We start from the raw sequence: 144179 nt of genomic DNA on the forward strand, positions 1-144179 counted from the left end.
GAGGAGGTGCTGGGGGGGGGGCGGAGGAGAGAATTGAAGGTGTTGAATAACTGTTTAGGGTTGTGAGACAAGGAGGATATGAGAGATGAGAAGTAGTTTGTTTTGCTGCAGCGAGTGCACCTCAAAGGAAGTGAGGGTAACAGAGGGTGGCAGTGAGATTGGTGTGAAGGAGCAGTTATCTGACAGGAGAAAACCAACTCCTCCACCATGCTTTCTGCTGGGGCGTAGGGTGTGGGAAAGGTGGAACCCACCATACGAGAGTGCAGCAGGAGAGGCTGAGTCAGAGGGGGTGAGCCAGGTTTCGGTGATGGAAAGGAAAGTTTGTTAGTAATGAAAAGATCACAGTATGTTGCATTCCTTTCTAATCTGTTTCCCCATGGTAAAAGCACTAACAAATAAATATAGTAGACTGACTATCCTCAAAAAATATACATATCGGATTTTAGTCCCAGTCGTGGATCACAACCACTCACACAAGTCTATGAATCAGTGAAACACTGAGACAGCTCACTGATGGCATCACAAAGCTTTTTTCATGGACTGTTTAATAGCAAATGTTTGAGAAACCTTTATAATTTTTTTGTGCATACGAGAACCAAACACTAATTAAACTCCAAAATAAGGACAAAAATCGGACTGCTTTTCACAGACGTAAAAAAACACCCCAAAAAATTACTAGCCTAAGAAATGAAATAAGAATAAATCATTCCCCTTTATAGTTCAACATAACAAAAAAGGTGAAATTTTGCTCTCGGCATGAAGGAAGGCAAAAATACTTTGGTGTTAAAAGAGTAAATTTATTGCATTATCCTATAACAGTGCGTGAAATGATAAATCTGTCTCTAAAAGATCCTTATCCTGCAACTTCCATTACAAAGTGTTTCATGTTTCACCCCTCCATTTACAGCTGCACTGATTTTAGAGATTGGTACATGGGCAGAGAACATATTATTATGGCTCCTGGTCCATTTACTTCTTTTACCATGATATATTGGCGTGGATGGAAATGTGTTTAGCAGGAATGAAGTTGAGACTTTGTTGCATTGTAGAATTAACACAAAATAATACAATCTCTTGTTTGTGAACCGAATGCACAGAACGTGGTGACCTCAGGGCATAAGATGTTATTAGAGGGGTTCTCCATAAGAACATCAAGGATAATACTTATTTCCAAATAACATTTCTGTTGAACTTTGTCCTCAAATCAAGGGATTGAGAGTGCAGCTGTAGATGGAAAAGAGCTGGGAATTTTTTTTTTTGCATCACATCTAAAATAAGCTTTATTAACCCTCCAAGAGTCCCCTATTAACTCCTTTCTATTGTGGCCATTAATTTGCTTTCCTGTCTTCCTTGAGTCATTATGTTTTTATGGCGTACCCTATGCGGTAAAAATGATCTGGTAGCATTATTCTGCTTTTCAGTACAATTCCGTTGACACTAGAGATGGGAGGATCAATTTGAAGCACCATTTGTCAGGAACGCCACACGGCACTTGCTCACTGAGCCAGTGAGCATGTCCTGAGTACAAACCTGTGCCCAAAGATACCTGTGGAGCGGGGCAGCAGTGGTGATGATGCGTGCTCCAGGCTCACAGGACCTGTGTCACTGAAGGTAGAAAGCAGTGAAGGACCTACGATCATGTGACTGCAGGGGGTGGGGCTTAGCGTCCTGCTGCTGGAGATAAATGCAGGATTCTACTTCAGGGATCCTCAAATCAGACAAATGGGGGTCATACACAGAGAGGGCAGCGCGGTACCAGAGGGACCATCAGAGAGTAGTCAGAACGTAAGCAATGAGTCATACACGGAGATAGCAGCACAGTACAAGAGGGGCAATCAGAGACTAGTCAGGACATAGGCGATGAGTCAGAAACCAGAGAAGCAGATAAACAGTACAGAATCAAGAGACAAACTTACAACAGGGGACAGAACCGGGTCAGAACCATATAAGCAAGCTAGAAGACAATCAGAAGGCACAGGTACACAGGGGTCACCACACTCGGCCAAAGGCAAAAGTATAACTGACAGGGATAAGAGTCTCCCAGGGCTATAAGAAGCTCTCCTTGAGCCAAAGAGAGGCTACAATAATTAACCCTAGGCGTGCAGGTCAAGCATGCACTGAGCTCAAGACATTAACCCCTGACATGCAGGTCAAAACCTGCACTGGGATCATGACAACATTGTCTCGGTCAGTAATCTGTGACCGCTGGACAGGAAACCTGCACATTTCCTTACCGCCCTGCATTCCCTGCACTTCTTTTGATTAGCCGGACTGGTTAGATGTCGTGTGTGTCAGGCTGCGTTGATAGCTCAGGAGTACACAGCTCCCCAATCAGGTAACTTAATGATTAATGGGCAGTGGATGCTCCTGCTTGACTGACAGTTCTGACCAGCAGCATAGTTGCACCACTAGTATGAACTATGCACTCTCTGACGCTGCAATGCAAAGAAACTTTTGCCTCTGCAGCTTTGGAAGTGTAATGGCACTAAAGCCAGTTGGAGCCAGAAGCTAATAGTTCACTCAGACAATCCCGGGCCAGCTACTGTCGTAGCTTACAACCTCCATTGGGAAGAGCTTATAGGCACCGCACATGTTTAGCTACCACTATTATACCCCAATAATAGCCGATCCCCTGGACGAACAATAAAAAGCAATAACCAACAATGAAGATCAGATTAACCTTTTAAAGCAGAACCTACCCAACATATGGTTTCCTACGGCCAGCAGTGAATCAGTAGACACCGGATCCCACAAGATACTTTCAAGCAGGACAGGCAGACTATTGATCATCAGGTCTCTACCCCGACATGCAGCGGCGGGATGAGGTTATCATGCTGCTGACCTCATCACACTGCTGCTGTCACCACAGAGGTAGGGAGGACGAGGTGAACATGTCAGGGAACAGTAATTGCTTAATGTAGGAGCCAAAGATTGAATGTAAGGACATTTATTGTAGTTTGGAAGGGGAGGGTTTGGTACTGTGAGGGCACATTATGGGGCAGTGGGGGAAAAATTGTGATAAAAGGAGCAACATAATGGATTTTGTGAAGAGGTAAAATGTGGATAGATGGATGCTACTGCGAAGGCACCACTCGGGCAATCTTGATAGAGCCAACTTTTTATTTTTCTCTAGCAAAATGGCGCCAACAGCGGCGCCTGCGCAGTAGCATCTATGACTTTCCAAATGATGCTACTGCGCAGGTGCAGCTGCTGGTGCCATTGTCAGGAACACCGCACTGCACCTGCTCACTGAGCCAGTATGCTTGTCCTGAGTACAAAACTGTGCACAAAGATACCTGTGGAATGGGCCAGCAGTGGTGACGATGCATGCTCCAGGCTCACAGGACCTGAAGCATGTGACTGCTGAGGGCGTGGTCTAAACTCCAGAGAGCTAGGAGCTGAGGAAAACTCCTAGAAAGGTAACTACAGGACAATGTTACCAAGGGGCATAGACAGAGACAGAAGCCAGATCAAGCCAGGTTCAAAAGCACAAGATAGCACAACAGTACCAAAGGGTTAGGCAGAATGGATAGTCAGGACGTAGCAATAGATCAGAAAACCAGAATGGGCAATAGACGGTACAATAGGGACAAACTGTAACGTAGTAACGATAGCCAAGCCAGGAGGTCAGTACCAGAAAAGACAATAATGCCAAAACGAGAGACAGAGTACAGAGTGAGGGGACTGACCGGATCATACACGGGAAGCAAACAAGCAATGCAGTGCACACGCACACCATGGGGGTCAGACACACAATCAGAACAACAGTATAGCTGACAGAAAACCCTGGTAAAGAGTGAGTATAAATACCCCTCCCAGATCCAGAAAGAGGCCACATACACTTAACCCTGAACACTGTCCAAACCATGACAGCCATTTTGATTAAGATAATTTTTTTCCCAACAAAATTATATGACAAAATTAAATGAATACATTCATATTATCAATTGTAACATGTGCCACTGCCTGCCTGATGAATGTGATTTTTTTTTTTCAAACAATATTTTATGCAGTGTGTACAATAGGGGGCAGGTCAGTGAAGGATCAGTGACTTGTCATAAGCCCTGCAGGATGAATATGTAAGCTGAGCACGACATAAAGCCCCACCCACAGGCCCACCCACAACCCCACCCACAACCATGCCCAGAAGCCACCCCAGAACACAAGGAACTCATTGCCTGGAAATAAAGATGAAACAACAACCACAAGACGGATTTCATCACTCAAGGTATCATTTTAATCAGTATAATGGCGCCGACCTGACACTGTATGTAGGTTACTGTGCACAATCCTGCTGACAGGTTCCCTTTAAGACAACAGGACAAGGGATTAATAGAGAAACACACGAAACAGGAAAATCCAGTAGGTCATCTGTAGGAAACTGATATATATTTAGCCCTGATTTATTCCTAAATGTTCTTAGATGTACAGATGTGTCCACTCTTTTTCTTGAAATGTGCACTGTTTATATATAATTTGCTGTGATACCAATTGAATATGACTACATGCCATCCAGTAGAAAACATGCACATTAATAAATATGTTTGTAACCTGAGAGTAAGTGGGTGATGGATGACTGATAGCTGGCATCTGGCAAGGCATGTGTTGGACATATGCATTTTTTAAATTTATTTTTATATGTACATTGTTTTTTTAACATTTTAGTAATATTTCTTGGGATATGTTGGGTTTAGAAACAAGTTAAGGAAGGAAACATCTGTCTATGTAGGCACAGCACTGTATAGCTGATAAAATGTTCCATAGGCTAAAACAACTAACAGAAGACTGACAGTGCCTGTTGAAAAACAGGAAAGAAAAGAAAAAATTAAATAAAAAAACTGTGTCTTTAGACACATTTACATCTTCTCTGACAGTTTTACGTAAAGTGTCGCTGCAAAAAGAATTGTAAAATGGGCCAAAATACTTAACCCCTTCCTGCCAAAGTCAGTTTTTACCTTTTTTTTTTTTTTTACCTTTTTCAATATTTCGTTGTAATAATTCTGGAATACTTTTACATATCCCAGTGATTTTGAGGCTGTTTTTTTTTCTAGACACATTGTACTTCATGTAAGTGGTTAATTTAGATTAATGTGATTTGCATTTAGTCATGAAAGTATCTGAAATTTGATGAAAATTTAGAAAAATTTGCAATTTTCGAACTATTTATTTGTATGCCCTTAAACCATATAGTCAGATACCCTTTAACCAGATAGCACACAAATTAGTAGATAACATTTACCATATGAGTACATTATGTCAGTATCACTTTTTGACTTTTTTTATAGGATGTTAAAAGGCTTATAAGTTTAGAATTTTCAGGTTTTTTTTCAATTAAATGTACAAAACCTGTTTTTTTTGTGTGACCATTTCATTTTTGAAATGACATAGTTGGACCATAATATTGACCGTAGCATCTGGAGGGTTAATTAGACAAGGACAGAACTGGCTGTTAGTAAAGTCCAGCTTCCATGGTGTTTGCGCCGGGCACCGGTTCGGTATCTGTGCAACCACCTGGATGTACTGGTACATCCTTTAGCTGCAACAGCTTAGAAAGTAGAGTGTACCGGTACATCTAATGTAGGGAAGAGATTACAAACGTGCAATTTTGGACTCAAAATATTGCTGTATATGTTCTGTAAGGCAGAAAAGAGAAATGGGTCACAAAATCATCATACCAAGAACAATCTGGTACAATTTTTGACTTTCTTGCTCATTCCTAAATTAATTTATCCTATGAAAGTATTGATAGACCTCCTCCAATGTTTGTAATTATTAAAGGAGTTGTCCAGACTTGGGGTTCTATGTTACTGCAGACTTGTGAATCCTCACAGCGCATACATTTGCATAACCGCAAGTATGTGATTTGCAGTCACACGCCGATTATTATCTAATAATTATTAGTGCGAAGTCTACAAATCGCCCTCTCCCAATGCTAGCACTGGAGAAACCTGACAACACAGACTGTGCGTGCTGTGAGGAGGCACAAGTCCACAGTCACATTGAGTGACTACAGCCTTGAACCCCTAGCTTGGACAACCTGTTTAACCCAGCAAAAACACAAAAAAAAAATCAAAATAAAATACAAACAGAATAAGCTCACCCTAAAATAGATACAAAACACATTATTCTAGTCATTCAAAAGAAATAATTTCATTTTATCCTTTTGTTTTGGCAATAGACACAAGTAAGTCCCTTTATTGGTCATATTAGTAGACATTGTCAGGTCTACAACCTGTGATGGACCCCAGTAGTCTCACTACTTCTCCAATAAAATAGTATAAACCAGTAAAAGGTTCCCTGAAATATACACGTTGAAGGTCTATTCTCAGCATGTTCAATCAGCAAAAGTTTGGGAGCCCTGCCGATCAGCACAATTTAGGGGCTGCTGTGTTACTGGTAAGGTGTTGCCGGTTTTATTGTATAGCCAGGTATCTTGTCTGTGTAGAGGCGGCTGTACCAGGTAATTCAGCTCACTACCAATTACTAAAATGCTGCAGTAACAGGTATCTAAACAAAACTGTTCCTGTAACCCCAATCATACTAAAATCACAAGTTCAGAAGGTTCATAGAAGTTGAATAAGGATCCCTACCATACTGTAATGTTGGAGTCCATAGGATTGGAAAGCACAAAAGAAGAATTGGAAATGGGAGAAGTTCCATCATCTGCAGAGTCCGAGGAAGCAGAGATCTCAGAAGTCATTTTGTCAGCTTGTAATACTAAGGCGCATGCACTTTATATGTCGGTGACGAAGCCTCCAGCTTATCGTATTGAGCAATCCATTGCCAGTACTGTATCTTGGAAGCGCTCTCTAGTATGTGATAAAGCTGGATAAGTGTACACACAGTTGAAGTGACGGGGGAAGGATCAGCCTCTGATCTAACCTGTTCTATGGCTAATGTTTTGATGTTTCCTGACACACCTTGATGTGAAATATGCCTCTAACAGTGTGTCTGACTCCTGATTACTTTCAGATTCCTCAGCATATTCAGTATAACTGATGCCTCAGGTGATCCCACTGGACTTACATTAAAAAGCTGGGTAATAAACAGCATGCTCTTTGTATAAAAAAAAGGAGTTAAAGGAGTTGTCCAAAATTATTTTTTTTTTTACTATGGGCTAAAAACTAACATTCAGGTAGTTGATAACAAAGGGAACTACCTGCCTGTTCTACCAATTGCCGGCTCAGAGCAGTAACCAATCACTTCTGCCGGCAATTCAGATGATGAATGTCAACAAAACAGCTCTTCTTTTTCCGGTCCGCTCAGTCAACCGGGCGTGACTGCCGCCTTTATGCTGATTGACAGCCGGCTCCACGCAATTAGGCATTGGATAGGAAGCTGTCAATCAGGATGACGTTAGCAGTCATGTCCCGTCAACAGGCGGTGGTGGGATTCAAATTTATAACAACAGATTCTGTGTTTGTGTGTAGGAAAACCACCCCAATTTTTAAGCCACACCCATTATTAAGCCACACCCATTAACACACACCTTTTCCTCAAACATATACAAGTAGGGGCGCAGTCAAACAGTTGAAAAAAAAAAATAAATTGGAATGCTCCCCAATAGGCAGGCACAGGTCCCCAATAGGCAGGCACAGGTCCCTATAGACAGCACAGGTCCCCAATAGGCAGCATTGTTACGTATAGGCTGCACAGGTCCCCAATAGGCAGCATTGGTCCCCAATAGGCAGCACAGGTCCCCAATAGGCAGGCACAGGTCCCTTATAGCCTAGGCAACACTGCACAGGTCCCCATAAGGCAGGCACAGGTCCCCAATAGGCCACAGCACATACAGTAAAACTGACCTGGCGTTGGTTGAGTTGTGGGAGGCCTCCTGGATGGTCAGGCCCTGCACTGCCCGTCCTGCTCCTCCGTGTCACAGTGTGCACAGAAAGCAAATCACACCTGGCTTGGGCTCAGCTCACATTAACTGGGCAACGGTGACTCCTCCAGTGAGCTCAGCTCCAGCCTCCAGTTACCCGCCAATAGCCGCACTGCGCCGAAGGAATCAGTGCACGGGGCGGGGGCCACCGGGGTGTGCTGTGCGCTGTCCAGTAGTTAGAGTCAGATAGAACAGAGCACATATCAATGCGCGCTATCCGGCAGGCGGGGCTAGGAAGCAGAGCAAGAGTCCTCCTCTGCTCCTGCTCCTTGCCTGGCAGGCTGCAGCAACATCAAAGTACTGGATCGCGGCTCCGGATCCCCCCGGTTCAGGGAACCGGCTGCTTTTTTAGCAACCGGTTCCACCGAACCGGGGAGAACCGGCTGAATCCCACCCCTGCCAGAGTGGAAGAGAAGCCACTGATTCATCGGCAGAAGCAGTGCGAAATTGGCGTGGGGCACAACATTAGCAACTACCTGCCTTTTAGTTCTTTGGCCCATAGTAAATGAAAAAAATTAAATAACAACCCCTTTAACTTTCTTAAATACATTTGTAAACCCTTAGCCAATATCAAAGTTGGATGGAGCAATGTGCTAACTATATATACCACCCATCGCATTCTGATAGAAATAAGTCTATCCTGTGCCCCCTCAACTTTTTGGGCCTTAGTGTGGCAAGTTTATTTGCTGATCTAACTTAAAAGTAATGTACACCCAGGCTTTTCTCTTTTTTTTAATTGGTTAACAAAATCAAAGTTAAACAATATTTTCTACCATTTTACCGCTGTAGAGTGTCTGCAAGTCCTTTATTGAGCTGAGTGATATGAAAGAAGATACAAATCCATCAATGCTCCTGCTCCAGGTTCTGATGTCTTTCTTTTATTGTTGAGCGAACGTGCTCAGATAAGGTGTTATCCCAGCACATTCGAATGCTATCAGAGTGTCCTCGGTATGTTCGAATACTAAGTTTGAGTCTCCATGGCCGAATGTCTCATGGCTGCTCGACATCCGAGCACGTTGACTCAACACTAGTCTGCCTGCTTGCCTCCTCTCTCGATTCTTTCAGTGTCAGAGACAGCAGGGAGGGGAAGAAGGTTGTACACAGACCTCCAGTGGACAGAAAGTATCTGCAGTCTCAGGGACGGCAAAGAAAATAGGGGAAAACACTTGAAGAGGAAATATATGTAGGATAAAATCTAATTAAGTCAGCATCATCATGAATACACACAGATCTCACATCCAGCCTATATTACTGGGAAAGAAAATCCCACTAAGCACAAATCTGAAACTTGAAACATGGTGCAAATTGCATAACAGGGGGTCTGAAAATGAATGAAGGAATAAATACAGAGTTGCAAACTTAGTATAATATTTTCATCTAATATTTACTTGGAATGTCTTCACTTCCTGTTCCGTCCAGATTTGTCCGGATCCCAGAATTCCAAGCGGCAGAAGTTCACCGACTGCCATATTGGGACACCCAAGTGATGGGTGTCTTAATATGGAAGCTGCTGGTGGTACCAGCCTTTTGCACGGTACCACCAGCGGAACACCGTCGCACCACTCACATACACTGTATACGCCATACGCACCACACACAAACACACTGTATATGCCATACGCACCACACACACACTGTATACACTGTACGCACCACACACACACGGTATACGCTGTACACAGCCTCTTACGCGGTACCACCAGCGGAACACCGTCACGAACACGCTGCCGCCGGGATAAGCCGAATTATTCACTGACCGCCACCATGTTTGTACAGGAGGGGCGCATGCGCAGTTTTAATGTGACCACAGCTATCTGTCTGCACAAAGATGGCGGTGGTCTGATTTACTGCGTCTTCGTGAATTCTGTGTAGGCGCAATGAATCTTTGATCCCGGCGATAGATGCGCAACATGTCTACAGGCAGAGGAAGTCGGTCACATTACAGGGGTTTTCCCATGAACGAAAGTTCATTTGAAAAATTGTCTGTGTCTGACCGTGTACGGAGCATACCACATCTCCTGGGCAGGGGAGGAAGCAAAAGACAATACTGACATTACAGCAGGCGATCACAGAGGATTCATTTTGTCAGGTAAAATTCTTGCTAGATGATTTGCAGTTTCATTTTGCCATAAGAGAGCATTGCAGTCACATGCTGGTTTCGTGTTTTTACCATTTATGGACAGGCCTTAATTGTGGAATCATTATGATCACTAATTGCAAACTTTTTTAATATCTAGTGATTGCTCCATTTGTCACTTTCCCTTTAGCAGTGCATTGTAATAATGCTGTATTAATATAAAGTAGCACCTTTAATATACACACATTAAAATACTTTGATGATGAGTGGAAGCTTTACCGCATCACTGCTGTGCATGTGAGCACAATCAGATGTCGCCTGTCTTGAATACTTGATATGGTTGATTAAATAGTAGCAAAGATATAGCTATAGGCATGTGGACATGCACTCAGACAGTCTAATTATGCTAACTATTGGTACAAGTAGATAATGTGTTGCAACAGTTGCAAATACATGTTCATAGAGAGAGAAACACCGTGCTTACATTATGTTTCTATGGTAAATCAGAAAAGGAGAAGAGAGACTAATTTTTCCTTGTGCTCGATCACGAGGACAACTATGTGCCGATTGCAAATTTATAGAGTAACCGTCGGTCTAATTTTTATTTAATAAATCAATAGTACACATGAAAATAAGCAACTCTGTAATATATCTTAACAGAATAATTTGCATCTTTCTCTGCTAAAACTGATCAGTCATAACAATTCTCAATTCTGAGGTCAAATCTGTATTATTATTATTGTTTTTACAGCACCATTGATTGCATGTGTTGTACATGAGAAGAGGCTACATACCAAACACAAATAGAAATTACCATGAACCAACTAATAGTGGTATACAGGTACAGAAGGGAGAGGACCGTAACTTTGTGGGCTTACATTCTACAGGATAATGGGGAAAGAGACAGTAGTATTCAGTCAAGACAGACTTTCCCATTACTGAGCTAGGAGATGACAGTTGGTACTAATAAGATTCTATGTAGATAGGAGGAGGGAGGAGCTCTGTCTCTAGCTCCACCCTCCTCCTCCCCTCCTATCTACACAGCATCTTATCATTACCAACTGGGAAAGTTTGTCTTCACTGACTACAGATTTTTCCTCAGAATTGAGAAATTTGTATTGACTTATCAATTTTAGCAGAGAAAGAAGTTATTTTTTTCTAATACAATATATTATAAAGTTAATCATTTTCATGTGTACTATTGACTTCTGAAATGACAATTAAAACAACGGTTATGTTTTAAAACTTTTCTCTATATTTCTTCATCATGACCGTGTCACATAATTTTTTACAACCTAACCCATAAATTTGAGTGTAGTAATATGACTGCTGTATACAGAATTATGTCCAAGGTGGTTGTCTCTTTCTTAAATATACAGTATAAACTGTCAGACACATGATGTCACAGTTCAAACAGGGTTTAGTAAGGGCCACCTAGCCTAGTTTTTCCTCTTTCCTTGCCTCCCTTGTCTTGCTCCTCATTTCCATTTCACTGAAACCTGTCCTGAAGGTTTGCATGGATCTGTATCTGTATCCGGGTAGATGTAAAGTGTCTATTCCAATTGGTTCACTTGACTGGTAAACTGTATGTATAATACTATGCAAAAGTTTTAGGCAGGCGTGCAAAGAATGCTGCAAAGAAAGCATGCTGTCAAAAATAGAAGTGTTACTAGTTTATTTTTGATTAAAGGGAATTGGGCTTTTGCTACCCCATATGAGAGCAGAACGATGTAGGGGCAGGTTTACTAGTCATCTTGTGAGAAAATCACTATTTTATCAGCAGGAGATTATTAAAACTACAGCATGCAGCCAGTAAATGACAAAGTGATGAAATCAGGGTCTCTGAATCTACACTATGCTGCTTTCAGATTATGTGTCAAAAATGTGGTGACATATTCCTTTAACAAAATGAAAAGTGAATGAATTAAAGAAAATCTAAATCAAATAAATATTTGGTGAGACCATCCTTTGCCATCAAAACAATATCAGTTCTTCTCAGTTGACTTGTACAAAGTCAGGGATTCTGTATGATTATAGTCAAGTGTTTGAGTAACCAAATAGGTGATATAATGAAAATCATTTTCAAATATAGGTTGCGGACTAGAGATCTAGTCCTCTTCCTCTCTAAAGAGACAATTTGCACATTTCCCAGAGGAAATGTGTCAGGGGTTGATAGCCTCACTCAAAATCTGGACATTTACCTAGATAAAATCTTGAGAACTTTCGTCACCAGCCTAAACTTCTATATCCAGGATACTTCTGACCTTCTTTGACAGGAAGTATTTCCACCAGCTCAGCAGCACGGCGATGGGAGTCCATGTGCCTCATCGTATGCCAATTTGTACCTGGGCTAGTGGGTGGAAACCTTAGTTTTTGTTGACACCCCACTGGAAAGCAGCAAACGAATCGATTTATGGATTCACTACATAAATGACATTATGATCATGTGGAATTACAGTTTAACACAATTTGAAGAATTTGTGAGTAAACTTAACCAAAATGGGCTAAATTTGCATTCATGTATGAGGTGGGTACATATACATTTCCATTCCTAGACAGTTTAATACAAAAAAAGGAGAATGGTGAAACAATAACTCGTACACACAGAAAAGCCATTGCCACAAATTCCCTCATATGGTGGGAAAGTAACCGCCCTGTCCCACTAAAAATGGCGATCCGAAGGGGCTAATTTTTGAGACTGCGGAGAAACTGCTCGGATAACACCAGTTTTGATCAACAGCTGGGGGACCTAAAAGAGAGGTTCCGGAAAGAGGATATCCTAAAAAGGTTATATCCAAAGCATACTGAGAGACACAGGCGAAGGCGTGCACTTCCCTTTTAAACCCACCCCAAAAACAGATGGAGGAGAACAACATCTACCACCTTCGCGAATAAAGTGAATGAAGTGAAAGAAATACTGCAAAAACATTGGCCTGTCCTTCAAATAGACAATGACATCGGGGGACTGATTAAATCTTTTCCCCAAATTACCTACAGAAAAAGACAGACTTGAACACAGCCACTACATCTCACGGGTTGAAAACAGCTGGCTCCGAAATAATACAACAGAAAATTTTAGGTGTAGTAGATATGTGGCATGTAAATCGATGGTGCAGCACGTGTTGCGGGCCATGTGTCCATGTTAAAACGGACATGTCTCCGTGTTTTGCACATGGACAGACGGTCCGTGAAAACACACTGACATCTGCATAGACCCATTCATTTGAATGGGTCTATGTGTTTCAGTGTCTCTGGTACGTGAGGAAACTGTCACTACACGTACCGGAGACACTGACGTGTGAAAGAGGCCTGAATAGAACAGCTCATATTAATCTTGGTCAAAGCAGGACAGATTACTAGCACAGTGAGATGTCAGGTTACACCTCCTATTATACTCTATGGAGAGGGGAAATGGAAGAGGACAGGGGGCAGAATGGGAAACAATCAGAGGCAGACAAGACAGGCAGATCCTTCTGCAGCTAGTGAGTGATTTAGGTTATCCTAGAGATGGATTCACAGACACACTTCTCAGTACTGTTGTACAATGTCCTCAATACCTCTGGAAAAGAAGAGCAGGAATTCTTTGTCTATGAATACTGTGTATAGGAGTCATCACAGCAGCTGGTCTATATCCACTAGTTCAAAGAGAGCTGAATATCAGGGAAAAACTGGTAAAAATGCAAAATTCAAGGCATATAATGGCCAAACATTGTGTTATTTCTCATGTACACACATAGGGAAGCTTATACTGTAATGTCACCTGAAGTGACAGGCATCTACATGCAGTAACTGTGTTATTCATCTGTGTCATGAGGTATTATGAAATTGAAGGAAATGTAAATCTGTCTGGAATGACACCTCCCTAATTTCTACTACTACCTACATCACTATGAAGGGTGACAGACTGCGCCCTATTTTGCTATCTATTATGTGACAGGATCCATCATTAGTGTTTTATAAGTAATGGTTTTTGTAAATTAACCCCTTTCTGCCATATGACGTACTATCCTGTCTATGTGCCCTGGGACTTAATTCCCAAGGATGGGAGAGTACGTCATAGTGATCAGCGGCGCTCACGGTTTGAGCGCCACTGATCGCGGCCGGGTGTCTGCTGATTATCACAGCTGACACCCAGCACTATGTGTCAGAGGCAGTCATGGACCGCCCAAGGCACGATAACCCGTGGCACACTGCGATCAAACACGATTGCACAGGGGGTTTATGGAAGCATCAGCAGGGAGGGGGCTCTGTTGTGAATTCACTTTCTGGCCTGCCTCTGGTTGCTAGTGAAGGTAGTGGAGCTGGTTGTATTGACAGAGGAGTCATGAGTTCTCTTTCCGGGCTCCCTCTGGTGGTTACAGGAGGAAATGGAGCTGATATAATTGACAGAGGCCTGCCACCTGATAATGAGGACGACGATTGGACATCTGGAGTCTCTGACTGGATTTAAGACAGCCGACTCCCTCTATCCCTGCTGGTGATTTTTCCTGCCTCCTGAGGTCTTAGTTCCCAGTTCGGCCCCTGCATGCTCAAGCTAAGTATTCTTTGCTATTGTTCACATTTGATTTGGTTTTGTATATTCAGTTTTGTGTGGTCAGCCAGCTGAATTTCCATCCTTATGTTACTGTTTGTGTCAGTTTGTTTTTTGTCCCTTATTAGATTGGTCTCTTTTTGCTCTGCTTTCAGAATATGTGCTGATATAGTGGGAGAAGTCTAGTGACTTCAAAGTTTTTCCTATTAGAAGTGTTGGACATTTTTGCAGGGTTTTTTGCATGATTGCAGACAGTGTCTTTCCTTTCCTATCCTTTCTAGTTAGTGTGGGCCCCATCGTTTGCTCAGCCTATTTTCCTACCTGTGTTTGTGTTTTCATCTTGTCTCATTGACAATATATGTTTGGGGGCTGTCTATTCCTTTGGGGTCTGCTCTGGGGCAGTTTAGATTTCCCCTTTTCTTGCTTTAGGCTTATTTAGTTCTCCGACTGTGTCGAGGCGTCTAGAATCATCGTAGGCACGCTCCATGGCTACTGCTAGTTGTGTGGATAGGATCAGGGGTCTGCAATCCGCTTACTTACCAACCTCTCTGGTTTTCTGTAGCATAGCATGGTCTTGTTTTCCTCCTCGGTGACCCAATCATAACAGGGCTCCCTCCGTGCTTCCCTGAGACCCCGCAGCAGCGTGATGTGCAGCGCTGCTGCGGGGGCCTCCTTTCTTGCAGGTCCCTGGATCCAATATGTCAGCTGGGACCTGCAGGGAGCCGGCTTCCTCATGCCTGCACAGCGCAGGCATGAGGAAGCCTGCAGCACTGCCTGTGACAGATCGCTGATCTGTCACAGCAATCTGTGATGTGTCAGATCAGCGATCTCACACATGACAGTTATGTCCCTCCTGGGACAATGTAGCAAAGTTAAAAAAAAAAGTGTAAAAATCATTTATTAAAAAAAAAAAAAAAAAAAAAATAAAAAAAAAAAAAAAATCGCTAAATAAATTAAAAAAAATATTCCCTAATAAATTCATTTCTTGTAAATAAAAAAATAAATAAATAAAAGTACACATATTTAGTATCGCCGTGTCCATAACGACCTGCCCTATAAAACTGTCCCATTAGTTAACCCCTTTAGCGAACCCCTTAAGAAATAAAAATAAAAAACAAAGCAAAAAATAATGCTTTATCATCATACCGCCGAACAAAAAGTGCAATAACGCGCAATCAAAAAGACGGATATAAATAACCATGGTACCACTGAAAACGTCATCTTCTCCCACAAAAAATGAGCCACAACACAGCATCATCAGTGAAAAAATAAAAAAGTTATAGCTCACAGAATAAAGCGATACAAAAATAATTATTTTATATATAAAATTGTTTTTATTGTATAAAAGCGCCAAGACATAAAAAAAGACATAAATGAGGTATCGTTGTAATCGCATTGACCCATAGAATAAAACTGCTTTATCAATTTTACCGCACGCGGAACGATGTAATCGAGCCCCCCAAAAGAAATTCTTGAAATGCTGGTTTTTGTTCATTCTGCGCCCCAAAAATCAGAATAAAAATCGATCAGAAAACATGCCCAAAAATGGTACCAATAAAAATGTCAACTTGTCCCGCAAAAAATAAGACTCATATGACTTGGTAGGTAAAAATATGGAAAAATTATAGCTCTCAATATGTGGTGATGCAAAAACTATTTTTACAATAAAAAGCGTCTTTTAGCGTGTGACAGCTGCCAAATATAAAAACCCGCCATAAATAGTAAATCAAACCCCCCGTTATCACCCCCTTAGTTAGGGAAAAATAATAAAAAAAATTTAAAAAAATGTATTTATTTCTATTTTTCCATTAGGGCTAGGGTTAGAGCTAGGGCTAGGGTTAGGGCTGAAATTAGGGTTAGGGGTGTATTGGGGTTAGGGTTGGAGTTAGAATTGGGGGGTTTCCACCGTTTGGGCACATCAGGTGCTCTCCAAACGCAACATGGAGTCTGATCTCAATTCCAGCCAATTCTGCGTTTAAAAAGTCAAACGGGGCTCCTTCCCTTCCAAGCTCTGCCATGCACCCAAACAGTGTTTTACCCCCACATATGGGGTATCAGCCTACTCAGGACAAATTGCAAAACAACTTTTGGGGTCCAATTTCTCCTGTTACCCTTAGGAAAATAAAAAATTGGGGGCAAAAATATCATTTTTGTGGAAAAAAATATGATTTTTTTATTTTCATGCCTGGGCGTTGGAAACTTTTGTGAAGCACTTGGGGGGTTCAAAATGCTCACCACACATCTAGATAAGTTCCGTGGGGGGTCTAATTTCCAAAATGGGGTCACTTGTGGGGATTTTCAACAGTTTAGGCACATCAGGGGCTCTCCAAACGCGACATGACACCGGCAGACCATTCCATCAAAGTCTGCATTCCAAAACATCACTACTTCCATTCCGAGCCCCAACGTGTGCCCATACAGTAGTTCTCTCCCACATATGGGGTATCAGCGTACTCAGGACAAATTGGACAACAACTTTTGGGGTCCAATTTCTCCTGTTACCCTTGGGAAAATAAAAAAATTGGTGACTAAAAGATCATGTATGTTGAAAAAATATGATTTTTTTATTTTTACGCCCGGGCGTTATAAACTTCTGTGAAGCCCTTGGGGGTTCAAAATGCTCACCACACATCTAGATAAGTTCCTTGGGGAGTCTAGTTTTCAAAATGGTGTCATTTGTGGGGGGTTTCCACTTTTTAGGCACATCAGGGGCTTTCCAAACGCGGCATGGCGTCCGATCCCAATTTCAGCCAAAAAAGTCAAATGGCGCTGCTTCCCTTCTGAGCTCTGCCATGCGCCGAAATAGTGGTTTACCCCCACATGTGGGATATCAGCGTACTCAGGACAAATTGCACAATAACTTTTAGGGTCCTGTTACCCTTGGGAAAATAAAAATTGGGGGTGAAAAGATCATTTTTGTTGAAAAAATATGATTTTCTAATTGTACGGCTGTACGTTATAAACTTCTGTGAAGCCCTTGGGGGTTCAAAGTGCTCACCACACATCTAGATAAGTTCCTTGGGGGTCTAGTTTCCAAAATGGGGTCACTTGTGGAGGGTTTCCACTGTTTAGGCACATCAGGGGCTCTCCAAACGTGACATGGCGTCCGATCTGAATTCCAGCCAATTTTGCATTGAAAAAGTCAAACAACGTCCTTCCCTTCTGAGCTCTGCCATGCACCGAAACAGTGGATCCCCCCTCATATCAGGTATCAGCGTACTCAGGACAAACTGGACAATAACTTTTGCAGTACAATTTCTCCTGTTACCCTTGGTAAAATAAAAAAAATTGAACCTGAAGTAATTTTTTTTGTGAAAAAAAAGTGAAATGTTCTTTTTTTTAAACAATTCAATCAAAAAATTCCTGTGAAGCACCTGAAGGGTTAATAAACTTCTTGAATGTCGTTTTGAGCACCTTGAGAGGTGCAGTTTTTAGAATGGTGTCACTTTTGGGTATTTTCTATCATATAGACCCCTCAAAGTGACTTCAAATGTGATGTGGTCCGTAAAAATAAAATGGAGTTGCAAAAATGAGAAATCGCTGGTCAACTTTTAACCCTTCGAACAAAGGAGAAAATTTTTTTTCAAAATATAAAAAAAAAAAACATTTGAAAGGTAACTCACCAAACCCTGACTAATGCACTGGCAGGATGCAGCAGAGCCCCATTGATAAAGGCTGGGGCAGCACAGGTGCATTCCACTGATAAGGACAGCCAGTAACCCTATATGGTCCGGCTGCCCTGTGGAAAAAAGCACACTAAGGCTGTGTGCACACGCTGCGGATTCCGCTGCGGACACGCAGCGGTTTTGGCCGCTGCGGACACGCAGCAGTTTTAGCTGCGGTGTACAGTACCATTCATTTGAATGGGAAAAAAAAAACGCTGTGCCGACGCTGCGGAAAAAACCGCGCGGATTTGCTGCGGTTTTGAATCCGCAGAAAGAATTGCATGTCAATTCTTTCTGCGGAAACCGCTGTGGGTTCCTATCTCCACCATTGTGGAGATAGTGAATCCGCAGGACCAAACCGCAGGCAAAACCGCAGATAATCCGCAGGTCTTTGGACCTGCGGATTATCTGCGGTTTTTGCAAAATCCGTGCGGATTAATCCGCAGCGGATTCCGCAGCGTGTGCACGTACCCTAAGGCTACTTTCACACATCAGTTTTTTGCCATCAGGCAGGATCCGGCTATTTTTAGAAAAAACGGATCCGGCATAAATTTTGGAGAACTGTAGAAACGGATCGGTTTTTTTGCTGGATCCGTCTAGCAAGTTATATCTGTTTCCTGGGGGCTGGCCAATTGGATCTGAGCATGCGCAGACTTAAAAAAACAGATCCGGTGGCTGGATCCGTCTTTTTCTGGATCCGGCGCATTCCGGCGCCCATAGACTTTCATTGTAGCAAAAAGCTGGAAGCGCCGGATCCGGTGCTTCCGGCTTTTTCGCCGGAGACAAAAAACGTTACAGTAGCCGTTTTTTCCAGACGCCGGAATGAGACAAGTAGCCGGATCCGGCAAAAAACGGATGAAACGCAATGCCATCCGGCGCGATCCGGCGCTAATGCAAGTCAATGGGGAAAAACTGGATCCGGCATTGCATTTTGCCGGATCCGGTTTTACAAAAAAAAGCCGGAACGCGCCTGACGGCAAAAAACTGATGTGTGAAAGAGGCCTAATAAGGCTTGCTTAAGACATAAGTCACACTGATAAATGTGATGCAATGTGTCAGAGCAGCCTATTGATGACGCCCATAATTATAGCAGGCGGGCAGCTCAGCACTATGTACATGCATAACACAATAAACCAAGCCAACATGAAGGGCTCTGACTGCATCCTGCAAAAATGATAAAAAGTGCAAAAAGATAAATAGATATGGGGTATTAGTTACTATTTTGGCCAAAGCAGATAAGCTCACAACCCATCGTCAATAATTATGGGCGTCATCAATAGGCTGCTCTGACACATTGCATCACATTTATCAGTGTGACTTATGTCTTAAGCAAGCCTTAGGCCGGTTTCACACTAGCGCATTTTCAACGCGCGCACGGCCGGGGGTAGCTCCGCCCCCGATCCGGCTCTCTGCCCGGCGTGCCCGCCCCTTCCTTGTAGCGCCGCCTCCTAGCGGACAGCGGCGCCTGCGATCGGCGCACCCTATCTTTAGCATAGGGTGCGCCGATCGTGCGCAGGCCGTGCGCTAGTTGCGCTTTGACCTGCGCTGCGCACTTTTGACGGTGCGCCGTGCGCGCCAAAATCCGAAAAGTTTGATTTTGGCGCGCACGGCGCACCGTCAAAAGTGCGCAGCGCAGGTCAAAGCGCAACTAGCGCACGGCCTGCGCACGATCGGCGCACCCTATGCTAAAGATAGGGTGCGCCGATCGCAGGCGCCGCTGTCCGCTAGGAGGCGGCCCTACAAGGAAGGGGCGGGCACGCCGGGCAGAGAGCCGGATCGGGGGCGGAGCTACCCCCGGCCGTGCGCGCGTTGAAAATGCGCTAGTGTGAAACCGGCCTTATTAGTGTGCTTTTTTCCACAGGGCAGCCGGACCATATAGGGTTACTGGCTGTCCTTATCAGTGGAATGCACCTGTGCTGCCCCAGACTTTATCAATGGGGCCCTGCTGCATCCTGCCAGTGCTTTAGTCAGGGTTTGGTGAGTTACCTTTCAAATGTTTTTTTTGATATTTTGAAAAAATTTTTTCTCCTTTGTTCACAGTTTAGATTTAGTGTTAGGGACTCCCAATATCTGGGGACCCTTGACGATGGGTTGTGAGCTTATCTGCTTTGGCCAAAATAGTAACTAATACCCCATATCTATTTATCTTTTTGCACTTTTTATCATTTTTGCAGGATGCAGTCAGAGCCCTTCATGTTGGCTTGGTTTATTGTGTGATGCATGTACATAGTGCTGAGCTGCCCGCCTGCTATAGTTATGGGCGTCATCAATAGGCTGCTCTGACACATTGCATCACATTTATCAGTGTGACTTATGTCTTAAGCAAGCCTTATTAGTGTGCTTTTTTTCCACAGGGCAGCCGGATCAACTTTTAACCCTTATAACTTCCTAAAAAAAAAAAAAAAAAAAAAAAAAAAAAAAAAAAAAAAAAAAAAAAAAATTTTGGTTCCAAAATTGTGCTGATGTAAAGTAAACATATGTGAAATGTTACTTATTAAGTTTTTTGTGTGCCATATCTCTGTTATTTAAGGGCATAAAAATTAAAAGTTGGAAAATTGCAAACCTTTTTAAAATTTTCGCCAAATTTCCGTTTTTTTCACAAATAAACGCAAGCCATATCAATGAAATTTTACCACTAACATGAAGTACAATATGTCACGAGAAAACAATGTCAGAATCACTGGGATCCATGGAAGCGTTCCAGAGTTATCACCTCATAAAGGGACAGTGGTCAGAACTGTAAAAATTGGCCCGGTCATGAACGTGCAAACCACCCTTGAGGGTTAAGGGGTTAATTGCTATCCCACTTTATCAACAGGTATCTTTCTGAGATTCACTGTCACTATCCAAAATAAATGAGGAACTTAGAATGTAGATCTGTTCTTTCAGCACAAGAGGGAGCCACTGTTTACTTTTTCATTCAGCATTATTAAAGCGACATTCATAAATGTCTGATACAGAGATTAAAAAAAAAATGGTCATTTCAATTTTGACTTTTTATACATCAATCAAATATATATTTTTGCCCCTTTAAACGCATTTTTTTTGCTAGAGTTAGCAGTGCAGAGTAAAATTGCATAAATAAAAAACAATATTTTAATCCTTTTTTTGGTGAATAATTAAAAAACACAACCAATATTTTGAAGCCTATTTAACATAACATTTAACTGCTAAGTGCGTATATTATATGAAATGGCTTCAAACACTTGATGTGGCTTAATATTCTAGAAGCAATATTTTAGATTGTAGAGTCCCACTAGCAACATTCGCTCTAAATGCACTATTTATATGCAGCAGGCTCAGGAGCTGAGCCTGCTCCATACAGAGCAGCTGTCAGCTGTGTTAAGCAGCCAGCGCCAGATCTTAACTGCTGCAATTAGATCAGTTCACCTCCTTTAATGCCTGTTATCAGTTGTGGTAGACATTTAGGCCACGTTCACACTGTCAGTATTTGATCAGTATTTTCCGTCAGTGTTTGTAAGCCAGAAACAGGAGTGGACCAATCAGAGGAAATGTATGATAGAAACACGTCACCACTTCTGTATTTATCACCCACTCCTGGTTTTGGCTTCCAAATACTGATGTAAAATACTGACCGTGTGAACGTGGCCTTAAATAACCCATTGCAATAACAACACACTTGCGTGCTGCCATTGGTATTGTCCTGACAGCCTGGAGCCTACTGAAAGCCTTCTTGTCTGACGTACCTGTACAGGAGATCAGTCACTTTACAATATACTGCAATATTACAGTTTTTTAGTGCATTGTGCTAATGATTTCAAATTCAATTTCCCTAGGGAGACCAATAAAAAATGTAAAATAAAACAATGAAAGTATAAAAAAATTAAAAGTTCAAATCAACCCCCTATTCCCAAAGCAAACAAAAAATAAAAAAAATTCATGAAAAAATAAAAAAATACCGTACATATATGGTATCGCCACACGCAAAACTGTCCCAAATAATAAAGTATCATCACACTTATCCTAAAGAACAGAAATGAAATTGCAGAATCAATGTCTACTTAGTCACTTTGCCTCCCCAAAAAATGGGTTCAAAAGAGATCCGCAATTCACCTGGACCCCAAAACTACAGCTTGTACAGCAAAAAGAAAAAAAAAAGAAAAAACGGACTATAGGTAAGATAAAACTGCAAGAAAAAAACACACCTGTTCAATGAGATTTTAGAAATGCTTTGCGGTTACTCGCTATTTTTTTTTTTTTTTTTTTTTCCATTTTTGTAAAAAAAAAAAAAAAAAAAATAGATAAAAAAACTGCTATGTGTGAACACACCCTTATACAACAGTATGGACTGAAAAATAATAAGAAAAAAAGAACTATTGAAAAACAAGAAAAAAAAAATCACAAGCTAAGAGGGGTCCCCATTGGGATTTTGTCACCCAAGGGCCCAGTAGCACGCCTTGAAATTTGGAGGGGGGTATGAACATATTCATGGCCTGGTGTCTGCACAAACTTATCATTTGGTTGCAAAAATAGAATCTGTAAAAGTTTTGTCTTTAAAACTTTACTTCCTGCTTATAACACCAATATGTAGAACTTATAAGTAGCCCTTCTTTTCAGACAAAGCTCATTCATCTCTCAGCCTCACATTGCATTTTATTCAGGTATCATGAGACAAACAGTGGACCTTCTAATAACAGGCAAAGTTTCAGTTTAGCAAGAACCTAACCTTTCATTCCGTGCGATTTCTAATAGAATAATTGCCATTCAGCGGTCACATCCAGCTGCAAAATATTGTTACTGGCACCAAGTATGTAATAATGAAAAGGATGCAGTCCTGCTGCCACCTAGTGGTGCTGCTACAGGATTTCCACATTCACAAGTGACGCATTGTACCGCTATGTTCATGCGGAATTTTCTGACGTGGATTTTACCGGCTGAAAAAAAATCTAAAAACTGCTTTTAGAAGACAGCTAGTATTGGGATGGTTTTGTAAGAGCAAATGTTTTTTGAGGCTATTTTTGATTTTGGGGTATTGGTGCAGTTTTTCAGTGTAGTTTTTGATGAGTTTTTAATTGTAATATATCGGATGTAGCTATAGAGTGGGTTTCTTCTTCTAAAACCTCACCAAAAGCATATAAGCTCACAAACAACTTCCTTGTGTTTCATAACAAACACAAAATAACTGCGTGTGAACATATCCTAAGGGTATTTACATGTGCACACAATGGCTTTTTCACGTGGATATCACCTAGAACCTGGCGGAAAAAGAATGAACTTATGCACAGCAATGACAAAACCAATAGCTGTGCATATATTCTGTCTTTTGTCACCTCTTTTAATGGATTCAGGCAAACTAGTCTTAAGTAAACGATTGTCTTTACTAAATAAGATGCTAGAGTTTAGCCAGGCCTGAGGGTCATAAAGGAGAAAATGGCCAGGCTGGGACACAAGTTCTCTTGCAGGGAACTGAAGTTTCCACGGCACAGCAAGAAGCATGTGGCCCTCACCAAATGTGCTTGGCGAGTAATAGCGATGAGTCGAACAAACGTTACTCAGCCTGTGAGGTCCTCATATATCAAGTGGGAGTTGAGACTAGCTGTGAGGGACCGTAGTGATACACCTAGACCCATGTGGTCATCACAGGGAAATATGGAGGTTCCCATAATGGTTTGCTGGACTGATGTAACATGTAGCACAAGTGATGTACCGCCACGTGTAACAGCAAAGTTCCTGCCCCTGGATGAAGAAGAAGTATTCATAAAGTGTTGTGCCTGTTTTCTGATATATATTACTTCTCATCAAGTTGTTAAATAAAGAAAAGTTTATTTATGGATTTTGGTCTCACTCATTAAATCTCTCTATGGTTCTGACCTACCATGTCAAGCGGCAGTATGCAATCTGCAGAGGTGTAAAAAGAAGCTGGAAAAGAAGCTTTAGTCACGGAGGAAGGAATTATGAAGAGTTCCAATATCAGTAATTTTGTTCAACAAAACCTTCGGGCCTTTGCTAAACAGCTGAAGATGAAGAGGAATTTCAGCATGACAATGATGCTAGGCAGACCTCCAAATCAACAAAAGAATTCACCAGAAAGAAGATCCAAGTTTTGTAATGGCCCCCCAGGAGCCCAGGCCGGAATTGAAGAGGGCGCTGTACACAGGAGATGCCCTCATAATCTGATAGATTTTGAGCGTTACTGCAAGGAAAAGTAGGCAAAGATCACCGATTCTAGATGTGCCATCACGATGTTCTCCTACCCAAAAAGACTGAATGTTGCAATAAATTTAAAGGGAACTTCAACAAAGTATTTGATTAAGTGTGTTCATGTTTATGCAAATGCAACGGTGCTCAGTCCGGTAGCCGTGAGTGAGGTACTCGTATCCTGTGCCCGGCCCATAACAGGAAAACAGGGTCTTGCTTTGGCGTCTGTGTGTGGACATGTTACCGTAATGGACACCTACCAGCTCTTCTGGTTTGCAACGCATTGCACTGCCCTGATTCCCCGTGACCCCACTAATGGGAAACCTCACCAGTCCATAGAAACAAAATCCTCTTTATCGACAGTTTGACTTGTATGCAAAGAACAGCAGGAGATGCAGATGTCTTCCTCCTGGGTACAATAGAGGGGCATGTCTTCAATAAACATTTTTCAGGGGCACAGTTGGTGCATTGCAGAATAAGTTGGAGATCTTCAACCTTTCTAAATATAGCGACACTTTAGCTGAGCTTTTCCCGTGATCATTATCCTTCAGGCCACCTTTCGGGAAACACATTGCGAGGCACCTGTGGCAGTCACCTTACTGCGTGTGTTCCCAGCTTTCCTGACTCGTCTCTCTCGAACCCACACCTTCCAAGACCTGGCTGACACTTATCCATTTCCGAGAGACCCTTAGGGACTCAAACAAAGTTCCTTGATATACGTCCACTTCCCCAAATCGCCTGCCAAAAGTATTCCGCTGCCACCAATTAAATTCTTCTTATGCCGTGGTCACACATTCATTGTTTGGACAGTATTTGTAACCCAAAATCAGGAGTGGAATAATCAGGGGAAAACTATAATAGAAACACGTCACCACTTCTGTATTTTTCACCCTCTCCTGGTTCTGGCTTACAAACAGTGTCGGACTGGGATGCGAAGGGCCCACCAGTAACCAACTCCAGGGCCCCACTTTTCATCTACATGCAAATGTGACATTCTACTCCATCACAAATTTATATAACAATGACTGGGTAGATCGTTCCATGAATAAGATGCTGGCTTTGTCTGTACACAGTGAATAAATTATATTGTGCTAAGTACTGCTCATATACTGTACAGTGCCTTGTGAAAGTATTCGGCCCCCTGGAACTTTTCAACCTTTTCCCACATATCATGCTACAAACATAAAGATACCAAATGCAAATTTGGGGGGAAGAATCAACAACAAGTGGGACACAATTGTGAAGTTGAATGAAAATTATTGGTTATTTTAAATTTTTGTGGAAATTCAAAACTGAAAAGTGGGGCGTGCAACATTATTCGGCCCCTTTACTTTCAGTGCAGTAAACTCAGTCCAGAAGTTTATTGTGGATCTCTGAATGATCCAATGTTGTCCTAAATGACTAATGATGATAAATGTAATCAAGTCTTCGTATAAATGCACCTGCTCTGTGATAGTCTCAGGGTTCTGTTTGAAACACAGAGAGCATCATGAAGACCAAGGAACACATCAGGCAGGTCCGTGATACTGTTGTGGAGAAGTTTAAAGCCGGATTTGGATGCAAAATGATTTCCAAAACTTTAAACATCCAAGGAGCACTGTGCAAGTGAATATATTGAAATTGAAGGAGTATCATACCACTGCAAATCTACCAAGACCCATCCCTCCCTCTAAACTTTCATCTCAAACAAGAAGACTGATCAGAGATGCAGCCAAGAGGCCCATGATCACTCTGGTTGAACTGCAGAGATCTACAGCTGAGGTGGGACAGTCTGTCCATAGGACAACAATCAGTCGTACACTGCACAAATCTGGCCTTTATGGAAGAGTGGCAAGAAGAAAGACATTTCTCAAAGATATCCATAAAAAGTGTTGTTTAAAGTTTGCAACAAGCCACCTGGGAGACACACCAAACATGTGGAAGAAGGTTCTCTGGTCAGATTAAATCAAAATCGAACTTTTTGGCAACCATGCCAAACGATATGTTTGGCGTAAAGGCAACACAGCTCATCACCTTGAACACACCATCCCCACTGTCAAACATGGTGGTGGCAGCATCATGGTTTTGGCCTGCTTTTCTTCAGCAGGGACAGGGAAGATGGCTAAAATTGATGGGAAGATGGATGGAGCCAAGTACAGGACCATTCTTGAAGAAAACCTGTTGGAGTCTGAAAAAGACCTGAGACTGGGACGGAGATTTGTCTTCCAACAAGACAATGATCCCAAACATATAAAGCAAAATATACAATGGATGGTTCACAAATAAATGTATCCAGGTGTTAGCGTGGCCAAGTCAAAGTCCAGACCTGAGTCCAATCAAGAATCTGTGGAAAGAGCTGAAAACTGCTGTTCACAAACGATCTCCATCAAACCTCACTGAGCTCGAGCTGTTTGCCAAGGAAGAATGGGCAAGAATTTCAGTCTCTCGATGTACAAAACTGATAGAGACATACCCCAAGTGACTTGCAGCTGTAATCGCAGCACAAGGTGGCGCAACAAAGTATTATGTTAAAGGGGACAAATAATATTGCACGCCCCACTTTTCAGTTTTTGAATTTCCACAAAAACTTAAAATTACCAATAAATTTCATTCAACTTCACAATTGTGTCCCACTTGTTGTTGATTCTTCACCAAAAATTTACATTTGATATCTTTATGCTTCAAGCATGATATGTGGGAAAAGGTTGAAAAGTTCCAGGGGGCCGAATACTTTCGAAAGGCACTGTAAGAGGGTGGTGACCACTCTTGCACTGGGGCCCACGGGGGGATTCTCCAGTTCTCCTGTAGGACAGTCTCAGCCTGCTTACAAATACTGCTGTAAAATACTGACCAAATAATGAATGTGTAAATGTGGCCATATCCCTGTCCTACCTAACAGGGACTGCAGCCTACAGAAGGATAACATTAAAATACAGCACATTATACACAAATAACACATCAGGAGTTGTCATTGAGGTGGAACGCCTTCCTTATCCCCTCACACAATCACAATATTTTAGTAATTTATCTTTTTTCAACTGAAAAGATTTCAGGGTTTTTTTTTCAGTGGATTTGTTCAGATTATAGGTGACATTAATGCTAGGGTCAAAAGACCAATTTTCTGTCATCTGTGAAAATCGGTGCGATTATGCTTAGCACGCATTGATTAGAGTTTGATCACAGGGTGATCCAATTTTCTCTGATGTTGAGTCAACAAAAAACTTTCTCCATCTTCTACATGCATTGTCTGGGCAGAGACACACTGGCGAATTTTTCATCCGATTCTCGTAAAACTTGCCCTGGCCAGCACCTCTCCTGACCTGAGCATGACAATGTGATGGATTACTATGCAGCTGTCAAGTTCAGGTCAGGAGAGGTGCCGGCCAGGGCAAGTTTTACGATCCGATTCTCGGACGAAAAATTTGCCAGTGTGTCTCTGCCCTGTATGTGAAAATCGGACTGAACCCGAAGGTCCAATATTTTCCACGGACCAAAAGACATGAATGGCTGAGTGCCATCTGATTACTGGAGGAAACTCTTGCATGCTGCAATTTTTTCCTTGGACCAAACCAGTCCGAGGAAAAAATCGGACATGTTCACCGCCTCATTGAATAACACAGGGACAAGTGCTAGCCATCAAAATATCAGATATCATTCACCAATTTTTATGGTCGTATGCTCAAGCCCAAAAAGTGGAAAAAGTTATGAAATGATTCTTCTTGATATGTGTTTTGACTTTTTATAACCACTGTATAAGTTTATGAGGTATACCTATGTACGTGGCCACAATCATGATCCACGGGTTGTAAATAACTGTTCCTGTTAACCCTTACATGCAAATGCCTCTTCAATATCGAACATTTAATAAGTCTTGCCACATGACTTAGGATAAAAGCCAAGCCAGAATCCCTTAAGTGCACTTGCTCGCTTGTTTATGTTTTATCATCTGTTCATTATTCTAATATCATTTTGTGCACGATGTACAGTATGTCAATGGAAATGTCATGCCAGCACTGCAGCGGCTCAGTTAGTTAGTGGATAAGAAAGCTGATGACTGAAGTGAGACTAGGTATCGTGACTCCTAAGTTACTATATATATGAAATGGTTTCCATTCAGTCACAGATAAATGAACAATTTACAAGACCTGATTGACAAGCAGCAATCGAAAGAACTGACCCTAAATGGATTGCAGCCATGGAACATCTGTTGCTGAATCTTTAACATGCTTATGGACGAAATAAACATAAATTTCAAGTTTACATGGACCTAAACGTGGATGACATCTCTAGTCTATTGCACATCTACAGAATTACAGGCTTGAGCTCCATGGCAAATGCCAGATTGCATGTGATAGTACACGTTATTTCCTGTAAGAACAAAGCGCCTAATTCATCAAGGTGTTTTTGACAGTGTTATGGAGTAAAACACTTTGAAATGTCACAAAACTGTGGCATTTTTACGCCAATCTCAGCCTGCTTCGCCAAAGTAGTCATAGCTTGGGTGTTGTGTGATAACAAATCCATCAAAATTTGCACCACTTTACTTAAATAAATGGCACCATAAAATGTATTCTGGTCCCAGACTAGTAACATTTCTGGCACAACTGATGCACAGTTGTTGTAAGATGCACCTCATTAGCGAATTTTACTCCAGTGTGCCATCATTAAGACTGGCATACACAATGCCATCATCCAACATGCCTGTGCTTCTTTCCCTAAACTGACATATTGTGAGAGCCAGGACATCCTCTAACAAAACAGCTGTGTCGGTGCAGTGCTGACACCTTCTATGGTATGCAGATGCTGCTTTATCTACATACTATAGAAGCGATCAGCATGCAAAAAATAATTGTCCCATAGTGGGACTAAGTAAAAAAAAAAAAAAAAGTTAGGAAAAGGTAAAAAATTTTTCTAAATAATTGTAAAAATATTTTTTAAAAAATCAATAATAATCAAAAATCTCAGAATAAAGTGATGCAAAAATAATAAAAATAAAAATAATAATTTTTTCTATAAAATAGTTTCATTATATAAAAGCGCCAAAACATAAAAAAATGAGGTATCGCTGTAATTGTACTGACCCGAAGAATAAAACTGCCTTATCAATTTTACCACACTCAGAATGGTATGAAACCCCCGCCCAAAAAAAGGAATTAATGAATTGCTGGTTTTTGCTCATTCTGTCTCTCAAAAATCAGAAAAGAAAGCGATCAAAAAATGTCATGTGCCCAAAAATTGTAACAATAAAAACGTTAGCTCGTCCCGCAAAAAACACGACCTCACATGACTCCGTGGGCAAAAAAATATGGAAAAATTGTATCTCTCAAAATGTGGTGATGCAAAAACAATTTTTTGCAATAAAAAGCGTCTTATAGCATGTGACAGCTGCCAAACATATAAACCCAGTATAAGGCCTCTTTCACACATCCTGATGTTTCCGGTACCGGAGATGTGAGTGTCCGTGTTTGTAATACGTGTGGCATGCGTGTGCCGCATCAAGATCACACGGATGGGCGCCAGGGAAGAAGCGTTGCAGTAAGTGCTGTTCCCTCGCGCTGGGTGCTGAACACAGCTCTCATTATTCTCCCCTGCTCTGCCAGTGATAAGAGTTACACTTAAGTGATAAGAGAGACAGCAGGTGGCAACTGATGGGACTATAGGTACTGTCAGACTTAGCGATGCACCAGCGATACCGACAACGATATGACGCGGTCAGGATCGCTGGTACATCGCTAAGTGGTCGCTAGTGAGCTGCCAAACAGGCAGATCTCACCAGCGACAAAGCAGCGGTCGGCGGTCGCTACTTACCTGTCAGACGAGGCGATGAAGACGTCCTTCCGCCCGCGTCCACACGTCACTCGTCGCAACAGCAGGAAGCTGACGACGAGAAATGGCCCAGGTCATTCTCGCACGATCAGCGCTAACCAGCGGGGGAGTCGGTCGGAGGTAAGTATCACACATAGTGATATAGCTAGCAATATCGCTGCTACGTCACAAAACCAGTGACGTTATAGCGATATTGCTAGCGATATCGCTTAGTGTGACAGGCCCTTATTACTCCCATCAGCCTACCTCTGCTGCTGCTAATAACAGTGACAGCAGGAGCGGCTGATGGGGGTATTCATCAGTCGCCACCTTGTGCTATAAATAAATAAATGAATGAATGAAAAAAAACGGCATGGGTTCCCCTCTATTTTCTATACCCAGCCAGGCAAAACTCATAGCTGGGGGCTGCAATCCTCAGCTGTCAGCTTCAGCAAGGTTGGTTATCAGGAATAGAGGGGTCCCACACTGTTTTGTTTTTTTTTGTTTTTTTTTTTTAATTATTTAAATAAATAATTTAAAAAACGGGGTGGGCCCCCCTATTTTTGACTACCAGCCTTGCTAAAGCTCACAGCTGGGAGCTGGTATTCTCATGCTGGTAAGGTGCCATTGATATTGGCCCCCCCCAGCCTTAAAATAGCAGCCCGCAGCTGCCCAGAAAATGCGCATCTATTAGATGCGCCAATTCTGGCACTTTACCTGTCTCTTCCCACTTGCCCTGTAGCGGTGGCAAGAGGGGTAATATTTGTGGGCTGGATGTCACCTTTCTATCATTTATCATCAGGTGACAACAAGCCCACAGCTTAGCAATGGAGAAGCATCTATAAGACAACTATCCATTAATAATCCTATAGTTGTATTGTAAATAAACACACAGCCAGAATAAAGTCCTTTAATTGAAAAAATGACAGACTCCTTTAATATTCTCAATTAAACCATACTTACAACCTCACCTATTCCACTGAAGCCCTCGATCTCCTGTAATAAAAGTAAAGTAAAAAAACAACAATATACCATACCTGTTCATTATTCTAGCCCACGCCGTAAACCATGTCTGGGGGATAATTAATTTTCAACCTTGATGGTGCGAAGATGCGACCATCCATGGTGAGAAAAACTGGTGAATCAATTGCTGGGAACGCAGTGTCAGTAATCGGGGGTGACGTCATAGAGGTTACCGCCTGTCACTGGGCTCTGTTCCCAGCCGGGCTGAGCTGCGGTGAGATCCGGGGTCACTTATAAAATTCACATACCAGAAAACAGTAGATTAGTTCCAAAAAAGGGGGCACTTGTTGGGTATTGCCACTGTTAAGGCACATCTAGATAAGTTCCTTGGAGGGTCTATTTTCCAAAATGGGGTCACTTGTGGGGCATTTCCACTGTTTAGGCACATCAGGGGCTCTCCAAACACGACATGATGCCCCCCAGACCATTCCATCAAAATCTGCATTCCAAAACATCACTACTTCCCTTCCCGGCCCCGACGTGTGCCCATACAGTAGTTTTCTCCTACATATGGAGTATCAGCATAGTCAATACAAATTGGACAACAACTTTTGGGGTCCAAGTACTCCTGTTACCCTTGGGAAAATTAAAAATTGTAGAGTCAAAGAATTTTTGTGGGAAAAAATATGATTTTCTATTTTCACGGCCGGGCGTTATAAACTTTAGTGAAAGACTTGGGGGTTCAAAGTGCTCACCACACATCTAAATAAGTTCCTTTGGGGGTCTAGTTTCCAAAATGGGATCACGTGTGGGGGGTTTCCACTGTTTAGCCACATCTGGGGCTCTCCAAACGCGACATGACGTCCGATCTCAATTCCAGCCAATTTTGCGTTGAAAAAGTCAAATGGCACTCCTTCCCTTCTGAGCTCTGCCATGTGCCCAAACAGTGGTTTACCCCCACAAATGGAGTATCAGCGTACTCAGGACAAATTTTACGATAACTTTGGGGTCCATTTTCTCCTGTTAGCCTTGGGAAAATAAAAATTTGGAGGTGAAAAGATCATTTTTGTGGAAAAAATAAGATTTTTTTAATTTTACTGCTCTACACTATAAACTTATGTGAAGCCCTTGATGGTTCAAAGTGCTCACCACACATCTAGTTAAGTTCCTTGGAGGGTCTAGTTTCCAAAATGGTGTCACTTGTGGGGGGTTTCCACTGTTTAGGCACATCAGGGGCTCTCCAAATGTGACATGGTGTCCGTTCTCAATTCCAGCCAATTTTGCGTTGAAAAAGTCAAACAGTGCTCCTTCCCTTCCAAGCTCTGCCATGCACCCAAACAGTGGTTTACCCAAACATATGGGGTATCAGTGTACTCAGGACAATTTGCAAAATTACTTTTGGGGTCAAATTTCTCCTGTTACCCTTGTCAAAATAAAAAATTGGGTGTAAAAAATCATTTTTTGTGGAAAAAATATGATTTTTTAATTTTACGGCTCTACGTTATAAACTTCTGTGAACACTTGGGGGTTCAAAGTGCTCACCACACATCTAGATAAGTTCCTTGGGTGAACTAGTTTCCAAAATTGGGTCACTTGTTGGGGGGTTTCCACTGTTTAGGCACATCAGGGGCTCTCCAAACGTGACATGGCGTCCGATCTCAATTCCAGTCAATTTTACGTTGAAAAGTCAAACGGCGCTCCTTCCCTTCCGAGCTCTGCCATGCACCCAAACAGTGGTTTACCTGCATATATGGGGTATCAGCATACTTAGAACAAATTGCACAATAACTTTTGTGGTCCAATTTCTCCTGTTACCCTTGGTAAAATAAAAAAATTGGATCTGAAGTAAATTTTTTGTGAAAAATTTAAATGTTCATTTTTTTTAAACATTCCAAAAATTCCTGTGAAGCACAAGAAGGGTTAATAAACTTCACGAATGTGGTTTTGAGCACCTAGAAAGGTGAAGTTTTTAGAATGGTGTCACTTTTGGGTATTTTCTATCATATAGACCCCTGAAAGTGAATTCAAATGTGATGTGGTCCCTAAAAAAAATGGTGTTGTAAAAAGGAGAAATCACTGTTTAACTTTTAACCCTTATAACGTCCTAAAAAAAAAAAAAAAAAAATTTTGGTTTCAAAATTGTGCTGATGTAAAGTAGACATGTGAGAAATGTTACTTATTAAGTATTTTGTGTGACATATCTCTTTAAGGGCATAAAAATTCAAATTTGGAAAATTGCAAAATTTTTGCCAAATTTTCATTGTTTTCACAAATAAACTCAAGTCATATCAAAGAAATTTTACCACAATCATGAAGTACAATATGTCATGAGAAAACAATGTCAGAATCTCCAGGATCCATGGAAGCGTTCCAGAGTTATTACCTCATAAAAGGACAGTGGTCAGAATTGTAAAAATTGGCTCGGTCATGAACGTGCAAACCACCCTTGGGAGTTAAGGGAGAAGATAGTGCCAGGTTACAGCATGAAAGAACACCAGGACTGTGTTATTGAACTTGTTTCTGCTTGTACACCTCTGTGCTGCTGCTGCTGCATGTGGAATCCCTCTAGCCTTAGGAGGACTTGACCGGTCTCTGAAGGAAATTACCCTGCTGTGTCCTGCAGAGATTTGGCTCCATGGCCTTTCTCATTCGAACAGGCTCTATTTAAGTCAGTTCCTTCTCCTGCTCAAATGTTATTTCTGCATTGTTAGCGTCTGTGCATGCAACCGCCTGTATCCAGCTTCCCGTTAATGACCTCATCTGTTTACCCGCCCTGCTTGACCTCAGTTATGTTTTCTGATCCTGTGCTGCCTGCCCTGACTTCGGACCGTCTGACGTCGCTTCTGTCTCACCCCTCCATTCCACATACCGGTGCCTCTGACCCTTCGGTCAGCTGCTGCAGTACCAGGGACTGTCTCAGAGTAGCTTCTGGCGACTATCTGCGACCAAGCCTAACCTCACCAACAGAGGCTCTAGTGAACACTAGGTAGTCGCTTAGTTGTGTTTCTCCAGGATAAGCCCAGCCCGTGGCGCAGTGGGTCCACATCCACCAGAGTTACAATGACAATGAGACTGCTGAAAACTCTTCCTCAAAGAACTGGAAGAATTAGACTTAAATAGTCCTTACATGGCAAAAACTTGCTGACAAATCCCCTTTAAGATAAAAATCATTGCAGCCAAACCCTGCCCACTCGCAACAGAAACCCCTCCGATCTACAGCAAGCCAATCAAATTGCTGGGTGGGTGGGGTTTCGGAAGTGTTGACGGGGTTTCATCTGTTGAACATTGTCATTTTATTCAGAGACTAGCTGAAGAGCCTGGCGTTGCCTGGGCATAGTAACCAACTGTGGCTAGTTATAACAAATTATAATGATTATATTGCACATAAAACATTTCACATCATATATTCAACACTACAGATTTGCAACACAAATTATCTAAATGATTACCCAAGTATCCTCTCCTGTGTGATACTTTCTGCTGAGCTGTGTATCTAATCCGATCGTGCATGGAAGTGCATTGAGCAGCAAGGTGGTGTGCTGGTGAAAGGGGAAAAAAAAAAAAACTCTTTTAAATCTTCTGCTTGAGCGAGTGTGAACGAGCTGAGTGTGACCTGAGCGTAAGTGCGAACTGTGGTGTGTGACTTGAGATTCAGTGACTTTGGATTCAGGGAGTTTCCAAGGGAGGTCTTGCTGAATTGCTGTTATATTATATTAATACTTTTTTTTTTTTTTATTTATTTTTGCTTATCTTATTGTCTGGTGCAATCCCCATTAGGATGTGCTCCACTATTGCCAATGCCATCCAGTGCACGTCTTGCCGCATGTATGAAATCCTTGACCAGCCGGTTGAGGGTGCATACTGCTGTGCAAGATGTGAGCACGTTGTGCATTTGGAAGCCCAGATACTGGATCTAAATGTGCAGCTGGCAACACTGAGATCCATTGACAATATGGAAAGGAGTCTTTTGCTCACTGAGCAGACGCTCAATGGGATAGATGAGGGGGGGGATGCTAGGTTGGAGCTGCAGGACAATGAAGCAGCTAGCTGGGTGACAGTTTGAAGGCGGGGTAGAGGGAAGAGCACCAGGGAGGCTAGTCCTGATCTGGCACACCCCAATAAGTTTGCTAAGTTGGCAGATGAGGGGAGTGTTAGTGCAGGAGTAGCACTGCTGCAGCAAGGCATGTCCTCTGAAAGCCGGAGGAGTGGCTGCTCCAGTAAGGGGGGAAATAGGAGAGCAGGGCAGGCCAGACAGGTTCTGGTAGTGGGAGACTCTATTATTAGGGGAACAGATAGGGCAATCTGTCACAAAGACAGGGATCGTCGGACGGTGTGCTGCCTACCTGGCGCTCGAGTCCGACACATCGCTGATCGGGTTGACAGATTACTGGGAGGGGCTGGTGAGGATCCAGCGGTCATGGTGCATATTGGCACAAATGACAAAGTTAGAGGTAGGTGGAAGGTCCTTAAAGATGATTTCAGGGAATTAGGCTGTAAGCTTAAAGCAAGGACCTCCAAGGTGGTATTTTCGGAAATACTTCCTGTGCCACACCAGAGAGGCAACGGGAGATTAGGGAGGTTAATAAGTGGCTCAGGAATTGGTGTAGGAAGGAGGGGTTTGGGTTCCTGCAGAACTGGGCTGACTTCTCAGTTGGCTACAGGCTCTACGCTAGGGACGGGCTGCACCTCAATGGGGAGGGTGCAGCTGTGCTGGGGGAGAAAATGGCTAGAAGGTTGGAGGAGTGTTTAAACTAGGGACGGGGGGGAGGGTATTCCTTTTATAGGAGGGGAAGACAGTGCAGCTAGAGACCTGGGCACAAATAATGAAATTGGGGGTGGCGTTAGAACAGTTAATAATTTAAGAAAGAATAGAGGTACAGAGAGATACATAAAGTGTATGTATACTAATGCCAGAAGCCTTGCCAACAAAATGGAGGAATTGGAGTTAATGTTGTTGGAACATAATTATGACATGGTGGGGATATCTGAGACATGGCTGGACGAGAGCCACGACTGGGCGGTTAATTTACAGGGCTATAGTCTGTTCAGAAATGACCGAACAAATAAGCGAGGGGGAGGCGTGTGTTTATATGTAAAATCATCCTTAAAACCCATCCTTCGTGATAATATATATGAATCTAATGAAAATGTAGAGTCCCTGTGGGTAGAGATAAAGGGAGGGGGGAAAAATAATAAATTACTGATAGGGGTTTGTTATAAGTCTCCAAAAATAATGGAAGCAACAGAGAATATCCTCATAAAGCTGCGACTCAAGGAGAAGTCATTATTATGGGGGACTTCAACTACCCTGAAATACATTGGGGAACAGAAACCTGCAGTTCCAGCAAAGGTAATAGGTTTTTGACTACTATGAGAGACAATTACCTTTCACAACTGGTTCAGGACCCAACAAGAGGGGGGCACTGCTAGACCTAATATTAACCAACAGGCCAGACCGAATATCAAATGTAAGGGTTGGGGGTCACTTGGGTAACAGTGATCACAAATTAATAAGTTTTCATGTATCCTTTAATAAGATGTGTAGTAGAGGGGTTACAAGGACACTAAACTTCAGAAAAGCAAATTTCCAACGGATGAGAGATGATCTTGGTGCAATTAACTGGGACGATATCCTGAGACATAAAAATACACAAAGAAAATGGGAGACGTTTATTAGCATCCTGAATAGGAGCTGTGCACAATATATACCGTATGGGAATAAACATGCGAGAAATAGGAAGAAACCACTATGGCTAAATAGAGCTGTAAGGGGCGCAATAAGGGACAAAAATAAAGCATTTAGCGAATTAAAGCAAGTAGGTAGTGATGAGGCATTAACTAAATACAGAAGATTAAATAAATTCTGTAAAAAGCAAATCAAGACAGCAAAGATTGAGACAGAGAGACTCATTGCCAGAGAAAGTAAAAATAATCCCAAAATATTCTTTAACTACATAAATAGTAAGAAACTAAAAAATGATAGTGTTGGCCCCCTTAAAAATAGTCTGGGTGAAATGGTGGATGAGGAAAAAGCCAATATGCTAAATGACTTTTTTTTCAACAGTGTTTACACAAGAAAATCCCATGACGGATAACATGATCAGGGATATAAATTCTCTGTTAAATGTCACCTGCTTAACCCAGCAGGAAGTACGGCGGCGTCTAAAAATCACTAAAATTGACAAATCCCCGGGCCCGGATGGGATACACCCCCGAGTACTGCAGGAATTAAGCACAGTCATAGATAGACCATTATTTTTAACCTTTAAAGATTCCATAATAACAGGGTCTGTACCACAGGACTGGCGTATAGCAAATGTGGTGCCAATATTCAAAAAGGGGACAAAAACTGAACTTGGAAATTATAGGCCAGTAAGTTTAACCTCAACTGTGGGTAAAATCCTGGAGGGTTTTCTAAGAGATACTATACTGGAGTATCTGGAGAAGAATAACCTCATGACCCAATATCAACATGGGTTTACAAGGGACCGCTCCTGTCGGACTAATCTGATAAGCTTTTATGAAGAGGTAATTTCTGGACTGGACCAAGGGAATGCAGTGGATGTGGTGTACATGGACTTTTCAAAAGCTTTTGATACGGTGCCACACAAAAGGTTGATACATAAAATGAGAACAATGGGGATAGGGGAAAATATGTGTAGGTGGGTTAAGAGCTGGCTCAGGGATAGGAAACAAAGGGTGGTTATTAATGGGGCACACTCAGACTGGGTCACGGTTAGCAGTGGGGTACCACAGGGGTCAGTTTTGGGCCTGCTTCTTTTTAACATATTTATTAATGACCTTGTAGGGGGCATAGAGAGTAGAATTTCAATATTTGCAGATGACCCTAAACTCTGCAGGGTAATCAATACAGAGGAGGACAATTTTATATTACAGGAGGATTTATGTAAACTAGAAGCTTGGGCTGATGGCAAATGAGCTTTAATGGGGATAAATGTAAGGTCATGCACTTGGGTAGAACGAACAAGATGTATAATTATGTGCTTAATTGTAAAACACTGGGCAAAACAGTCACCGAAAAAGACCTGGGTGTATGGGTGGACGACAAACTCGCATTTAGCGGCCAGTGTCAGGCAGCTGCTGCAAAGGCAAATAAAATAATGGGATGCATTAAAAGAGGCATAGATGCTCATGAGGAGAACATAATTTTACCTCTATATAAGTCACTAGTGCGACCACACTTAGAATACTGTGTACAGTTCTGGTCTCCGGTGTATAAGAAAGACATAGCTGAACTGGAGCGGGTGCAGAGAAGAGCGACCAAGGTTATTAGGGAACTAGGGGGTCTGCAATACCAAGACAGGTTATTACACTTGGGGTTATTTAGTTTGGAGAATCGAAGGCTTAGGGGTGATCTTATTACAATGTATAAATATATGCGGGGACAATACCAAGACCTTTCTAATGATCTTTTTACTCTTAGACCTGTGACGGGGACAAGGGGCATCCTCTACGTCTGGAGGAAAGAAGGTTTAAGCATACTCACAGACGCGGATTCTTTACTGTAAGAGCAGTGAGACTATGGAACTCTCTGCCATGTGATGTTGTATTGAGTGATTCCCTACTAAAATTTAAGAAGGGACTGGATGCCTTTCTTGAAAAGTATAATATTACAGGGTATATACACTAGTTTCCTAAATATTGCGTTGATCCAGGGAGCAAGTCTGATTGCCGTATGTGGAGTCAGGAAGGAATTTTTTTCCCCAATGTGAAGCTTACTTGTTGCCACATGGGTTTTTTTTGCCTTCCTCTGGATAAACATGTTAGGGCAAGTTAGGATAGGATATGGGTTGAACTAGATGGACTTAAAGTCTCCCTTGAACCTTAATAACTGTTACTATGTTACTATGTGTGTTACTGACTGCTCAGCCGTGTATCTAATCCTATACTGCATGATACTGACTGCTGAGCCGTGTATCTAATCCTCTCCTGTGTGATACTGACTGCTGAGCTATGTATCTAATCCTATCCTGTGTGATACTGACTGCTGAGCCGTGTATCTAATCCTATCCTGTGTGATACTGACTGCTGAGCCGTGTATCTAATAGATGATAACACCATAGAAATGATAAGAATAATAGGCCTCAGTTACCACAACTGTCTACAAAGAAAACTGTTGCTGATAGCAACCAATCACAGCTCATCTTTCATCTTTTATACAGCTCTGGGACAGCGTGGCGAGTTTTGAGTGGCGACTTTTGTGTTTCGACTTTTATGTGGTGAGGTTGGTGTATGTGTGGTGAAATGTGTGCTGAGGGTGGTATATGTGTTGCAGCACGTGGTAGTGTGTGGCGCATTTTGTGTGTGTGTTCATATCCCCGTGTGTGGTGAGTATCCCATGTCAGGGCCCCACCTTAGCAACTGTACGGTATATACTCTTTGGTGCCATCGCTCTCATTCTCTAAGTCCCCCTTGTTCACATCTGGCAGCTGTCAATTTGCCTCGAACACTTTTTCTTTCACTTTTCCCCCAGTATGTAGATAGGGGCAAAATTGTTTGGTGGATTGGAACACGCGGGGTTAAAATTTATATATTTATATATTAGATTGTGTCTCTCCTGTCGGTCACAGGGAGCCGGCTTCTTTGTATCCAATCGTTTGCAAAGAAACCATCACTAGTTCCTGAGATAGTCAAGGGTGGGATTCAAGTTTCAGAAATGTTGGAAAGTATGCACATGTGGCCATTGCTGCGATGACCATCCATTAGTTGCTGCAGATGCGGTTCCTGGTATATTTCTGGTCAGTGTCAGATTGGGGTGCCAAGGGCCCACCAGTAACATTGACTTTGGGGGCCCACTTTTCACCTGCAAACAAATATCACATGACCCTGGTTCACAAATGTACCTATATCTCTGTATAATAAACTGGGTAGTGTGGTTAATGAATGAGATGCTGTTTTTTTCTGTACAGAGAGAATCAAGTGAAATATGACAAGGACTGCTCATACAGTAAGGTTGGGGGCTGAGATTTGCACAGAGGCCCACCGGGGGATTCCCTGTTCCCCTGTGGGCCAGTCCGAGCCTGTTTCTGGTTCAGTGGCTAAGTATAAGAATCTGATCTGAGCGGTGACCTGAGACTAGTTCATGTACTGAAGCTGTGTACTCAGCAGATTAGTCTGCTGGCTCGGAGCTTGCTCATCTGCAGGGCTGTCCCAGAGTGTAGAAAACGTTATGGTCTGTACCTTTTCTCAGACTCTCCTATAAGGTAGGTGACACTTCTTCTCTGGTGGTTTCTTGTATAGAGCCGCGAGTGATCAGATTCAGCAGCAGTTATTAGTCAGGCACATTACTGACCTTCCTTGCTATGTCCTTGGGGTGTAGGAAGTGAAACAAGACTTCTTTATTCTACTTTTCTCTGTTTTTGTGAGACAAATCAGCGGCAAGAACATAAGGCATGAAATGTGTCGCTCGACCTCAAGAATCTTGCAGAAAAATTGACTGAGAGTAAAGTTTTACAGCTGTGTACAAACTAGCCTGGGGTCTGTGTTACAGTACCCCTCCTCTGTGTGTGCACACCCAAGGGCCTGCGTCTCAGGAGGAAGCTCGGGTGAGGTTGTAGTGTCACTGTGTTCACTGTTCCTTGTTTTTCTTTAACCATTGTACAATATTCTTTTGTGAAGAAAGTTACTGTTCAGTGGAAAAGTCGCAAAGTCCGATCGCCCCTTGGATACTCCAGTACAAAAGGGCAAGGAAAGAAACTTCAAGATAAAGCTGGGAAGCAATGAAGGAGCAGGAATAGCAAGACAAACATTTCACGTGCTGCTGCACGTAGGATACACAATACTTCTTCATACTTGGACGGCAAAAACAGCACAAAAAGTTGTCTGTTTTGCGGATGTGACAGTACTAGTTTTAGATCAGACGTCCCTATGAAAAACCATCTGATTTTCGTCCAGAAAACTTGCAGGATTTTCATCCATATTTTGCTCGAGGGTCCATATTTTACGTCCGTGCGATATACATATTTATACATGAATATTTTCAAATGTTCCTGATCAAATACAGTTTTCTAATTAATAATGGCAATGTATCTGTAAAATTGGATGCTATATATAGATGATCCGTATGGGATTTGATTATTTTATTCTTTTTATTCTTTTTTGTGCACCAATAGACTTATATGCGCAAGTCTCTTCCGATATAAATAAGACAATAGTGCACACTGCAATTTTTTTTTCTTGGTTCACACAGACAATTGGTTTGTATGAAAAACCTGTAATCTGATCAGCCATATTGAATTACATTGGTCGGTGTGCTATGCCATCTTGGCTCAGACAGCACCCATCCGTATAAAACGATCGTCTGATCTAATCGATTAATGCTCCTGCACCCACCAAGAATACAGACGAGCTCACGGACACAGTCACATCCGCAGTTTGTAGACGCGACTGGTCTGAGAATTGCAATGTCCATTTGAACTGTGGCCTAAAAAGCAGAACCCCGACGGAGAAGAGAGTCTATGTGAGGAAGCACTCCTCCTCTGCATTCACAGAGCAGATCTACTCCAAAATCTTCCTCAAAAATGCTTTGAAAATTACCTATTTTTTTTTTTTTTCCAGTGGGAAATCCTCTCTGCTCTTTATATAGGTTGTTGATGAGCAGTGTTTTTACTTCTTTTCCCCGTAAAAATATGCTGGAGGAGTGGGGAAGGGGAGTGCGTGACTAGTTTGGAGCAGATTCTATCATATCAAAGGGTGGCAAAAAAGGATTCAGGAAAAATTCTCTTCCAAAATCTTCACCTTCAGGAAAATAAATACTTTTCCAAGAACGCCTCAAACAAGTACGGTAGTATTTTCAAAGAGATTTCCCATGAAAAACTTGTTGTATTTATCCACCTCAAAAAACTGTGTGGCATAGCCTGAAGAACCCCATACACATTAGATAGAGGTTGGCCCCAACCAGCCAACTATCGGATGTGTATGCAGCTAGAATGGAATTCCCCATTTAAATCTCTTGTGCCATGCTTTATCTAATAGATAATGAATTAAATTGGAAGAATTGATTTCTGAAAATGTATCCGCACCTTCTGTGTTGGCCTCTACTGACATTTGTCTTTTTTTCTATATGTTTCAGCTGTCAATATGGCCGCAAGCAGTACTCTCTCTGCCATACGCAAAGTGGCTATATTTGGGGGCACACATGGAAATGAGTTATCCGGAGTTTTCCTAGTTAAACACTGGTTAAAACATGGAGGGGAAATTACCAAACCGGGTATGGAGGTGAGACCATTTATTACCAACCCAAAGGCTGTGGAGAAATGTGTTAGATATATTGACACTGACCTGAACAGAGTTTTTGACAGTCAAAGTCTTAGGTAAGAAAACTTTGTGTTCCTCTTGTATTTTGAATATATTGTAGAATATAAGTTGGTTTGGATGCTAGAGGAAGCAGCGACTAGGCATCTCTGTACAGCATGATAATCTCTGCAACTAAAGCCCAAGTTAGATGTCCATATTCAGAGCACAGACTGCGATGCACGGCCTGGCCGCTGGCTACGGGTCTCCCGACCCGAACTTGACAGTGTCATGGATGCCTGTAGGGCTGTGGAATAAGGATCAAGAGACCCAGTGCCAGTCAGTGCATCGCGGTCTGTACCAGGACCATAATGGACAGGCGCTTCAATTTGGTCAAAATGATAATTGCAAGATTGTCAGGAGAGGTTTTCACATCTAAATGTTTTCAATCTTGAGCAATTATCTGTTTTAAGCTCGAAAACAATTGTTAAAATGTTATTGTTATTACGCTGTATCTAGGATGATCACACATGTGGTCCAAAGATATGCAGATTAAGCGTGCTTAGCAATTTTCAGAATTCTCATACAAATTAATCAAGCGAGCCAAGGGTGGGGACTGCATCTATTGAACAATAATGGTATATCCATGCTATAAATGTCACACATAACATTACCTGGTTAAGTACATAGTAATCCCTTCTCCTATAACTTGATGATTGTCCAACTGTTGGTACCCACAGCGATCCAAACAACTCAGCTCTTGAACCTGGTTCTTCAGAGCCTCACCTTCAGGTACGCATACTTGATCTTCACTCAATTCATTGTCTATTGGACTGTTGAGAATAGTGGGGCGCTGTACCTGGCTTTATCTGGCAGTCTCATAGTCAATGAATGGAGAGGAGGTTAAGCATTTGCGTCCCCATTCCATTCAAGAAAAAGCTCTGCAGAACTGGGTGTAATAGCTCTGTTGCCATCAATTACAAACTCTCCTGTTGTTACTTAAACACACTGACGTAAATACACTCAATAAAGCTTTCAGTCAATTCCTATGGAGAGGAAAGCTCCCCAGGATAATCTAAGCAAGGTTATGGTCTCCAAAGACGACAAATAGGTTGGATACATAAAATACACACCTACTCAGACTTTACGCTAGAGTCAATTTTTTTTTTTTTTTTACCCCTTTAATTTAACAGCAATCCTTCACTCTTGCCTTGCCTCCCTGACTATCACACTAAACAAGTAGTGAGGACAAAGTGTGACCTCTCTTTCAGAACCTCAAAATATCTCCTACTGTGGTGCAACCCCGAATTTCTCCCAGGCATTAACAATATCTTCCACCGTCTCCACCCAGCCCAACCTACTAGGTGGTTGACTTTCATGGAATGTCTAGAAATACATAACCACCATCCCTCTCATTATTAGATGCAGCTATTGGTGTGTGGCTGTTCTTCACTTTATTTTTTTTTAAAGTCTGTGTTCATACATTGGCGCCATACTTCTTTTTGGATCTTCTTCAGACTTTGCTTCAAAAAACTGCCACAACCATCATGTGTGACTCTGGCTTCCATGTAGGAAAGGGTGAAAATGTCCTTAGTGCAGCATTTAGCAGCAGGTCTTCCAGGGCTGAGGACATAACATTTCTCCCCACATGCTCTCACAGTTGTTTGCCTGCAAGTTGTGCGGAGTCATCCTGCCTATTGTTCCTGGGGTCTGTTCTTGGCATGAGCTGAATAGACTTTGTGTCATTGCCAGGAATGTTCTTGTCAAGGAATTGCCCAACACTTCTATACACTCAGGGCTCCTGGAGATACTAGAATTCTAATAGTCAAAAGAATTGTCTCGTTCAGCTGCCGAATGAAAAGTTGTCAGGCAATCGGAAGTATCCCAGTGTGAGAGGAGTAAGCATGTGTGTGACCAAAGACTAGTGACAGCATGAAGAGATGTGTCTGATTGCATGGAGGTTAATGACACCTACATATGTAGGGCCACTGAGCTCAGTGTTTGGTGCTGTCACATATCAATATGGCAGCCTGACTAGGGATCAACCAAAGGATATGATCTACCCTCGCCCGCTGTCCAGTTTGGTCTTCTGTGGCGGTCAGACAATGGCAGTGTTCCAACCTGCCCCAGCAATTCTGTGCCCATCATAATTGCCCCTTGCTGCTTACTACGTCCTGCAATGGCACGAAGCATAATAAGCAGCGGAGGCACTCGGGATGCCGGGCAGAGATTTAAAAAAAAAATAAATGTCACTTTTATATTGAAATTATATTGCATAAGTTCTGTGTGTAGACAGATTTATGTTCCTTTTAGATGAGAAACGTTTCTTATTTTGCAGCAATGATCATACAGGAAAAATACCATACGAAATTGCACAAGCACAAAAAATCAATTCCTTATTCGGACCAAAAGGTAGTAAAGACGCTTATGATGTAATACTGGACCTGCACAACACCACTGCTCACATGGGAGCCACACTGATCCTGGAGAACTCACGAGATGACTTCACTATACAGATGTGTAATTACATTCAGGTAATGGCAAGATAAGAGATGCAGCCAGACCAGGGGTGAGCAATTCATTTCACTGCGGGGCCACATAAGAGACTGTGACTTATGTAAAGGCAGAATCAATAGGCTGACATTAATTCTGCTCAATATTAATATTACTATTTTATATTAATATTATAATTTAATATTGAACAGAATTAAGTATATTGACTCCACCATATACAGTATACGTCCCCACATAGCCTCCTATATACAGTATGAGCCCACCACATAGCCTCCTATATACAGTATGATACCCCAAATAGCCTCCCATATACAGTATGAGCTCCCACAAAGCCCTCCAATATACAGTATGAACCTCCACATAGCCTCATATATACAGGATCAGTCCCCACATAGCCCTCATATGTACAGTTTGAGCCCCCCCCCACGTAACCCTCCTATACACTGTTTGAGCCCCCACATAGGCTTCCTATACACAGAATGAGCAACCACATAGCCTTCTATATATAATATGATCTCCCACGTATCCCTTCTATATACAGAATGAAACCTCACATAGCCCTCCTATATACAGAATGAGATCTCACATAGTCCTCCTACATATAGTATGAAACCTCACATATCCCTTCTGTATACAGTATGAAACCTCATATACCTCTCCTATATACTTTATGAAACCTCACATAGCCCATCAATATACAGTATGAAATCTCACATAGCCCTCCTACTGTATATACGGTATGAAACCTCACATAGCCCTCCTATATACTTTATAAAACCTCACATAGCCTCCTATATATAGTAAGACACCTCACACACAGCCTCCTATATACTGTATAGTATGACTCCTCATATATACAGTATGAAACCTCACATACCCCTCCTATATTATTTTTATTATTAATATGTATTATTGTAGCATCATTTATTCCATGGCGCTTTACATGTGAGGAGGGGTATACATAATAAAAACAAATACAATAATCTTAAACAATACAGGTCACGACTGGTACAGGATGAGAGGGGACCCTGCCTGCGAGGACTCACAATCTACAAGGGAAGGGTGAGGATACAGTAGGTGAGGGTAGAGCTGGTCGTGCAGTGGCTTGGTGGTTACTGCAGGTTGTATGCTTGTTGGAAACGGTAGAGATATACAGTATGACACCTCACATAGTCCTCCTATATACAGTATAAGCCCGCACATGGCCTCCTATACACAGTATGACATTTCACAGAGCCTCCTATATACAGACACATATCTCACCCACACTAACGCACATAAGAAAATAAAAAAGACACATGCTTACCTTGCTCCCATTCCCCAATCACACTGCTTCGGCCTTTGCTGTGTGCTATGACGCTCCGCATAGCAGATGCAATGTAGTGACATGATCACGTCTGCTGTGTCGCACAGGGTGAATGGTGGAAGAAGGAGCTGGCGGCCCCTCCTCCACCATTATATTCACCATTATTTGCATCCTGAGGATGCAATTAGCGGTGACATTGGGACGTAGATAGGGACTGGGTGGCCACATGGTGCGGCCTGTGGGCCAGTGTTTTTTTTGCTCTTTAGCTGTCTCAGTCTACAGGCCAGAAAGGAACCGCCAGAGCCCCGATTGTGGCCCGCCGGCCGAACTTTGCTCAGGTCTAAGGCCTCTTTCACACTTCAGTTTTTTACAATCAGTCACAATCCGCCAGGTTTTGAAAAAAACGGATCCTCAATTTTCTTTTGAGGATCCGTTTTTTTTTCTCCATTGACTTTCATTAATGGCGGATTGTGACGGATTGCTGTCCGTTGCATCCGTTTTTTTTTGAGGATCCGCCAAAAGTTGCTGTCCGTCACCATCCTGAAATATTTCAAAACTGAGCTTGCAACGTTTTTTTTTTTTTTTTTTTTTTTTTTCTGGCGGATCCTCCAGACACTCATTTAACCCGAAATTCTTTCTGGGTGCCGGACAAAAAAAAAAAATTCTTTTTCTCTCTTTTTTTTTTCTCTCTTTTTTTTTTTTTCTCTCTTTTTTTTTTTTCTCTCTTTTTTTTTTCTCTCTCTTTTTTTTTCTCTCTCTTTTTTTTTTTCTCTCTCTTTTTTTTCTCTCTTTTTTTCTCTTTTTTTTTTCTCTCTCTTTTTTTCTCTTTTTTTTTTCTCTCTCTTTTTTTTCTCTCTTTTTTTCTCTCTCTTTTTTTCTCTCTCTTTTTTTCTCTCTCTTTTTTCTCTCTTTTTTTTTCTCTCTCTTTTTTTTCTCTCTTTTTTCTCTCTTTTTTTTCTCTCTTTTTTTTCTCTCTTTTTTTTCTCTCTTTTTTTTCTCTCTTTTTTTTCTCTCTTTTTTTTCTCTCTTTTTTTTCTCTCTTTTTTTCTCTCTTTTTTTTTCTCTTTTTTTTTTCTCTTTTTTTTTTCTCTTTTTTTTTTCTCTTTTTTTTTTCTCTTTTTTTTTTCTCTTTTTTTTTTCTCTTTTTTTTTTCTCTTTTTTTTTTCTCTTTTTTTTTTCTCTTTTTTTTTTTCTCTTTTTTTTTTCTCTTTTTTTTCTCTCTTTTTTTTTTCTCCTCTTTTTTTTTTCTCTCTCTTTCCTATATTAGCTACATCTGTGTAATATAATTGCAGTTGCCTTTTTTTTTCCTTTGATACCACAGAAGTCCATGGCTCCTGAACACTGTCCTGTGTTATTAATTGAACACCCTGGAGTAAAATATACAACAACTCGCTCTATAGCAAAGCATTCTATAGGTAAGTGATCCTGGATCCTCTCCCCAAGTACATGCTTCAGGGGGCCATTTTCTTTTACTTAAATGCATATATTGTGGGCTAAAAAGTATTGTTGCAGTTGGGTTTCATTACCCATTATGCAAGGTTTACCTTGTGTCACCTCTTTGTTGCACTGTCTATTGTTGGTGGTGGAATTAGCTCATTCACTGCTAGCAAGCAGCCTGAATGATACAACTTCCCACCTCTGCTGCCTCTATTCCCTGCTGTAATATATCCAAATGGTACAACTCCATACTTCTGCTGCTTTACCATTTTGCTGCATATTTAAATGTGCTTGCTAAAGCTTTGGTATAGTTCATTTGTTGCACTGTATGTAATACTTACTGCTTTAGGTCTGTGACTGGGGCCTTTCTAGATCTTATCAGGTGGAAGGTGCTTTAGCATATTGCCACATCTTGGTCTAGTGCCTTTGATCATCTAACCATCCCCTAGTGTGCTGGCCCCAGCTGCCAAATTATACCCAACCAGCTCCCACAATCCCTCTCTCCTGACCCTGTAGAGTGGCCTATGTATGTAGTAGTTGCTAAGGGGAAGCACGCAGTGTGGGGTACAGCACGCAAGCATCCCATAAGCAAAGCATCACAGAAGATAAGCATCCAGCAAAACGGCAGTTATACATGGCAGTTAGTCAGGGCAGGAGTCAGGTAACCCACACTTTGCCTTCCCCTTTAACCATGTGCTTTATTTTTATCCTCCTGTGTTCCCTTGCCATCCACATTCATCACCCTATCCCCCCTCCATCACGACTCATACACATCAGCCCCTCTATACTTCCTTCTCCCATGTACAGCTCCCACACACTCCTCACCTTCCTGAGAAACCTCAGCCCATCTTGCCCAAACACATCGCAGAAAAAAACTACTTACAGTTCCAACAACTATTGGCTCTTTATCTTCCTTCTCCTACTGATTTCAGGGGACATCTCCCCCCAACCCTGGTCCACCATCCCTCAACCCTTACCCTACCTCATATCGAAACCACAATAATCTGATTAACATTACTTGCACTCCCTCATCTCAATCTTTTAATTGTGCCCTCTGGAATCCACGGTCTGCTTGTAACAAGCTTCCTTTCCTACACAACTACTTTCTGAACAACTCTCTTAATCTGTTGGCCCTCACTGAAACCTGGATTCAGGATTCTGACACTGTCTCTCCTGCTGCCATTTCCTACGGTGGCTTACAATTCTCTCACTCCCCGAGACCCACAAACAGACCTGGTGGTGGAGTTGGCATACTCCTGTCCCCACAATGCACTTTCCAGGTCATCCCCCCCCCAGTCCCATCACTCTTATTCCCTTCTTTTGAGGTCCACACCATCAGGCTCTTCCGTCCCCTCTCCCTCAGGGTAGCGGTCATATACCGGCCCCCAGGCTCACCCACCCACTTCCTTGACCACTTTTCAGCCTGGCTGCCACACTTCATGTCCTCAGAACTACCAACCCTCATCCTGGGAGACTTCAACATCCCCATTAACAGCCCTAATTCCACATCTGCATCCCAGCTTCTATCACTAACCACCTCTCTAGGCCTCTCACAGCTTTCAACCTCTGAGACACATAAGGACGGTAACACCCTTGATCTGGTCTTCTGCCGGCTCTGTTCAATCTCCCACCTAAACAACTCACCGCTTCCACTCTCTGACCACAACATTCTCTCCTTCACGCTCACAAATCCTCGCCCACCCCAGCTCATTCCTACCTACCACACAGTCAGAAATCTACAAGCTATTAACCCTCAGACACTTTCAGATTCCCTACACTCATCTCTGTCCCCAATCTCCTCTCTTTCCTGTCCTAATCTGGCTGTTCATCACTACAATGACACTCTTAGAAGCACCCTTGACCAAGTAGCTCCCCTCACCCTCAGAACCTCCAAACACAGAGTAAAACAGCCCTGGCTCACATCGCAAACTCAACTTCTCCAGCGATGCTCCAGGAGTGCTGAACGCCTATGGAGAAAAACCCGCACACCAGAAGACTTCATACACTTCAAATTTATGTTAAGAACCTATAACACTGCCCTTCACCTTGCCGAACAGACCTACTTCGCCACCCTGATCTCCTCACTAGCCAACAACCCCAAGAAACTTTTTGACACTTTTCACTCCCTCCTCAGGCCAAAAGCACAAGCCCCTATCACAGACATTTGTGCTGATGACCTGGCCTCCCACTTTACAGAAAAAATAGATAATATCCGTCAAGAAATCTGCTCCCAACCACCAAGTGCTGTGACGCCCATCCCTTCCTGCATCTCCACTGGCTCACTCTCCACATGTGATCCCATCACAGAAGAAGTCTCCAGACTCCTCTCTTCTCGTCCGACTACATGCACTACCGACCCCATTCCCTCACATCTCCTCCAGTCGTCACAACCCACCTAACTACAATCTTTAATCTCTCCCTCTCCTCAGGCATTTTCCCATCCTCCTTCAAACACGCCATCGTTACTCCATTACTAAAGAAACCTGCTCTCGACCCATCCTGCACAAACAACTACAGACCAGTCTCCAATCTCCCTTTCATCTCTAAACTTTTGGAACGCCTAGTTTACTCCCGCCTTACCCGTTACCTCTCCATTCACTCCCTTCTAGACCCTTCACAGTCCGGCTTCCGCCCCCTACATTCGACTGAAACTGCACTCATCAAAGTGACCAATGACCTTCTGACAGCAAAACGTAACGGTGACCACTCTCTGCTCATTCTTCTTGACCTATCTGCAGCTTTCGATACTGTTGACCACCATCTCCTACTCTCTAGGCTCCAGTCACTAGGCATTAAGGACACTGCACTCTCCTGGTTCTCTTCCTATCTCTCTGACCGCTCCTTCAGTGTTTTGTTCTCTGGCTCCACGTCATCTCCTCTTGCTGTCGGGGTACCTCAGGGCTCAGTCCTTGGCCCCCTTCTTTTCTCTCTACACGGCCCCAATTGGACAGACCATCAGCAGATTTGGCTTTCAGTACCATCTTTATGCTGATGACACACAACTATACACGTCTTCCCCCGACCTTACCCCCGCTGTACTACAGAACGCCAGTGACTGTCTGTCCGCAGTCTCCAATATCATGTCCGCTCTCTATCTGAAACTCAACCTCTCCAAAACTGAACTTCTTCTACTACCGCCGTCTACTAACCTCCCTAAATCTGACATTTCCCTCTCCGTGGGTGGTACCACAATAACACCCCGGCAGCAGACGCGCTGTCTGGGTGTTATGTTTGACACCAATCTCTCCTTCACATCCCATATACAATCCCTTGCCCGCTCTTGCCGCTTACACCTAAAGAACATCTCTAGAATCCGCCCTTTTCTCACTATGGAAACAACAAAAACCCTCACTGTTGCATTGATCCACTCTCACCTGGATTACTGCAACGCTCTATTAATTGGCCTCCCCGTCACTCGACTATCCCCTCTCCAGTCCATACTTAATGCAGCGGCCAGGATCGTCCATCTGGGTAATCGGTACTCGGACGCGTCCGCTCTTCGCCAGTCCTTACACTGGCTGCCCATTCATTATAGGATCCAATTCAAAGTACTTGTTCTCACCCACAAAGCTCTCCACAGTGCGGCACCCCCTTACATCTCTTCTCTCATTTCTGTCTATCGGCCTAGCTGATCGCTGCGCTCTGCAAACGACTTTCGACTAACCTCTGCACTAATCCGTACCTCCCACTCCCGACTCCAAGACTTCTCCCGTGCTGCTCCTATCCTCTGGAATGCTCTACCCCAAGAAATCAGGACTATCCACAATTTGCATAGTTTTAGGTGCTCCCTCAAAACACACCTGTTCAGAGCGGCCTATCACATTCACTAATCAAAGTAATTCTCTGTGTAAGTGTGCGTGTGTAGCCCATTCACTATCTCCATCCATCCTTCACTCCCGCAAGATGGCTGGACCTTCATTGTAAATACACCATTGTAAATACACACCTGTACTCTGTATCTCCCTCACCTCATTGTAGATTGTAAGCTCTCACGAGCAGGGTCGTCTTATTTCGTCTTATTTTGCTTTAATTATTGTATTGTTAGCGTTATTACTTATGACTTGTGTTTTGAAACTGTTAAACTGTAAAGCGCTGCGGAATATGTTGGCGCTATATAAATAAAGATTATTATTATTATTATTATTATTATTATTATTATTATTATTCCGATGGGGAGTTTTTTACTGAGCTTCTTCCAGATCTGTGGTCAGGTGAAGGTTCAGCATAACTTTGTTGTGGTCGCTAATCAACACAGAGGAGCTCTGTAAAAACATATAAAGGCTTTACAAAATGAGCTGACTGATGGATTCTTTGCATTGCCTACAGATTGAGCTCACTGAGATTATTAGTTAACTCAATCTAGTGGGAAGTTTGTAAAAATTTGATTTATGTTTTTATAGAATTCATCAGTGCTGACTCATGGCCACATCAAAGTAGTGCTGAACTGTCATGCAATCATAGATCAGACAAGAAGAGCTCAGTAAGGCCTCATTCAGACGTCCATGCATGGACCACTAATACACAGACTGGCTGCGGGTCTCCTGATCAGATCATGACGCCTTCATGTATTTCTGTGAGGCTGCCACACTCGGGTCGGGAGACCCGCAACCAGTCAGTGCATTGTGGTCTGAGATCCATGGACATCTGCATGAATTCTAAATGACAGATAAGAGTTACAAACTCCTTATCATAAGGAGCTCACTGATGGATACTGGGTTAACTCATGCTGCATCCAAGGCAGTGTGCAAGGAAACAAAAAGCCACATGCTCCCACATTTTTAATAAAACACTTCTGAAGGCGTCCATATCGTTTTAATGTGAAGCTGTCATCGGCTAGCTATGAGAATGGCTGTTTGTGTACAGATTTCTCCGGCATTTGTGTGATTGTGTAATGTATCTGTAACGATGAATATTATCAATATTTCAAAATTACGCAAAGGATCTCTATATCTTTCCATTGAGGCTTACTGTATATATTGCATTTGTATATTTTGTTTGTTTTTTCTTTTTAATCCAACATATGGTTCCAGAGATATGGGCCTTTTTTATCTAGTGCTCATTTTATAGTCTTTACTATGTGGGCATGGCTCACAGGACTCTCTACATTATTACCATACGAGTCCTGCCCCCTAGGGAAGACCATAAAAATTAGCACTAAATAAAAAGGCATCTGCCTCTGAAACCCTTTAACCAGCCTGAGGATTTAACCCTTTCGCGCCTGAGCCTGTTTTTGCCTTCGTGACCAGGCCAATTTTTTTCAATTCTGACCAGTGTCACTTTATGAGGCCATAACTCTAGAACGCTTCAACGGATCCTGCTGATTCTGACATTGTTTTCTCGTGACATATTGTACTTCAGGATAGTGGTAAAATTTCTTAGATATGAACTGCGCTTATATGTTAAAAAAATCGAAATTTGGCAAAAATTTTGAAAATTTTGCAATTTTCAAACTTTTAATTTTTATGCCCTTAAATCAGAGTGTGATATCGCACAAAATAGTTAATAAATAACATTTCCCACATGTCTACTTTACATCTGCACAATTTTGGAAACATAATTTTTTTTTTTAGGAAGTTATAAGGGTTAAAAGTTGACCAGCGAGTTCTCATTTTTACAACAAAATTTACAACACCATTTTTTTTTTTTAGGGACCACCTCACATTTGAAGTGAGTTTGGGGGGTCAATATGACAGAAAATACCCAAAAGTGACACCATTCTAAAAACTGCACCTCTCAATGTACTCAAAACCACATTCAAGAAGTTTATTAACCCTTCAGGTGCTTCACATGAATGAATGGAATGTGGAAGGAAAAAATAAACATTTAACTTTTTTTCACAAACATTTTACTTCAGAACCATTTTTTTTATTTTCACAAGTGTAAAAACAGAAAATGAACCACAAAATTTTTTGTGCAATTTCTCCCAAATACGCCGATACCCCGTATGTGGGGCTAAACCACTGTTTGAGCACACGGCAGAGCTCAGAAAGGAAGGAGTGCCGTTTGACTTTTTCAATGCAGAATTGGCTGGAATTGAGAGAGGACGCCATGTCACATTTGGAGAGCCCCTAATGTGCCTAATCAGTGGAAACCCCCACAAGTGACCCCATTTTGGAAACTAGACCCCTTAAAGAACTTATCTAGATGTGTCGTGAGCACTTTAAACCCCCAAGTGCTTCACAGAAGTTTATAACGTAGAGCCATGAAAATAAAAAATCATTTTTGTTCCACAAACATGATCTTTTAGCCCCCAAATTTTTATTTTCACAAGGGTAACAGGAGAAACTGGACCCCAAAAGTTGTTGTCCAATTTGTCCTGAGTACACTGGTACCCCATATGTGGAAGAAAACTACTGTTTTGGCACACGGTGGGGATCGGAAGGGAAGTAGTGACGTTTTGGAATGCAGACATTGATGGAATGGTCTGCGGGTGTCATGTCACGTTTGCAGAGCCCCTGATGTGCCTAAACAGTGGAAATCCTCTACAAGTGACCCCTTTTTGGAAACTAGACCCCCCCCCCCCCCCAAGGAACTTATCTAGATGTGTGGTGAGCACTTTGAACCCCCAAGTGTTTCACTAAAGTGTATAATGTAGAGCCGTGAAAATAAAAAAATCATTTTTTTTCCACAAAAATGATCTTTTAGCTCCCAATTTTTATTTTCACAAGGGTAACAGGAGAAATTGGACCCTAAGAGTTGTTGTCCAATTTGTCCTGAGTACGCTGGTACCCCACATGTGGGGGGGGACCACTGTTTGGGCACACGGTGGGGCTCGGAAGGGAAGTAGTGACGTTCTGGAATGCAGACTTTGATGGAATGGTCTGCAGGCGTCATGTTGCATTTACAGAGCCCCTGATGTACCTAAACATTGGAAACCCCCAATTCGAATTCCAACCCTAACCCCAACACACCCCTAGCCCTAACCCTAGCCTGCCTACCTGCTTTTTTTTTTCTTTACTTTTTTTTTTTATTTTTGTGTTTTTTTATTTTTTGTATTTTTGACTCATAGTAACGCCACTTCTCCTCTGATCTCACACTGGCAGATGATCAGAGGAGAAGCAGCATTGCTATATGACAAGATCGCTGCCCGGCACATAGTAACGCCACTTCTCCTCTGATCTCACACTGACAGATGAGCAGAGGTGAAGCAGCGTTACTGTGTGACTAGATCGCTGCCTGGCACAGCTGTGCCAGGCAGCGATCAGCTGTGCCAGGCAGCGATCTAGTCACACAGTAACGCTGCTTCACCTCTGCTCATCTGTCAGCATGAGCTCAGAGGAGAAGTCGCGTTATAATGAGGGAGATCGCCGGGAAACAAGCAGCTTTCCCAGCGAGCTCTCTCATTGGCTGCTGTGACGCGACGTCATCAGGACCTGAACCAATCGGGTCTCGATGACGTCGGGGGTCCCAGCATGCATTGTGCACCGGGATCCCCACGTTATAAGGTATGAGGGGGTCCCGGGGGGCACAAAACCGCCGACAGTAGATAAACGTCGGCGCTGCACAAAGCCCAGCAAGCGCCAACGTTTATCTACTGTGGGCGGTCGCGAAGAGGTTAACGCAATACATAACTACCCCAACAACTCGGGGGCAAGTGGTAACATGCATGGTTATCATTAAATACAAGGTTATTGATGTAGTGCTGTGTACAGGGGAAGCATTATTTTTCTTCGACACCTCTACAATTATATTTTTTTTTTTTGCTGTAGACTTGCTAAAAAGGGAATATTATCCATGCTGGCTATTTAGCAGAACATGTCCATAGAATTTTGCATCCATAAAAAATATCTGTTCGGTGTCTCGTTTCCGGGTAATAATTAGTTCTTGTTTCAAATATATCATTGTGATCAGTGAAAACTATATATATATATATATATATATATATATATATATATATATATATATATATATATATATATATATTACCGTTCAAACGTTTGGGGTCACCCAGACAATTTTGTGTTTTCCATGAAAACTTATACTTTTATTAATCAAATGAGTTGGCAAATGAATTTATAATCCAGTCCAGACATTGACAAGGTTCGAAAAAAAGATTTTTATTTGAAATAATAATTTTCTCCTTCAAACTTTGCTTTCGTCAAAGAATGCTCCCTTTGCAGCAATGACAGCATTGCAGACCTTTGGCATTCTAGCAGTTAATTTGCTGAGGTAATCTGGAGAAATTTCACCCCATGCTTCCAGAAGCCCCTCCCACAAGTTGGTTTGGCTTGATGGGCACTTTTTGCGTACCATACGGTGAAGCTGCTCCCACAACAGCTCAGTGGGGTTGAGATCTGGTGACTGTGCTGGCCACTCCATTACAGATAGTATACCAGCTGCCTGCTTCTTCCCTAAATAGTTCTTGCATAATTTGGAGGTGTGCATTGGGTCTTTGTCCTGTTGTAGGATGAAATTGGCTCAAATCAAGTGCTGTCCACAGTTTATGGCTTGGCTTGCAAAATGGAGTGATAGCCTTCCTTATTCAAAATCCCTTTTGCCTTGTACAAATCTCCCACTTTACCAGCACCAAAGCAACCCCAGACCATCACATTACCTCCACCATGCTTGACAGATGGCGTCAGGCACTCTTCCAGGATGTTTTTAGTTGTTCTGCGTCTCGCAAATGTTCTTCTATGTGATCCATACACCTCAAACTTGGATTCATCTGTCCATAACAATCTTCCTCTGTCCAATGTCTGTGTTCTTTTGCCCATATTAATATTTTCCTTTTATTAGTCAGTTTCAGATATGGCTTTTTCTTTGCCACTCTGCCCTGATGGCCAGCATCCCAGAGTTGCCTCTTCACTGTAGACGTTGACACTGGCGTTTTGCGTGTACTATTTAATGAAGCTGCCAGTTGAGGACCTGTGAGGCGTCGATTTCTCAAACTACAGACTCTAATGTACTTGTCTTGTTGCTCAGTTGTCCACTTCTCTTTCTACTCTGGTTAGAGCCTGTTTGTGCTCTCCTCTGAAGGGAGAAGTACACACCGTTGTAGGAAATCTTCAGTTTCTTGGCAATTTCTCGCATGGAATAGCCTTCATTTCTAAGAACAAGAATAGACTGTCGAGTTTCACATGAAAGTTCTTTTTTTCTGGCCATTTTGAGAGTTTAATGGAACCAACAAATGTATTGCTCCAGATTCTTAACTAGCTCAAAGGAAGGTCAGGTTTATAGCTTCTCTAATCAGCCAGACTGTTTTCAGCTGTGCTAACATAGTTGCACAAGGGTTTTCAAGGGTATTCTAACCATCCATAGCCTTCTTACACAGTTAGCAAACACAAAGTACTATAAGAACACTTAGTGATGGTTGTTGGAAATGGGCCTCTATGCACCTATGATGATATTGCATTACAAACCAGACGTTTCAGCTAGAATAGTCATTTACCACATTAACAATGTATAGAGTGTATTTCTAAATCATTTAATGTTAGCATCACTGGAAAAACTGTGCTTTTCTTTCAAAAATAAGGAAATTTCTAAGTCACCCTAAACTTTTGAACTGTAGTGTGTGTGTATGTATGTGTGTGTATGTGTATATATATATATATATATATATATATATATATATATATATATATATATATATATATATATAAAAAATCTCTTTTAATTCTAATTTTTGACAGGAATGACAATTTTTCATTGAAATAAAATAAAAAAAAAGGAATTCCTGTAAAAAATTGGGATTGTAAATAACTATTTAGAATATTTAACCATATAAATACAGTAAAGGGCATGTCACACTAAGATATCGCTATAACTAGTGACGTTATAGCGATATTGCTAGCGATATCTCTGTGTCTGATGCTTACCTACGACCGCTCCCCCGCTGGTTATCGCTGATCGCGCGAGAACGTTCAGGACTGTTTCTCGTCGTCAGCTTCCTGTGGCGCTTCCTGCTGTGAAGACGAGCGACGCGTGGAGCCAGGCGGGAGGACGCAGCATCGCCTGGTGTGACAGGTAAGTAGTGATCCCCGTCCCCAGCGATGTCGCTAGTGAGATCTGCCTGTGTGGCAGCTCACTAGCGACCACTTAGCGATGTACCAGCAATCCTGACCGCGTCATATCGCTGGTCGGGATCGCTGGTACATCGCTAAGTGTGACAGTACCTTAAGTCTCATGGTAAACTCTGGGATAATATTTATGTTGATCTTCTTTTTTTTTTTTTTTAACAGGCATAGAAGTAGGACCTCAACCTCAAGGCATTATTCGAGGAGATATTCTGTATAAAATGAGGAAGGTTGTAAAGTATGCGCTTGACTTTATGCAGCATTTTAATGAAGGTAAAGACACTGTATGTCAATTATTTATTACGTGCTAAATACAAACAGTGAATTCATAGAAAACTGAAACTGAAAGGGAGAAGATACAGATTAGATATTAGAAAAAACTTTTTGACAGTAAGGGTGATCAATGAGAGGAACAGGCTGCCACGAGAAGTGGTGAGTTCTCCTTCAATGGAAGTCTTCAAACACAATGACCCAGGAGGTCGCTTCCAACTCTGCCATTCTATAATTCTATGATAACCAAATTATCTACAACTGGAGCTATTCTCACAATTGGGGTCCCTGCACTTTGAGATTGTGAGCTGAAATACATCAGAGCAGATGTCACAGACAGAATTTAGAGGACTAATGGGGCACGTCCCCATGGTGTTGTGTTGCAGCCATGGGAGGTGATATCAACAAAGAACTACTTGGCTTTTCAAAGGGACATAGAGGCGACACATGGCTGGGACAACATACTACATCAAAAACCTGGCCAATGGAAAACCTGGCGTCCTCCTACAGTGGTAAATTAGGACCGAAAATTATTTTTCATTACCAAAAAAACACTCTCCTTTGTTAGGCTGCTTGGAAGCACATCTTTGTAAGCTCCTGTCTCAGTAGTTTTTAAAGAAATCCCTGAAAAAATAGTTCTACAAATACATTTTGCAATAAGGAGAACAATTCGCCACAAGAAAACTACGGCGCTTTCCAATCGTTTCTGAATGTGCAATTAGGTGACATAGGTTAAAATGGCAATTATGTAACTTTGATAGTAATGATATTTTAATTGTGCTGTAAAAGTAGTTTTCATACAATTTTTTGCTTTTTTAGCCTTATGATCTCGTTCACACATTGCAGGTACAGCATTTCCGTCATGTAGCATTGAAGTATACAGTGTACTGGAAAAGATAGACTATCCCAGAAACGACATTGGTGACCTTAGTGCAATTATTCATCCAAGCCTCCAGGTATGCCATGTCATACAATTTATTTTTCATTTTATTCCTTGTACAGGTCTTTAAAATGTTCATTTAATACTTGCTTGATATTAAAGCTAGAGTTTCCCTTTTGTGAAGTGTTCACCATACACCATGGAGGTCTATGACCTCCTATTGGGTAATGTTCTGTACCCTGATGAGTGACCCTGACCCAATAATAGGAGCTAAAAGAAAATGACATTGGGGACAAGAGCAATATCTGAACTTGGCCAACACCTATCTATGAGCCTTGGCTATATGGGCTACCACTATGGTAAGGATGCCCATAACCTTGGCCTAATAAAGTGTATAAGTATTAGGCTTCTTGGATCTGGCTAAGCATGGAAAAGGGCAATTCTCTAGGGCCTCTTTCACTTATGAACTTTCAATATAATAACTTAAAGGTGTTCCTATTGTATAATGAGATGACATATCTAGGCCTCCTTGTCACGCAGTGTGGGAAGACTAAGGGGTACTTCACACTAAGTGAGATCGCTAACGAGATCGCTGATGCGTCACCGATTTTGTGACCAGCCCCCCGCCGGGTATCGCTGATCATGCAGGAATGTGCTGGGCCATTTTTTGATCGTTGAAAATAAAAAAACCGGCACTCCCATATGCAGAAAGAAGAAAATTTGTTTTATTCACAGCTTAGTTTTCCACAAGACATGTATTCTTAATGTGACGTTTCGGTCCTTACAATGGACCTTCTTCAGACATGGAAATAATCTTGCTAAAGCTCATAAATGACCTGGTGGGCCAGAGTAGCAGGAAACAATAAGCACTCCTCTCCATAATGAAGTAATGCACACCAGCTAGCGCCGATCTTCTTTTGTTGTCTCTTCACAGCTCCACATGAATGCCTTATTGTATTGGGACTGGTACCCTTTTTCCGTGCACCCCACATTCAAATTCGGAGTGACGTGCCTTTTTATATGATTTTTTGATCGTTGGTCTCCCGCTGGCCTGCACGCATCGCTGCCTGTGGCAGTGGGAGACCAACGATCAGCAAGCTCCCAGCGCTGTAAGCAGACGCTGGGAGCTGGTAACCAAGGTAAATAGCGGGTAACTAAGCGCGCAAGTCCCTTAGTTACCTGCTGTGTACCTTGGATACCAGCGTGCTCGCACTGGGAGCTGGTATCCAAGGTAAATAGCGGGTAACTAAGCACCGCGCCCCATACACACGGCTCTGCTCCGTACACCTTGTACACAAATGGCTCCGCTGCGTACAACTTGTACACAAACTGCTCCGCTCCTCCATACACCTCATACATGCATATCTCTGCTCCGTACACCTTCTACACACACGGCTCCGCTCTGTACACCTCATACACACACAACTCTGCTACATCCACCCTGTAAACCCCTCCTTACCCCACACAGAAACTTCACCTCAGCCAGCCAGCACCATGACAACCAGCACAGCAGAATCCTGTAGCCGCTGAAGCTCCTGATCATGTGACCCCTGACTCTGTCCCTCCTGTGGCCTCACCACAGGTCCTGTGCGCACAGAATAGCCCAGGATGACATTGCTGGCTAAGAGGTGGGGGGCCCACTGCTGGCACCGGGGCCCCCCACTGCCTTCTCAGGAACCCATAGTGGCCGGGCAGCAGAGTAGGGAGATCGATTCTCCCTGTTCTGCCGCAGAATAGTAGTGTAGCTCTGTTTGGGCCCCCTCAGAGCGCGGGGCCAGCGCCCCCCCTGCCCCCCCCGGTAGCTATGCTACTGGTCCTCACGGCTGCATATCTCATGGCTAGTCCTTATCCGAGCACGTTCAATTATCACTAATAAAAATCTGTATAAATTTCTTCAGTTTAAAAAAAATTCATAGACTGCTTACATTTTTTTTTTTACACACTGGACAAAAAAGTGTCCCATTTTTACGGACTGTCCTGGAATTTTGGACAGTTGACAACCATGTTCCTTCTGGTTAGGTCCCTTCAGTTTTTTACCTTGCAGGTTTGAAGGTGCTGTCCCAGAAACAGGACCGTGAAAGGATCAGGACATGTTAATTGCACACCCAAAAAGAGGAGTTTAGGGGCATTCATTCGTTTGTAGCATTTCTGGGGTGAAAATGTTGTGGTGACTGTTGGGAAGTGTATACAGTGAAGGAAATAATTATTTGATCCCTTGCTGATTTTGTAAGTCTGCCCACTGACAAAGACATGGACAGTCTATAATTTTAAGGGTAGGTTAATTTTAACATTGAGAGATAGAATATCAAAATAAAATCCAGAAAATCGGATTGTATAAATTATATAAATTTATTTTCATTTTGCAGTGAGAAATAAGTATTCGATCCCCTACCAACCATTAAGAGCTCTGGCTCCTACTGACCAGTTGGACGCTTCTAAATAACTTGTTACCTGCATTAAAGACGGCTGTCTGACATAGTCACCTTTATAAAAGACTCCTGTCCACAGACTCAATTAATCAGTCAGACTCTAAACTCTACAACATGGGCAAGACCAAAGAGCTTTCTGAGGATGTCAGGGACAAGGTCAAAGACCTGCACAAAGCTGAAATGGGCTACAAAACTATAAATAAGACGCTGGGTGGGAAAGAGACAACTTTTGGTGCAATAGTAAGAAAATGGAAGAAATACAAAATGACTGTCAATCGACATCGATCTGGGGCACCATGCAAAACCTCACCTTGTGGGGTATCCTTGATCATGAGAAAGGTGAGAGATCAGCCTAAAACTACATGGGGGGACTTGCTAATGATTTCAAGGCAGCTGGGACCACAGTCACCAAGAAAACCATTGGTAACACATTAAGTCGTAAAGGTTTAAAATCCTGCAGTGCCCGCAAGGTTCCCCTGCTCAAGAAGGCACATGTGCAGGCCCGTCTGAAGTTTGCCAATGGACACCTGGATGATTCTGGAAGTGATTGGGAGAAGGTGCTGTGGTCAGATGAGACAAAAATTGAGCTCTTTTGAGTTAACTCGCCGTGTTTGGAGGAAAAGAAATGCGGCCTATGACCCAAAGAACATTAGGTGGAAGGAAGGAGGAAACATTGTGTTTTGGGGGTGTTTCTCTGTTAAGGGCACAGGATTACTTTACCACATCAATGGGAGACTGGATGGAGCCATGTACCGTAAAATCCTGAGTGACAACCTCCTTTCCTTCACCAGGACATTAAAAAGGCTCGTTGCTGTGTCTTCTAGCAAGACAATGAACCAAAACATACAGCCAAGGCAACAAAGGAGTGGCTCAAAAAGAGGCACATTAAGGTCATGGAGTGGCCTAGCCAGTCTTCAGACCTTAATCCCATAGAAAACTTATGGAGGGAGTAGAAGCTCCGAGTTGCCAAGCAACAGCCTCAAAATCTTAATGATTTAGAGATGATCTGCAGAGAGGAGAGGATCAAAATTCCTCCTGACATGTGCGCAAACCTCGTCATCAACTACAAAAAACGTCTGACTGCTTTGCTTGCCAACAAGGTTTTTGCCACCAAGTATTAAGTCTTGTTTGCCAGAGGGGCCAAATACTTATTTCTCACTGCAAAATGCAAATAAATGTATGTAATTTATACAATGTGATTTTCTGAATTTTATTTTTTATATTATATCTCTCAATGTTAAAATTAACCTACCCTTAAAATTGTAGACTGTTTATATCAAGTATTTGTCAGTGGGCAAACTTACAAAAATCAGCAAGGGATCAAATAATTATTTCCTTCACTATATATGGGGTTGTGCTGCTCCCTATACAGTGGGGAAGCCAGGAGCATTGCTCTCCTAGTAACATTTGTAACAATGGATCAGGTCTGGTAAAAGAATAGTGAAGATTCTGCTCTATGGCAAAATTTGCTGACCAGTAAGCGATGTCGTATGTTAGCAGTACTCACTTACTATAGTAGGTAATCATCTTTCAATATTTTACTTTACTTTAATATTGCAGGATCAGGACTGGAAACCTTTGAATCCTGGAGACCCAATGTTTATTTCACTGGATGGAAAAGTTACCTGTTATGAAGGAGAAAATACAGTTTATCCAACGTTTGTCAATGAAGCGGCGTACTATGAGAAAAATCAGGCTTTTGCCAAAACTGAGAAAGTGACACTTACTGCACAATCTATCCAATGTAACTCTATGTAACAACATAATGGTTTCTCTTTGCTATTGAACTAACTGTAAGGGCTTTTTTTTTTTTTTTTTTTTTACAGAACCATGAATGTGAAGTTTTGGTCCACAAACTATTTGTTAACACTAGAGATAGTAGAATTTGTAATGGACTCATACAATTGCAGTGTTCTTGGCCATAAACTTCTATTTCTATTGTCTTTGGGTTCTGGTTGTATTTTGCAGAATATCAGAAAACAGAAAAACACAAGCTACTCTGTATCCACCAAGGCAAACCTGACTAGATCTAGTGACTGTGGACCATTGGTGGGGCCCATAATGTTCCCTACTTACATGATCCATGATCTCTCACTTTTGTAATATAAAGTAAGAAAATGTCATGTATCTTATAAATGGGCACTTTCAGTAAGGTTTCTTGCAGTAGAGCCAAGTACTGCAGTGCGCAGGCAGCGGGAAAGGTCAGAGAGGCCCCGCGCCTGTGCACTGCAGTGCTTGGCTCTGCCCTCAACAGGGCAGATCAGTACACCTGCACAGGAGCCACAACACGAAGCAAGGAAGATGACGACATTGCATGAAGATGGGAGGTGCCGGACCCGGACCTGCGACACCCATCGGATAGTACCGCCCCAGGGTGAGTATAACAAAACTTGTTTTTCTTATCTTTCAGGTTAGATCGGGGGCTTATCTACAGCATTACAGAATGCTGTAGATAAGCCCCGAAATGCAGTGGCCACAGCTTATAACTGAAAAACGAGACGACAGGTTTGCTTTAAGGCTGTGTTCACACGAACATATGCAAAATTTCCTGGTTTACACACAAAGCTGCCTGAACTTGTCAGACGGCCGTATACCTTGGACCAAGATCAAAAAGCAGTGCATAGACTGGCCAGTAGCTCTCCCGACCCGAGCGTCATGTATTTCTATGCAGTGGTCACACTTGGTTCGGGAGAGCCACCTGCCAGTCCGAGCACTGTGTTCCGATCTTGCTCCGAGTTTGACGGCCATCTGACTGTGCCCTTAGAGAGCGTTTCTTCCCTTGAAGATTTACCTGAATCACTAATACATACATACATACATACATACATACGTACATACATATCATCTCATAAAAAGCAATAAAGACAACAAGCTCAAGTATTGGTTTCATATAAAATATATATCTTTATTTGTTTTTTTTATTATTGTAGTTTTTCACAATGCCTTGCAATAATCTATTTTTTTAAATAAATATATTTGATCGAGAAATGAGTACAGTTATTGACTTGCAGTTAATATTTTATCTCCCAAAAGCCATAATTCAGACATTAGAGGTAGGATTCAATTATTAAATAAAATGTAAAATTAAATCACAGTGAAAAAGCATGAAATTATAATAAATATACCAAAAAATGTACACTTAAAATACAAACTTTACAAATATTGTGTCATAAATAATATAAATCCATATAAAAAATATATAAACACAAAGTAAAAATTAGATAAAGCTAACTTAAGTTTCACATCAGTTCACTGTCTCGTAGGAATAAATTTTGTACATCCCTGAGATTACAAAATTCTTGTTCCAACTATTTCGCTTTTAGCATGAGTAATAATTCTGACGAAAAATGATTATATATATATATATATATATATTTAAAAACTTTTATTAAAATTCGGCAAAGAACTCATCACCTTCAAGTTTCATATAGTAAAAGTGCAAACTAAAATGAAATGGAGTATGTATGTGCTTATCGGATGCATTACACATACAAGCCTTTAGGTCAGAGGTCACAGGTTAGTATTGGAGGTTTTTACTCTTTATCGGCATTTGGCCTGTAGATGGAAGCACTGGTGGACACAGACCCAACCAGACCAGTATATGGGCCCTTTACTGTCCAATTGCTCATCATAATGCAAAATTTCACCTGCTTTGGAGGTGGAAATGGGGCCCCCTTGCCTCCTGGGCCCTGTGTGGCTGCACAGGTGGCACCAATGGTATGTCCATCCCTGGATGGTAGCTCTTCTGCTGAACTACATAGTGCAGTATGTCCTCTTCATATAAAATCTGTATTGGGCTGGGGTTCAATTAAGGAAATCAAGGATTCACCCTCCATGTATAGAGAATTTGTGCACATCTACTTCTAGTTATATTGCAATCTTTGTCTTTGTACATACAGACCAAATCATCAATCAAGTCTGATAGGTTTATTAATGAACCTATAGAAAATTAACCCTAGTGACAAGTGGGCTTGTCTTCTGTGAACCTTGGGGCCCAATATTAGAGCCTGGGCCTGCAGGAGGATCAGTGGGTATTTTGCTTGATTAGTTAGACTCTTTACGGGATTTATGGCAAAAAATAAGGTCGAATTCAGATGTTCGCAAAAACACTGCGAGGCCCAGACTGACAGCAGCTTTCCTAACTCGACCTCAACAGTTTTGTGTATGCCTTGAAGGGGTTGAGTTTGGGTCAGGAGATCCGCGGACTATACGGTTGTTACGGTCCATACTTAAGACAGTGTTTTAAGGAAATCGTAATTCAGCCTAATGAGAAATAATCGCCTATGTAGTTTAGGTTTAACTAGCCCAAGGGTTGCAAACCTGTGAACCTCATCCTAAGAAGGCATCATCTTTTACACTTCACACAGAAATGTATATACTTTTATGGTACTGTTATAGCTATTATTGGTACAACAATTTCTTATCTATTAATCAAGACTTAAATTATAGCTACAATTATACTCCTAAGAGTCCTAACAAATGAAAAATTTATAGTAAAAAATAATACTTTTTCTTTGCTTTGACTGTCTGATGGCACAGTGTCAGATTGTGTCGGAGTATACCCTATCGATAAGGGTATCGATTTAGACCATTGGCAACTATTTGAAGAAAAAAAATGCATTGTGCAAAAAAAATCTATTGTAAATTCTTTTATATAAAGCATTTGCTGTTTTCTGAAAAAATCTGAAAGCAGCTAGTTCATGGATTCTACTTAAATTTATTCAATCATATTACCATGTAAATATTATCCAAAATCAATAAATATATATATTTTATATATCTATTATCTTAGCTATTTGACTACAAGTAGAGACAAAACCTGCATAAATGGAAAACTCGATTCATGGAACAATGCTTTATGGAGCGTGCAAACTGTATACCGAGGACTCCTTATGCGTAAGCAATTAAATTTAGTGCAAATTTTAAAAGAAATGTAGTGTAATAGAAAATTAATGTTACAACAGTAATTTGTTATTTTCCCTTTTAACAAAATTTTTGGGAAATTACATTTTTTTTGCTAAAATCTTTTCACATTTTTTAAGTTGCTGCACTTTACAGGGCAGAGGTAGTTTGTGTTTTACTTCGTAATGCTATAAAGCTTCAGAGTTCTGTATGGCAGAAGAGTTTTAGGAGGTCAGAGATGGTCAGTCTTCTGTGTTATTTCCACATTTTAAACTGTGGTTTCCAGGCTTTCCTCCACAGAATCTCTGACATCGATTGTAACAGGTCGGTCTCTCTCATAAGTATCCGCTTCATCATCCGTTATCAAGTTGGCATAGCTTGTGCCTTGAAGAAGAGAAACACAGCATGATACTTGCATTGCTTCTAATGTATGTTTTTTATAATACAATGTAGCATATAGAGTAAAAATAAAATAAGTCTAAACCCAATGAAGTACTTATCAGTATGGGTATCGTGCTACCGAAATTTATATTGCTTTTTTTTGTTTGTTTCTTAGAAAAGATAAAAATTACAAAGGGGTTTTCCACCTTTGGGCAATCTTTCGGCTAGCAGTGCAGCTTGCTGAATGCTAACAGTGTGCAAGGTACACACTATTAGGATTTAGCTTCTATTCATGTACCAAGTAGAAAATGACTTCTAAAGGCCCCTTTACATTTAGCGATGCACCAGCGATCCCGACCACGATACGACCCGGTCAGAATCGCCGGTGCATCGCTAAATGGTCGCTAGCGAGCTGCCAAACAGGCAGATCTCACCAGCGATGCAGCAGCGGTCGGTGGTCATACTCACCTTTCAGACGCGGCGAGGGTGACCGTCTTCCGCCCACGTCCATGGCTCGCTCGTTGGCGCCAGCAGGAAGCAAAATCGGTGACGCTTTAGCGATATCGCTAGCGGCCCTTAAGACTGGAGGTTAATTGTTTGCGATCTGAGATAGCTCGAATCACAGCAGTTAAGGCCCCTTTACATTTAGCGATGCACCAGCGATCCCGACCACGATACAACCCGGTCAGGATCGCTGGTGCATCACTAAATGGTTGCTAGTGAGCTACCAAACAGGCAGATCTCACTAGCGACGCAGAGATGCTCGGCGGTCGCTCTTACCTTTCAGATGGGGCGAGGATGTCCGTCTTCCGCCCACGTCCATGGCTCGCTCGTCGGCGCCAGAAGGAAGCCGATGACGAGAAATGGACCAGGCCGATCTTGCGCGATCAGCGATTTACCAGAGGGGGAGCCGGTCGGAGGTAAGTATCACATGTAGCGATATCGCTAGCAATATCGCTATTGCGTCACAAAATCGGTAACGCTTTAGCGATATTGCTAGCGATATCGCTATGTGTAAAGCCCCCTTTACTCTCAGTGGCTGGCTGCATAACTCCCTGAGCACTTTTCACTATTCTCTCTAAACTGTCTGCTCTGGAAATCATAGCGATAAAGGATATATCCAAGATTTTCTGAAAACAAAAAATGTGCCTAAGAACGAACAGACAGGTAGTTGCTACCTACCTGCCTGTTGTGCCCTGCACCGTTCTTCCCCGACACAGAGCGGTGACAAACCAGTCCTGCCGGCGATTCAGCTGCCTATGCTGACATCACGTCAACAGAGAAGAGGTTTCTTTTGCTCCCTGCTCTGTCGACGGGGTGGGACTTCCAATGTCATTCTGATTGACAGCCGTCTCCCCCAGTTAGGCAGTGGGAATCCAGCTGTCAACCAAAGTGACGTAGAAAGTCCCGCCCTGCTAACAGAGCGAAACCTCAACTCTGACGTGATGTCAGCAGAGGAAGCTAAATCGCTGGCAGGAGTGGTCTATGACCACTCTGTGTTGAGGAAGAATGAAGCCATACACAACAGGCATGCAGCAACTGCCTGCCTGGTAGTGCTTAGGCATATTTTTTGCTTTTCAGATAGTCCTGTATATACCCTTTGCAGAATACCAGACTCTTCAGAAAGTTATAGTTGTAATTGAATTCATTAATTGTTTTGTTATTGTACTGTATTAGTTCTCTCCAATACAGATCGGACAGGATATAGGGAACCCCAGACTGATCCATAAGTGCGGAGCATGCCAATTTTGTACATGGGTTCAAAAGCTTCAAGTTTTGCCTCTGAATGAAGTTAACCCCTTGAATACATCTGCTGCAGCCAAGGGGATAACTTCATTCAGAAGCGAAACTTCAAAGTTTCCAATTTACCATGTGAAATTTACAATACAGGTGTCTTCTTATGTGACAGAGGGCCTATTGACGCTCTGAGCAAATGGCCTCCAAAAGAGCGGCTGCGATCTTGGCAACTGATATAGCTACACTCCTGCAGCCTCTTCATATTTTGATTGTCCCAAACATATTTCTCTTTATAAAAATCTCATGTACATACCAGAATACATTTCAGACCCGGGTTCTTCATTTATGCAGGTGACATGATTATGCCATTCTGTCCATTTTACCTCATTTATCCTGTTCAGGAAGTAACAAAGTATTAATAATCTATAATTAGTGGGTGGAATGTACGTCACATACAGTTATAGCTAACACCAGAGTCATTCATGCCTCAATTTTGTCTTTTTAAGCTTTTATTCTATAATAATTTCATCTGCAGTAAGAGCATTTACCATATAATAACAAGATTTTAGTTGATCATATACATGGCAAGCCCCCCAGAGAGGCGCAAACATCCTGTCCAAATGAGTGAAGTCATTCATGAGCACTCACCTTAGACATGCTCTGTTGTCGTTTTTGGACACGGTGCATGATTCTCCGAGTTGAAATTTAACCTTTAACCACATTGGTAAACTCTTCTCAAACTCCAGAATTGTCCGAGCTCTCTGCGAGTACAGAATCAAAGGGGAAATTATTGTTTTATTCACAGTTACATCAACCAAGGGTGTTACTACAATAAAAGCGGACCATTGCTGGAGAAAAGAAAGCCAGACCAGATTGAAGGCATTTGCTGTGGGTGGTGGGTATTGTGTAAGGATCCCTTCTATGGAGGTCCGACACCCCAAATTATGGAAAGAGTGGTAAAAAAGCACAAAGTTTTCCTTTTCCAGGTGGCTAGGGTTGTGGTAGTGTTAATCGCCATAAGAAAGGAGCCTCTTCCTAATCTTTACGAGGCCCCCCCATATCTATGTTCTTCACCAATTTGAACTTTGATGTAGCGAGTTGTATAATATTGAGTAGGGTTCACACATCTCTATTATAAAGCAAGATCATCCCTATGGTAAAAGCAATGACAGGAAGTGTTGTCATGAGAGCTTAGGAATACAGATGGTATGGGCCTTGGGCCCCTCATTTACAGGGCTGATAGTTTTTCACATTTTCATATTTGTTTTCTATCATTTTTATGGCAGTTAAGGAAAATGTTGCATGTCATCAGCAACTTTATCTTTTCCCATAATCTTATTTTGTAGATATTATTCTACTAGAAAAAATCATAAACCAAATGGAACTCATGTAAAGGCAATTGTGATTCTAGAGATCCCGATTCCAGTGCTATGTCACGTGCTGGGCTTCCTGCTGTAGCTTTGATAAGATTCATAATTTTATCTTCTGAAGCTCTGCTAGTCGTCTCATAAGTGATCACTGTCTAACACTGCCCTTCCCATCATTTAACAGCTTTCTGCCTACATGGTGCATAGGCAGAATGCTACCAACAAGTGGAGTGAGGCAGAGATGGCCATAGCTCATCATTGTGAGGACTAGCAAAGTTGCAGAAGATAAAGTACTGGTTTATCAAAACTACTTCAAGTAGCCCAGTAAGTGACACATCACCGAAATTATCTCTACATTATGCTGCTCTCAGAAGAAGCAGCAAAAAATGGATTTTTTTTTTTTTTTTTTAAAACGTTGCATAGTTTCCTGATGAGTGATACTTCATGGCTGAAGTCTCAGGGTTTTTATCCCATGTGGACCTGATTTGTGAACATTGAAATAGTCCTAACCAGTGAAAATGTAGAAGAAAGCTATGCAGCAGAACTTTGCACTCACCTGTATTCTCCATATGTGCTCACTTTCTTTGGAAATCTTTTCCACAGTTTCTCCCATCAAAGCAATGAGCATGTTTAGAAGAAGCACAAATGTAAGTATAACGTAAGCGATGAGAAGAAGAAGGGACAAGACGGGGAATTTAGAGTTTATTTGCATCTCCAGGTCTCCGAGACCAATCGTCAGCTTAAATAGCTCCACAATGGCCGTGCTGAAGCTCTTGTAGGCGCTACAGTAATTATCTTCATCAGCGCAGTTTTCAATGAGAGAAGCCAGAGCTGTTCCAAGAAGAAAAAAAAAATTATTATATTTCTTATGTATCACTGTTAAGTTCTTAGTTAAATATTTCCTTAAAGTGACTCGGTCAGCACAGGATAACTGTTCAAGCTAAGCTCCACCGCTTGATGCTTGACGGCTGGGCCAATCATTTACACCTTCCCACCTGCTTGGTTTCCATCTATCTCTGTATCTAGTGGTGTGACTTAGCACAGTCATTCTGTGCTGACAGAGTCCCTGTAAATTTTATTTCAGATTAACCTAGTCACTTATTATTGATCCAACAGGCAACAGTTAAATATCACGTAAAGGGAATTTGTCATGAGAAAATGGCCTATCATTCAAATGAAGTTTTTATGTTCAATGTATCCTGTCCTCTCTCTGTTGTAGTCCCCCAAGGCTCTGTTCTAGGACCCCTACTATTCTCAATCTATACACTTGGCCTGGGACAACTCATAAAGTCCCATGGATTCCAGTACCACCTTTATGCTGATGACACTCAGATCTATATCTCTGGCCCAGACGTCACCTCTCTGCTCTCCAGAATCCCGGAGTGTCTATCAGCCATATCCTCCTTCTTCTCTCGTTTCCGCAAACTCAATGTGGACAAATCTGAACTCATCATATTTCCTCCATCTCACAGATCTTCTTTACCTGACCTATCTATCACAATTGACAACATCACGCTTTCCCCCAAACCACACATCCAAGCTCTTTCCATCTCCTGTCACCTCTAGCTCAAAAATATTTCCAGAATCCGTGCTTTCCTTAACCGTCAATCAACTAAAATGCTTGTGCATGCCCTCATCATCTCCCGCCTCGTCTACTGCAACATCCTTTACTGTGACCTCCCTGCTAACACTCTCGCGCCTCTCCAGTCCATCCTTAACTCTGCTGCCCGACTTATTCATCTCTCTCCTCGCTACTCCTCCGCTTCTCCCCTCTGCAAATCTCTTCACTGGCTCCCATTCCTTCAGCGCATCCAGTTCAAATTACTAATACTGACCTACAAGGCCATCTATAACCTGTCTCTGTAAGGTAGACAGCGGGTCGTAGTCATGGCCGAACACTCCGGTGCTGTTGTGCTTGGGCCTCCCCTCACAGGATAAAGATACAACACTTTCTGCATAGCACGATCTGTACTCACAGTGCTGGTAGAGTCCTCCCTATGCCTTCCAGGACTATCTTCGGTTACTTGCATACAAATAAAGACAGTCTAAGTTTAACTCACAATGCAGAACTTTACTGATGTCTCTTCGCAGCTCATCCAGATTACAAACCTTTTGTGACATACGTCTGGTGCGAGTCTGGGCTGCAAGTAAGACAGCACCCCGAGCAACCCCGAGACCCTTTACCCCTATACAGGGATCTGGAATTACAGCAGAACCCAGGACGTAGCTGTCTGTATAAGAGCAGCAGACCAGAGCAGGACAGTCGCCAGAAAGGGATTAATAAACGGGACCGAAAGCGTAGTAAAGAGGCCAAGTCAAAACCAGGTGGGCAGCAGAGGTACAAAATTAGCAGGCTGAAGCAGAGTCAAAATCCAGGCCAAGGTCAGAGTCATAAACCAGGAGGGCAGCAGAGGTACAAAATCGGCAGGCAGTAGCAGAGTCAAAATCCAGGCCAAGGTCAGAGTCATAAACCGGGAGGGCAGCAGAGGTACAAAATCGGCAGGCAGTAGCAGAGTCAAAATCCAGGCTAAGGTCAGAGTCAGAAATAGCAAATAAAACACTAGCACACTGGGGAAACCAAGACTATATCTGGCGGCCTGCAGGACAGGCCCCAAAGTATTTGAAGGATAAGGCTATCCCTCACAGGTTCACAGTCTGATGACCTCATCTGGACCGCCCCCAGAAACAGGCCAGATGGCGATGCACCAACCCCGTCACCTCTGACAGAGGAGTGGAGCCTGCGCCCACCAGATGCCTGCGCAGGAGCCCCTTCTCTGTCACCACCATCACCCACGGGCGAACCACGGCGATGGCCAACGACAGAGGCATGCGTCAAAGGAGCAGACCCACATGAGGACATAGCCCTCCTATTGCCGGCACCTACAGTCGAAGGAGTCCGGCGCCTCCCAGTGGCCGAGGCAGGAACAGCAGCCCCCGAGTCCGATGGCGACGTGACAGTCCGGCGCCTCCCAGTGGCAAAGGCAGGAACAGCAGCCCCCGAGTCTAACGCTGGCGTGACAGTCCGGCGCCTCCCAGTGGCCGAGGCCGAAACACCAGCCCCCGATTCCGACGGCGACGTGACACCTTTGTTACATTTCATAACAGCTTTCCCTTCTTCACTCTCTTCCCTATGCAGCTCAAGGTCAGGTTGTACCCACTTGTGCGAATTACTGGTATCCCTCCTGTCCGTCCTCACTATCACTGGTGCTTCCCTTTGCCGTTTCGCCCCGGCTCCTAGAAAATGCGCCCAGGCTGTGAGACGCCACATGATGAACCCTCGCCTGTCTGGTTGCCCCTTGCTTCTTTCAATTCTTCAATGGGGAACTCTATCCCCTGACCTTGCTGCTATACTTGATTTTGACTGGATAGCTGGGTACTCTGCTTTAATGTTGCTGGCAGTCTGTGTCAAGTCCTAAGTCTTGAACACTAAAGCTCAAGTCAAAAAGAGGGTTTTACACCCCGGGCAGTTAAGCCCGTCTACAGGGTTCAAACATCACTGCCTAACTAACTCTACCTAGAAAGTCCCCCTCTATCCCTATACAGCTAACCCCTCCTATTATTAACCTCTATATCTCCATTTAAAAATATAACAAACTCTGTGCCCCATCTAGTGGCATAACACTAATTACACTATCCCTAATATGTACATAGATTAAACAGCAACATGAAATATGCACGTTATATCACAATACAGGCAACATAATATATATATATATATATATATATATGTATGTATGTATATATACAGTACTGACCAAAAGTTGGGACACACCTTCTCATTCAAAGAGTTTTCTTTGTTTTCATGACTGAAAATTGTAGATTCACTCTGAAGGTATCAAAACTATGAATTAACACATGTCGAATTATACAATTACCAAAAAAGTGTGAAACAACTGAAAATATGTCTTATATTCTAGGTTCTTAAAAGTAGCCACCTTTGGCTTTGATTACTGCTTTGCACACTCTTGGCATTTTCTTGATAAGCTTCAAGAGGTAGTCACCAGAAATGGTCTTCTAAGAGTCTTGAAGGAGTTCCCAGAGATGCTTAGCACTTGTTGGCCCTTTTGCCTTCACTCTGCGGTCCAGCTCACCCCAAACCATCTCGATAGGGTTCAGGCCTGGTGACTGTGGAGGCCAGGTCATCTGGCGTAGAACCCCTCAATCTCCTTCTTGGTCAAATAGCCCTTACACAGTCTGGAGGTGTGTTTGGGGGTCATTGTCCTGTTGAAAAATAAATGATGGTCCAACTAAACGCAAACCGGATGGAATAGCATACCGCTGCAAGATGCTGTGGTAGCCATGCTGGTTCAGTATGCCTTCAATTTTGAATAAATCTCCAACAGTGTCACCAGCAAAGCACCCCCACCCCATCACACCTCCTCCTCCATGCTTCACGGTGGGAACCAGGCATGTAGAGTCCATCCGTTCACCTTTTCTGCATCTCACAAAGACATGGTGGTTGGAACCAAAGATCTCAAATTTGGACTCATCAGACCAAAGCACAGATTTCCACTGGTCTAATGTCCATTTCTTGTGTTCTTTAGACCAAACAAGTCTCTTCTGCTTGTTGCCTGTCCTTAGCAGTGGTTTCCTAGCAGCTATTTAACCATGAAGGGCTGCTGCACAAAGTCTCCTCTTAACAGTTGTTGTAGAGATGTGTCTGCTGCTAGAACTCTGTGTGGCATTGACTCTAATCTGAGCTGCTGTTAACCTGCGATTTCTGAGGCTGGTGACTAAGATGAACTTATCCTCCGCAGCAGAGGTGACTCTTGGTCTTCCTTTACTGGGGCGGTCATCATGTGAGCCAGTTTCTTTGTAGCGCTTGATGGTTTTTGCCACTGCACTTGGGGACACTTTCAAAGTTTTCCCAATTTTTCGGACTGACTGACCTTCATTTCTTAAAGTAATGATGGCCACTCGTTTATCTTTACTTAGCTGCTTTTTTCTTGCCATAATACAAATTCTAACAGTCTATTTAGTAAGACTATCAGCTGTGTATCTACGAAACTTCTGCACAACACAACTGATGGTCCCAACCCCATTTATAAGGCAAGAAATCCTACTTATTAAACCTGACAGGGCACACCTGTGAAGTGAAAACCATTTCTGGTGACTACCTCTTGAAGCTCATCAAGAGAATGCCAAGAGTGTGCAAAGCAGTAATCAAAGCCAAAGGTGGCTACTTTGAAGAACCTAGAATATAAGACATATTTTCAGTTGTTTCACACTTTTTTGTTAATTATATAATTCCACATGTGTTAATTCATAGTTTTGATGCCGTCAGAGTGAATCTACAATTTTCATAGTCATGAAAATAAAGAAAACTCTTTGAATGAGAAGGTGTGTCCAAACTTTTGGTCTGTACTGTATATACACATTGGGAGCATGTGGAACTTAAAGGAACATAGGTTTTCTTACATATCCCTACATCTCCTCTATATATCTCTTATCTAAGCTCCCGATATCTTCCCTCACATAATCTCCGGTCCTCCCAAGACTTCCTTCTCTCCTCCACACTTATTCACTTCTCACCCAACCGTCTCCAAGACCTCTCGGATATCCCCCATCCTCTGGAATTCCTTGCCCCAACATGTCCGACTATCAACTACATTCGGATCTTTCAGACGGAACCTGAAAATCCACCTCTTCAGGAAAGCTTACAGCCTGCAATGACCCCGCTGCCTCCTCACAACAACCGGAGCTACCGCCTCACCTACACCAGAGCTGCTGCAACCATCCAACCTACTGTCTCCTTCCCCACCATCCTGTAAAATGTAAGGGTACCGTTACACTAAGCGACGCACCAGCGATTCCGACAATGATACGACCTGTAAGAATCGCTGGTGCGTCGCTAAGAGGTCGCTAGTAAGCTGTCAAACAGTCAAATTTAATCAACGACGCAGCAACGATCTCGGCGGGATTGCTGGTGCGTCGCTTAGTGTCCCACAGCAGCGATTCTGACGACTGCCGCCTGCGTCCATGATTTCTGAGTCACTAACGAGGTCGCTCATTGGTTTCAAAGACAGCGATGCATGCTGGCCAGCGGGACACCAGCGATCAAAAAATGGCCCTGGACATTTGAGCACGATCAGCGACATCGCAGCAGGGAGCCGGTCGTTGCTAAGTGTCACACATAACGAGATTACTGGCGAGGTCGCTGTTGTGTCACAAAATCGGTAACACATCAGTGATCTCACTAGCGATCTCGCTTAGTGTGAAGTACCCCTTAGGCCTCAAGGGCAGGGTCCTCTCTCCCCTCTGTATCAGACTGTGATTGTTAATTTGTTTACTGTAAGTGATATCTGTAATTTGTAAGTAACCCCTTCTCATGTGCAGCACCATGGAACCAATGGGGCTATATAAATAATAATAATAACAATAATAATAATAACTTAGGAATTGCAAAACCACTCAGCCATTGCTAACTAAGAGTAATATAAGTATAAACCAGGCAAGAGAAATATATTTTGCTAGTGATAGCCAAAGATGAAAGTCTTGAGGTTAAATAATGGATACGTACCCACTCCAAATCCAAAAAGAAATAAAATGTACACAAATAAGAACTTGAGAACATCATTCAGGATGACCTAGAAGAAATCAGAGACACTATTAAAATATAACAACATATCCTTTATGACAGTATAACAAAACCTTTGTCATCAACTGTGGCATAATAACACTATTGGCACAGAACTACAAATTTTGGACACTGAAAGTTATGGGCGTAAAAGAAATTGGGAATTGGAATGTTGGCTATAACAGATGGCCATAATAAATCAGTGGGGTCCTGGGTTCGAATCCCACCAAGGACAACATCTGCAAGGAGTTTGTATGTTCTCCCCGTGTTTGCGTGGGTTTCCTCCGGGTACTCTGGTTTCCTCCCACATTCTAAAGACATACTAATAGGGAATTTAGATTGTGAGCCCCATCGGGGATAGGGATGATAATGTGTGCAAACTGTAAAACGCTGCGGAATATGTTAGCGCTATATAAAAATAAAGATTATTATTATTATTATTAGATGTAGCATTGAATGTTTTTCATTTCGCACTAGTGTCCAGAATTGTGACATCATTTTGAAAAACCACATTGCTAACCAATAAAAAGAAGGATTAGTCCAAGATCTTTTGACATGTCAAATCTATAGGACTCATTACAGAATCTGAGGAATCTGCTCCAGAGACAGTGAGGACACCAGACCTCTGATCTTACTTGGATATTGGGAATATAAAACTTTCACACCACTAATCTAATCCAATTAAGGACTCATTCCCTGAGCTTAGTTTGTTAATTTAAATGTCCATTTATTATGGCATGCCTTTGTTGGATTTTTTTGTGTATCGATTTGTGTTTCTTCAGAAACTTTGTTATAGCATGCTTGATGAAGAGACCTATAAGAAGTCTCGAAAGCTTGCTTTGTTACATCATTTATTTTATTTTTGTTTGCCATTAAAAGGTATCACAACTACAAAATTGTCTTGTTTTCCCCACTGAGAGAAATCTATAGGAAGACGCGTTGCCCAATGACTTACTACTTTTGCCTGAGGACCCAGCATGAGGTGTTCCAAGAAATACCAAGTTGGCACAAGTTTTCCAGGCTTATTTTTAAGAGAATGTATATTTGGTGGCATAAGAATGCATAAAATAATATGATTACTATTTTACGTGCTGTAGGTGGTTGATACTGTATGTCTGTACCGATCACTCTCATAAATCGACAATCCTCTGCTTACCTTTTGGATCATAACACTGTAGATTCCCAGGGACTGAAATCCTCTTGTGTAATACAGCATGTTTGCCCATCCAAGTGCCATGGCTAATACAAGAAAAGCCAAATATTCTTTGACACCAAAAAGGTAACAAAAAACTGACGTTATAACCAGAATCGCTTGGATGAAACTAGAAGGGAAAAAGACATGATGATCACAAAGAAACATTGATTTGGGAATTGTGTGTAAGATCTACATTATAGTCATTTGTTTCTAATGCAAACTAAAGCCAACATATTGGGATTGTGCCATTTACAGCTATATTATGACTAGCAAAACACTATATATAGTAGATCTATATGAATTATGCAGTATAATAAAAGCTATTACTCCATGCATCAGCCTGAAAATGCTTACAGGTGTAACCCAAAGATTCTGGGCTCCAATGTGAAACCTGTAATAATGTTCCCCACCTGTCATGTGCCAATAATATTGATAGGGTCACTAAGTGTCCTTAGACTGGAACCAGCTGTGACTGCCACTTCAGCTCCCCCAACTATTCTTCACTATATGATATGCAAGTAGTATCTTCAGAGGCGCTCTCCACAAGAAGAATCTTTACCCCTTAGATGTCCCGTCAAGGCCTCTTACACAGCCAAACTTGTTCTCCTGCTTTGCATTACTGAGAGTAAAAAACCCTGAAACACCTATCTGGAAGTGGAATTTATAGTGTGGCTTCTTATCTTAGGTCTTGTGATGTGACAAGACACTTTAAAGAGTCAATGTTGACTTAAGGGCCCATTACACAGCGATATCGCTAGCAATATCGCTGTAACGTCACTGGTTTTGTGACGTAGCAGCGATATTGCTAGCAATATCGCTACATGTGATACTTACCTCCGACCGGCTCCCCCGCTGGCTATCGCTGATCGCGCAAGAACATCCTGGACCATTTCTCGTCATCTGCTTCCTGCTGGGCTTCCTGTGGCGCCGACGAGCGACGCGTGGACTCGTGCGGAGGACGTCAGGATCGCCGCATCTGACAGGTAAGTAGCGACCCCCGACCACTACTATGTCGCTGGTGAGATCTGCCTGTGTGGCAGCTCACTAGCGACCACTTAGCAATGCACCAGTGATCCATATCGTTGTCGGGATCGCTGGTGCATCGCTAAGTGTAACGGTACCCTTAGAATTACTATCAACAATAGGTGGCACAAGGGTTCTACTTCTTGTCCTTTCCTTCTCTCTGAAGAGGCGATTTGCATAGTTACTTTCCCAGAGGAGCAGTGCATAGGACCCCGTCACACATAGCGACTCACCAGCGATCCCGACAACGATATCAACTTGTCAGACACGTGGCACTTAGAAACCCGCTGTTTACCTTGGTTACCAGCTCCCTGCACCAGCGCGCTGGTGTCTAAGGTACACTGCAGGTTTTTAAGCGCCGCGCTTAGAAACCCGCTGTTTACCTTGGAAACGAGCTGGGAGCTCGCTGATCGCTGCTCTCCCGCCTGCCACACGCAGCGATGCATGCTGGCCAGTGGGAGACCAACGATCAAAAAATAGTCCAGGGCTTTTGAGCACGATCAGCGATACCCGGCAGGGGGGCCCGGCGGTCACTGATAGGTGTCACACACAGCGATATCGCTGGTGAGATCGCTGTTGCGTCACAAAACTTGTGACTCAGCAGCGATCTCGCTAGCGATCTCGCTGTGTGTGCCGGGGTTTATAGCCTATAAGTCTCCTTATGCCATCTTAAAGCTATCCACAAGGAACAATGTTATCAATTAAAGCCCCGGTATATGGTGATATGGTTAATTGGAACAGTTGCTCAAGTTTCAAGCCAAATTCATCCAAGAAAGGACATGAGATTTTTTAAGTTATATATTTAGCTTTATTACTTACAAGAGAACGTGAAACCAGGCATCGGACAGAATTGAACGAAGATCTGAAGACCTCACTAAGAAAATGACCACACCCTATGGAAGAACATTGTTGTTATTTAGTGTTAATTCAAGAAATGCATAAAAAAATGTAAACAACTTTGGACCCGCGTCCAATTCTTCATGTCATGAGGTCGTGGCATCTAGTAAGTGATACAGGCGCCCAGGATGCCGAGCAAAGGATTGCCAATGCAGAAGTGAACACTGCCTTGCATGTATGTCAGGCCGAGACGTACTGCACCAGAACAGGGTAGTTTGAATCTTTCTGATCACCGCTAGTTAATTAATTTTACCAATATGTTAGGTCAAATTAGTTTTTTTATTGAAATGAAATGCAATAAGATTAAAAAAAAACAAAGAAAACAAAAGATGGTGTGTCAATCATCTACATGACTGCTGCAGCTAATTACTTGCCTCAGAAGAGAGGTTAGCATGTATGGCAGGTCAGTGTTTGACTGCACTGTCAGGTGGGGATACACAGCACTTCATCTATGGAGGAAAATTAACAAAGGCTGGCAGGGACTACGACAGCTTTGGCTGTGAAGATACACTAATGGTTATTTTTTTTACATTTTTTGTATCGTATTTCTCCTGATGTTGTTTTTTAATTTATCGCATTTCCTCCTGTTAGAATTATAGCTTCAAATTTTGGACAATTCATGTGCCCCACTAAAGTAGTGTTAAATGGAACCTGCCACATGATTTATGCTCCTTGAACCACGGGCAGCATGAATCAGAGACCGGCTCCTGTATTGTAAATGTGATGTTTCAGAGAACAACATGGCTGCAGCTGGGGATGAGGTGACTAGTCCAAGAGGTGTGTTCAAGAGCTAGACAGTCAAGGTGGAGAAAAGCTGGTGAGGATGTACCTCCTGGACTAGTCACCTAGATCCTGGTCATTTTTAACTTTATTTTTCTCTGATGTTTGGAACACAGGAGCCGGTGGTGCGAGTAACATGAATCATGACAGCTCCCCTTTAGGGTATAATTTTAATTAAATTTCACAGTTGTTTGCTACCAGGAAAAATGTATATATAATGAGTAAATAAATATTGTAAAATAAAGGCGAAAATGTGAATCAGGTTTTCACACTGGTTTATACACCCATCTAATTGCTCAGTGTATGGAATAAGATGATATGTCTACGCCACATCAAGCTAGGAAATATGCACATAGTTGGGAAACAATGTGCAAGTGCAATAAAATGACATACACAAGTGTGATTCATCTACATAATAACACATAGGAATTCAATAACTCTGTCATTGCTCACCTCTTTGATCATTAGGTATGTAGCACATACAATAATAAACATTTGTCCGACTAGCTGTAGCCAACCTCGATCATATGTCAAACTTAGGGGATACAGAGCCTGTGGATATGGAAGAGATGAGTTAGTGTTCATTCTATGTGTACAATAATGGTATAATCTATGTAATTAATTAACGATATTATGCAAAGACCAATAAATCCCCTTGTAAATTAATCAGTCGCGCCTCCTAAATTTTAATAATATGAATCTTTATGATAAAGAAAATGCAAGAGCCTACACAAAACAAATAAAACATCAGAAAGTATGCATGTTGTGCCAGAAAGTGTTTTCTAGACTAATATTTGGCTCTGGGATATAACCCATATTTACCTGCAAGGGAATCAGCAGAGCCATGTAAATATAATGAAATAGGTATAGATAAAGACTAAAGTACTCTAAGGTGAAAAGTGTGGGGTCTTAAATCCCATATGTCACTTTCTATGTGAATCAATTCCTCTGGCGTCACTATGCACTTAGCACTTTATTGCACAGTGGTTCTATTAGTGTTACATTCTTTTGATTCTGCATTATTTATGTATTATTAGCTGTAAGTGTGTATTGCACCTTCTACATTATTGAATACTATTTGACACCACTTTAGGGGTAATGTCTATTTTCATTATATTTTAGAGATGATCAAATAAATATGCAGGACCATGGTCCAGCGGACATGTCAGTAGTCCAGAGCCCTACAAAACGCCTCCTATCTGCATCCCTGGAGCCTTTTCTGAGTTTTAAGTGTGTCGTAAAATCATCGTTCTGGTGTGGCACACAAATGATGTCATTTTGGGCCTACTAATCAGAAGAGGTGCCAGGTATGACTCTTGAGTAAGCTACACATGCGAAACACGAGTTGGTGTCAGTGGCCGGTGTAGTGCTAGGATTCAGCATGGATATTTATTACTTCTACATATACTATCTCTCTGTGAGTCTTTCAGTTATGTAATCAATGATGGTATTGGACCAGGTGCACTAATAGTGATTTACATTTGATATCTGATATATGGTACATAACTCCGATTTGTGATTTATATGCACTTTTGGATATTGTAACTACAATATATAGCAATATGTGTTTTCTTTAACATACATACATCATTATTGATACCTGATTAGTACTTAGAATTGTGATATATCCAATACAACTATGTGTCTGAATGCCGGCCCTTATTTAGAATGAATGGCTAATGTGAAATAGCAAATCAGATGCATGTGACATGACTGCAATTTTATATATGTATAAATAGGTGACTATCTACTGGTCGTATGCTACTTTTTTTGACCCGTATGTTCATATCAGTTCCCGTAACCACTGCTACTGGTGATCATATGTTAAACTATAATCTATGTTTTAAAATATATTTACAATAAAACATTGTTATTTTTAATATAGCCTTCTGGACTCTTGCTTCTCTTCCTTTTTATTTAATTGTACCCTGTTGCATTTATTACACCCATTTCTATTACTACAGAGAAACAATAAATGATTAAAAAAAAAATAAAAGACAAAACATTTCTTCTTTTTAATAACATTGTGGCCTGCCTCTCAATGGTGTCCAAGGTGAATCAGGAAAAAAGGAAAAATTCCCACCTTCTTAAAAGATCCATTTTATTGAGTCAAAAAGTAAGACAGAGTTCACATGAATGTCTTAATGACGCGTTTCGAACACTAGGACTGTGTTCTTTATCAAAAAGCTTTTTGATAAAGAACACAGTCCTAGTGTTCGAAACGCGTCATTAAGACCTTCATGTGAACGCTGTCTTACTCTTTTACTCAATAAAATGGATCTTTTAAGAAGCTGGGAATTTTTCCTTTTTTCGTGATTGACTACACACGGGACTACGTGATCCCATGCTCCCACACACCACAAGCTGTTACAGGTGAGCTGGCTGGATTTTTTTTTTTTCTTTCCGTGTCCAAGGTGACTAGGTCTACTCCGGCTACCGCTTGTCCCACCCCTGCTTAGACACATGGAAATGTGAGCTCGGTGGAGTAGGAGTAGAATATTATTTCCATGGTTGACATGTACAATTCTTTCATAATTCATAGTTGTCCTCAGCCTTCAATAGTAGAAGCTTTTTTTTCTCTGTGTCTTGGCACTCAAGTAAATACAGTGCTCTACAACAAAGGGACCCCACTCTCTGAGTTTAATATATAATGATATCGACTATGACCCAGGGGTTGCCTTAATGAGACACTCAATTGAGGCATCACTAAGGCTGCATATTTAATTATATACTTAAATAGGAGAGCCTTACCTGTTCTCCACGTGGTCGGTAGTAAGAGACTAATGTAAGGACAACGTTGTACATGAATGATAGAAGAAAAGACAAAAAGAACATGTATCTTGCAAACTTTTTCCATTTCATCTGAAGAAGAGTATGAAGAGGCTCCAAAGCCAACAGCTCATGGCGATTCTAAAAAGAAAAAAAAAACATGTACCTTAATACATGTATTTAATAATAAATAATATAATGTATGATACATGGTAATATATTAGGTCTCAGTAAACAGGTCTTGGATTTACAACTGTCTATAATTTCATACAGAGGTTTGTTATGACAGATTCTGCATGAATCTGAAATGAAAAATTTGGGTATTTTTCATCATGTGCCGTGTTAAGACTCTTTGAACGTTAGTTCAATGTAGAAAACCAAATGTGACGTGTTATGTACATGGGCCCTAAATAATTTATACATGTTAGTGGTTACCTTAAGTTTAATAAAAGAAAACCCTTAAGTTAAAGTCTGTAATCTACATTACTTTACTCATTTTCACATTTTCAGACCACCTGATACGCAATTTTCAGCTTGGTCCAATTTTCAGGTTTTTTTTTCTCTGGTGGGAGTATGTTTCCAGTAATTTAACTAATTAATTAGCTCGCATATCAGCCCAGCTTCTACCCTGTTTTCCCTTCCCTCACTGAGATTGTACATGTTTTCTGGAAACTCCACTGGTGATCCTTTTCCTCTCTTTGGATATTTCTAACACTGAGAGGAGGGAGGGGAATAGCAGAAAGAGCTATCGGTAGCAGAAGCTCTGACGGATTTGTATCAGTTTTGCCTAAGCTTTCAGCTTAGTAATAGAAAAGAATGAAAACTTTTTAGAAAGTAGCTTAACTTTGCATTTAGGCAGCAAATAATACAAAAAAAATCAGTGCAACATTACTTCTCAGATCTATTACTATAATTCTTACTGACTGGTGGTTCTAACAATCCCACTACTTACATCAATACTAGTGTTGTAAACCACAATATCAAGTATCGAGTTGCGGGAACAGGTATCTATGTCTTGTAGGTCGTACAAGGAAGATGAAACCGGTCCATAAGCCCAATCTGTAAACTTTCTGGAGAGCACCCGATTCTCTTTTTCCTTTATTTCTCGGCTGAGTATGTAATGAAGAATCTAAGTGAAAACATAGAAATGTAAGTAACCCAACATCTCATAAGATATACAGTAAAATGTCACCATAGTGAAAAGTGGTCTTTTATAGGGATGGTCATCTTGTTGAAGTTCGCCAATGTACATACTGGAAATCTGTCACAGAACACGTGTAGACACAGGAGGTTTCTTCTCATGCAACATGACAAGTAGAAAAGTATAACTAAGATGTGGTGGCACTGAAAATCTGCCGCTGGTGTTGACAAAGGGGTGGTCTCTCCAAAATCGGTATTTTGGAGAGGATTTATTGTATCATGATTTTTTTCTAGAGAGACTTAAGTCTTACCTCAGTCTTTCCTGTTTTAGCTGCCAGTTGCATTGGAGTGAGGCCTTCATTATTCTCAATACTTTCCAAAGACTTGTTCTTACAGGTTCTTAGGATTGTATCATACATGCGTATTATGAAGGCATTTTGAGCTTCTGAATTCTCTGCAACGGTCACCAAGGCATGAAGGACGGTATTGCCCAAAGAGTCTTGGATAGTGACATTTGTCCGGCTGTTCTCCATGAGGAGCTGCACCACATCTGGTTGGTTGGTACATGCAGCAAGCGCTAGTGGTGTTTCACCTTAAAGAACACAGGAAACAGATTAAAAATTGCTATGACCTTAGTGTTATATTTTCATGTTCTTGCCATATAGCCGTATACCATAATGTGATAATGCTCTCTCCACACTTGCTCCAGGTTCTCTTCCAACAGAGATTCTGTTAATTCTGTTATTTTTATTGATCATAGATTCCATCATTTTTACCTTAAAAAGCATTTTCTTTCCAGTAAAATTATGGATACCTTGATGAAACCTAACCGAAATCTAACCAACCCCATCATAAGTCAATAAGGGATCCATCCTTGGCATGAAGTTTGATATTCTGTTCCTAATTTCAAATAGAATAACGAAACTCATAACGCTGGTGTGATCTCACCCTAAATACTAGCTTTTAGAAATATCTTCCTGATGACTCTTTATCTAAGCAAAAAGCAACAGAGATCAGAGTTACCAGAGGTCATTAAATGGGTATTCCCATCTCCAAAACCTTATCCCAATATGTAGCATTTGTGTTAATAATTATAATAATATTAGCACATACCACCAATCAGAAATGTAGTATAGTTCTTCTGATTCGCTACGTCACTTACCCCGTGGGAAGGGCATTGCAGTGGCTTTGGCATCCATGGTTACGACCACTAGCAACTAACTGTCACTATATGAGTGGTTGTAACCATGGATACCTAAGCTACAGCAATGCCCTGCACATGGAGTAAGCAACTTAGTGAATCACAAGAACTGTGCTAAATTTCAAATTGAATGTATTAGGTAATATAATTATTATTATACCTACTGCATATTGAGATAGGATTTTGGAGATGGGAATTCCCCTTTAATTATGAAATGTCAAGATTATTCATATGCTTTGTGTACATTAGGGATGACTATTAACATGCTGATAATATTAGCTGGTTCTCTAGAAATATTGCAGAAAATCTTACCATTCAAAAAATCTACTACATTTTCCATTAAATTATGACAACTTACCAAAATAAAATCCTTCATGTTTACGCTTTGGATTAAAGAATCGCCCTTGTGCCCATACGTTGATATTTGCCCCTTTTTTGATTAGGCACTTCACCAGGTCGCTTTGTCGCCTCTCAATTGCTATATTCAATGCAGTCTGACCTGGACAAAATAATGACACCATGAGTTCTTTATATTGTTGTATGCTATAATTATATACTGTGTAATATCTATGCCTCATCTACAGTTGTGGCTAAAAGTATTGACACCCCTGCAATTCTGTCAGATAATACTCAGTTTCTTCCTGAAAATGATTGCAAACACAAATTCTTTGGTATTATTATCTTCATTTAATTTGTCTTAAATGAAAAAACACAAAAGAGATTTAAGCAAAAAGCAAAACATTGATCATTTCACACAAAACTCCAAAAATGGGCCAGACAAAAGTATTGGTACCCTCAGCCTAATACTTGGTTGCACAACCTTTAGCCAAAATAACTGCGACCAACCGCTTCCGGTAACCATCAATGAGTTTCTTACAATGCTCTGCTGGAATTTTAGACCATTCTTCTTTGGCAAACTGCTCCAGGTCCCTGATATTTGAAGGGTGCCTTCTCCAAACTGCCATTTTTAGATCTCTCCACAGGTGTTCTATGGGATTCAGGTCTGGACTCATTGCTGGCCACCTTAGAAGTCTCCAGTGCTTTCTCTCAAACCATTTTCTAGTGCTTTTTGAAGTGTGTTTTGGGTCATTGTCCTGCTGGAAGACCCATGACCTCTGAGGGAGACCCAGCTTTCTCACACTGGGCCCTACATTATGCTGCAAAATTTGTTGGTAGTTTTCTGACTTTATAATGCCATGCACATGGTCAAGCAGTACAGTGCCAGAGGCAGTAAAGCAACCCCAAAACATCAGGGAACCTTCGCCATGTTTGATTGTAGGGACCGTGTTCTTTTCTTTGAATGCCTCTTTTTTTCTCCTGTAAACTCTATGTTGATGTCTTTGCCCAAAAAGCTCTACTTTAGTCTCATCTGACCAGAGAACATTCTTCCAAAACGTTTTAGGCTTTTTCAGGTAAGTTTTGGCAAACTCCAGCCTGACTTTTTTATGTCTCAGTGTAAGAAGTGGGGTCTTCCTGGGTCTCCTACCATACAGTCCCTTTTCATTCAGATGCCGACGGATAGTACGGGTTGACACTGTTGTACCCTCGGACTGCAGGGCAGCTTGAACTTGTTTGGATGTTAGTCGAGGTTCTTTATCCAATATCAGCACAATCTTGCGTTGAAATCTCTTGTCGATTTTTCTTTTCCGTCCACATCTAGGGAGGTTAGCCACAGTGCCATGGGCTTTAAACTTCTTGATGACACTGCGCATGGTAGACACAGGAACATTCAGGTCTTTGGAGATGGACTTGTAGCCTTGAGATTGCTCATGCTTCCTCACAATTTGGTTTCTCAAGTCCTCAGACAGTTCTTTAGTCTTTCTTTTCTCCATGTTCAATGTGGTACACACAAGGACACAGGACAGAGGTTGAGTCAACTTTAATCCATGTCAACTGGCTGCAAGTGTGATTTAGTTATTGCCAACACCTGTTAGGTGCCACAGGTAAGTTACAGGTGCTGTTAATTACACAAATTAGAGAAGCATCACATGATTTTTCGAACAGTGCCAATACTTTTGTCCAAACCTCTCTTTTATGTTTGGTGTGGAATTATATCCAATTTGGCTTTAGGACAATTCTTTTTGTGTTTTTTTCATTTAAGACAAATTAAATGAAGATAATAATACCAAAGAATTTGTGTATGCAATCATTTTCAGCAAGAAACTGAGTATTATCTGACAGAATTGCAGGGGTGTCAATACTTTTGGCCACAACTGTACCAGTTTTGCACTTTCAATGTATGAAAGGAGTCTGTCAGCACAAAATGACTGTTCACACCAATCACAGGTGCTCTGTGTACCCTTGGCATGGCAGAGCAATTAACTGCACCATTACACCTCTTTGTTGTGAATCTATCTAGTCTTTCTTGATTGACAGCTCTGCCTTTACAGAGAAGTCATAGAAGGGCAAAGATTAACGGAAAACCAATAGGTTTGACCAACCCAAGAGTGCTCCAACCGCCCCTGCTTGGTTTGAACAGTCATTTTGTTCTGACATATTCCCTTAAATGAGTATTACCATCTCCATGATTCTATCCCAATATCTAGTAGGTGTCATAATAATATTATTAGCAAATACCTCCAATTAAAAATGTAGCAAAGTTTTTCTCATTCGCTGTGTCTCTTTCCTTATGTTCAGTCATTGCAGGACCTTAGATATCCAAAAACGCAGCAAAAAAACGCAAGAAAAACCAAGCAAAATCTGCTTTACCTGCTTTTTTCTGCAGCTTCTTTACTGCCAAGAGAGCATGTTTTGCTGCAGAAATGCAGAAAAAAAAAGCAGCAGAAATGCCGCGTGTGAATGACTTTCTAAGGTTATGTGCACGCGTTGAGTATTTACTGCAGAAACTTCTGCACCATTTTTGCATCTCTTAGCAGTAAAAACACAGTGTAAAAGAGGCGACTTTTTGACTTGTTTTTGATGCAGATTTTTCCCCCATTCGTTAATATGAGTGAAATCTTCATCAAAAACACTGAAAGAATTGACATGCTGCAGATTTAAATCTGCAAGTCAAAAATAAGCAACACGATCAGGAAATCCATCAGGATTTGTGGCAAATCTGCGCACACAAAAAAAACCCGCAAAAAGTCTGTGACAAATCTGCAACATGTGCACAGGCTCTTAGGAGATAATATATTTCTTCCACTTGTACGGTATCTATTATTGTCCATACATAAGGGGTCTTACTGTAGGTGCTGACTCTTAGGCCGGGGTCACACTTGCGAGTGCGATGCGAGAAACTCGCGCCAGTCTCTCACCTCAATACCCGGCACTGCCGCCGGCACTCAGGACTGGAGTGTGCGGCTGCATGTCTTTCTATGCAGCTGAACGCTCCGCTCCAGAGTGCCGGCGGCAGCGTCGGGTACTGAGGCGAGAGACTGGCGCGAGTTTCTCACATTGCACTCGCAAGTGTGACCCGGCCTCACTGAGAGTATACATTATTATTTAGGAATCACTAATCACTTTTTTGTATTATTATAATCCAGAAATTTGTGTTTCATTGCATCATCTACTTTTTACCTTTATAATTTTCTTCCGTGTACTCAGCATTAATGAACCTTTCTAGGAAGCCATTCTCCTCAGCAAACGACAGCAGAATGCAGACAATCTCTGGGGTATTGTCACTGATATTCAGCAAGGCCTTCATCAAACACGTTTTCCCAGTGTCTTTGGATGTTAGTTTGTACATGAAGAAATCTGAAAAATAGCATAGATATAAAAAGAAAACCAGAAAGAAATAAGTAAATGAAATAATATTTTTATTCCTTTAATATAATAAAAAAAGGCTAACAGATTTATAAAGACCATCTATTGGAAAAGCCAACTTTGTTGCCCATAGCAACCTATCACAGTGCTGCTTTCGTTTCTTAAACTACTCTGGCAAAATGATAGCTGCGCTGTGATTGGTCTTTCAAAGACAGTTTTCATAAATGAGGCCTTTGTTGCTACCCGTTACAGCGGATTTCAGAGAAGAAATAATTGTTACCTTGTGCAGATTTTAATGTTAATTTCAATGATGAAGATGAATCTCTGGCTTCCTGAAGCAGTCTGTTCAAGGAATCCACATCTCCTTCAGATACAGCTTTGAACAATAAATTTTTCGGTGGCCGTTTTGCAGTTTTCTTTGGGTTTAATAAGTCAGGCCTGGAAAAAAATTTTCATGAAAATCCTAGAGTTATTACTATATATATATATATATATATATATATATACATATATATATATATATATAAAGGGCATCTGACCTAATAACAGATTTAAATTGGGTCATCTATAAGCAATGGCATAACCTGAAAATGGTGGGCCGCAATGCAAAACATCCAATAGGGCCCCCAATTATTACTTTTAATAGTATTGCTGTACTCGCATGGGCCAAAAGGACCTTTTGTGTCCCTCCTTTCCAGGACCCAGGAGCTACATGCATCCACTGTAGTTATGCCCGTGTCTATAAGATGTCCCAATGGAGGTGGATCCGTGAGATCTATCTAGGGATGTATGTACCTACAGTATATGTAAATAGACATAACCCCTCGGGTACGTAAGGATAGATTTTTGGAAGCTGATTTGTGATGTAAAAATTATGAAATTTTGATAACATGGTATATATATTGTGGTTGATCTGTGTTTACACATATGCCCCCAAAAATCGCGGAATTATCCTTCAAAATGGACTAAAAAGAGGTTTACATGATTAAAGTATACTAGAGGTATATCTACAAAAGATGAGGGTTGGACTTAAATTTCCCAAAATGTAAAATTCTAATTTTAGGAGTTAATGTATGTTCGGTGTTTCCAGGAGAAGTAATTTGGGCTGTTTGACTTTCAGAACTTAAGAAAATACAAAAATGATTAACATTGATAAGAATTTAATTACAATAAAAAAAAACCCTGGAAAAACACGAGTACACATATATTATGCATACTTATTATTAAAATTGTTGTGATTATAATTATCGAAGAAGTATTCCAATAACATAATAATATATATGGATTATTATTCATCATAATTATTGTTATGATGACTCAATTTTTATTGTAAATAATAATAATAAAAAATTATGAGTAGTATTCACATTCTTAACAGCACATTTACATAGGCAAGATAATCAGCTCAAAATGAGTGCCCCCATATATAACTTATAGCTGTCAAACAAAGGATCATTCGGTCACAGCTATATCTTCTGATTTCATAGTAAACAAGCATGCTGGATCCGGCCGAGAGCTCCTGTGCGCTCTATGAGAGAGAGCTACTACCAGACTCTTGGAGAATAAAAAGACGAGACACTGAAAATCTGACGTGCTGGATTTTTCTTTTCCCAATATAATTTGTCAGTGGAGAATCGGGAGACCCCCCCATACATATAAAATTGTTGAACGATTTTGCCAATATCGGCGTTTTCGGCCAACATAAGTGTAATTTGTTTGGAGGTTTAATGCTACAGCATAACAGAATGTTGTTTGAGGTTCATTAAGCTTTTTTTTACACATGTGGAAATTATTGTGAGTGTGTAAATTGTGTGGGAACCACTAATCCTTAGTATGATTGTTCTTCATCGTACAGTTGAGAGGAGTCCGGTAGATCCTCTGTTTAGAAAAGGGGATGTGCTTCTGACAAATACTGATATTCATGCCCATGAAAAGATGCAACCAATGACAAAGGAACATTTACTCATTTGTTGGCTGATCGCCGGGCATGTTTCCATGGAGCTAAGATTGGTACACAAGCATTCCTACCAAGGCTCATTCACCTATTCATTGGCTTATTTAAAAAATGTTTTAACTTGTATGATACATAAAAGGTTCTTACCCATTATTACTTTGCTTTGACAAATATTCTGTCACCTCCCGAGGTGTTTGCGGAGAATCAATATCCTCACTTTTTCTACTGTCCCTAATTTGGGTGAAAACATATAGAAAGTTTCAAAACTCTCACAAAATAAATGTAAACTTTATATGAAATATGTAATTGAGCAACATACTACTATGCATAAAAAGGTGATATATTCACGGGTCATTTAAAACAAAACAAACAAAAAAACAAACAAGAATCTAAAAGGGAGTGTTTACCCCTGAACAAAATTTTGTATTTTCAATCTATATAAGTGCAACATTTCTGTGCTGATTCATTTTTTGATATTTGTGTATTGCGTTTGATGCTCTATTTTTCTAAAAAAGCTCCAAATCTGCATACACATAAAGATAACTAATAAACTAATAGGAAGAAATTTACTACATGCTGCTCACATTAAAGAGTCTGACAACCCTCAAAACGGAAATTGAAATCTTTAGACATTTATATAGGGGACTTAGATTTTTTGAAAATCATACTGGGATTGTAGATTTTAATGCATTTGTTGTATATAAAAACTGTTTTATTACTTATGTAAATGAGGCGACTTCATTGCACCCTTTGCGTGGTCATGTGTTTGGTGCATTGTTCCCCCAATTACCATCCTCCACCCCTCCCCCCCTCCCCATATTGTGATTGACAGCACTCTCTTTGGAGCACTGCGTGAACTAAGTGCCCAAATGACATTCATCCACTCAATGCCGACTTTTATTCCCCATTGACTTGCATTGGGGTTGGGTTTCGGACGGAACTCCGACTTTTTTTGCCCTAGTCGGACCAGTTTCATCCGACTCAAATTTTGTTTCATGAAACCTGATCCGACCAAAGTCGCTCAACTCTAGTGAGCAGCCACTACACACAGGAAAGGGATAACTTGTCCCTTTTGCAGGGCTTTGGATTTAGATCAGATAGCTGTCACAATAATCACCATAAGGTGAGGGGCATAGGATGGTAATTGAGAGGATGAGGTGATGCAACCATTCCTTGGCCACACTAAGGGTGCACTGATGCCCCCTCATTTATATGTCTAAAAACTCTCTTTTTCATACATCAAATTTACTAAAATCTACGGTATGATTTATAGAGGGACTAAGTTCCCTTTATGAACAAATGCCTATAGAGAATTTCTGTGGTATATGCCCAGTTGATTGAAGATAAAATTTGCATATTGTGCTTTTTTATTATTGAGGGCATAACTTTGGAATTGAGGGGCATATAAAGAAAAACTGTTCCAGAATCAGTGGAATAGCAGCAAATGGAGGAGGTACGGTACTCAGTATAAATGAAAAAAGTCAGTGAAAGATCCTCTTTAAATTACAATAAATTACATAATTTATTGGAAAATGTTTGGATATTATAATACACTGATATTTCTTATATATGGAGCACTGAATAAAGCATCATGTATCAATAAGAAATCCTTGCTTTGTCAGCATAAAATAATGTTCTAATCTTTTCTACTATCTAATGCAGACATACATGTTACAAATTATCTGCCAAACTTTGCTCTACCATCTACTATTTTATGATAATAAGAATTAAATCCGGCATTTCAACTTTTTTCCACCACCAATCAAAAGTATTGGAAGACAGACTATCCCCCATTAATAGGATTATTGGTATACCCTAATGAAAACTGTGTCCCAAACAGCAGATGCCAGAGGAGAGCTGGGCTACTAGTTTTGCAGGATTGGCCGATATTTATCCAAAATATTTGATGGGCTTTTCACCCTACAGATTCCTGCCTGGCTTGTCAGTAGATGCCCTGCCCTCATTTACGCAATCAGATAATTGTCTCCTGCTTATCCCCAGAAATACGGTTTACTCCCAAAAATATGTCAATGGCTCTCGAGTTTTAGTATTTTTTATGCTATCGTGTGTGTTGAATCATCTCACTACGACAAATAAATGGGGATTTATATTCAGCACTTGAGAGTTATGGAAATTAACAAGTTATATATAATAAATGCAGAAGCGTACAGCTTTAAATCATGGGCTGAAACCTCTTAATTTCAACATCGACTCAGATTTGAGCTCCTGGAATTTTTTCATGTCCCTCCTTATTAGAAAATAAAATTAAATATTTTGAAGAATCAAGGAATGAATCTATAAATGGAAATCTGATTGGAAATAGACTCAAGTCAAAGCAGATAAAAAGCTAATAAAATTGATATATTAGAAATATTACCAATGATGACTTCATATCCCATCAATCTTATAAGAGCACTATCAATCACTTGATTCTCTACAGTTTCTACACATAGACATCACATAAAAGCCCTGTTGACCAACTCTTCACAAATCTCAGGAATCCTTTAGGATATATGGAGTACTAGATGTTGGCATCTACCAATGTTACCTCTTGGCATATGTTATTGACATATCAACATATTCTACTGTACAAATGTAAAACTCATTTAAGTTTTTCCCCCAAAGTGGACATTGATCATCCTTTTACCAGATCAGTGGAGGTCTCAGAGAATTAGCCCCCAGATTTGAGATGTATCACCTGTTTGCACAGCTGATAAATATCCATTGGAAAACCTTTTTAAGACAATAGATAATGTATTAAAGAAAATGTCATTATTATTCTCATTTATAATCACGGTTGGAAGAATAGAAGGAACGAGGAGAAGAGGAAGACCTTCAACCTGATGACTTGATGCTATCAAGATAACGGAGCAAAAGACCCTGGTGGAACTATCTAGGCTTGCACAAGATTTATCTTCCTATAGATCACGTCACCATAGCTCAAGACTGAGCTGAAGGCCATTAAAATAAAAATAAAAAAAATATTATTCTAGAATTCAGAATCACACAACATCAGCACATAGAAATACAAGAAATACAAGTATGAACAAACAAACTAGTCCAAAAATATAAAATTACTACACATTTCCACATACTAGTACTTACCAAGGCTTAATATTTGAGTCCATCGGCTTGGAAAATACGGGGAACGAAGTTCTGTTTAGCACAGGGAAATCAGTAGTGTCACTGCCGAGAAAAGCATCGGTTACTAAGGCCTCAAGATTTATGTGCGACATTTAGGAAGAATAGTACATAAAAATATATATGAAAACAAGAATATTCTAAGAACTTAAACAGGATATCAGCTGTAAGACCAAACAGCTCAAATGGCTAATAAGACAGGAAGAACTTTGAATTTGAGTGATATAATTTAGGGCAGAGCCAATCTGACGTCCCTAACCTGTTGTATCGCTTATGATACATCAATTGTGTGTATCTAAGAATAGATGTAGCAATTATTAAGTTATTTCAGTTGCTCAAGGTTGTGATAATTGCTGTTGCCCAGATAGAGGACCCAGTTATTAACAAAATCCAGCAATTACAAAAGAAGGAATTAAAAAAAATCATATTTATTCCATAATCTAAAAATATGGTGAAAAAATGAAGAATGGCGTGAATAAAATCACATGGATGACGCATTTCGTTCGAACCACACTGGTTTTAAGTGTGGTTCAAAATATGTTATCCATGTGATTTTATGCACTCTGTCATGATCCATGCTGGATCAAGACTGATAAAAAGCACAGGTAACCTTTTTTTTCCCTAAGCTGTGCTTAAGGCCATGTGCACACGCTGCGGAATCACCTGCGGGTTTTTTCCCACGGAACCGCAGGCAAAGTGACCTGCGGTTTTGCTGCGGTTTGGCCTGCGGTTTTGCCCTGCGGTTTCACACCTCTACTATGTTAAAGGTGTGAAACTGCAGCGGAATCCGCAGAACCAATTGACATGCTGCGGAAAAAAAACTGCAGCAAAACCGCGTGGAAAAAACCGCAGCGTGAGCACTGCGGTTTTGAAAACCCATAGGGTTACATGGTACTGTACCATGTCTGCAGAACTGCTGCGGTTCCGCAGGGCAAAAACCGCAGCGGAACCGCAGCAAAAAACGCAGCGTGAGCACATATCCTTAGGTTGGTTTTTGCCCCCGGTGGCCATTAGGATTATTGCACTGTGGTGTCGTTTGTTCAAGTTTGCCCCTGGTGGTGGTGAGCGTCATTACACTCTAGTTTCTTTAGTTTAGTGCACATGATTATAATGCAGGTGTGATTGCTGGCTCTGCTATAAAAGTCACAGGTGTTGCAATCAGTGTTGGTGATAGTGTTCATTTCAACCATCCTGCAGGGGAGTGCAGGAGGTCTCCACGTCCCCTTTACCTATCACAGGGCCCACCGTTGTAACTGTTTCCCTACCCCTTGTCTTGTTGTTTTAGTTACTGGCCTGCTGGTTGCGTCACACAGGACGGGTCCACCAGGGAGTATACATTTCCTCCATTTTGCCCTCCCAAAGTACCATGTCAGCAGAGGTCTTGGCTGGCGGGGTACCGGAGGTGATACTGGTGTTTGTGGACAGCGGAGCAGGAGTCAGTCTAGTGGATGCTCACTTTGTCCAGACTCATGGCCTGAGGTGTAGGACGCTAGCCCAACCTATAAGCGTCCAGGCCATAAACTCTGTTCCACTGAGCCAGGGGAGCTTGACCAATGTCGTAGAGAATATCCATCTGCGTATAGGACATCATGAGGAGTCCTTGTCATGCTACGTCTTGGAGGGAATGCCAGTACCTATTGCTTTAGGCCTCCCTTGGCTGAAGAGACACAACCCGATAATAGATTGGCGGGTGAGGGAAGTGGTCAGTTGGGGGCACTCGTGCGAGTGCTGCTGCCTGGGAACTACTGTCTCTGCCATCTCTCTGCAACGGACCCCTTCCTCTCCGGTGAGGGCAGCAGATGTGCTGCAGGAGAGTAGGGGCGAGTCTTGACCCTCGCCATTGACCAACCCTGGGAGGCGCAGACCTTGTGGTGGAAGGGGTTTGAGGGTGGTGTACCCCTTGGTGATGTGCGGGGGTGTGAGTGTGGTGACACAGGGGGACGCCTCTGTTGTCAATCCCAGAAAGGGTTCTCCAAGTGGTGACAAACGAACGAGTGGCAATAAACGTTCAGGTCCGGACCTGTGTGTGAACGAGCTTGTATGGGTGGTCACCAAAAAACATCCAGTGGAAGTGTGATGTGGAGTGTTACCAGCTCATACCAAACATACACATACACAATCCGTTCCCCAGGTCAGAGCTTCGGAGATGTGTGTTGCCTCCAGAACATGCGTTGCCAATTCCAGCGGGCTCGTTTCTCATCAACCTGACATGCAGGTAGTTGCTGGGGTGAACTCTGGGTCTGGGCGTCCCCGCTGTAGGTGGTTCCCTGATGGGGGGCAGTTTTGAGGGTCCAGAGGCCCCTCATTAAGGGGAGGGTACTGTCATGATCCATGCTGGATCAGGACTGATAAAAAGCACAGGTAACCTTTTTTTTCCCTAAGCTGTGCTTAAGGTTGGTTTTTGCCCCCGGTGGCCATTAGGATTATTGCAATGTGGTGTCGTGTTTGTTCAAGTTTGCCCCCCCGGTGGTGGTGAGCATCATTCCACTCTAGTTTCTTTAGTTTAGTGCACATGATTATAATGCAGGTGTGATTGCTGGCTCTGCTATAAAAGAGTCACAGGTGTTGCAATCAGTGTTGGTGATAGTGTTCATTTCAACCATCCTTGGTGGAGGAAGGAGCTGGAGAGCGTTCCTTGCAGCACTGTCTTAGCCCTGGTGTGGAAGGAGTCATAGGGGATTTCCTTGTAGCTCTGACAGAGCTTGGTCGCAGCGATTCAGGAGGAGAGCTGCATTCTGGTGGTGGACTCTGTTGCCAGGAGCAAGTGCAACAGAGTAAAGCTAAGTTGTGTTTCCCCGTTTGTGTTTTTTCCTTAGTGTGTATTAGTACAGCGGTGGGGCCAGTGCCTGAGCCACCCAGCTCCCTAGCAAGGGATAGGTGTAGGGTGTGCTAGGGTGACAAGTATCCTGATCAGCGCCCGGTGGGTAACCGGCATAGGGAACGTTAGGAGCGGTAGGGACACTGATTCAGGGGAGTGCAGGAGGTCTCCACGTCCCCTTTACCTATCGCAGGACCCACCGTTGCAACTGTTTCCCTACCCCTTGTCTTGTTGTTTTAGTTACCGGCCTGCGAGCCGTGTCACACAGGACAGTATCACGTGCCGCATCCTGTTGTTTTAGTTACCGGCCTGCTGGTCACGTCACACAGGAAGGGTCCACGTAACACACTCCTTCTTTCATTTTTTTCATCATAATTTTAAAGATTTTGGAATGAATATGAGTTTTTTTTAATTTCTTCCTTCCTGGGATTGCTGTACCTTCTCCTTTTTTTCTCAGTAATATTCCACCCAGTAGGTAGCTGGGATCTCATTATCCATGCAGCCACTTTCAGAATTTTCAGAATTTCTGGATCTAGGAACTGCACTTAATACTAGAGCTGATACATATTTTTTTCTTTTTATCTAATAAGAACCCATGTGACACTTAGATTACACACAGGTGGACTTCCTTTCTCTAAGCATGTGACTTATGAAGGTAATTGTTTGCACCAGGGATTTTTAGGGTCTTCAATGCAAAAGGGGTGAATACATATGCACATGACAATTAATAGTTGTTTAATTCCATAAGTGTAATTTATCCCTATATTTGTATCACTTCACTTCACTTCACTAACTTAAACTATTTAGTGCTGAGGCATCATGCACAAATTGAATTACAAAAATATTTAAAACACAGGTTGTAATGTAAAAAATAAGTAAAATAAAAGTCAAGGGGGCGAATACTTCACAAGCCACTGTAACACCATGGAAATTCTGTGCTATCTACAGGCAGTATGCTATAAAGCAGAATGTGACCAGATTTATGTAAAATTGTGTGGTGAAAGATTCAATATAGCTATATATTATTCATTACATCCCTGCTCATTATTTGCTTAGGAGTCCAGTAGGCAGTCCTATCAAGGACTGACAGTATTCCCCGATATTAGTGAACATAAACAGATAGCTGTCAGTCAATTATTAAGATCCACCCACTGGACTCCTAAGCCAAGAAAGAGCAGATATTTAAACAAATAAATTACAATTTAAAATGAATATTACCCCACAAAAGTGTGTATCAATCTGTACTTTGTTATCCCACCTGACCGGCCAGAGAGACACAGATCTGTTATCCTTTGTACATCATACTGGAAGAAGGAGCAAATCTATTATCCATCGGGTGAAATGACTTTTTGTGCTGCACAATAGATCATTGTTGTCCGCAGCAGATCATCTTGTGTAAACAGGACTCCGCTGTTGAGAACAATGGTAACCTATCCGCACTGAGCGATCTATTACAGATCTTTTACAGATCATACACTTTACATCATTAGCCGCTGTTTGCCTGTGAAAACAGGCTAAAGGGCCTTTTACACATAGCGATATCGCTAGCGATCTCGCTACATGTGACACTTACCTCCGACATGCCCCCCGCTGGATATCGCTGATCGCACGAGAACATCCTTGAAGGTAAGGTGAACAATTGCTGCTCGTTTAGATGGCAGTGCTTTATTTTGTAGAATTTCAATGGTTTTGATCTAGTACAGTTTAACCCCTTACTGGCTGTGGATGGAATAGTACGTCCGTGGCCAGTATTCCCCTGCTTTGATGAGGGTTCTGGCGGTGTGCCCGCATCAAAGCCGGGACATGTCATCTGTTTTGAACAGCTGACATATACCTGCAATAGGCGCGAGTGGAATCGCGATCCACTCACGCCTATTAACAAGTTAAATGCCACTGTCAAAAGCTGACAGCGGCATTTAACAAGCGCTTCCGGCCACTTGGCCAGAAATACGCACACCGCTGACCCCCGTCACGTGATTGGGGGTCATCGGTGCATCGGCATAACAACCAGAGGTCTCCTTGAGACCTCTATGGTTGTTGATGCCGGATTGCTATGAGCGCCATCCTGTGGTCGGCGCTCATAGCAACGCAGCAATTCTGCTACATAGAAGTGATCTGAGCATCTCCTCTATGTAGCAGAGCCGATCGAGCCATGGCAGCTTCTAGCCTCCCATTTTTAACACAATAAATATGACATTTTTCTGGCCTGTGGTCATAAAATCAAAGTTTTTGCTGAATGTAGTCGTTTTTCCATAGTCTTTAAACATAAGCTGTTGAAATATTACACTTGGAAGCCAGGAACAAAAATTGTGTTACATAGTGTTATTCCCATATTATTCTGTAGATGGAGACAAGTCGCTCATTGAAGAACAGGAGCAGCATTGTGACAATATGTAAATTACTAGAAGTTTACCTTTTCTTCAGCCCATTGTCTAGAGGTTTATGAGTCCTGGGAGGAGTCCCTGGTGGAATCCTGTCCTTGGCCAGAAGTGGCGCACCTTCGTTTTTACTCATCTTTCTGTAATAAACAGGAAAAAACACATAAATTAAATGACACCTAACAACTATACAACTGAATGACCATTAAGTTACATTATAAAAAATACATTTTTTTATTGTTATTAATTAATATTATTTCTCTTGGAGTTATTTGAGAATATTAACTTAAAATCTGAATTTAGGATTGTAGATTATTAAATTTAAATTAAATATTTTTTTGGTTACAAACTTCCTATAGATTATGCTATATAAAGTTAAGTTGTACAATTACTGCCTTTGTTTTGCTTATTACACGGGAATTGGTAAATTTCTAACCAATCAAAGCCTGAGATGAGATTTAAGTTTCATTTGGCATAGTAGCAGTATATCCGAGTGGGATTTTAGGCTTTTTGATGCCTCTCGCTTCCCTAGCACTGTTAATTCCTCTAACCTGTGATGCTATAACGTGTCACATCTCAATAATAGGATAAATATAGGTTCTATCAATTTAGTTCATAGATTGCGTGTCAGAACTGTATGTAAAAAGCTGAAGCCCAGGCAGAATGTAACTACACTGAGCAGGTACAAGCAGCAGACGTTTCCGTACACGCTGTACACAACAATTGGTATTGATGTTGTGACAGTTCTGAAAAAAACAAAACTGTGACTAAGTCATTCTAGAAATTACTGAGCGTGATGTAACCGCTGTCACAACACGACACATACCAAGACCCAGGGACAAAGCATATTCCACTGTTCAGATAGCAAGACCTTCTATAACTACCTGAGAAATAATGGGTAAATGAAACAAAGAAATATCAACGTAATATCAACAAAAATTACCAAAATGACTGGATCAGCAGCTGGCATAGACTTTGACCAACCTTTTAGAGATAAACAGATATGACAGATAGATAGATAGATAGATAATGGATAGATAGATAGATAATGGATAGATAGATGATAGATACATAGATAGACAGACAGATAGATGATAGATAGACAGATAGATAATGGATAGATAGATAGATAGATAATGGATAGATAGATAGATAGATAATAGATAGACAGACAGATAGATGATAGATAGATAGATAGATAGATAGATAGATAGATAGACAGACAGACAGACAGACAGATAGATAGATGATAGATAGATAGATAGATAGACAGAGAGACAGACAGATAGATAGATAAATAGATAATGGATAGATAGATATAGATAATAGATAGATATAGAGATAGATAATAGATAGATAGATGATTGATAGATAGATAATAGATAGATATAGAGATAGATAATAGATAGATAGATATAGATAATAGATAGATATAGAGATAGATGATTGATAGATAGATAGATATAGAGATAGATAGATATAGATAATAGATACGGTATATATATATATATATATATAGATAATAGATAGATATAGATAATAGATATAGAGATAGATGATAGATAGATAGACAGATAGATATAGATAATAGATAGACAGACAGTGGTAATATTTAAATATTTAAGTGTCAATAATATATATATATATACAATATATCACATTCTGATGTCAGAACCTGATCTGAACTGTATGGAGATGTGTGTTGCTACCTAGACACTGCTTATATCTTCCTACATATTCAGCCTATTTATTGCACTGGGAGCATCCTTCTGTCCACCATATAGTGTTCCCTCTCAGATAAAAAAAAATGTTCTTCAGAAGCAGCAGTGTGTATTATACAGTTCTGTGTTGCAGTCACTAAAGAACATCTCAAATACTGATGACATTTTATATCAATTAACCCCTTCATGACCTGAGGTATTTTCGTTTTTACATTTTCATTTTTCGCAAAAAATGTATTATTGGCACATAAGACATGCGATTTTGCTGCAGAGCAGGTGCCACGGCTGGCACCTGCCCGCAGAAGGTTTTTTTTTTTTTTTACATATGTACAGATATTCATTATGTAAACTAGGGGGCAGGTCAGTGAGGGATCAGTGACCTGTCGGCAGTCTGCATTATGAATATCTAACCAGTGCACCACATGCAGACAACCCCTCCAGACCCGTCCTAGGGCAGGAGCATATTATTAACACGAAACTGAAAATAAAGCCTAAAGAACAACCAGAAGATGGATTTCATCAACCAATGTATCGTTTTAATCAGTATAACGTCACCGACCTAACACTGTCTGTAGGTTACTGTGTCCAAACTTTGGTAAAAAAAAAAATGGTGTCATTTTCTGAGACCTTTTCGAGATGCGGGGCTGGATGACGGCTTATTTTTTGGGTGCCGTTCTGATGTTTTTGTTGATACCATTTCGTATGATCTTTTGATCGCCTGTTATTGCATGTTATTGCAAAGTAGTGGCAACTAGAGTTGAGCGACTTTGTTTCAGATGAAACTGGTCCGACTAGGGCAAAAAAAGTTGGAGTTTCGTCCAAAACCTGATCCCAATGCAAGTCAATGGGGAATAAAAGTCGGCATTCAGTGGATTAATGTCATCCGCTCAATGCCGACTTTTATTTCCCATTGACTTGCATTGGAGTCGGGTTTTGGACGAAGCTCCAACTTTTTTTGCCCTAGTCGGACCAGTTTCATCTGAAACAAATTTTGTTTCATGAAACCCGATCCGACCAAAGTCGCTCAACTCTAGCACTGGCAACCAAAAAACATAATTCTGGCGTTTTTAATTTTTTTCTCATTACGTCGTTTAGCGATCTGATTATTTTTTTTTATATTGCTAGATTGGGCGATTCTGAATGCAGCGATACCAAATATGTGTATATTTGATTTTTTATTGTTTTATTTGGGGCGTAAGGGAGTTGATTTCAACATTTATATATATATATTTTTTTAAACTTTTTGCATGCTTCAATAGTCTCCATGGGCGATTAGAAACTGCAGTTGTCTGATCGCCTCTGCTACACACAGGCGATGATGAGATCACCTGTGTGTAGCAGAAATGCTCATTTTCTATGAGCGCCAACTGCTGGGTGGTGCTCATAGCAGTCCATCAATGACAACTACGGGGGTCTGCAGACCCCGGTTTGTCATGTCAGCCCATCGGTGACCCGCAATCACATGACAGAGTCACTGATGGGCAGGATTTCCAATGCGCTTCCAGTAAGCGCTAGTTAAATGCCGCTGTCAGAGATTGACAGCAGCATTTAACAGGTTAACAGCCGTAGGTGGATTGCGATTCCATCCACGGCTGTTAAAGGCACACGTCAGCTGTTTAAAACTGTGCCGGGAAAGATGTAGGCTCAGCGCCGGAGCCCACATCAAAGGGAGGGATTCTGACGTGGGCATATTAATACGTCCGATGTCGGAAAGGGGTTAAAGAGAGTCTGTCAGCCCAAAATGACAGCATAAACTAAACACATAACCTTGCAGAGAATATAGCCCCTATTAAAAATGGCAACCTTAGATATCTAATCACTGCCTATGCTCTGCCTAAACTGAAGTTTAATCCCATATGTTACTTAGGGTGTTCGGTGCATCCTTGGTTTGGCCAATAGTCTCAGTGCACTGGTTATGTACACTCTGCCTGTGTCACTGGTGATTGACAGTGCCGACTTGCCTGGAGTGAGCATGGTTTTCAGAAAAAGCTCAGACCATTGCTGTCCATCACCAGTGAGAGGCGAGGTATGCAAAAACCATTGTGAGCCTCTTGGCCACACCAATGAATCACCAATTACCCTAATTGAATATCTGATTGAACTTCAGTTTCTGCATAATGAAGGCAGAGATTAAAACACCGAAGGTGCTATTTTTATTCTTTATCTCTTCCAGGGTTATGTGCTTAGTATATACTGTCAGTTTTGGCTGCCAGGTTCCCTTTAATCAATAGTAGACAGGATTCTCCTACATACTCTATAAAAAGAAGTTGTGTAACTTTTGAGTTGTATATATATTGAGGTCCAGGAACCCCATAAGGGTCCCGTCACACCAAACGATGCACCAGCGATCCCGACAACGATACGACCTGGTCAGGATCGCTGGTGCATCGCTACAAGATCGCTGGTGAACTGCCAAACAGGCAGATCTCACCAGCGAGGACGCTGGTATCCAAGGTAAATATCGGGTAACTAAGCGAGCGCGTCGCTTAGTTACCCGCTGTGTACCTTGGATACCAGCGTGCTCACGCTGGGAGCTGGTATCCAAGGTAAATATCGGGTAACTAAGCACGCGCTACACTTAGTTACCCGCTGTTTACCTTGGATACTAGGTCCCAGCGCAAGCACACTGGTATCCAAGGTACACAGCGGGTAACTAAGCGCCGCGCATGCTTAGTTACCCGATATTTAACTTAGATACCAGCTCCCAGCGTCTGCTTACAGCGCTGGGAGCTCGCTGATTGTTTGTCTCCCGCTGCCACAAGCAGCGATGCGTGCTGGCCAGCGGGAGACCAACGATCAAAAAATGGCCCAGGACATTCCTGCACGATCAGCGATACCCAGCGGGGGGGCCGATCGCTGATGCGTGCCACACACAGCGAGATCGCTAGCGAGATCGCTGATGCATCACAAAATCAGCGATCTCGCTAGCGATCTCGCTATGCATGACGGGGCCTTAACGATCGCGGTCACATATATTGGGATGGAAGTGACCCTGCCGATGTTACTGCTAATTTCAAATTGATGTGTGTCCTCGGGAAGAAAACGCCCCTCGAGTATTTGCCCACTGATTTGAATCTTCCTGGTCAAATTAAATAAATCATTTTTTGGAAATTATGCATATGCATGTAGCTGTAGTGTGGGCCCAGTGTCGGACTGGAGTGCCAAGGTCTCACCAGTAACCAACTCCAGGGCCCCACTTCTCAACTTCATGCAAATGTGACATTATCCTCAGCCACACATTTATACAACAATGAACGGGGTAGATTGTTAAATGAATAAGATGCTGCCTTTATACAGAGTGATTAAAGTATATAGTGCCAAGTACTGCTCATATAAAAGGATAATGACCTACTCTTGCAGAGGGGCCCATCAGAGGATTCTCCTGTTCTCTGATGGTACAGTCCAAGCCTGTGTGGGCCCCTAGCGTCAATTCTACCCATTAGCTCTAGGCACCCTACTCCGACCCTGTAAGGAAAATCGTATCACTACTGCAAATGAAAAAACATATTGATGTATCTTCAGAGATCTGTAACCTGTATAAATAACCTGAGTATGCAAACTTCTGACTTATAGTTATGTTCTGCATGTGGAAAAGTCAGCAAATAAGATGAGAGTTTAAGAAAATCTGCAGAGAAAATCAGCTGTGGAAATGGACCGGTGCTGCGGATTGGAAATCTGCAATACGTCAATTTCTGCTTTGGATTTTCACTGCAGTGAATCCATAGAATTTCCACAATTACTGTATATCTGCAGAGGGTTTCAGCCGATGTGAGTTTCACTGCAGACTTTCTGTGGATGGGCAGCATTGGATTAGTCCTGTGAGGATGTTCTCTGAATGTTCTGGGTACTGTTTTTTTTTTTAAACTCTATTTTTATTACAAATTTTTTTTTTAACAAAAAACAGATACAGATCATGATACATAATTACATAGTTCGGAGAAACGCATCCTCGCAGCAATAATTGAAAACGTGTACACCTCGTAGCAGTCTGTCTAATAATCATTGGCGTCTCATTTCCCCCCTATGATTACATATTTGAAGATCAACCTTGACCTTGTTACCCTTTTCCCTCCCCAACAATCTCTCCCGCCCCCCAAAACCCTAAAACTTTTTCCTCCCTTGCTTAGTGAAAAGCCTACTCGCTCACAGGCCCTAAGACCTTCCGTATTTGACTTTCTTTGGCTCACGGGGATCATTTGCTTCAGTTCAGGTTTAATATTCCCAGTGTTCCCCCCAAGGATTCCCTGTGGTACCACGTTGTGTCTCTGAAAGGTCCAACTATACGTTGTATTTCCTCCTTATTACAGTGCTCCACAATATAGTGCCTCCATTTTGTAAAAAATCTAGATGTTTCGCAAGACTTCCTCTTCTCTGCCTCTAACCTCTCCATTAGCATTACATAACTTCAGGCGTCCCGAGAGTTCTTTCATGGTGGGCATGTCCTTCTGTAGCCAGTTTTTTAATAATATTTTTTTCATGAGCATTATGATTATGTGGACGACCTGCGGGGGTCCCCCCCCCCTACATGAGCATCGGGGGACTTCTCCCAATAGTGAAATAAAACCAAATCTCTCGGGATTTCATCGCCCCAATCCCATATGTTCTTTATATATTTTCTAACTGCACCCCACATGTCTGCCACCTGCTTGCAAGTCAGCAGGCCATGAAGTAAGTCAGTATATGGGGTATTACATTTGGGACATTGCGTGAGTCTTTCTGGCTTATCAGAGCTCCTTGGAAACTGGAAGGCGTATATTGCCCTGTGTATTATTTTGAATTGAGTTTCTCTCCAGCTTTCATTAATAAGGGACTGGCGAGCTTTGGTCCACCCCTTCCTTATTTTGTCTCCAATAGCCCTGTCCTCCAGTTGCAATTCCCATTTTTTATAGAAGGTATCTGGATGACTATCTAAAAGCACCCCTCTCATCGTGCTGTACAGCATTGAAATAGACGAGAAGTTTTTTGCTGCATCCACCATTCTATCGAACTCGTTGCATGTAAACTCCGCCTGCGTGTCTATTAAGTGGGACATGATATGATACCTAATCTGTTCAAATTGTACCGTTTGAAATTTTTGGAGATCAAATTTTTCTATTATTTCATTTTGTCTTAGCCATCTGTTCTCTGTAGGATGAGTCAGATGAGCTATCTCCTGTATACCCCTGTCTCTTCATTCCTTAAACGGTTTATTCTCTACTCCCGGTAAAAATTCTATGTTATTCCACACTGGGAGGTATTTAGATATTCGGAACGGAAGTTTGTATTTTTTTTTTTTTCTCACCGTCCTCCAGGTGGCAATAGTATCCCGGAATATCAAAGAATTTTTGATTTTGGCTGGAAGCACCTTTAGTCTTGCGTGCAACAAGGACCTAAGATCCCAAGGTTGGGCATATTCCCTCTCTATGGCATAGGCCGAATATTTACTCTCTCCATGCAACCAGTTTAAAAAATACCTTGTCAGGCACGCTATATTGTAGTTTCTAACACTTGATAAGTTTAAGCCCCCTTCCATCTTTGGAGTCATCATCTTTTTGAGACTTATGCGTGTTTTTTTGTTCCTCCAGATAAATTTGGAGAACGCAGAATCCAAGGATTTTACATCATTGTGTTTCAGCAGGAGTGGGATCGTTTGAAGGTGGTACATTAGTTTCGAAGTGCTCATCATTTTAATAAGCTGTATTCTCCCTGTCAAATTTAATGGCAGATCCTTCCACTTTACTAGATCATTTACTATGTTTGCTATTAATGGAGGGTAGTTTAATTTGTATATGGATGATGGCTCCCCCCCTATTTTAATGCTTTAATGCCTAGGTATTTAATATAGGATTTCACCATGCCCACCCCCAATTGAGCTCTGTTTAATTTCTGTCTATTCGCCGCGTCCCACCTTCCCAGGGGAAGCAGTTCGGATTTAATCTTGTTAATTTTAAAGCCCGCATAGTCCCCATATGTATTAATCGTTTCTATAGCCGATTCCACCTGCACAAAGGGATCCCTAAGGAAAAGCAAAATATCATTGGCAAAGAAAGTAGCGCGCACTGCCTCCCCACCGATCTGAATGCCAGGAAACCGCTGTGAATCCTGTTTTATGGAGGTTCAGACGTAAGTCCCAATGGAGCCATTGAATGGTGCCTGACCGCAGTGTGAAAGCACCGGTCCCGTTACACATAGTGACGCTCCAGCGATCCCGACAACGATACGACCTGGTAAGGATCACTGGTACGTCGCTACATGGTCGCTAGTAAGCTGTCAAACAGGCAGATCTATTCAACGACGCAGCAAAGATAGGGCGATCCGTATAATGACCTCGGCGGTCGTTGGGACCTTGTCACACAGCAGCTATTCTGACGACTCAGACCTCGATAGGCGTGCTTCAACGAGGTCGCTCGTCGTTGTTATGGCGTCAAACATAGTGATGAATTCTGGCCAGCCAGACACCAACTATCAAAAAATGGCCTAGGACATTCGAGCACGCTCAGCGATATCGCAGCGGGGCGCTGGTCGCTGCTATGTGTCACACGTAGCGAGATCGCTGGCGAGGTCGCTGTTGCGTCACAAAACCTGTGATGTTTCAGGGATCTCGCTAACGATCTCGCTATGTGTGAAGTACCCCTAAGGGTCTGTGGAAGCCTAAAAGATACTGAGACTACTCGTGACGCGGAATGTAACAAAACACAACCTACAGGCTGGGAAGATATCACCAGTGATTACCGCCATCATCTGACAATAAAGACGTGTTCAGACCTTTCAAAGACAAAATTGTGTGAAGGTGACCGAGTAAGATCTGCAGTTTTCTATGCTAAGGCATTTTTACTCATCGAATGTCTGCGACATTTAATTGTTTATCGAGTATCATTGCGTCACTGCTAAATCCCCATCATCGTCACGCTGTGAGTAAGAACCAAACAAGACAGTAAACACCTTGTAGTCAGGTCAGAACGGCCCATGCTTGTGAGACTAGAAAGAATCCTGCACGAAACCATACTCCTCTCCAAACAATGGAGAAATGTAGAATAGTTTTGCTCTTTTTATTAAATGACAAAACAGCAGTGATTGCCCAAATACAATAAAACAACTTATCGTTATGCCCCATTCACACAACCGTGTTTAAACACATACAAAAAATAAATAGTTCTGGTGTCCTCAGTGTTTGGATCCGTGTATTACAAGTGTTTCATCGGCGTTTTTCATGTATATGGAAATAAATAAATGATAAATATTCTTCTATACATTACAATGTTAATCATGGACAGCACACAAAGTGTACACTGATGCCATCTGTGTGCGGTACGTGTTTTCACGGACCCATAGACTTATGTAGGCTATTTTCATCTACTGTTTGCTGCCAGAAAAAAAGATTATAATAGGTACATGTCCTATTCATAAAAAAATGGATGTAACATGTACGTGCAATACGTGAGCCCTTACTGTAGAATAAAAGACCTTGTCCACCCACACATCTGCATTTTATGCTTTGCTCTACAATGGTAAAGCAAAAATTCAAAATTAAACATGAGTTCTTGGGTAACATTTTCATCAAAATATATAAGCCCAGTGCACACATGATGGCAACTTCCATAGTGGTATTTCTAAATACTCCATTTGAGGTCTTTATATTTACCTGCAGTTAGCAGTTAAGAAAGTTGAAGATGAAATGATCTCTAAAAGGCCTAAAGTAATAGATGATCTATTTACTTTATAGATTAGGCAAAAAAAAAAAATTTACATTTTAAAAATTACAAAAAAGAAAATATGCCAATGCAAAAGTTTTGGCACCCTTGGGGATTTGTGTACTTGAATAACTTTGACCAAGGTTTCAGACCTTAATTAGCCTGTTAGTGTTATAGCTTGCTCACTATCATCAATATGAAAGGTCAGGTGATGCAAATTTCTAAGCTTTATAAAAACCCAGCCTCCTCTAACCTTGTGCCAAAAAAACAGCTGCCTTGGGTTCTTCTAAGCAGCTGCCTAGCAATCTGAAAATGAAAATAGTGGAGGCCAATAAAGCAGGAGAAGGCTATAAGAAGTTTTCAAGTTGCCCTTTCCTCATTTCGAAATGGCAGTTAACAGGAACAGGGGAGGTCGAGATAAGGTCTGGAAGACCATGGAAAAGTTCAGTGAGAGCTGCTGCTCATAGGATTGTGCTAGAGAGAGAGAGACACCTGCACAATTATGGCCTTCATGGAAAAGTCATCAGAAGAAAACCTCTCCTGCGTCCTCACCATAAAATTCAGTATCAGAAGTATGCAAAAGTACATCTAAACATGCCTGATGCATTTTGGAAACAAGTCCCGTGGACTGATGAGGATTAAATGTAACTCTTTGGCCACAAACACGTGATCCAAGTAGTAACGTTTCCTTGCGGAGAGTGACATGTTAAGCATGCAGAGATGAGGAGACTTAAAGCCACAATGCTCCTCTGGGAAATATGCCACCTATTGGAAGTAGCAATCGTAAAAGTCAATGTCGACCCTCTCTGAGGAGACTAATGGCCACAAACACCAAAGTTATATGCGGAGAAAAAAGGGCACAGAATTTCAGGAAAAGAACTTTTCTTCAACTATTAAGCATGGGGGTGTATCGATCATGCTTGGTGGGTTGTGTGGCAGCCATTGGCACGGGGAACATTTAACAGGTTTAAATGATATTACAACAAATTTTTGATGCACGCATAACACTATCTGCAAAAAAGCTGAAGTTGAAAAGAGGATGGCTTGTACAAATGGATAATGATAATGATCCTAAACACACATCAAAATCCACAATAGAATAAATCAAAAAATGCAAGCCGAAGGTTTTACAATGGCCCTCACAGTTCCCTGATCTGAAAATCATTGAAAATTTTTAGCTAGACCTCAAAATAGCAATGCATGCAAGACGGCCCAGGAATCACCCAGAACTGGAAGAATTTTCCTAGGAAGAATGGATGAAAATCCCTCAATCAAGAATTAAAATACTCTTGGCTGGATACAAAAAGCGTTTAGACGCTGTGCTACTTGCAAAAGGGGGTGTTACTAGGTACTAACTATGCAGGGTACTCAAACTTTTGCATTGTCCCATTTTCTTTTTTGCAAATTTTAAAATGTAAAAAATTACTATATATTTTTTTTTTTGCCTAAAATTTTAGAGTAAATGTGTCATATTTAACTTTAGGCCTTTTAGAGATCATTTCATCTTCAACTTGCTTAACTGTTCCCAATAACAGTAATTTTGACCAGGAGTGCCCAAACTTTTATATGCCACTGTAAATTGCTATAGAGTTAAATTTAAGGAGGAACGTCACCTTTTTAATCAATTTTTTCCCAAAAAGATCATGCACACTTTAAAATTAATGTGCTTTTCACCAGTTTTTTTTTTTTTTAAATATAAGAAAAAAGGATGCAAGAGGGATTGTAAAAACTATCACCTTGACTAAGAATGAATTCGACACACTGAAAAAAAGAGATCCTTTTTATGCACAAAAAACCCTGATGTGTGAAACCAGTCTTCCTATCATCATTGTTGACATCAATCTGTAAGATCCAGTTGTCATTATACAGGTGAAAGCCTCTAGTTGTGAAAGCCACTTGTCATTGTATCTGACCACACTCTGATACCAAGCATGTATCACTTAAAGAGGATCTGTCACCAGGTCAAAAGTAGCCATGTTTTTCTCGAATTTTATTGCAGCTCTTCCTCTGAGCATACTGTATTTTGTTTTTTGTAAATCCGGCACATGGTTCCAGAGATATGGGTCTTTTTATCTAGTGCTAACTTGTCTTGTCACTACCAAAGGGGCGTTGCTCACAGGGTAATAATGCAGAGCAGCCTAAAGACACGCCCCAAAGAATTCATTGAACCCCGCCCCCTTGGCACAGACCAGAAATATTAGCACTAACTAAAAAGTCCCATATCTCTGGAACTGTATAATGGATTTACAAACAACCAAAAAATGGAATATTCTGTGGAACAGCAGGGAAAAATTAAGCGCAAAACCTGGCCACTTTTGACCTAGTGACAGGTCCTCTTTAACCCCTTCCTGCCATCCGACGTACTATCCCGTCCACGGTACCCGGGCCCGTATGACCGGGGACGGGATAGTACGTCGGCGCGATCAGCGGCGCCCACGTGGTGAGCGCCGCTGATCGCGGCCGGGTGTCAGCTGATTATCACAGCTGACACCCGGCACTATGTGTCAGGGGCGGTCACAGACCGCCCCCGACACGTTAACCCCTTGCACACCGCGATCAAACATGATCGCGGTGTACCGGGAGTTAAAGGGAAGCATCGGCAGGGAGGGGGCTCCCTCCGTGCTTCCCTGAGCCCCCCACGGCAGCGCAATGTGCAGCGCTGCTGCGGGGGGCTCCTATCCTCCAGGCCCCCGAATCCAAGATGGCGATGGGGGCCTTCGGGGACCTGAGGAAGCTGGCTTCCTCAGTGCCTGCAAAGCGCAGGCAAGAGGAAGTCTGCTTCAATGCCTGTGACAGATTGCTGATCTGTCACAGTGATCTGTGATGTGACAGATCAGCGATCTGTCACAGGACAGTGATGTCCCACCTGGGACTATGTAATAAAGTAAAAAAAAAGTTAAAAAAATGTAAAAATAAATTTAAAAAAATCGCCAAATAAATTAGTAAAAAAAAAAAAAAATATTCCCCAATAAATTCATTTTTTGAAAATAATAAAAAAAAAAACAATAAAAGTACACATATTAGGTATTGCTGCGTCCGTAATGACCCGCCCTATAAAACTGTCCCATTAGTTAACCCTTTTAGCAAACCCCTTAAAAAATAAAAATAAAAAACGAAGCAAAAAATAATGATTTATTATCATACCACCAAACAAAAAGTGTAATAACGCGCAATCAAAAAGACGCATATAAATATCCATGGTACCGCTGAAAACGTCATCTTGTCCTGCAAAAAACGAGCCACCACACAGCATCATCAGTGAAAAAATAAAAAAGTTATAGCTCACAGAATAAAGCGATGCAAAAATAATTATTTTTTATATAAAATAGTTTTCATTGCATAAAACCGACAAAAACATAAAAAAAGACCTAAATGAGGTATCGCTGTAACCGTACTGACCGGAAGAATAAAACTGCTTTATCAATTTTACCGCACGCGGAACGGTGTAAACGCACCCCCCCAAAAGAAATTCATGAAACGCTGGTTTTTGTTCATTCTGCGTCCCAAAAATAGGAATAAAAAGTGATCAAAAAATGTCACGTGCCCAAAAATGGTACCAATAAAAACGTCAACTCGTCCCGCAAAAAATAAGACCTCACATGACTCAGTGGGTCAAAATACGGAAAAATTATAGCTCTCAAAATGTGGTGATGCAAAAACTATTTTACAATAAAAAGCGTCTTTTAGCATGTGACAGCTGCCAAAAATAAAAACCGCCATAAATAGTAAATCAAACCCCCCGTTATCACCCCCTTAGTTAGGGAAAAATAATAAAACTAAAAAAAAAGTATTTATCTCCATTTTCCCATTAGGGTAAGGCTGTGTGCACACGCTGCGGATTAGGTGCGGATTCATCCGCGCGGATTTTGTAAAATCCGCAGGTGAAACCGCAGGTCAAAAGACCTGCGGTTTTACCTGCAGATTGCTCTGCGGTTTTGTCCTGCGGTTTTTCATCTCCTCAATAGAGGAGATGGCAAACCGCAGGAGAATCCGCAGAAAGAATTGACATGTCAATTCTTTCTGCGGATTGAAAACCGCAGATAATCCGCGCGGAAAATTCCGCACCGTCTGCACTGCGGTTTTTGATTCCCATAGGGAATCATGGTACTGGGGTCCGCAGCAGCCAAAACCGCTGCGGAACTGCAGCAAAATCCGCAGCATGTGCACACAGCCTTAGGGTTAGGGCTAGGGTTAGGGCTAGGGTTAGGGCTAGGGTTAGGGCTAGGGTTAGGGTTAGGGTTAAGGCTAGGGTTAGGGCTAGGGTTAGGGCTAGGGCTAGGGCTAGGGCTAGGGTTAGGGCTCAGATTAGGGTTAGGGGTGTGTTGGGGTTAGGATTGGAGTTATAATTGGGGGTTTCCACTGTTTGGGCACATCAGGGGCTCTCCAAATGCAACATGGCGTCTGATCTCAATTCCAGCCAATTCTGAGTTGAAAAAGTCAAATGGTGCTCCTTCCCTTCCAAGCTCTGCCATGCGCCCAAACAGTGTTTTACCCCCACATGTAGGGTATCAGCCTACTCAGGACAAATTGCAAAACAATTTTTGGGGTCCAATTTCTCCTGTTACCCTTAGGAAAATAAAAAATTGGGGGCAAAAATATCATTTTTGTGGAAAAAAATGATTTTTTTATTTTCACGTCCGAGTGTTATAAACTTCTGTGAAGCACTTGGGGGTTCAAAGTGCTCACCACACATCTAGATAAGTTCCGTGGGGGGTCTAGTGTCCAAAATGGGGTCACTTGTGGGGAGTTTCAATAGTTTAGGTACATCAGGGGCTCTCCAAACGCACATGACACCCGCAGACCATTCCATCAAAGTCTGCATTCCAAAACGTCACTGCTTCCCTTCCGAGCCCCGACGTGTGTCCATACAGTAGTTTTCTCCCACATATGGGGTATCAGCATACTCAGGACAAATTGGACAACAACTTTTGGGGTCCAATTTCTCCTGGTACCCTTGGGAAAATAAAAAAATGGTGACTAAAAGATCATGTTTGTGGAAAAAATACGAATTATTTATTTTCACGCCCGGGCATTATAAACTTCTGTGAAGCACTGGGGGGGGTCAAAGTGCTCACCACACATCTAGATAAGTTCCTTAGGGGGTCTAGTTTCCAAAATGGTGTCATTTGTGGGGGGTTTCCACTGTTTTGGTACATCAGGAGTTTTCCAAACGCGACATGGTGTCCGATCTCAATTCCAGCCAAAAACGTCAAATGGCGCTGCTTCCCTTCCAAGCTCTGCCATGCGCCCAAATAGTGGTTTACCCCCACATGTGGGGTATCAGCGTACTCAGAACAAATTGCACAATAACTTTTACGGTCCTGTTACCCTTGGAAAAATAAGAATTGAGGGTGAAAAGATCATTTTTGTGGAAAAAATATGATTTTTTAATTGTATGGCTTTATGTTATAAACTTCTGTGAAGCCCATGGGGGTTCAAAGTTCTCACCACACATCTAGATAAGTTCCTTAGGGGGTCTAGCTTCCAAAATGGTGTCATTTGTGGGGGATTTCCACTGTTTTGGTACATCAGGGGTTTTCCAAACGCGACATGGTGTCCGATCTCAATTCCAGCCAAAAACGTCAAATGGCGCTGCTTCCCTTCCGAGCTCTGCCATGCGCCCAAATAGTGGTTTACCCCCACATGTGGGGTATCAGCGTACTCAGGACAAATTGCACAATAACTTTTAGGGTCCTGTTACCCTTGGAAAAATAAGAATTGAGGGTGAAAAGATCATTTTTGTGGAAAAAATATGATTTTTTAATCGTATGGCTGTATGTTATAAACTTCTGTGAAGCCCATGGGGGTTCAAAGTTCTCACCACACATCTAGATAAGTTCCTTAGGGGGTCTAGTTTCCAAAATGGTGTCATTTGTGGGGGGTCTCCACTGTTTTGGTACATCAGGGGTTTTCCAAACGCGACATGGTGTCCGATCTCAATTCCAGCCAAAAACGTCAAATGGCATTGCTTCCCTTCCGAGCTCTGCCATGCGCCCAAATAGTGGTTTACCCCCACATGTGGGGTATCAGCGTACTCAGGACAAATTGCACAATAACTTTTAGGGTCCTGTTACCCTTGGGAAAATAAAAATTGGGGTGAAAAGATCATTTTTGTGGAAAAAATATGATTTTTTAATTGTACCGCTGTACGTTATAAACTTCTGTAAAGCCCTTGTGGGTTCAAAGTTCTCACCACATATCTAGATAAGTTCCTTTGGGGGTCTAGTTTCCAAAATGGGGTCACTTGTAGGGGGTTTCCACTGTTTAGGTACATCAGGGACTCTCCAAACGTGACATGGCGTCCGATCTGAATTCCAGCCAATTTTGCATTGAAAAAGTCAAACGGCGCTCCTTCCATTCTGAGCTCTGTCATGCGCCGAAACAGTCGTTCCCCCCCCACAAATCAGGTATCAGTGTACTCAGGACAAATTGCACAATAACTTTTGCAGTCCAATTTCTCCTGTTACCCTTGGTAAAATAAAAAAAATTGAACCTGAAGTATTTTATTTGTGAAAAAAAGTTAGATGTTCATTTCTTTTTAAATATTCAAAAAAATTCCTGTGACGCACCTAATGGGTTAATAAACTTCTTGAATGTGGTTTTGAGCACCTTAAGGGGTTCAGTTTTTAGAATGGTGTCACTTTTGGGTATTTTCTATCATATAGACCCCTCAAAGTGGCTTCAAATGTGATGTGGTCCTAAAAATAAAATGGTGTTGTAAAAATGAGAAATCGCTGGTCAACTTTTAACCCTTATAACTTCCTAACAAAAAAAAATTTTGGTTCCAAAATTGTGCTGATGTAAAGTAAACATGTGGGAAATGTTACTTATCAAGTTTTTTGTGTGCCGTATCTCTGTGATTTAAGGGCATAAAAATTCAAAGTTGGAAAATTGTGAAATTTTCAAAATTTTTGCCAAATTTCCATTTTTTTCACAAATAAACGCAAGTTATTTGAATGAAATTTTACCACTAACATGAAGTACAATATGTCACGAGAAAACAATGTCAGAATCACCGGGATCGATGGAAGCGTTCCAGAGTTATGACCTCATAAAGGTACAGTGGTCAGAATTGTAAAAATTGGCCCGGTCATGAACGTGCAAACCACCCTTGGGGGTGAAGGGGTTAAGTAGAAAATAGTTTGCCAGGTATATTTCCCCCAGGTTATGTTATCGCTGACTATAGATCACAGCCATCATGATCTTTTATTTCCTGGCTACTCGTGCCATACACAAGACTATAATTACAAGAGTAATTATAGGTATACAATGGCACAGCGGCACTCTATTCATAGCTCCAGCACCTCGCAGTCATTGTGTCACATCATGTGTATCTTCATGCATGCCATGTGTCTCTACACGGAATACAAAGTATTACAAAGCTTCATTTTCTAATTTCTCACATTGAGTTCTTTTGTATACAGACTGGAGGAATTTAAGTAGAGTTTGGATAAGTTTTACAAACATGTTAATAAATTGTACCTTGTTACTTTATGCGGCCTATATTTTTATTGCTTTTTACAACTTGCAACAAGTGTTGATTAGTGGGAACCAACATAAACTCAATACTCCTGGACTCCCCCTCTACCAGGTGTCAGTCATATTTGCCTCTGCTAATATTTGTGTTGTGGCTACTCTATATACCTGATATCTGATCATTATTATACCTGATAATCTGATAATTACTCTCTTCCTAATCATTGTCACCAATGTTTCTCTCTTCTATAGTGTATGCTCATACACTCTATCAAATGGGGGTTTTTTTCTACTTCCCACAATTCTGTGGATTATTGCTTTGGACCTAATATTTGGAGATTACCGCATTATACAGCATTTTAATATGTCCTTAGGAGATTTAAGGAGATATCATTAAGCAGCCCGGCATTGCTTGGTCCCTTAAGGCCCCGTCTCACATAGTGAGATCGTTAGCGAGATCGCTGAAGTGTCACCGATTTTGTGACGCAACAGCGATCTCGCTACGTGTGACACATAGCGGCGACCAGGCCCCCGCTGCAATGTCGATGATCGTGCTCGAATGTCCTGGGCCATTTTTTGATCGTTGACGTCCCGCTGGCCAGCGCGCATCGCTGTGTTTGAAACCAACGAGCGACCTCGTTAGCAACGCAGAAATCATGGACACAGGCGGGAGTCGTGAGAATCGCTGCTGTGTGACAAGGTCTCAACGACCGCCAAGGTCGTTATATGGATCGCTGGATCGTTGCTGCGTCGAGTAGATCTGCCTGTTTGACGGCCATGTAGCGATAATGTAGCGACGCACCAGCGATCCTTACCAGGCCGTATCGTTGTCGGGATCGCTGGTGCGTCGTCTAGTGTAACAGTACCCTTACACTTACGAAGCTCAATGCCTATGTATTTTGTAGACACTTTTATACTTTGTAGGATTCAAAACTTTACACATATACAAAGTATCCTTGAAACTTGTCATCAAAACCATGTTCTCCCCAATGCGAAAAATGACCAAATTTGTTAAAATGACAACCTGTACCTTGATTCCAACATATCAAAACCAAAGATAGGTATAACTCAACTATACATACACACAGTGTCGGAATGAGGTGCCAAGGGCCCACCAGAAATATCACCTCCAGGCCCCCACTTTTCATCTACATATAAGTATGATTTTATCCTCATTCACAAAATTCTATAGCAATAACCTGGGTTAATTGTTACATTAATAAGATGCTGCCATTATCTGTACATAGCCAATCAAGCATATAGTGCCAAGTACTGCTCAAATAAGAATGTGGTGGCCCACCGGAGGATTCTCCTGCGCTCCTGTGTGCCAGTCCAAGCCTGCATACAGCTGAACGTTGTTGTGAGTTCTAGATAAGAGAAAAAGCTACAATGCCCAATAACTGCCAGACAAAAAACTCTTAAATGTCTCAACCACTTTTCCATATAAATGATAGTCACTACACCCCAATAATGGGTATACCTACACATCTATATCTAACATAAAGGTCATCATGAATAGCCCAAATTTCATAAAATACAGTAGCCATGACCATGCTTGTGACACGTAGACTAGGAAAGATTGTGAACCTTACCTAGTTAGGTTGTGTTTCCATGCAAGTAGAATATAATGTATTCCTTCCAAGTATCCTGTGGAAAAATGATTGCTTCTAGTGATCCCGAGGATATTCCTTGGTAATGATGACAAGTGACTTAGAGGCCTGCTTAAATATGATATAATTATTACCTTACGCAGCATAACAGTAAAACAAGCGCCTCCCATTCATCCTTTCAATTTCTAGTCGTACAGGTTGTGCTTATTAAGATTCTAATGCAATGTGTCAAAGCCCCACATCATTCCTACAATTCTTTTTACTGTTTATTTGGTATGTGTTTGTTATTAATTATAGTAATACTGTCTGCATTCAACCTTTTTTATGGCATTTTCTGTCATTTTGAACATGTTAAAAAAAAACAAACTTTAAGTCTCAGGTCTTGCAGGGATTTAAACCATACAGGGAGTAAAAAGTGTAGACAACTAATGTTTAGAGAAGTACTATTCTGTTATGACTCACTCATAATACTATTTAAGTATCTGTTCAAATTAATAAATCATTATTTATTCCAATTTCATCCAAACAACCACGGAAACTGTGTTTCTGGTGGAGACTGCTGAAATTTTTGGTGGCTATACTGATCACAATGTATCCCAAATTCAGCAAATTTCAAATCTCAAAAGTGGTCTTTTTTGTCCCATGGGACATATCAGACAGTAAAATATTGGAACATATTTTTTTTTTCACTAGATAAGTATAAGTAGCTGAATAAATGATAAAATAAAAATGTATATATTGTATACATATATATAAATTATAAATTTAATAAATACTAAAATATTTTTTAAGATAATTTTATAGAATAATTTATGGATTGTAAGCTTGCAAGTAGGGCCCTCACTCCTCCCGTAACTATGTGTTACTTTGAGATGTCTTATTCCGCTTAATTGTAAAGTGATACAAAATATGTTAGCGCTATATAAATAAAATTATTATTATTTTATAATTGTTATTAGTACAACAGCTTTACAGAAAAATTGAAACCTGTATTAAAATGTAAAAAAAAGCTATTAACCTGCAGATATGGGGTTAATCGGCAGGTTAATAGCGTTCTGACACCGTGTGGCTCTCAGTACATAGAGAGCTGTGGCTGTAATAACGTCCGACACTGACTGACAGCCGGGTCAGAATTAAGTGGAGACCAAAGCCGTGCTGGCAAGACCCCTATGACTGAAAGCCCAAGCCTGCCGAGGGGAATAAAGTTAATTTCTTCCCGGCAGTGGGGCTCTCAGCCCAGCGGATGCACAGTTTCACAACGCTATTAACCTGCAGATTAACCCCATATCTGCATTTTAATAGCATTTTTCACATGACAAGTTCCCTTTAAAGGAGTTGTCCTGGATCATACATTGATGACATATTGATTGGATTGATGTAAGAGAGTGACTGTACCATGAGGAAACCGCTTTGGCACTTTGCCTACTGTTGTGTCCACTCCACTTATCTGGAGGCTGCTTGATTGTCCCTTTATGTCCAAAAGGTTTTCCTTAGGGAAAGTGGCAACAATAGGAGATGAAGTGGCATGACACTTTTGAGCAGTTGGTAAGATGGGCAAAGATAAGCTAATAAATTAAAGTAGTTTGGTGGCAATGAGTTTGGTGGGGTTAGTCTGCATGCGGTGCCTGAAAAATATGCAATTAATTTGTATGATAATTAGGGTTAGGCTTGTCCATTGGTGGAGAATTCCGAAGAACCATTTTGATGAAAGAACCAGCTAACAATCCTTCATGGTTGCCGATTATCAGTCAATATAAAGCAAAACACTTGTTTAGCGGGGAGATTGGATTGTTTATGCTGGCATAAAAATGATCATTATTGGTAGCACATCAATGTGGATGTCATGCTGATTACATGATATTGTATATTGATAGAACTATCATATTAGCGATCATTCTGTTCCCACAATTTTTTGTTGGTCCGTGGCCAGTAATCGAGCATCGCATGACAAGTTTCTATTTGATTGGTGGATGCCTAAGAGTGGCCTGCCTAAATGTCTGTTAATTGGGAGGATAGAGTGGAATTTTCTGTTAGAAAGTGGCAAAAGATTAGAGGCTGGTGTGTCTTGTTCATTGTAGGAAACTGTGAACTGGAGGCCAAAGTGAGTGACAGAGAACCTGTGAAGACACTGCGTAGTGGGTCACTTGCTGTGCATTCTTTGGACCCATAGCTTCAACTTGTCAAGACATCCCCAAATACCAAGAAAAGTGTCTAGTTTTTATAAGCACTTTGCAATTTTATCCCTAAAAGTTCATTATAAAAGCAATTTTAGTGTGTTATAATGTTGTTTTTTTAATATTTATAAAGAAAAGTAAGATCTTGTTTAATCTACTCTGCAACTGTCTCCCTCGGCCACCCTTACAAATGGGCAAATCAACTTAAAATAAGTTAAATTTATGTAACCTTTCACTAAATTATCTGCCCTCGGTGGCATTACATGTAGTTCCCATTCAAAGTCATACAGAAGAAGTATAAAGTCATGTTCAATCCTTGGTGTTTCTCTTATTATTAATATTGTATAATTTCCTTCTTCAATCCCCAAATCATAGAATCCAATTTGTTATGTCAAATGAGCACAACTTCATCTTGTGAGTATCGCCAGTGGAGTACTGCTAATAGCGGCAGACCATACGGCTGCTATGGGGCACATGAGTCAGGAGGGCCACTATCGCACTTTCAATAGTATCAACACATCATACAGTTTGCAGGGCTATGTGGAATCCATTATACTATTTGGCGGGCTATATGGGGACCATTACACAGTTTATAGGGCTAGGTCGTGGCCATTATGCCATTTTAGAGTCCTAGATGGGGGCTATTATACTATTTAGCGGGTTATCTTTGGGCTATTACACAGTTTGCACGGTTATGTCTGGGTCATTAAACTATTTGGAGGGCTATGTGGGGCAATTATACTGTTTTGATGTCTATGTGTGGACCATTATACTGATTAGAGGGCTATGTGGGAGCCATTATACTGCTTGGAGGGCTATTTTTGGGCCAATACACAGTTTACAGGGCTATGTGGGGGGTCATTATTCTGTTTGGAGGGGTATGTGTGGGCCATTATACTGTTTTGAGGGATATGTGGGGCCATTATACTGATTGGAGGGCTTCGTGGGAGCCATTATACAGTTTGAAAGGCTATGTGGGCCATTATACTGTTTGGAGGTATGTGTTGGCCAGGATACTGTTTACAGGGTTATGTGGGCGCCATTATATTGTTTGGAAGGCTATGTGTGGGCCATTAGACCGTTTGGAGGGCTAGTGGATTAATTATACTGTATGCAGGCCATTATGTAATCTGGAAAATTGTGTAAGGGCCATCATACTGTGTATAGGGTTGCGTACAGGCCATAATACTGTGAGTAGGTGTGTAAGGGCCATTATACGGATATTATACTGTGTGCACGCTGTTATCCAACGTGGAGGGTTAAGTTGGGGCCATCATACTATGTGGAGGTATGTAAAGGCCATTATACGGCCATTATACTGTATGAAGGGCTGTGTTGGGGCCATAATACTGTGCTGGGGTCATTGTGGGGTATCACAGTTTGCAGGGTGGGGGTTATTGTAGAGTTATCAAGCTGTGTGTTAAGGGTACTGCGTAGGAATTCACTGTGTGGTATAATACTGTGTTTGTGGGACTTCTCAATGTGTGGAACTACTACGGGGCTTCAATAGGAGAAAAATTACTTTGTAAGGGCTGCGGAGTTGTAAGATATGCTCTACTGTGACCCTGCTGAATATTTTTGACTTTTTGTTGGGGTCCAATTAGGATTTCCGCTCTGGGGACACATGATTTCTATGTGCGCTCCTGAGTATAGCTATTATACTTTAGTAATAAGTAGCTTTTTTATACAGCAGATGTGCTACGAATCTTCTTTTCACTTTTTTCTCTTCCTTATTATGCTTAATATTATACTGGTCTCCAGTTATAGGACAGTGGGACCTTTTGGATTCACTTAGGGTCCTGGGCCTAGGTGCTACTCCTAAAGCTTTAACCCAATATAGTTCCACCATTGTTTGCCATTTCAGTGTATAGGACTATAATGTATTTGCTCGATCCTTTGATTTAGTAAGGAAAGTTTGGTATCTCACACAATGCAAAACTGCTGGGTTCACTAATACACAATATACATATGGAAATATTGTGGGAATATTTGATTCAATGGTCCTTATTTACATATTGAATTTACTATAATCAATACATTTTTTCTGGGATTTTAAAAAGTTATGAAAGCGTAGGCAAAGTATTGAAACCTCCTCACTGGACCCCCGCTACTCCAGGCACTGCCACTCTGGTAGTCCCTACTGGATATGCAGTGATGACGTGCCATGCATAATCAATTGACCAATTACTTAGTGGTCACAAGAACATGGATTAATGTTGAGGCCAGTGAAGGACTAAATGAGTTAAAGGGGTTCTCTGGCCTTAGGCTACAAGTCTGCAGTCACTCTATGTTACTGCAGAATTGTGAATCCTCACATTGGGCGCACTATGAGGATTCTTTGGTGGGTGCATGAACGTAAGTAGGTGTGCAGACTAGATGGGCCAACCTCGTTCAATGCAAATGTATTGAGTGATGCCGGACACAGTCTAGTAGGAATGTGTCCGGAAATATGCAAATCGCATACTTGTGGTCACATGACTGTAGGCTCCTAGCGGTCATAGAGTGACTGTAGACTTGTATCCCAAAGTTGGATAACTCCTTTCGATGGATGATTGGAGGGATGTCATTACTGCAGAACCAGTATGGGCTACCAGAATGGAGGTACTGAAGTGCTGAGAGTGGATCCTAGTTTTAGAATATTTCCTTCTATTTGACAACTTTTGAGAAAAAAACAAGAACATCCTTTTAGGAGACTGGGGCTCTTTAATAATTGTATGCAGCGCAATGGAGTACTGTACATTCCACATTTGTACAGTACACAGTGTAGATTACCGGGACAGACATACTGTACTATGGAACATCACACGTGTCTCCTGGCACATATCACGGCACTATTGAAGAGTCGTAGCATTTTGAACTCATTCCGTAAGGATGAATCCTACATCTGTCCTAACGACAGCCTCATTGATGTACAAAATGCTGGCAGAGGTGACTGTAGATGATGTGGAACAGCTACGCCAAGGCAGTAGTACCGGTTATTCCACATTTGTGTCTTATTTTAGGCAGATTGCAGTCACTCGGTATTACCTCCACCTTCTGTTGTTGTTTTGATTTGAGAGAATCTGGAATAATGTGGTATGTCATTAAGAAGAGAAAATCAAACTGTTCATAGTAAAAACAGAAATAGATTAAAAATATATATATACAAAAAGACAAGGAATAAATTAGTTACTAATATATTAATATTAGTAATGTAATAAATCTTTATTTCATGTGTGCAGCAGTAAAAAAAAGACATAAAATCAACAGTCACGTGTGTTCCCCATCCAGGAACGTCTTTTGAATGACAGTTCTTTGTCAAACCTTTATAAATCTGTTACATTTAGCAATTTTTTGCCCTAATGTCATGATACAGTTCACACTTTGGAGCAAAATCTTATTGTATTCAGTTTGTTAATAATTTTTAGACATTTTTTGGCCCATAGGATTTTTGGGTTTTGCTTTTACTTTCTTGAAATTCAGTGGTCTTGATTTGTGTTGACGTAGTTGTAAAAGATTGTGTTGTTACTTTCTCCTTTTAGTATCTCTAGGCTGTGTGCTCACAATGAGTTGTTGTTGAGTTTTTGACTTTTTGAGTATATTTTCACTGCATCAAAAAATGCAGCATCTTGCAGTTCCAGCAAAGTGGATGTAATTTATAGAAATCTCCTGCCCACTGTGTTTCTTCTTATTGCCGTAAGATAAGATAAGACGCGCCTTATGTGCGTGTACGCAGGGAAGCCGGGGGCGTCCCTGCACACATAGTGGACATGGGATTTCATGAAACCCCATCCACTATGCTGTAACATCTGGCTGCTGTGGGTTGGACACTGCGGATGTATGCAGCGTCCAACCCGCATCATTTACTGACCGTGGGAACATACCCTTCGTTCTCCATTTCCATTTTAGTTGGAGGTAGGAAAGAAATATTTCATTCTTTGAGACATTTAATTAAAGGATTTTCTTTAACATCGTCTAGGTTCAAGTCCTCTTGAAGCAGTGATAAGAAATGTGAAATAAATAATAACAATTGCCGATATTACCAAAACAAAAAAAAGCTGTGGCTATTGGAATCGGGTGACATAAAATAGATTAAAAAATACATACTTTGTTTCTGATTAATTTCAACAACCCATTGTATACTGTTGACATGTTAGGTAACTAGTAAAATAAATCCCAAAGAAACAGTGACAGAATTGGTATTGATGTCATCTTAACAAGGTTCCTAACCTAAAATAAGTAATCATAATTTAATTTACCCCTATATTGAAAAACACAAAAAATAACAATGCCAGAAATGGTGCTATCCTAACTCGTTAAAAAATAATCACCGGTATACCTCAATTTAGGTGACTGCAGAAAAACACCTGATTTTTATAAATTTTGGGATGCTTAATCCAAATATCACATCTGATAACTCCAATCAGATTCCGGTCATATCGTTAGTAACTTCACAATTCATCTTGCACTGATTGTGTACAAAAAGAGAATCATAGGGCATCATGGGCACCACCTCAAGTGTGCAGGACATGGGATGAACATCTCAGACAGTGGCCAAAAGTTTAGAGAAGAAGTCTCAGCTTTGGTGTTCCAATGGTCTGGTGAGAACCTCAAAACCATGTTGATGACTGATACTTTTGCATGATTAATATCACCTGGCTTTACAAGAAAGACAGAACATTAAATTGAGTGCTTCAATCTTCCCTTAGCTCTAAGATCGGTTGACCTTCACTACAATGGAAAGTTCAAACTATGATGAATCCTTCCATGTGTCCGAAGAAACTGTTGATGATTTTGTGGCCTCATGAGTTGATGTCAATAAGAGATAAATTATCTTGTACCAGATCTGGATCTACCAAGGTCATCAGAAGAGTTATAGGGTTCAAGGCTGAAGGAAAAGTATGTGCTGGTTTCTGTTGGGCCAATCTACATTTCCTTCTCAGGCATCTAGACTACTTCCCCTCAAATCTTAGAGCTATGAGTGAGGAGCAAGAAGAACGCATCAACCAAGACATTAAGACCATGTGACACAGACATTAAGGCAGATGGAACATAAACATGATGGCAAACTACTTCAGTGAGACAACCTTTTTCATAACTATTTCAGAGAATCAAAAAAGAGAATATTTGTGCCTAAAAATTAGGAATCTACATAAATAGAGATCTTTTGCTTAATAAACTGACTAATCTATTTGTATTAAAAGATATCGTGTTATTGTGTTAACTTTTGTTACTTCATCACATAAAACTTAATGTGCAAATAAACATTTTGTATTTGTTAAAAATTGTGACGAGCGTCAGCTTACGCTGAGTCGTTTTTCTTGAATGAGTGGACCCTCTGGGCCGTGGCACCCACCTAGGGCGAGCTGACCTAGTGAGGAACCACCCCATATACAGGGAGTGTCAGGACCAAGGGGGTGAGCCACCACGGCTGCTGGACCAGACGGCCGGCTCAGGAAGCAAGACAAGACGAGACAAGGCATTAGTTCAAGTAAACTTCATTCAGGAACACTTCAGGGTACAACAGGTGCAAAGGTGAACACACAAAGAACATAAAGCAAGATGCGTGCAAGGGCACGCCGAGGTCCAAGGCATGAGGAACTCTTCAAGGTAAAACATGTGCAAAACATGAACACACAGAATCCATATAACAAGGTGCGTGCCAGGGCACGCCAAAGTCCAAGGCAGGGCGCGAGGCATCGGACTCCGGAAGGCTGGCAAGGACAGACAGGGTCCAGGCATCTGGCTCGAAACCTCTGGCAGCGGTCAGCAGGCTTCAGGAATCCGGGAGACAAACTAGGAGACAAAACAGGGTGTGTGCAAGGAGACACGCCAGGATCAGATTCACAGAACGGAGACCTGCGCATGCCGAGGGGCATGCCAGGGACGGGTACAAGGACTGAGGCCTGCACGTGCGAGGGCACAGGATCCAGGCATCAGGGTGTAGACATCTGGCTCCAGACCTCCGGCAGCGGTCAGCAGACTTCAGGAATCCGGGACACAAACTAGGAGACAAAACAGGGTGCGTGTAAGGAGACACGCCAGGATCAGATTCACAGAACGGAGACCTGCGCATGCCGACGGGCATGCCAGGGACGGGTACAAGGACAGAGGCCTGCACGTGCGAGGGCACGCCAGGGACAGGTACAATGGCATCGGAAACCGGGGTGCTGGCATCGACCGACAGGGTCCAGGAATCAGGCTACGGACATCAGCTCCGGACATCAGGCCGCAGTCATCTAGGTCCGGACCTCTGGCAGCGGTCGGCAGGTTACGGAATCCGGCAGGCAAACTAGGTTTCAAAGCAGAGCAAAAGAGAGCAAAAGACTTTGTGCAAGAGTGGCACGAAAAGGCACAGTGTGAGAACCAGCGTGCGTGCAAGGGAGCACGGAGACCACAGCTGGGGGCACCGGCAGGTGGTACCGATGATGGCATAAGCAGGCGGGCACGACTAGAGGCGGCACCGCTGCGGCCACGCAGCCGGAAACCACTATAACACTGGACAGCGGGCACGGCTGAGGCAAACAGGCAAGCACGGCTAGAGGCGGCATGGCTGAGGCACAACAGGCAGGCACAGGCGACCAGGCACGTGCATGGAGGCACAAGGCAGGGCTAGGCAAAGATACAGGGCAGAGACGCGTGCAGACAGCACGGCAAAGCCTAGTACGAAAAGTGCAATAGCGCATGAAGTATCAGAGACAAGGCATAGAGTAGTAGACAGGACCCTGCTCATGCAAAGGACATGCCAAGGGCAAGGTACAGGGCGAGGCCTGCGTGTACCGAGGGGCACGCCAGGGACAGAGCACAGAACGGAGGCCTGCACGTGTAGGAGACACGCCAGGGACAGGGCACAGAACGGAGACCTGCACGTGTAGACAGACATGTCAGGGACAGGGACAGAGTCTAGCAGCGGAGCGTAAGCCAAAGCCCAGAGCCGGGCCAAGGGAGAACCTTGGGACTAGACAGAGTACAGAGCGGCAAAGCAAGGCAAGACAGGAAACCAGGCACGGAAACATAGACAGAAACACAGAACAGAATCAGAGGAAAGAAAGACTACAATGCAAAGCAGAGCAGAGACAAAACATGGCACGAGGGACAAACACCAGACAAGGCACGAGACAAGAGAAGGAATAAGAGCACGGAGCGTGTGCAGAGACGCACGACAGAGCAGAGTGCAAGGGCACAGAATAGAGGGAGCAACCCAGCAGACCAAGCAGCCATGCAGGCATCCTGCAGCTCAACAGACATGAGGTGAGTGTGCACACTGCTCTAGGGAACATGCAAGATAGCAGACACGAGATGCGCGTGCACTCCGCTCCAGGGGTTCTTGAGGCAAAACGGACAAGGCAGACATGACAGACATGGCAGACATGACAAAAATTCTGACCTGATAAATTAATTGTAACTTTATAGTTGGATTCAGCATCTTCAAATTGTGTAATATTAACAAAAATAGTTAGGTCACGAGAAAAAAAAGGTTTTAACCCCTTACTGACATCCGCCATACATGTATGATGCAAGTCGGTAGCGGGTGCATGTAACAGGCTCATGAGGTGAGCTTGCCCCATGTCCGGCAGGGTATGGCTGTGTGTTATAGCCAGAATCTGCTTCTAATTGTGGGTATTTCGAAGCACCACCCTCGATTGTTAGCCAGTTAAATGCCGCTATCAAACTCTGACAGCAGTATTAACAATATGCCGGCAAGGGTGAGCATCATTCAATGCAATCATCAGCGTGACCGTGACGTGAAGACAGGTCACTAATGGGTTCATATGACAGCTTTGGGTCTGTTGAAGAAGACCTTTGTACCTGTCATTACAGAGCTACCTGGAAATACAGCCTGAGGCCTGGTTTCATAGGAGACAGTGATTTTTACTATATGCAGCAATACTGTGGTATCACTGTATATAGCGCACATGATCAGACGATCGCAGGTTCAAGTCGCCACAAAAAATGCCGTAACAAGCGATCAAAACATCATATTTAACCCAAAATGGTATCAATAAAAACGTTATCTCAATCTGCAAAAGAAAAAAAAAACAATAACACAGCTCCATCAACCAAAAAATGAAAACATTATGGGTCTGGAAAATGGCAAAAAACCGTACTGATGAACAGAATTTAAACTGCAAGGTCATTTTTATCACAAATGTATGCTGTAAAAACAATTCCCAACAAACAATATCAGAATTGTATTTTTTTTTTCAGAATTTCACCACAATTGGAATTTTTTTTTCCAGTTTTCCAGTACCTTTTACGGTAAATTGAATGAATGGTGTCATTCTAAAGTACAACTTGTCCCACAAAAAAATAGCCTTCATACGTCTATGTGAACAGAAAAATAAAAATGTTATGGCTCGGGGGTGGGGGGTGGGCTGAAGGGGAGGAAAATATGAAAACGCAACATAGGAAATTGACCATGTCAGGAATGGGTTTAATGTAGATTGGTGTCATCGATAAATTTAATATATAATTAAAAAAGCAGCTTGAGACATCACGTACAAATCTATCAATGGGAATATATTAGCTATGGCTCTCAGAATGTGTGATGAAGAACAAAAAACACTCATGGGTCAAACCTTTGTTGATTGAAAAAGATCAAAGATGAATGTTATATTTTATGGAAATCTACGAGCTGTTATGTACAATTGCTCTGATCTTCTGGTATTAACCCTTACATGTTAAATGACAAGAATTCAGAAGACTTTTAATTCCAAGACCGCATGATAATGGAAAACAATACATTTTATTGTTCCCACTTTTCATTAGGGCATTGCAGCTCATCATCTTCTATATTCACTCCAGCTCTTTCTATTCTTACCACTACTGGCATATCACTTGAGTTGTTAGCTTTGCACATTCAGTTAGTTTCCATCTTTTGCAAAGCAATTATAATCACAGATAATACGCAGAATGGAGTGCTATCTTATAATAATAGCAGACTGACATTTCCAATCAAGCGAAGGAAAAGTGAAGACAAGACAGAGTCCAATCTAGGGTGAAGTTTGAAAAAAATGAAGTTTTTTTCCACCATAGAAAATACAGCGTTTCTCCACCTGTGGGTCTGTGAAGATAAGAAGTTACACTATGTGGCCAAAAATATTGTGACACATGTCCTAATCACTGAATTCAGGTTTTTGACTACCAAGACCTTAACACCAAACCTTTAAATAAACAGGTTGCCTTCTTCCCGGTAATGATAATGCTCTAATAATGCACAGGACACATGACTCTTTGATGGACGGGGTCGGCCACAGCTTTTATTCCTTTTATTCTCACACATAACTATTCTCTTAAATCCGTAAAACATGTGTAAACATCTGGAATCCGAAACGTTAATGCACCACCTGCTCTTGGAGGGCAAGTTCTTCTTCAGCTCCATATTCTCCAAACCGATAAATTTTACCACCAGCTGTGACTTTAATCATCTCACTAAAACATAGAAAACTCTGTCAAAATGACAACATCTTAAACAACTATATCAGGGGAGGGAGGAGATGCTCAGTCAGCAGCTACCGGTGAAAAGGCAGATCAGGCACAAAAAGGGGGTACTTACTATGGTACAGTGCCAACATCAAAACCGGAAGGGGGGGAAAGAACAGGAAGATAGATTCCTTACCAATGGCCTTATAGCACACCTTGTGGAAGGATCCATGGAGAAGCTGAACACCCCTTGTTAAAGACAGCAACGAGCTGGACCAAAATTTAACCCTGGTCAATCAACCATCAGGGCAAGGTGGCAGAGGAGGCAGTGAGGGAGGAATGTTAACCCCTTGCCCTCTGAACACATAGGCTGTGCAGTCAGGGATCCCTTAACTATTTGGCTTGTGGTCCTCAAACTTCAGCGTTATTGGCACAGGTGTATAAAATCCAGCCCCTCGTCGTGCCATCTGCCTTTACTAATATTTCTAAAAAGATGGCTCATTCTTAGGAGCTTACTGATACCATTGTTTTCTTGGAATAGGACACAAATATTGTAAATCAGTTCATGATATTTCTTCCGTCCTAAATATTCCACCGTCAGCTTTCAATGATGTTATTGGAAAGTAGAAGGAACTGCAGTAACTCAGCCACGAAGTGAGAACCTTGTAAAGTTACAGAGTGGGTTCACCAAGTGCTGAGGCTCATAGTGCAAAAAAGCCACAACTCTGTGCTGACTCCATAACTGAGTCCAAACCACATCAATCTGATATTGATTAGCTCTTTTATGGGCAAGTCATTAATATAATTGTAGTGAAAAAGCCCTTTAATTACATCACAAGCCCAAGGCTTGTCAAATACATATGGAGGTGGCCATCTTGCAAGAGCTGCTGTTAAAATTCATTGATCTGCTTTACAGCAGCTACAAGAACTGGAGCAACCTGTAAATGGAAGAAGTCTGATTTCTATGGGAGAATGTTGTGGGCAGCATGTGGCTCTGTGACGTAAGGATTTTTCTATTAGCATAATCATTTGAGTGATTGATTTTTGAGGGAGGAGTTGTATTTTTGGAAGACATCATTCATGAGCCCACGAAGAAAAGAAAAAAAAATGTTAGGCTTGTTTTTTGCGTTGCCAAGCTGATGTTTTTATTTATATAATTTTGGGATGAATACAACATTTTGATTCCTTTGTATTTAATTTTTTTGACGGAAGTATAGTGACTGAAGAACTGAAATTTTTTTCTTTTCGCCATTTAACAATTGGCGGAAATAATTTTCTATTCTCATAGATATGACTTGACTTTTTTTAGCAAATATGTTTATTTTTTAATTCATTTTCCTTTTAAATCTGGGAAAAAGTGGGAAAATTAAGCTCTTATTTTTTATTATTTGTTTTTAACTTTTTTGTATTATGTTTAATCTTTTAGTCTCTATATGGGACTTGAATCTGTGATCAGTACTGAAGTATTGCAGTGCAGAGGCTTGTCTTCAAGAAGCAGACACCTCCACACAGTCTAATGGCTCCCACACAGCCCTACACACAGTCTAATGGCCCCCACACAGCCCTACACGCAGTATAATGGCCCCCACACAGCCCTACACGCAGTATAATGGCCCCCACACAGCCCTACACGCAGTATAATGGCCCCTACACAGCCCTACACACAGTATAATGGGCCCTCACAGCCCTACATACAGAATAATGGCCCCCACACAGCCCTACACGCAGTATAATGGCCCCCACACAGCCCTACACACAGTATAATGGCCCCTACATAGCCCTACACACAGTATAATGCCCCCACACAGCCCTACACACAGTATAATGGCCCCCACACACCCCTACACACAGTATAATGGCCCCCCACCACAGCCCTACACACAGTATAATGGCCCCTACACAGACCTACACACAGTATAATGGCAACCATACAGCCCTACACACAGTATAATCACCCCCACACAGCACTACACACACTATAATGGGCCCTCACAGCCCTACACACAGTATAATAATGGCCCCTACACAGCCCTATACACAGTATAATGCCCCCACACAGCCCTACACACAGTATAATGGCCCCCCCACAGCCCTACACATAGTATAATGGCCCATACACAGCCCTACATATAGTATAATGGCCCCACACAACCCTACGCACAGTATAATGGCCCCCATACAGCCCTATACACAGTATAATGGCCCCCACACAGCCCTACACACAGTATAATGGCCCTCACATAGCCCTACACACAGTATAATGGCCCCCCACAGTCCTACACACAGTAGTGTGTAATGTAGTTACATCATCGCACCTAGACATTAGAGCTCAGATGCTTATAGAGAATGATAGAACAGAGATTTGATGGCTCCCAGTTTCATCATTGTTGCAGGATGCAGATACCGTTGTAACTGTGATGACAGGGGTGACAGGTGTGCCAGCATTATATATGTATAGTATATATGTGTAATATGATTCAGCTCTCATTGAAGGGGTAGTCCAGGCTTATGCTATTGATGACTTACTCTCAGAATAGGTCATCAGTGTCAGATCTGTGGGGTTCTAACACCTGCACCCCCACCTATCAGCTGTTTTCATTCTTGGCGATGACTGGGTGTAAACTGTGAATGAAGTTAGAACAATACAGCTCTTTTAAATGTATAGAGGCTATTGCCAAAATTTGCAGCTCAGCTCCTTTTGAAGTTAATTAGAGCAGAGCTGCAGTTCTTGGCAGCGACTACTACAAAGGGAATGGAGCTGTGGTCTTCCATCTCCATTCATGGCTTACATCTGGCTGCTCAGTTCAGTTTTGGACCACCATTGACCTAATATTACTTAGCCTCAGGATCGGTCATCAATATTATAAGCATAGATAATCCCTTTTGCTGCAATGTTAATGAGATGACTCTGATCAATTAACTCAATCTACACAGCAAAGCTGACAAAGGAGGTAAAGAAAAACAGGAAGTGTCAACCTAATTTGACAGCTTTAAAAGTCAGAGTGGAATCATAGTAATTTTTCAAAACAGGGGTCATCAGCAAGTAAAACCAATAAAAACTAATATAAAATGCTTGTGTTTAGAATAAAAACATAAATATCATGCTTTCTGATGACATATCCCCTTTAAAAGCACATGCTGTCATGAATCCCAATTTTTCGCCACCTATTAGAAAAGATTTAAAAAAAAGGAATTTTGGTTAACCTAGCAATTAATGCTCGGAGTTTCTTAAATGAGTAAGCTTCCTCCACACCCAATGATATTGGCATACCTGATAGATAGCTTGCCAAGAGTGACACGATACGTACCTTGCTTTGTGCATTATATAATACTAGGAACTAGGTCAAGGCATGTTTTGGGCTGCAGCTATAAATTTGGAATTTGAATACTATACTGATTTGGTTTATATGGAGATGTAATCCTTTAGGGTGTGTCCACACAACGTCTTTTTCTGGAGGAGTCTGACTGGAACCCACCTGAAAAAAGTGTTGCGAAACCGACCCCAAAAATGAATGTATTACACAGCAATGTAAAAACGACAATTCTGTGCACATGTTCAGTCTTTTGTTACATCTTTTAACCGCTTCAGAGTTCAGAAACCATGAAGCGGTTAAAAGAAGCAGCGTGTTCATTCTTTGGGCAGCTTCTGCTAGTTATAGTATAGATATAGAGCATGGATGTCAAACTCAACTACACTGAAGGCCAAAATTAAAAACTTGGACAAAGTTGTGGGCCAACCTTGATATTTATTATAAAAAATGACTACAATTGAGGATTTTTTTCTTTATCTCTGAGAGAGGATGTTTTGGCTGCAAAAAGAAAGGTTTTTGTTGCATATGAACATACCCTATAATTTGCATATAAATGATTCATGTGCAGTATTTTGGTCAACATGAGTTTCATCTCATGATTAGACAGACAGGCAAGATGTCCCCTGTGCGCTGCACAATGAATAGATCTCGTCACATCAGGCCGGCAAATCAAATGCTACAGTCATATGTTAAAGTTTGGGCACCCCTATTAATGTTAACCTTTTTCTTTATAACAATTTTGGTTTCGGCAACAGCTATTTCAGTTTCATATATCTAATAACTGATGGACTCCGTTATATTTCTGGATTCAAATGAGGTTTATTGTACTAACAGAAAATGTGCAATCTGCATTTAAACAAAATTTGACCGGTGCAAAAGTATGGGCACCTCAACATAAAAGTGACATTAATATTTCGTAAATCCTCCTTTTGCAAAAATAACAGCCTCTAGTCGCTTCCTGTAGCTATTAATGAGTTCCTGGATCCTGGATGAAGGTATTTGTGACCATTCCTGCTTACAAAACAATTCCAGTTCAGTTAAGTTTGATGGTCGCCGAGCATGGACAGCCCGCTTCAAATCATCCCACAGATGTTCAATGATATTCAGGTCTGGGGACTGGGATGGCAATTCCAGAACATTGTAATTGTTCCTCTGCATGAATGCCTGAGTAGATTTGGAGCGGTGTTTTGGATCATTGTCTTGCTGAAATATCCATCCCCTGCGTAACTTCAACTTCGTCACTGATTCTTGCACATTATTGTCAAGAATCTGCTGATACTGAGTTGAATCCATGCGACCCTCAACTTTAACAAGATTCCCGGTGCCGGCATTGGCCACACAGCCCCAAAGCATGATGGAACCTCCACCAAATTTTACTGTGGGTAGCAAGTGTTTTTCTTGGAATGCTGTGTTTTTTAGCCTCCATGCATAACGCCTTTTTGTATGACCAAACAACTCAATCTTTGTTTCATCAGTCCACAGGACCTTCTTCCAAAATGTAACTGGCTTGTCCAAATGTGCTTTTGCATACCTCAGGCGACTCTGTTTGTGGCGTGCTTGCAGAAATGGCTTCTTTTGCATCACTCTCCCATACAGCTTCTCCTTGTGCAAAGTGCGCTGTATTGTTGACCGATGCACAATGACACCATCTGCAGCAAGATGATGCTGCAGGTCTTTGGAGGTGGTCTGTGGATTGTCCTTGACTGTTCTCACCATTCTTCTTCTCTGCCTTTCTGATATTTTTCTTGGTCTGCCACTTCTGGGCTTAATAAGAACTGTACCTGTGTTCTTCCATTTCCTTACTATGTTCCTCACAGTGGAAACTGACAGGTTAAATCTCTGAGACAACTTTTTGTATCCTTCCCCTGAAAAGCTATGTTGAATAATCTTTGTTTTCAGATCATTTGAGAGTTGTTTTGAGGAGCCCATGATGCCACTCTTCATAGGAGAATCAAATAGGAGAACTACTTGCAAGTGGCCACCTTAAATACCTTTTCTCATGATTTGATACACCTGGCTATGAAGTTCAAAGCTCAATGAGGTTACAAAACCAATTTAGTGCTTCAGGAAGTCAGTAAAAAGTAGTTAGGAGTGTTCAAATCAAGAAAATGATAAGGGTGCCCATACTTTTGCACAGGTCAAATTTTGTTTAAATGCAGATTGCACATTTTCTGTTAGTACAATAAACCTCATTTGAATCCAGAAATATAACGGAGTCCATCAGTTATTAGATATATGAAACTGAAATAGCTGTTGCAAAAACCAAAATTGTTATAAAGAAAAAAGGTTAACATTAATAGGGGTGCCCAAACTTTAACATATGACTGTATGTCGGGGAGCCCAGAAGCTCAGGAAATTTGCTTCACTCCTGTCCATAGCCAGAGAGCACTGACGTGGATCTGTTCATCTCTGGATAGGGGATAACTTTCTGATTGCTTGCAGTCCCAGCAGTTAAACCACCAGTGATTCCAAGCAATATATATATTCTGTATATATATATATATATATATATATATACTCACACAGTTGTGCTTGAAAGTTTACATACCCCGGCAGAATTTTTGCTTTCTTGGCCTTTTTTAGAGAATATAAATGATAACTCCAAACCTTTTTCTCCACTCATGGTTAGTGGTTGGGTGAAGCCATTTATTGTCAAACTACTGTGTTTTCTCTTTTTATGTTTTCCAATAATTTTTATTAAGGTATTTCAAATTTAACAAACATAGGAAAAAAGGGTATGGGAAATGGGATACAGAAGGAAAGGGAAGGGAAAAGAAAATACAATAGGAATCTCAATGAGTGATCATTTATAGCCATTACTCCATAAGCATCGTAAAGCTAAAAGCTAAGAATATAACTAAAACTTAACATCTGAAGTCTAAAATCTAAAATAAACAGAAGAAAAGAAAAATAAGATCGTATCTGGATTCATCAGTGACAACAAAACTAGTTTTTTGTAAGAAAAGTTTTATTCCATACTTCCCACTTTTTATTATATTTGTCCAAGAAGTTATTATGTAGAACAAAGCGTCTTTCTAATGCGCTATGTATCAGAAGATTGTGAAAAATATCTTCGAATTTTGGTATATTGTTTTTTTTCCTGTGTGCTGCTATTGAGTTTTTAACTACTAGTAAAATATGTACTATCATTAATGTATCTGAAAAGTCTAAATTTTCTAGATCTAATAAAAGAAGAGCCATACTAGGGGAAATAACCACTTTCCTTCCCAAAAAGGTGTTTATATGAACAGATACTTCCTTCCATAGACTCTTAACATTAGGGCATTCCCAAAATATGTGATATATGTTTCCCACCATTCCACACTCTCTCCAACATAAGTTGGAGTTACCTGGATTTATAAAATTCAGCCTCGAAGGGGTATAATACCATCTCACAAACATTTTGTAGTAAGACTCTTGTAGTGTCATTGAGATTGTTGCTGTGTAAGAAAACTTCAAGGCATCTTGCCATTGTTCCAGTGTGGGTGTAATGTTTAATTCTGACTCCCATCGTTTCATATATGCGCTCTTTAGTATAATCGTGTCTTTATTAAAAATTTTATATATGTTCTTTAAGCTCCAAACGTTCTTTTTCTCTATGTTTCCCAAGTATAAAGATATAATGTCCAAATTTAGTGGCTTAATTTGGGAGAATTTTTTAATGTAGCTTTTTAGAATGGTGAAAAAGAGAAATTCTGAGGAGGGAAGATTAAATTTTGTTTTAATCTCACTAAAGGAAAGGAAGGTACCATTGTATATATCTCCTATTTTTTTAATATTACATGTAGTCCAAATTTCTGGAATAGTACACTTGTAAAAGATAGATATTAAGTTTAGTGGAAAATTGCACATTTGTCTCACTTTGTTCCAATTTCTCCCTGGTCTAATAAAATTTTTCCAAGCCAAGAGTATGGCTTGGAATATGGGATGAGAAGGCAAACTTGGTCGGGAACCATATTGTGGAATATGTCATTATTACTTTGACTTTCTTCCAAGGCGATCCACGCAGGTGTTGTATTACAACTAAACCAATAAACGCTAGCTTTAATCAGTAAGGCTTGGTAATAAGCTGTTACATTCGGTAGCCCCAGACCTCCATTTTTTTTACTTTTATAAAGGATGTTCGACGCAATTCTTGATTTTTTGCCATCCCAAACAAAGGAGTTTATTAATTTTTTAATTTTTGACAATTGCGCTGAAGGAATGTATACTGGAAGGATCCTAAACAAATACAATATCTTAGGTAAAACAAATGACTTGACAGCCAATATTTTCCCGAACAAGGATAAACCAATACGTTTAAAATTTACAAAATCTGTGGTGATATTGTGAATTAAGTTGTTAAGATTAATTGAGATAGTTGAATGTAATTTGTTTGTCAGCTTCATCCCCAAATATCCAACTTCCTCCTCCTTGCACGAAAATTTTGAGAGAGTTCCAAAACGTTCCACTTCTTGAGGATTTAAGTTAAAGGGTAAAATCTTTGATTTTGAATGATTTATTTTAAAATAAGATATATTTGAGAATAGCTTTAAATCTGATGACAATGCTGTGATAGAAATCTCTGGGTTTAAGAGTGTCAGCACTATATCGTCCGCAAACAGACTGATTTTAAATGTGCGTTGAGGAGTTTCAAGGCCAAAGATGTTAGGATTAGATCTGATTTTTTCTGCCAGGGGTTCTATTGCCAAAACAAATAAGAGTGGAGAAAGGGGACACCCCTGCCTTGTACCATTTGAAATAGGAAATGACTTTGATAAATGATTATTCGTGTATACTTTTGTACAAGGCTCTGAATACAAGGCCATAACTGAAGAAATGAAGTGATCATTAAATCCAAATTTCAATAATGCTTTCTTTAGATACGCCCAATCTAGCCTATCAAAGGCTTTTTCTGCGTCTAGCATAACTAGAACTGAAGGATCTGTAGAAAATTTAGTAACGTAATTATATTCATGATCCTTCTAGTCCCGTCAGCAGCCTGACGACCTTCTACAAAGCCAATTTGATCGTCTTTTATTAAAAAAGGTAGAACCTTTTTAAGTCTTTCAGCCCATATTTTTGAGTACAGCTTTGCATCCCCATTAATGAGTGAAATTGGTCTGTAGCTCTGAACCTTGTCAGGGTCTCCCTTCTCCTTAGGTATCATAACAATCATAGCTTCTAACATTTCCTTTGGAAAGGAGCCCTGACAGGTAGCCAAGTTAAAAATGTTTTCCAGATAAGGAGCTAGGATAGTTTGAAAGGTCTTATAATATTCATTGGTAATCCCGTCAGGCCCCGGTGATTTCTGGGCTTTAAGTTTATTAATCGCATTGTTTTCTCTTTTTAAACCATAATGACAACCCAAAAGCTCCAAATGACTCTGATTAAAAGTTTACATACCCTGTTGATTTAGGACTGATAACATGCACAGAAGTTGACACAAATGGGTGTGAATGGCTACTAAAGGTAACATCTTCACCTGTGACCTGTGACAAATGCCAGGAAAATTGTTTGGGATGCAAAGAAAAACCCACAATTAACATCAGCTGAAATACTGGACTCTCTGAAAACTAGTGGTGTGGCTGTTTCAAGATGCACAATAAGGAGGTACTTGAAGAAAAATTGGCTGCATGGTCAAGTTGCCAGAAAAAAGCCAAATGACCCTGATCAAAAGTTCATATACCCCATTTCTTAATACCGTGTATTGCCCCCTCTAACATCAATGACAGCTTGAAGTCTTTTGTGGTAGTTGTGGATGAGTTTCTTTATTTTCTCAGATGGTAAAGCTGCCCACTCTTCTTGGCAAAAAGCCTCCAGTTCCTGTAAATTCCTGGCCTGTCTAGCATGAACAGTGTGCTTGAGATCTCCCCAGAGTGACTCAATGATATTGAGGTCAGGAGACTGAGATGGCCACTCCAGAACCTTCACTTTGTTCTGCTGTAGCCAATGACAGATCGACTTGGTCTTGTGTTTTGGATCATTGTCATGTTGAAACGTCCCAGTACGTCCCATGCACAGCTTCTGGGTTGATGATTGAAAATTTGCCTCCAGCATTTGCTGATAACATGCTGCATTCATCTTTCCTTCAACTCTGACCAAGTTTCCTGTGCCTTTGTAGCTCACACATCCCCAAAACATCAGCGATCCATCTCCGTGCTTTACAGAAGGAATGGAGTTCCTTTCATCATAGGCCTTGTTGACCTCTCTCCAAATGTATCATTTCTGGTTGTGGCCAAAAAGTTCAATTTTGGTCTCATCACTCCAAATTTCCTTGTTCCAGAAATTTTGAGGCTTGTCTCTGTGCTGTTTTGTTTATTGTAGGTGAGATACTTCGTGGCATTTGCACAGCAATTACTTTCTTCTGGTGACTTGACCAGAACATGCAGCCCATTTTTCTTCAAGTGCCTCCTTATTGTGCATCTTGAAACAGCCACACAGCTAGTTTTCAGAGAGTCCTGTATTTCACCTGATGTTATTTGTGGGTTTTTCTTTGCATCCCAAACAAATTTCCTGGCATTTGTCACAGGTCACAGGTGAAGATGTTACCTTTAGTAGCCATTCAAACCCATTTGTGTCAACTTCTGTGCATGTTATCAGGCCAAAATCATCAGGGTATGTAAACTTTTGATCAGTGTCGTTTACATGTTTTGCGTTGTCAGTATGATTTAAAAAAGAAAACACAGTAGTTTGTCAATAAATGGCTTCACCCAACCACTAACCATGAGTGGAGAAAAAGTTTTGATGTTATCATTCATATTCTCCGAAAAAAAGGCCAAGAAAGCAGCAATTCTGCCGAAGGTATTTAAACTTTTGAGTACAACTGTATATACAGGTGCTTCTACTAAATTAGAATATTATCAAAAAGTTAATTTATTTCAATTCAAAAAGTGAAACTCATATATTATATAGGGTCATTACAAACAGACTGATCCATTTCATGTGTTTATTTCTGTTAATGTTGATGATTATGGGTTACAGTCAATGAAAACCAAAAAGTCATTATCTCAGTAAATTAGAATACTTTATAACACCAGCTTGAAAAATGATTTTAAAATCCGAAATGTTGGCCTACTGAAATGTATGTTCAGTAAATACCTTCAATACTTGGTTGGGGCTCCTTTTGCATCAATTACTGTATCAATGCTGCGTGGCATGGAGGCGATCAGCCTGTGGCACTGGTGAGTTAAATTAAGCATAAACCTAGCACTCAACTTAGATGCGTGAAAAAACGAATTTATTGTAGCACACGAAAAAACGTTTCGGTCTGTTGTGACCTTCATCAGTTAAACGGAGATGTGTGTTGGAAGCTGAGCATATAGAGCTGCAAAATATCTTAGTTGTGCATGAAGATCGGGCACGTGTGCAACCGAACAAGGTATCCACTGCAGTCTTCATGCACAACTAAGATATTTTGCAGCTCTATATGCTCAGCTTCCAACACAGATCTCCGTTTAACTGAAGAAGGTCACAACAGACAGAAACGTTTTTTCGTGTGCTACAATAAATTCATTTTTTCACGCATCTAAGTTGAGTGTTAGGTTTATACTTAATTTACGTATGGTTTGGGAACCTAACCTTAGCACCATCCCATAGTTGTGCTCACGGTGTTTTTGTATATGTGGCACTGCTGAGGTGTTATGGAAGCCCAGGTTGCTTTGATAGCAGCCTTCAGCTCATCAGCATTGTTGGGTCTGTTGTCTCTCATCTTCCTCTTGACAATACCACATAGATTCTCTTTGGGGTTAAGGTCAGGCAAGTTTGCTGACCAATCAAGCACAGTGATACCGTTGTTTTTAAACCAGGTATTGGTACTTTTGGCAGTGTGGACAGGTGCCAAGTCATGCTGGAGAATTACATTTCCATCTCCAAAAAGCTTGTCGGCACAGGGAAGCACGAAGTGCTGTAAAATTTCCTGGTAGATGGCTGTGCTGACTTTGGTCTTGATGAAACACAGTGGACCTACACCAGCAGATGACATGGCTCCCCAAACCATCACTGATTCTGGAAACTTCACACTAGACCTCAAACAGCTTGGATTGTGGTCTTTCTACTCTTCCTCCAGACTCTGGGACTTTGATTTCCTAATGAAATACAAAATTTACTTTCATCTGAAAACAACACCTTGGACCACTGAGCAACAGTCCAGTTCTTTTTCTCCTTGGCCCAGGTAAGACGCATCTTGTGTTGTCTATTGGTCATGAGTTTCTTGACACAAGGAATGCGACACTTGCAGCCCATGTCCTGGATAAGTCTGTGTGTGTGGCTCTTGAAGCAATAACTACAGCAGCAGTCCACTCCTTGTGAATCGCCCCCAAATTTTTGAATGGCCTTTTCTTAGCAATCCTTTCAAGGCTGCGGTTATCCCGGTTGCTTGTGCACCTTTTTCAACCACACTTTTTCCTTCCACTCTACTTTCCTTTAGTATGCTTGGATACAGCACTCTGTAAACAGCCGGCTTCTTTAACAATGACCTTTTGTGGCTTACCCTCCTTGTGGAGTGTGTCAATGACTGTCTTCTGGACATCTGTCAAGTCAGCAGTCTTCCCCATGATTGTGAAGCCTACAGAAGCAGACTAAATGACCTTTTTAAATGCTTAGGAATAGAGTTGAGCGACTTTTGGTTTTTTAGGGTCGCGTTTCGTTTCGTGAAACCCGACTTTTCCAAAAGTCGGGTCGACCAAGATCGTCCGATTATAGGGAAAAGTCGGGGTCGTCCCGAAACACAAAACCCAATGTAAGTCAATGGGGAATAAAAGTCGGCAGTGAGAGGACAGGAAACACACCTACAGTGCCCATTTGAATGCCAAAAGCATCAATTCTTCTTACTTAAGCTTGTCAACCTTAATTAACTTCATAATACAAGTTACGCACTGAAAAATGGGGGTTATTTGGCTAAAGTTGTGGGGGGGGAGGGCTGGCTGCAGGTTTTCATGTGCCCTGGGCGAAAGAGCGCCCCTTTAACACATACCACAACTCATCATGCTCCGATACGGCAGAGAAATAGCGGTATAGTACAATGAAAAATACCTCACTTTTTACATCTCATGACGAGGCCCATCTATTTCTCCATACAAAATCATTGGTCCCATATAATGTTTGAAACAGTATATGATGAGCTCCACATAATGCTACAGTATATGTTGGTCCCCATGGATGAAGCTCCACTGTCTTATGGGCCCAAATAATGCTCCAAACATAATGGGCCCCATTTCTAATGCTCTAGTGTATAATGGGCCCTGTAAATGCTGCTCCAGTGTCTGATGTCCACCTTTGGAATGTTCCAGTGTATGGTGGGCCCCATCTATCATTCTCCAGAGTATAGTGCTCCCCAAAAATTGCTGTCCCAACATTGAAAACAATCAAATAAGTCTCCTCGCTGGGGAATCCCTGTACTTGTCTGGACTCCTCGTCGTCCCCATCTTCCATCTCACTGCACAGTATTTCAACTTTGCAAGTGCTGTGATCCTGAGCAAGCAGGGGGGGCCCACTCGTTGGCGACGGCACTGGCACAGGGCCCCTGATAGTACGGTGGTGTGTCTGATGGCGGGTGGGCCGAACCTGCACTTTCATCTGCAGCTTCCTCTTTGTCACCGTGTAAGATGGAACTGTATATGGGAAGGGTAACCTGAGTTTCATCAGGGTCAGATTCAGGTCGTGTAGCGTGCGAGGGGAATGTAGTGGTCTGGGTCAATGTACCAGCAGATTCATCGAGCAGTGGCTGGGCATCAGTGCACTTGTGTCGCCCCCAGGAGTACGGTCGCCACAGTGGCATTACCTTCTTCCTAGGGAGTGTGATGTCATGCTTGGGAGCAACAAACGATCTCTCTAGCAGGTTAACTGATTGGGCGGCGTTATTCCCACGAGTCATGACCCTCCAAACAGCGTTCATGAAGGCAAAGTGTTTGTTTTACGTGGGCAGTATGGTTGCAAAGCTGAACCTTAAAGGAATGTCCAGAAGGGCACCACCAGGAGTGGAGCCTACGGTTAAATTCGACTCCACCTGGGAAACCTCAACCATGCCAGCTACAGAACAGATGCACACATTGCAAGCTTAATTCTGTTAACGAACGAGACTCCGTCATGCCCCGCGGTCCGAGTCCGGCTTACTAGAGGGACACGTGAGGCTCTGGCACATGAGATTGGCCAATAACTGGTGTGTCATGCCCTTACATGTCCGTGGCTGCATGTGCGCTACACTGAAAAGGCCAGCGTTTGTCGCTTACAGGTGCAGATAACCCGCTGAACAACGTTAGTGATGGGGATCACTGATTACAATTATTACCCGCGAACAATGATTTCCCAGTAAGTGCAGGTCAACCGCAGTTCCGGAATTAGGCCTAACCATCATTCCTGAAAAAATGAAAAACTTACGTGTGCAAACCACAGGTGCTGTAGCTTGCTTAACAGCTCGCCAGCCGTTCTCACGCCCAGTATGGATTACACGTGATTGCACAAAGGTGAGAAAGGGTACCGTATCCCCAGATAACATGTATGGATAGCGTACACATTCAAAATATATGTCTATACATCAGGAGGCAGGCTCAGACGGTGTTAGGCCCAGTATGGATTGCACGTGATTGCACAAAGGTTAGAAAAGGTACCGTATCCCCAGATAATAATAATAATAATAATCTTTATTTTTATATAGCGCTAACATATTCCGCAGCGCTTTACAGTTTGCACACATCACCATCACTGTCCCCGATGGGGCTCACAATCTAAGTTCCCTATTAGTATGTCTTTTAGAATGTGGGAGGAAACCGGAGTGCCCGGAGGAAACCCACGCAAACACGGGGAGAACATACAAACTCCTTGCAGATGTTATCCTTGGTGGGATTTGAACCCAGGACCTCAGCGCTGCAAGGCTGCAGCGCTAACCACTGAGCCACCGTGCCGCCCATAGATGACATGTATGGATAGCGTACACATTCAAAATATATGTCTATACATCAGGAGGCAGGCTCAGACAGTGTAAGGCCCAGTATGGCTTGCAAGTGATTGCACAAAGGTTAGAAAGGGTACCGTATCCCCAGATAACATGTATGGATAGCGTACACATTCAAAATATATGTCTATACATCAGGAGGCAGGCTCAGACGGTGTTAGGCCCAGTATGGATTGCACGTGATTGCACAAAGGTTAGAAAGGGTACCGTTTCCCCGGATAACATGTATGGATAGCGTACACATTCAAAATATATGTCTATACATCAGGAGGCAGGCTCAGACGGTGTTAGGCCCAGTATGGATTGCACGTGATTGCACAAAGGTTAGAAAGGGTACCGTATCCCCAGATAACATGTATGGATAGCGTACACATTCAAAATATGTCTATACATCAGGAGGCAGGAAGACGGTGTTAGGCCCAGTATGGATTGCACGTGATTGCACAAAGGTTAGAAAGGGTACCGTTTCCCCGGATAACATGTATGGATAGCGTACACATTCAAAATATATGTCTATACATCAGGAGGCAGGCTCAGACGGTGTTAGGCCCAGTATGGATTGCACGTGATTGCACAAAGGTTAGAAAGGGTACCGTATCCCCAGATAACATGTATGGATAGCGTACACATTCAAAATATATGTCTATACATCAGGAGGCAGGCTCAGACGGTGTCAGGCACAGTATGGATTTGACGGCCCAGACTACACAGCGGAGGAGCAGGGAGAGGTAAAGATTGCAAATGCTGGGGCCCTGCC

The 144179-nt window shown here is 41.6% G+C and overlaps 3 protein-coding genes across 5 annotated transcripts in view; 1 reads left to right on the forward strand and 2 right to left on the reverse strand.

The window, feature by feature from the left end:
• The window catches only part of LOC141079181 (transient receptor potential cation channel subfamily V member 3-like), a 134190-nt gene extending 127360 nt beyond the window's left edge, over positions 1 to 6830 (reverse strand). For both annotated transcript variants that reach the window (XM_073565286.1, XM_073565282.1), the window contains exon 1: positions 6591 to 6830. In XM_073565286.1, the coding sequence (XP_073421387.1) occupies positions 6591 to 6700 (110 nt within the window). In that variant the 5' untranslated portion in view covers positions 6701 to 6830. The remainder of the gene's footprint in view (positions 1 to 6590) is intronic.
• A 13186-nt stretch (positions 6831 to 20016) lies between these two features.
• On the forward strand, positions 20017 to 63106 carry ASPA (aspartoacylase). 2 transcript variants are annotated; one of them, XM_073565291.1, is made up of 7 exons: positions 20017 to 20132; positions 42154 to 42394; positions 44653 to 44848; positions 47456 to 47549; positions 57750 to 57857; positions 58701 to 58810; positions 62724 to 63106. In XM_073565291.1, the coding sequence occupies exons 2-7, from the start codon at positions 42162 to 42164 to the stop codon at positions 62919 to 62921; spliced, it is 939 nt and encodes a 312-aa protein (XP_073421392.1). In that variant the 5' UTR covers positions 20017 to 20132; positions 42154 to 42161; the 3' UTR covers positions 62922 to 63106. The 2 variants fall into 2 exon arrangements, with proteins under 2 accessions (XP_073421392.1, XP_073421394.1); XM_073565293.1 differs by lacking the exon at positions 57750 to 57857.
• Positions 63107 to 65795: 2689 nt separating this feature from the next.
• On the reverse strand, positions 65796 to 117671 carry TRPV3 (transient receptor potential cation channel subfamily V member 3). The gene is made up of 18 exons (XM_073565289.1): positions 117588 to 117671; positions 99164 to 99268; positions 93897 to 93977; positions 90939 to 91022; positions 89118 to 89275; positions 88652 to 88828; positions 85491 to 85631; positions 84243 to 84523; positions 83744 to 83920; positions 82774 to 82932; positions 80476 to 80574; positions 79165 to 79238; positions 77284 to 77449; positions 76071 to 76137; positions 70107 to 70381; positions 68832 to 68944; positions 68497 to 68576; positions 65796 to 66449 (listed from the first exon to the last, which is right to left on the reverse strand). Exons 2-18 carry the CDS (start codon positions 99262 to 99264, stop codon positions 66334 to 66336), a joined length of 2349 nt encoding a protein of 782 aa, XP_073421390.1. The 5' UTR covers positions 99265 to 99268; positions 117588 to 117671; the 3' UTR covers positions 65796 to 66333.
• Between the last annotated feature and the right edge of the window lie 26508 nt (positions 117672 to 144179).

The sequence above is a fragment of the Dendrobates tinctorius genome, unplaced genomic scaffold (assembly GCF_039654945.1).
Source record: "Dendrobates tinctorius isolate UK_male_01 unplaced genomic scaffold, ASM3965494v1 ptg000016l, whole genome shotgun sequence".
Classification (NCBI taxonomy): Eukaryota; Metazoa; Chordata; class Amphibia; order Anura; family Dendrobatidae; genus Dendrobates; species Dendrobates tinctorius.

Coding starts and splice junctions, on each gene's coding strand:
- ASPA (XM_073565291.1), top strand. CDS start 42,162: ATGGCCGCAAGCAGTACTCTCTCTGCCATACGCAAAGTGGCTATATTT. Junction 44,849..47,455: donor AGATGTGTAATTACATTCAG/GTAATGGCAAGA, acceptor TTGATACCACAG/AAGTCCATGGCTCCTGAACA. Junction 58,811..62,723: donor TTATTCATCCAAGCCTCCAG/GTATGCCATGTC, acceptor TTAATATTGCAG/GATCAGGACTGGAAACCTTT.
- TRPV3 (XM_073565289.1), bottom strand. CDS start 99,264: ATGAGTAAAAACGAAGGTGCGCCACTTCTGGCCAAGGACAGGATTCCA. Junction 88,829..89,117: donor AACATTAAAATCTGCACAAG/GTAACAATTATT, acceptor GCTATTTTTCAG/ATTTCTTCATGTACAAACTA. Junction 68,945..70,106: donor AGCACATATGGAGAATACAG/GTGAGTGCAAAG, acceptor CTGTACTCGCAG/AGAGCTCGGACAATTCTGGA.